Below are 121,908 nucleotides of genomic sequence, written 5' to 3'. Positions count from 1 at the left end.
GGGCATGCTCATGCCCAGGACCCGGCTGCCCCTGGGGTTCAGGGTGGGTTGTCCAGGACAGCAAGGTCCGGCCTGACTTTCTCGCTGGCTGGCTGGCTGGCCCACGGCCCCGCGGAGCTGCTTCTCCCACCCCGGCCCTCCCCGACCGGTGGTGAGGCCCTGGTCAGTAGTGAGACCAGCTTTGTCACAGGTGTCACAAGGTGCTGTTTAAAGGTACGTGTGGGTGGTGGGGTTTTTATTTTTTCATTTTTCCCACATTCACTTTAGTTTTTTAATAAATATTTTCCATAAACAAACAGCGAGCGTGCTTTGTGTCTCTGGTTGAAGAACAGCTTTTTCTGAGCAGTGCTTTGGGGGGGTGGCGCTGTGACCATGACCTGTGACAGAGGTCGTGGCCTGGGCCTGCGTGGACGCCTGCGTCCTGAGCCCCCCCCCCGTGGTGGGGGTTTGGGGGCATGCCCGGGAGAGGCCGGCTGGTGCCACACCCACCGCACAGCCGCACTCCACTTCCTTGAGTGGAATTTCCTGCCAGAAAATGAACAACTTCCCCAGGTTACCCCCCCCCACCCCCGGGTGGGAGGAGGTGAGATGGACGGACAGCAGGCCGGCAGGCCGGCAGGCCAGCTCTGCCACGGCGCATCTGTTCACACAGTTCAGGGAGGCCGGTCTCTAGCGGGCCTCTATCACCAAGCCTCCTCTTCTAAGCCACAGCCCAATGCAGAGTCCTGTGAACTCAGGTTGGCCTGGGCGTCCCCGGCCAGCAAGCAGGAAACAGCTGAGGCCCGATGACTGGTGCCATCTCGGAGAGGAGGGGAAGGTGTGGCCTGGGTTCCCGGAGCCCCGATGTCCTGTGGTGACAACGGGGTGCTTCCGTGCTGGGCAAAGGGGCAACACAAAGCCCGCCCCACATGTGCAGAGTGGCCTCCGGATTGCGCCCTACCTCCTGCCCCCAGCGCTTTAACACCAGCATCAGCAGTCACCCCTCCAAGCACTGTCTGGCCTTCAGGGCACCGGTGTAGGCCAGACATGTGCCATCCATGTGCCCCCGCGTACACCCCCGTACCCCCTGTGCCGCCATGCCCCCCATGGGATTAGCAGACTTTCCTGACCAGTGATGGAGGACACCTCGAGCGGTGGCTTATTTTCCCGTCCATTGGGGGGTCACTAGACGCAGAGCTCACAGATGTTACGAGTGGGGGTAATGGGACTGGGCCCCTGGCAGCGGGGTCCTGGGTGAGGATCAGCGCTCAGGGCACCGTCCCTGCCGGATGGCGTGAGTCACCCGTCACCCCCAAGCTGGGTCCGGGAACGTCTCCCCGGGCTCCTGCTGACGGCGACCAGGGCTCAGCGGATGGTCAGAACTGTTCTCCAGGCCTGGCGCCCGAGCCTCACGCCCGCCAGCCTAGCTACTCAGGAGGCTCAGATCTGAGGATCGCGGTTCAAAGCCAGCCTCTCGAGGCCGATGTAGAGCAAAAAGCCAGGAGTGGGGTGTGGCTGGCAGGGAGACGCAGAGCGGCAGTGTCTGGGCCGGTCCTACCCTAGTGTCTCCTCGGGGCAGAGCAGACCCCACGGGCGAGCCCGTCACTGCACGGTGCCGTGGGGGTCCGGCCGAGGGGCTGGGGTGGTCAGGGCTACGCGGCCGCAGGGCCCTGCGGACCGGCCGGGACATCTGTGGGGTCTGTGGGATCCCTGGGGGCCTGTGGGCATCCGTGAGGCCTGTGGACATCCGTGGGGCCTGTGGGCATCCGTGGGGCCTGTGGACAGCCATGGGGGGCCTGTGGACAGCCGTGGGGGGCCTGTGGGCACCCATGGGGCCTGTGGGCCTCCGTGGGGCCTGTGGATATGCGCGGGGCCTGTGGGCATCCGTGGGGCCTGTGGCCATCCGTGGGGCCTGTGGGTATCCGTGGGGCCTGTGGACCTCCGTGGGGCCTGTGGATATGCGCGGGGGCCTGTGGGCATCCGTGGGGCCTGTGGGCATCCGTGGGGCCTGTGGATATCCGTGGGGCCTGTGGACAACCGTGGGGCCTGTGGACATCCGTGGGGCTTGTGGGCATCTGTGGGGCCTGTGGACCTCCGTGGGGCCTGTGGACCTCCGTGGGGCCTGTGGGCATCCGTGGGGCCTGTAGACCTCCGTGGGGCCTGTGGGCATCCGTGGGGCCTGTGGGCCTCCGTGGGGCCTGTGGATATCCGTGGGGCCTGTGGATATGCGCGGGGCCTGTGGGCACCCGTGGGGCCTGTGGGCATCCGTGGGGCCTGTGGACATCCGTGGGGCCTGTGGATATGCGCGGGGGCCTGTGGGCATTCGTGGGGCCTGTGGATATGCGTGGGGGCCTGTGGACATGTGTGGGGGGCCTGTGGGCAACCGTGGGTATCTGTGGGCATCCGTGGGGCCTGTGGATATCCGCGGGGCCTGTGGGCAACCGTGGGTATCTGTGGGCATCCGTGGGCAGCTGTGGGGGCCGTGGACATGCGCAGGGCCGTGGGGTGCATCGTGGACTCCACCGGAACAAGCGCCCCCGAGGGGCCCCTGCCCCCCCCCCCGCCCCGCCTCCCTGCGCGGAGCAAGCCGCGGACGGAAGTGAAAAGAACCCACTGGGAAGGGGGCCCGCGCTGAGGGCGCTGCCCCTTTAAATCCGGGAGGCCCCGGGCGGGGCCCCGAGAGGCTCCGCCCCTTCGGATCCCGCGGGCTTCCGGCGTTGCCTGGGAGACGGCAGACTCTAAAGACGCCCCGCCCCTTTGGATCCCGCGGGCTTCCGGCGTTGCCTGGGAGACGGCAGACTCTAAAGACGCCCCGCCCCTTTGGATCCCGCGGGCTTCCGGCGTTGCCTGGGAGACATGGACTCTAAAGGCGCCCCGCTCCTTTAAGCCCGGTGGGCTTCCGGCGTTGCCTGGGGGACGGTGGACCCTGGAGAGCCCGCCCCTTTAAATCCCGCGGGCTTCCGGCGGCGTTGCCTGGGGGACGGTGGACCCTGGAGAGCCCGCCCCTTTAAAATCCCGCGGGCTTCCGGCGGCGTTGCCTGGGGGACGGCAGGCGCCCGCCCTTTAAATCCCATGGGCTTCCGGCGTCCGACAGGGGGTCGGCAGGGGGGCGCGCGCGGCGCGGGGCGGCCCGGCCAGGCCATGGAGGGCGTGCGCTCGGACCTCAGCTCGGGAGAGTGGGAGGAGGCGCTGGAGGAGGAGGAGGAGGAGCTGGAGGAGTGGGAGGAGGACGAGGAGTGGGGCGCGGCGGCGGGGGCCGCGGGGGCCGCGGCGGAGGCGGAGGCCGGCGCGGCGGAGGCGGAGGCCGCGGCGGAGGCCGGCGCGGCGGAGGCGGAGGCCGGGGCGGAGGCGGAGGCCGGGGCGGAGGCGGAGGCCGCGTCCTCCTACGAGCGGCTGCTGCGGGCCGCGGTGCGCTGCGGCGACGAGGACGACGACTGGACGCGGCCGCGCCTGGTCAGCGTGGTCAGCCCGAGCGTCAGCTCCGCGCCGTCCAGCCCGGCCTGGAGCTCCACGCCCAGCGGCTCGGCCAGCCCCAGCCTGGCCTCCTCGGGCTCGAGTACGCGGGGTGCGGGGGGGGGGGGGGGGCCCAGCCTGGCCTCCTCGGGCTCGAGTACGCGGGGTGCGGGGGGGGGGCCCAGCCTGGCCTCCTCGGGCTCGAGTACGCGGGGTGCGGGGGGGGGGGGGCAGGGAGGAGGAGGGGACTGGGGAGGGGAGGGCGGGGAAGGGCTGGGGGGATATGGGGGGGAGGGGAGGGCGGGGAAGGGCTGGGGGGGATATGGGGGGAGGGGAGGGCGGGGAAGGGCTGGGGGGATATGGGGGGGGAGGGGAGGGCGGGGAAGGGCTGGGGGGATATGGGGGGAGGGGAGGGCGGGGAAGGGCTGGGGGGGATATGGGGGGGCTGGGGAGGGGCCTGGGGCAGCCCAAGAGACCTGCGTGGGGGTGGAGCCGGGCCTGGGAGCCTGTCCACCGCCTGTCCACCCCGAGTCCATCTCGCGGTTCCATCTGTGCCTGTAACAAGCAGCACGGCCCGGGGCCCAGGCCGTAACCCCAGCTCCTCAGGAGACCGAGCCCGGAAGCTGCTGCGAACGCAGAGCTGCTGGCCTGGCCCGTGTGGCGCGTGTGGACGCCGCCTGGACGCGGTCCTCCGCGAACTGGGGTTACAGGCAGGGCCAGGCCGGTCAACGGCCAGGGAGGGTGCGGAAGAGGTGCCTGGGCCTCGTTCAGTCCTTGCTGCTGTCCTGTGGTTAGCACGACCCTGATTCCTCCCCAGCACGTGCACACATGCGCACACGCATGCCTGAGTGCGCACGCATGCTCTCTCACACACACCCTTATGGCAAAACCACCTTCAGATCCTGCCCCACAAATCCGAGACGGCGAGGCTTCTTGAAAGTTGCTGGGTTAGGGGGAATGTCTAAACTCTGAAATGCTTCACTCAACAGGTTTCCCTAAGATATTTCAAAGATTTAGGAAAGACATGTCCGAAGTAGGTTTAGACAGGTAAGAAAACATTTCCAACTCTCGTATTAGTTTCTAGAAGTTGATAATGGTATCTCTTAATCGTGTTATGAAATAGATTAAAAGAATCCAGGCATTTACAGCTTACTTACACACAATTTTGGTTTGGTTTGTTTTGCCAGTCCTGGGGCTTGAACTCAGGACCTGGGCACTGTCCCTGAGCTGCTTTTTGTCTAGGCTAGCACTCTACCACTTGAGCCACAGCGCCACTTCTGGCTTTCTCTGTGTATGTGGTACTGAGGAATTGAACCCAGGGCCTCATGCACGTGAGGCAAGCACTCTACCACGGGGCCACCTTCCCATCCTCAAGTATTTTTTAACCCGTACTGCAGCTGGTGAGGCAGAAGGCGCGGAGAAGCATGGTTTTAGGCTAGCCCAGGCACGAGAACAAGACCCATTTCAGCAACTAAGGCTGGTGAGCAGCACTGTTCTGTAATCCTGGCTAAGCGAGGGAGGCATGCGCAGGAGTGGGGTCCGAGGCCTGCTGGATAAAACAAGACGCAGTCCGACAAACAGCACCAAGGAGCCAGGGCCCCGAGGCCGTGAGTTCAAACCCCAGTCCTGTCAAAAACAAAAGAAGTTGTACCCTGGTGGACACGTTGAAGCAGCAAAGGCAGAGTTCTGACCCGACTTCAACCTTCACCCGGCCGTAGCGCGTGGACAGCAGCACCCGCCCGAGCTCAGAACACGGGATCCGCTGTGTGGACAGCAGCACCCGCCCGAGCTCAGAACACGGGATCCGCTGACCCCTGAGCACTGTAGACAGCAGCACCCGCCCGAGCTCAGAACACGGGATCCACTGACCCCTGAGCACTGTAGACAGCAGCACCCGCCCGAGCTCAGAACACGGGATCCGCTGACCCCTGAGCACTGTAGACAGCAGCACCCGCCCGAGCTCAGAACACGGGATCCGCTGACCCCTGAGCACTGTAGACAGCAGCACCCGCCCGAGCTCGGAACACGGGATCCGCTGACCCCTGAGTGTGTGGACAGCAGTACCCGCCCGAGCTCGGAACACGGGATCCACTGCCCCCCCCCCCCCAAGCACATGGACAGCAGCACCTGCCCGAGCTCAGCACACGGCTCTGCTGGCCAAAGGCACTGTGGAGAGATAGAGAGGAAGCGGCAGGACGGAGGTGGCCTGTGATTCACTGGGCGCAGACATCTTTGGAGGTCTCCGACCCTCCTGGGAATGTGCGGGCTGCTCCCACAGACTGCCTTCTGGCTGTTTCTTGGCTCCCACAGACTGCCTTCTGGCTGATTCTTGGCTTTTTTTTCCCCCCCCCACCTCCCCGCCTGGGCTGGCTTCAAATTCATCACCTAACCCAAAATGGCTTCAAACTGGCAGTCCATCCCTGGCATCCCAGCTGCCCACGTGCTGGGATTACAGGCGTGAACGGCTACCCTCAACTTTGCTTTATGAGCAACGTTTAAATTCTTAAGCTTAAACAGAATGATTTTATCTCATACATTTTCATTTGTCCCTGTCATCCAAGATACTCAGGAGGCTGAGTGTGAGGGTCACAGTTCAAGCCAGCCTGCACAGGAAAACCCATAGACTTACCAACAATGAACCACAAAAATCTGGAAGTGGGGCTTCAGCACAAAAGCTCAGGGACAGCGCCCAGGCCCTGATTACAAGCCCCAGCACGCACACACGCACGCACGCACCAACAATATAACCAGGCCCATGGACCAGAAAGTCACGGCCATAGAACTTGTCTGTGTTTTGTTTTCATTTTTTCCGGGATGAGCCCAGCAGCACGTCTTCCTAGCCCACCCTGCGCGTTCTTTCTCTTACATCTTTCATTTTTGCTCGAGAAATTCTTCAGGTTACTTTGTTGTTGTTGGTCGTGGGTCCTGAACTCTGGGCCTGGGCGCTGTCCCTCAGCTCTTCAGCTCAAGGCTAGCGCTCTACCACTTGAGCCACGGCGCCACTTCCAGCTTTTTCTGCTTCTGTGGTGCTGAGGAATCGAACCCAGGGCCTCATGCATGTGAGGCAAGCGCTCTACCATGAGCCACCTTCCCAGCCCTCTTCGGGTGATTTCTTCATGAGTTTCTCCCAGAGTCAGATTTCCACATTCTTGCCTTCACGTTGCCTTCAGCCTTCGTTCTTGATGTAACCTGCGTGAAAGACCGCACTCAAGACAACTTCCACTAGCGCCCTGGAGCTCTCCGGGGGCCCAGGGCGTGGCTGCCGTATCAGGGTTTGAATTCGGGCGCCATCGGCACTTTCCTGCCAAACCACACCTCCAGCCCTTCTTTCCCCCTTTTGGAGGCTGGGTCTCACTTCCTGGTGGCTGAGCAGGACTGCAGTCCTCCGTTTTCACACTTCCCGCCCCAGCTAGGAGTGGAGGTGTGGCCCGCCACACCCAGCCTCCTCCACTCAGGAGAGTCACTAGGGATGAGAGCCTCACGGAGTTTCCTGGCTTTGAACCACGATCCTCAGCTCTCAGCCTCCTGTGTAGCCAGGATGACAGGCGTGAGCCGCCCGCGCCCGGCATCAGCTGCTGTCTTGACTTAGCACTCCTTCTGTTAGAGCCCAAGTCCACGGAGCCTCTCTTTCCTGGATCAGATTTTTAACATCTCATAAATCTCACTAAAAATCGCTGTTAAAAATAGATACACGGGAAGGTGCTCTTTGATGAATTTGGTGAACGTGTGTTTTTTGAAGAAGCACTCTCGGTGCAATCTGGGCTGGCTCGGCTCCCATTTTTCACTGCCTTCTGACGCCTCTGGTTGAGACAGGGCTGACTTCAGAGGCGGGGGAAGCGGCGTCTCCGTGGTCCATACCGTTGACCCTTTCACTGGGGCGGCCGGGGAACCACACACAGGGTTGCTTAGGGACTTTTCTGGAACACCTTGGCACTCAGCCCTGGTTCTCCCGAGGCCGGGTACACAGAACTCACTCCGCTGAGACCCGTCAGGTCTCCGCAGCACGGTCCCTCGCCTACGACAGTCATTTCAGAACTGAAAAACAGCACCTGGCCCGTGCAATGCACCAGGCACCAAGCACCAAGCACCAAGGCGGTGTGGACCGGAGTCGGGCACAGATGGGCCCACTCTGAACGTGAGCCCCTTATATCCCTGAGAAAACGGCAGTGCAGAGACCAGACCGCTTAAAAAGCAGTAAAACCACCATGAATAATGATGTTAACTTAAGCTCAAGTGTTTGCACGTACGCCCCACGGCCACCAACAGCCTCCTATGACCCAGCAGGTCCTCAAGGGAAAAACACAGCATTGTTTAGAAAAGAAAAAAACCCCAGAATGTCAGGCCTGTGGGCACAGCTCAAGAACCTGCCCGATGCGTGCGAGACACTGACTTTAAATCCCAGAGCCACACGCTCGCACAGAGCTCGCACACTACCCCACCCACCAGACGTGGAAGAGAACGTTTCACAGAAAACAAAACCAGGGCCTTGTAGGTGCGCTTGCTATGGAATATCTACCCGCCGGCTTCTGCTGCCGAGGGAGTATGCCTAACGCTCACCTCGAGTCTGCATTCCAGGAATGTCTACCGGCGCGTGTGTCCCGGCATCTCCATGTCCACACAGACGGAAGAGAGCTGGCTGCGGGAGCTTTATGGGAAGCTGTTTGTGCGTAAGCGGCTGCGCTCGTGGCTCTTGCTGGGGCAGGCCTGGGCCTGCTCGGGGTGGAGGAAGGGAGCTGGCCTTGCGTTCCTGCCGGAGGCCAGACTGCCACTGTGCTGGGTGAGGAAGCACCGCACCGGTGTGCGTGTGTGCACAAGCTCACTGAATTGTGTGTGTACGTGTGCATGCATGACCTCATGAGCCCTGTGTGTGCGCACGTGTGTGTGCGTGTACCGCCCAGCTTCGGCTCCGGCAGGCGAGTGTGGTACCAGCTGTGGCGGCGGCTGGCTTTCCGGCGGGCGGGCGGGCCGGTGCGATTCTTTCTAGGTGCCTGCACTGCAGCAGTCAGGCCGCCAGCGTTCGGGTGGCTTTGCCACCGAGCTCGCCCCCAGGTGACAGACATACAGTGGACAGGGGAAATGAGGGTGTGCGGAGGAGGGTTGCGAGCACACGCAGCGTCCTGGGGCCGGGAGGCGGACGCAGCGTCCTGGGGCCGGGAGGCGGAGGTGCCTGCCCTTATCGCAGATACGGCGTGAAAAAGTGTGGAAATGGCAAAGCCGAAAGATAAAATGAGCACAGCAAGGGTTCCTCCTGTTCCCAGAGACTCGTCGTGAGGCACAGTTAACTCATTTGCGCATCGTCAAGACTGATGATACACACACGTGCTTATTTTTTGAAGGAGCGGAAGAGGAAGAGGAAGAAAAAGAAGAGGAGGAAGAGGAAGAGGAGGAGGAAGAAAAAGAAGAGCAAGAAGACGTCACTTCCAAGGAGATGGAGACGTTCATCTCTAGGATGTCCGGTGAGCTGCACGTGCAGACGCCTTGTGCGGGCCCGGCTCTCCCGGGAAAGGTGGTGGGAGTGTGTGGGAGAAGGTGCTGGAAGGGCCCTGGGGCTGACCTCGTGCGTGCGCACGTGCGTGTGTGTGGTTCTGTGCATGTGCGCGTGGACAGGCACGATGGGGTGGGGAGGGAAGGGTCTACAGGTTGGACACCAGGTGCCAGGTGCCATGTTTTCAGCCTCCCTTCAAACCCTCCTTGCCTCAGGAAAATGGGTCATCAACCCGGAGGAGCTGAAGCTGAGCATCCTGTGCGAGCTGGAGGTAGGTGTGCTGGCGGAGGCCGCGCCCGCGGAGGCCACGCCCGAGGCGGCCCCGGGAACCGCCGTCCAGCCGACACTGCCCCCTCTCTTTCTGAAATCCAGTTTCAGGAAGACTTCATAACGCTGTTCGACTCCCCGCTGAGGACGCTGCCCAGCATCGGGCTGCCGCCCGTCCTGGCCTACAAATGCGAGAAAGCCATGCTGGACATTAACTTGCAGGTAATTTTTTAAATCGTTTTTTCCGGGATCTTTCCTTTTGGGGGCTGGGGATCGAGCCCAGGATGTGCCACCGAGCCGCACCCCAGCCTTTCAGTTACTGCTTTGAAAATGACGTCAAAGAGCCGGGCACAGGCGGCTCACACCTGTCATCCCAGCTACTCAGGAGGCTGAGAGCTGAGGATCACGGATCAAAGCCAGCTCGGGCAGGAAAGTCCATGAGACTCTGATCTCCAATGAACCACCAGAAAACCAGAAGTGGCGCTGTGGCTCAAGTGGTAGAGCACTCACCTTGAGCTGGACAGTGCCCAGGCCCAGAGTTCAAGGCCCACCACTGACAAAATCCCAGACAAACCCGACATGATATCAGAGGCGGAGTGAACAGGATACAGTTCGTACCGGGCATGGCCCGCGGCGGCGGCCCCTGCGGGAATTCCAGGTTGTGGAGGTGAAGGGCCGGGTCTGCACTGGGCTGCGGCAGGCACCGCCCCAACCCTGGGCCTGGCGTCGGCTCCCCGCGCGCTCCTGCTTGCTTCTCCCGGAGGAGGGGCTGGGGCCCGGCCAGGCCCCGGAGGAGGTACTCCAGAGGCCGGTCAGCATCCACCGCGGCCTGCGCAGCAAAGCAAGGTCTTTTCTTCCCATTACTTTTTTTTTTTTTTTGCCAGTCCTGGGGCTTGAACTCAGGGTCTGGGTGCTCTCTGTCCCTAAGCTGCTTTTGCTCAAAGCTACCACGGAGCCACAGCACCACTTCCAGCTTTTTTGGAATAACTTACGGAGATGAGTCTCATGGGGCTGGCTTTGAACCGCGATCCTCAGCTCTCAGCCTCCTGAGTAGCTAGGATGACAGGCGTGAGCCGCCGGCACTGGCTTTTCCTATCTAGCAGTTACCACGTCAGAGTTGGATTCCCTCCCTCTCCCTCTTTTCCTTTCCTCTTCCTCTCCTCTCTCACACAACTGGGATTGGAGCCAGGTCGGCTTTGCAGGCGCTGCGCCCCTGGGCCACTGCACCCCTTCCGTGTTGTTTCTCAGATGGGCTCCGGGTCTTTTGCCTAGGCCAGCCCAGACCGTGACCTTCTGCGCCCCCCCCCCCCGACCTGCCCCCAGGACCCCCCTCCACCATGGCCACGCTTCCCTCTTACCCCGCAGCCTGGGAGGGACTCTGTTCTGCAGATTGCACCAGACCCAGGTGAGGTGCTCAAACCACCACCTTGGGCCGGAGCCCTTCCCGGCCCAGCTGGCTAAGGTCTGACAGGCCGGCGCCACTGGAGGGTTTCGGGCCCGTCTCCTCCCGGCCCAGGGCCCCCGCCGGCCGGCCTGACCCTCCCAGGGCCCCGCTGGCTCACCTCCACTGCCCTCCCAGGGCCCCGCCGGCCGGCCTGACCCTCCCAGGGCCCTCACCAGCTCACCTCCGCTGCCCCCCAGCAGGAGGAAGAGGAGGAGCAGTCGCTCCACTGCGAATTCTGTGGTGCTGACCTTCAGGCATTTTTTTCCTACACGGATTTCAGCTCCAAACCCAAAGAACACGTGAGTGCTACAAGCAGGCGCACCTCTGAACTGCCCCTTTCCGTCCTTCGCAAAGAAACTATACCTGGGAAATGCAAGTCACAGCTAGGAAGGAAAACCACGCCACAGCGCCGGGCACCAGCACTCACACCTGCCGTCCCAGCTGCTCGGGAAGCTGAGGTCTGAGGACCGAGGGGCTTCAAGGGCGGCGCAGGCAGAGACCTGAGAGAATCTCAATAGCCAGCAAAAGCTGGACATGGAGGTGTCCTCAAGGGGTAGAGCACCAGATTTGAGCAGAAAAAGCCAAGTGCTAGGTCCTGAGTTCAAGGCCTGGTGCAGTCCCTAGACAAACAGACAACAGCAAGTGTGGGACCCGTCCGGCGGGAGCGTGGTGAGCCCCAGGGTGTAAACCGGAGGGTCCAAGTTCACGCGGGCCCAGGGGGGATGGGAGAGCCTACTTGAAAATCAACAAAAGCAAGGGGGGCTGGCGGCCGGGCTCCTGATAGAGCCTGCCCGGACGTTCACGCACAAGGCCCTACGCTCAAACCCCAGAATCGAGGAGGAGGAGGCAGCCTGGGAGTGTGGCTCACCTTGCACACACGCAGCCCTGGGCTTGATTCCTCGGTATCGCCTACACAGGAAAAGCCGGAAGTGGCTCAAGTGTTAGAGCGCTCGCCTTGAGCGGAAGAAGCTCAGGCCCTGAGTTCAAGCCTCAGGACTGGCAAAAAATAATAAATACATGGAGGAAAGTGGGAGCGACAACAGGCAGGATCTGGAGGGACAAAGTAGACAGGTGGCTTCCGTTGTGGGAGGAAGTGCTCACGGAGCAGGTCCCTTCCTAAAATCGCTCGTGATTCTAGTCGCGCAACTTCGCATGCTCCAAATGCAGCGACCTGCCCGTGACTCCCACCCCTGGCGATGAAGCCACCGGCACGAAAACGGCCGTGGATGCCCCTGAGCCCCGCGGGCGCCCCGGCCGTGCAGGGGTGAGGCAGCCTCTCTGCCTTTCAGGGGTACTGCTGCCTGCACTTTCAGAACCTGGTCAACTACATCCACGAGGAGAGCCAAAGGATAAAAATCCCCTCGTTTGAGTTGATCAGCATCAAGCCTCACGCAGCACACGGCAGCGAGATGGACAGGATGAAGGCCAGGGAGAAGGCCATGCGGAGGTGAGCCGCCCGGCCGGCCGGGGAGGAGGCCAAGCGGAGGTGAACCGCCCGGCCGGTCCCGACAGGCCCGCTTCCCTGGAGGGTTTTCCAAATACGCAATTATGGGGCTGGGAAGGTGGCTCAGTGGTAGAGTGCTAGCCTTGAGCTGAAGAGCTGAGGGACAGCGCCCAGGCCCAGAGTTCAGGCTCCACGACTGGACCCCCCCCCCAAAAAAAAACAAAAAAACCAAATACGCAATTTGACCATGCGTTCTCTGTAAACAAACAGACCCACTGGGTAGAGATACGGGATTTCTGGAGGAAGTCAAGATTCCAGGGCTCCTGGGGGCGGAGGGGCAGACACAGCTCAGGGCAGAGGGACAATCCCAGAAACATACCAATGATCAATTGTCAAGGCGATTCACAATTCCTATGTGGAGGAAGGGTGCCCAGCGAACTGGGTGGAGACCCGTTAAATAAACCAGTTAAAAACAGCAATGGAGCCGGGCGCCAGAGGCTCACGCCTGTCATCCTAGCTACTCAGGAGGCTGAGATCTGAGGATCACGGTTCAAAGCCAGCCTGGGCAGGAAAGTCCATGAGACTTATCTCCAATGAACCACCAGAAAACCGGAAGTGGCGCTGTGGCTCAAAGTTGTAGAGTGCTTGCCGTGAGCAGAGAAGGCTGAGTTCAAGCCCCATGACTGACCAAAAAAAGAACAAGGAACCTACAGTACGCTGCTTGAGAGCTCAGCCGCCTTTCAGACTTGCACATACCCTCTCTGGCTTTACAGGAAACAGGAGCACCAGCTGGCCAGGCATTTTGCAATAATCACCAGTGAGCCCAGCAACTTCTCAGAAGAAGGTGAGTGGCCGCACGCCGCAGGGCTCGGCTGCTGAGAGCCGCAGAAACAGCTGTCAGACGTCCGGGAGGTTCTCAGCTCGCTGTTCACGCGCGCAGCCTCCGGCACAGCCCAGCCCCAGGGAGCTGAGCTGACTCTCAGCCCTGGGTGGCACACTCCACCATGTTTCCCAGCCGGGGTGTGGGGGTCTTCGTGTAACCCCCCAGGGTTGAGGGCCCCCGCCGGGCTGCCTTTCCATCCCAAGCCCAGTGTGTGCTGCTCTCCCCGGAGCTAGCGAAAAGATGCTAGAGAATATGCACTCTGGCTAACCTGATTGTCATAACTCAGCCTCTAGGATTGCACAAAGTTTCTCAGCAGTCAGTTGTTTCTTACGGGAACTACAGCCCAGAAAATTCCACTTAATAAAAATGGTTTTTCTTTTTTTGGACTTTTTTTCTTTTTAAACCAAAAGAACATTTTTAACAGAAGAACCCTTCACTAATTTGATGAAGGGCATGTCATCCCAGCTCAGGAGGCTGAGATCTGAGGATCGTGGTTTTAAGCCAGCCCCGGCAGGAAAATCCAGGGGACTCTTATCTCCAATTAACTGAAAAAAAAAGCCAGAAGTGGAGCCGTGGCTCAAGTGGTAGAGCACTAGCCTTGAGTAAAAAAGTTCAGGGACAACACCCAGGCCCTGAGTTCTAGCCCTGGACCTGGCACAAATTGAACACAAGTTGTCTGACAAATCAATGCATTTATAATGGGTTTGAGAGTTAATTTAAAAAGGTCTTAGAAAACTTAAAACATTTACATGCATGTGATTCTTTTCCCACTAGAGGCAAAGCACATAAAGACAATTTCTTACCAACTTTCCATGGACGTACCAGAAAAAAAGCCAATGGAAGACTTGTATGATTTTTATGTAAGAAACTGCAAGATGTCTGTCATTTGTTGTGACTCCAAGAAAGCATGTGGAAAGGTAATTAACTTGGATTTTTTTTTTTCTTTTTGCCATTAAAAACCACCTAGCTTGTTCAGGTGACACGTGTTTGTCAGAAGAATAGTTCCAGGGTTGGGTGGGCCGGAGGCCGGGCAGGCCTGTGCCCCAGCAATCTGGACAGGGGCGTGAGCAGGGGGCCCTGCACTCTTCAAGGCCAGCCTGGGCTACAGAGTCATTCCCTGTTTGCGAAAAGACGCCAGGGAGCGAGGCTCGGGTCTGCAGTCCTAGCTACTCAGGAGGCTGAGATCAGAGAGTGCAGAAAAGTGGAGGTGTGGCTCAGGCGGTAGAATGCTAGCGTTGAGTAGAAAAAAGCTAGGCAAGAGGGCAAGACCTTGGTGTGCGCGCACACGCATGTGCACGCACGCACGCGCGCACACACACACAGACTCGGTCTTTCCACTTTCCTCCCTTTCTTTGTTCAGCCTCCTGAGTAGCTAGGATTGCAGGCATGAGCTGCCGGTGCCCGGCCGCCTTTTAACTGTTCTGCATTTTTTTGTCTTACCTATGTTCTGGTTCAAGTATTTCACTTTAAGATATCAGTGCACGCTAAAGAGCATGTGAGCGTCTCAGAAAACGAAGGAGAGGAAAATCACCACAAGTCTGCACCTGCCTTCCCTCTCCCAAGACATTGTTAGTACCCCAGCATTTTCTAGACATGCCCCGGAACATGAAGTACCCGAAATTAAACGCAACCGGAAAGTCAGTGCTCACTCATAGCTCCCATCTGTTAGAAAGAGAGTGCATCGTGCCACGCTGTACACATTCCCTCTGCCGAGCTTCCCCGTTCAGTCAGGTTACTGAAGTCAGGTTTACGTGTGGTAACATCCACCCTTTACAGTGCCTGGCTCTAAGAAGCAGCTCTCTGCGTTCGGGATGTAGAATGCCACCATGGCCGAGACTGGTCTGCATCGCCTTTGGTTTTGTGTATGCAGTGGAAGCCTCAGATACCCAGGGGCAGGTTTCCATCCTCCAAGTGTGAGCAGGTTGCCCTGCAGGGATTCGGGTTGCCGTGGACCGTCCTCTGCCGAAGGTATCAATGATGATACCTTCTTGGGCGGGGGTGGTGATACACACCTGTAATCTCAGCTCTCTGAAGATGGTGAATGGAGACCAGCCTAGGCTATGTAGCAAAGCCAGTGTTTCAAATAGGTAGATGATGGCTAGGGAGGTAGGTGACAGATATAGGTAGATGACAGACAGACAGATGAATGGATAGATGGACAGACAGACAGAAGCGCTGTGCAGAGGCCAGCCCATGCGCGATGCCGCGTGCGGGCTCTCTCCCGATGCCAGCCGTGGCTGAGGGCTCCGTTCTCTCCCGGGACGCAGGTGGTGAAGAATGAGTTCCTGGAAAAATACTACAAGCAGGGAAACAAGTTCCTGACCTCGTTTCCAGACGGAACCACACAGATATTGTATCCTTTCCTCCCCCAAAGAGAAACAAGGGCAGGAATCATCCCACTGCCCGACAGAGGCGGGCAGCATTAGTACCTTCTGGAAGTTTAGCGAGTCTGTCACCGGCTTCTGTGTCTGCAGAGCAGGTTGGTTTTCATTTCTCGCCATTCTGCTCATAGGTAAATTTTCAGAGGTTAAATCCACCGAGTGGCACATGCCTGCCGCGAGGTCCTCTCCTGGCATGGGCACTTTGAGGCACCCCAGGCCTCAAAGACGCATTTGGGTCCACGTAAAAAGCATAAAACCCATTTCCCGAAGGTGATAATGTCAGTGAGCTCTCATACATGGAACTCGCTCTCAAGATCACCAAAGCCACTCCCTGAGCCGCGCCGGGGGCTCACGCCGGTCATCCCAGCCACTCAGGAGGCTGAGAGCTGAGGATTGCGGTTCAAAGCCAGCCCAGGCAGGAAAGTCCGTGAGATTCTGATCTCCAATGAACCACCAGAAAACCGGAAGTGGCGCTGTGGCTCACATGGTAGAGCGCCAGCCTTGAGCTGAAGAGCTGAGGAACAGCACCCAGGCCCCGAGTTCAAGCCCCACGACCACCACCACCACCAAACGGCTCCCTGGCCCTTATCTGACCTCAGCTATCCGTCGGGGAACCTGGCCATCATCCGGCTACCCAGCAGGACCCGCGGCTTCACCTGCATTGTCCAGGCAGACGCAGCCGTGGCCCCCGCCATCCTGGCTGTGCTGGACTCCTCGGGCAGAGGCTCCTGTGCCCACCCCAACGGCAATGTCTGGTAGGTTCCGCCGTCACCCTCGCGGCCACCTACGTACGTTTCTCGTCCTGTTTAGCTTTTCCTTCTTAAAGAGTGAGGAGCGGTGTGGCTCACGCCTGTCATCCTAGCCTCTCAGGAGGCCGAGATCTGAGGATCACGGTTCAAAGCCAGCCCGGGCAGGAAACTCTGTGAGACTCTTATCTCCAATAAACCACTAGAAAACCGGAAGTGGTGCTGTGGCTCAAGTGGTAGAACGCTGGCCTTGAGCTGAAGAGCTGAGGGATAGCACCCAGGCCCAGAGTTCAAGACCCACGACCGACCAAACAAAAAAAAAAATTTCCTTCCTTCCTTCCTTCCATCTCATCTTGTGAAACTCTCCATCATTGGCAAAGTTTAGACACTAATGAAAGTTTGGATACAGTGAGCTGTTTGCGTCTTTAGGTCCAAGCAGCGGTCACCATTACCACCGTGTAGAGTGGAAATGTCAGTGATCTCTCAGGGTTCAGTAGTAACTCTGTGGTACATCTAGGGGGGCTGGGACAGTTCCTACCCTGGTGTCAGGGTACAAACAATCGGATTCACAGAGCCCCATCCCACAGCCCCAGCTCAGATCCACAGTCCCAGCTCAGACCCCACAGCCCCAGCTCAGACCCACAGCTCCAGCTCAGACCAAACAGCCCAAGCTCAGAGCCCACAGCCCCAGCTCAGATCCACAGCCCCGGCTCAGACCAAACAGCCCCAGCTCAGACCCCACAGCCCCAGCTCAGACCCCACAGCCCCAGCTCAGACCCCACAGCCCCAGCTCAGACCCCACAGCCCCAGCTCAGACCCCACAGCCCCAGCTCAGACCCCACAGCCCCAGCTCAGACCCACAGCCCCAGCCCAGACCAAACAGCCCAAGCTCAGATCCACAGCCCCAGCTCAGACCCCACAGCCCCAGCTCAGACCCCACAGCCCAAGCTCAGATCCACAGCCCAAGCTCAGACTCACAGCCCCAGCTCAGATCCACAGCCCAAGCTCAGACCCACAGCCCCAGCTCAGATCCACAGCCCCAGCTCAGACCCCACAGCCCCAGCTCAGGCCCCACAGCCCCAACTCAGACCCACAGCCCCAGCTCAGATCCACAGCCCCGGCTCAGATCCACAGCCCCGGCCCAGACCAAACAGCCCCGGCTCAGACCCACAGCCCCAGCTCAGATCCACAGCCCAAGCTCAGATCCACAGCCCCAGCTCAGACCCACAGCCCCAGCTCAGACCCCACAGCCCCAGCTCAGACCCACAGCCCCAGCCCAGACCCCACAGCCCCGGCTCAGACCCACAGCCCCGGCCCAGACCCCACAGCCCCGGCTCAGACCCACAGCCCCGGCTCAGACCCACAGCCCCGGCTCAGACCCACAGCCCCAGCCCAGACCCCACAGCCCCGGCTCAGACCCACAGCCCCGGCCCAGACCCCACATCCCCGGCTCAGACCCACAGCCCCGGCTCAGACCCACAGCCCCGGCTCAGACCCACAGCCCCGGCTCAGATCCATAGCCCAAGCTCAGACCCACAGCCCCAGCCCAGACCCCACAGCCGCGGCTCAGACCCACAGCCCCGGCTCAGACCCACAGCCCGAGCTCAGATCCACAGCCCCAGCTCAGACCCACAGCCCCAGCCCAGACCCACAGCCCTGGCTCAGACCCACAGCCCCGGCTCAGACCAAACAGCCCCGGCCCAGACCCACAGCCCGAGCTCAGACCCCACAGCCCCGGCTCAGACCCCACAGCCCAAGCTCAGACCCCACAGCCCCGGCCCAGACCCACAGCCCCGGCTCAGACCCACAGCCCCAGCTCGGCATTGGACAGGTCCCTGGTCCCCGCGGCCTTGCCGGCCATCCCATTGGGAAGTCCAGCTCCCCACGGGCCCGCAGCTCCCTGAGGCGCCCCTGGAGCACAGTGTCTGTGTGTGACCCCGGCCGGGAGGTGGGGACACCCGTCCTCCACACCGTGGTGGCCAGCGCTCTGCACCTGCACTCACACGAAGCTGCAACTCCCTCCCAGACCCAGGGCAGCGCTGCACCTGGGCAGTGCTGCAGTGCTGGAACATTCCTGCAGCTCCTACGCCCCGCCCATCTGGACGGCCCCCCGAAACGCACACACCCACCGGGCTGCACTGCAGCCTGCAGCCTGATCAAAAGCCAAGGCAGTACTGGCTGCCCTCTGCCAGGACAGCCTCCCCTCTGCCACGTCCCCTTCCCGATGCCCGCCCCACCCCGTGGTCTGTCCATCCACTCTTGGATCCTACTTTGGCGGATGGGTCTGGTCTCACGTGGGGCTGGGAACTAGACTCCGCCCGCCTCTCCTGCAGTCATGGCCCGCGTCTGAGCTTGTCATGGGGGTTTTCTGTCTCCTTCCAGGGTTTACATCAACCTCTTGGGAGGCCAGTGCTCAGACCCAGCAGGCAACCGAGTAAGAGCCTGGAACTGGTCCAGGACCAGGGCGTCCTCCTCCTTCGTCACATTCAAGCCCGTCTTCCTGGCTCTGAACCACCACGTCGGAATCCGCATCTTAGGACAAGACAAGATTTCCATCACGTTCCTAGCCATGGGCCAGCAAGCCAGAATCAGTGTTGGAACCAAAGTGAAGGTACATTAAAACAAAAATAGAGCAGTTTAAAGAGCTCCCAGCAATAAGAGAGGCGAGAGGCTGGGCATGGAGCGTGGAAGCAGGCGGGTCAGGGGGCCAGGGGTCGTGGTCCTCCCCAGGCTGGGAAAAGCAAAAAGTGACTGAAGCCCTGGGCGGGTGTGGCTGGAGGCACAGGTGCAGACCCCGACAGCTCTGCGGGCAGGCCGGAGCGGGTCCTGCTGGAGAGGCCATTTCTGCTGGCTCTATTCTCCACGGGGCAGATGTTAAAGATTTTTTTCATGTCCGTATTTTAAACCACATTGCAAATCCATTGCATGTTCAAGTTTCTACGTAATATCTCACCCACGCTATGTTTTATTTGTGCTACAGCAGAACAGCACTGACCCAGTTCCTCCGGGACCCCCCTCCCCCCTCCTCCCCCTCCCCCGGACCCCCTTCCCCTCCCCGAGGACCCCTCCTTTGAGAGTTCCCTGCACCTCTCAGGGCCTCGTCCTCACCTCTCTTCCCAGGACTGGGCTCACCGAGCCTCCGTCCTTCTAGGAGCATGTCTGGCTCAGGAGTTCCAGGCTTTACCTCTGGGGCATCTCCAAACCTCGGTTTGGATGTCTAAAGAGATGTCCTGGAGAACATAACGGAGCAAAAGCAGACTTCCCAGCCCCGCCTCCTCCACTCTCCTTTCCTATTTTAACCATAAAACAGTGGTTAATACGACCACCGCGTTCTCAGCGCCCTTGGTGCTTACGCAGAGGGTTGGGCCACTGCTTGACAGTGGGACGGATGGACGGGGGAGCCACACAGACCGCCTCCCCCCCCCAGGTGGCTGGAAAGGCAGAGCTCACCGTGCAGGACCTGGGTCAGGGGGACTGAGGCGGGGGGGGGGCCAGGGCCTGCAGGGGAGGACTGGGGCGCGGGGCGCGGGTGTCGGGTGGGACCTGGCCCCAACCCCACTCCTCCCCCTCCAATGGCAGATGCTCTGGCCTCGGGACATCCCCTCTCAGCTGCACCTGAGCGAGGGCGACCTGCTGCTGCTGGCCAGCATGATCAAGATCCGCCGCCTGCTCCACCGGCTGCAGACCTTCGCCAGCTTCCCCTCCAGCTGCATGCAGGAGAAGGTGACGCAGCCCTCCTACCTCTCCTCGCTGTGCCTGAAACTGACGGCCCTGTGCCGCTCCGCCGGCTTGCAGGAGGACAGCCTGACCACTATTGCAGACATAATAAAGGAAAAGCTGTGAACGGGCGCCAGGGTCGCTGTGGTCACACTGGGGCGGGGGGGGGGCGGTCACACCAGTCACCCTGGCCACTCAGCAGGCTGAGGGTCACAGTGCAAAGCCAGCCCAGTCCATGAGACTCTCACATCTCCAATGAACCACCAGAAAGCGGAGCAGTGACTCAAGTGGTAGAGTGTCCACCTTGAGTGAAAAGCTCAGGGACAGCACCAGGCCCTGAGTTCAGCCACAGGACAGGCACACGCGCACAAGTGTGCACACACACACACACACACACACACATGCACACACGCGCACCAAATGACCAGGAAAACCAAGAAATGTGCTACTTTACACTTTAAAAACACCTTTTGTACATTTAAAATGAACTCAAGAGGGAACCAGAAAGAATAAATTTGATCAAAGTAACTGTGCATGGATTGCCAGGCTTTCAATGGATATATTTAATAAAATTGGTAAGATCTGGAATACTAGGTACCTATTTGGGAACAATGTTATACTTTTATTATAATACCTTTTTTTTTGTGGTCGTGGGTCTTGAACTCTGGGCCTGGGCGCTGTCCCTCAGCTCCTCAGCTCAAGGCGAGCGCTCTACCACTTGAACTACAGTGACACTTCCGATTTTCTGGTGGTTTATTGGAGATAGGAGTCTCACGGTCTCTCCTGCTGAGGAGGCTTTGAACCGTGATCCTCAGATCTCAGCCTCTTGAGTAGCTAGGATTACAGGCGTGAGCCACCAGCACCCAGCTATCATACTTTTCAAAACACAGAAGTGTACTGTAATTCTTTCTAATTGTATTAGGAAGTATATTAGAGTATCTGAAAAGTATGTTTTACTTCAACTAATTTTATCCTGTCACTATTTTATTTCTCTCCAAGACAGTCCAGTATCCAGAAATAAGGAACATTTCAACACATATAAAAAGAATTTTAAAGCAGGTGATAAAGAAGAAAATAGAACAGGGTGTGGAGTAAGATAAATTTCAAAATACATTTCCCAAGCCTCAAAAACCAAACACGACACCAAACAAAAGCCACCAAGGTGTTCAAACTCCTCTGATTAAAACTATTGAAACAGCAGAAGACGGAAAGACATTGCACATCTATGCACCAGCAGACTCGATACTGTGAAAATGGCAAACTACCAAACGCAACCCGTCAGAATTCCAGCAACGCTTTCAGACACGGAAAAGGTAGTGTTGACGAACCCAGGTGATCCGACTGACGGCCACAAGCACAAGGCCCAGGCTGTGACCCAACAAATGCGGGCTCAGGCCTAGCCTCGCCCAAGCCCTCGGGCCAGCAGGGACCCCTCCCTGACCGGGCTCCCAGGGGCCGTGGCCAGCAGGGACCCCCTCCCTGACCGGGCTCCGAGGGGGGCCGTGGCCAGCAGGGACCCCTCCCTGACCGGGCTCCGAGGGGGGCCGTGGCCAGCAGGGACCCCTCCCTGACCGGGCTCCGAGGGGGGCCGTGGCCAGCAGGGACCCCTCCCTGACCGGGCTCCGAGGGGGGCTGTGTTGTCCTGGAGGAGTGACGCACTGCTCCTGGGCATCACGCGTCCATCACGAACGTGGAGCAGGACAGGCACAGACGCTGGGGAGTGAGGGGACAGCAGAGCCACTTCCAACCGTGACAACGCAAGGGAGAAACCAGAGGGAGCGGCAGTTGTTCGCCCTCACCGGCGGCTCATGTCTGTCACACATTTTAGTATTTGACAAGTTCTCACCCCAAGATTTCATGGCCATTAAAAAAATGAAACTCAAGGCCAGGAATGCTGGCCACGCTGGAGTCAGAGGAGGAGGGGTCACCGAGGGCAGCGCCAAAGCAGGCTTGAAGACCAGACGGACGTGCAAAGGGCCGAGTCTGTCTCCAGAGCAGAGTGCTTGCCTGGCTAACCAAGCAGAAGGCCAAGGTTCCAGCCCCACTGTTACCAAAAAACAAAGCCAGGCCATTGTTGGCTCTTACCTGTAATCCTAGGTACTCGGAGGCTGAGCTCCAGCCGGGGCAAACAACTCCTCAGACTCCTACCAATACACCAGCAAGACGCCGGAGGAGCGGCGTGGCTCAGACATTAGGGCATCAGCCATGAGCAACAGCTGAGCTTATTTCCCAGGCCCCAAGTTCAAGCCCAGTGCCATCACCAGCCAATCAGTGAGCGCGCTGCAGGCTTCCCCTCCGTTCGTTCGCTTTCAAAGCTGGGGGGGCGGGATAACCAGCACAATTTCCTACCCAACAACTTGCAGCTGGTCAAGGCCCAGTGCTGACCTTACAGCAGGAGCCGCGGCAGAGCCCACGGAGCTCCCTCGTGCCCACAAGCCCCCTCTCCTCCCCGTCAGGCAGGGTTCTGAGTGCTACCCCCCCCCCCCCTCCAATGGGGCCAGGATGCCCGAGGAGATGACTGACAGAATCAGGTACTGGCTGTTTTTCCATCCATGTGTGAATTTTTAAAAATGGGGATGGCGTGAACGCCAGTGATAAATGCACCTGTTAAAATCTGCACAATGCCAGACTGTTTTTTAATAAGCCAATTTTTTTTTTTTGGGTCAGGTCGTGGGGCCTGAACTCTGGGCCTGGGCGCTGTCCCTCAGCTCTTCAGCTCAAGGCTAGCGTTCTACCACTTGAGCCACAGCACCACTTCCGGCTTTTTTCTTTTTGCTTATATGGTGCTGAGGAATCGAACCCAGGGCCTCAGGCATGCAAGGCAAGCGCTTTACCACTGAGCCACCTTCCCAGCCCCTAATAAGCCATTTTCTTACAGATGGCAACTAAACGGTATTTGCAGCAGTTTAAACATACAGTAGATGGTGTCCACTCTCCTTCTCTGAGTTAAAAAGCCTCTAGAAAGCAAACATTACCGGATGACACACAATACAGCATTCCAACAGTCGTCATACAAAGCACATTATAAAATGGAGACTTCCTCCACAAGGCATCTTTCCCATCAGGGTAACTATTAGTCTCATAATGCCACATAGGTGTTTGTAAACTTGGTATTTCCTCATGTTTTGTTTTTTTTTTGTCAGTCGTGGGGCTTGAACTCTGGGCTTGGGCGCTGTCCTTGCGCTCTTCAGCTCAAGGCTAGTGCTCTACCGCTTGAGCCACAGCGCCACTTCCGGTTTTACTAGTGGTTTATTGGAGCTAAGAGTCTCATGGACTTTCCTGCTCGGGTTGGCTTTGAACTGCTATCCTCAGATCTCAGCCTCCTGAGTAGCTAGGATTACAGGCGTGAGCCACCGGTACCCAGCCAATTCCTCATGTTTTACTGGAGACATTTAAAAAAGCTTTAGAATATCAAACCATGTTGAGAAATTTTATGAACTATTCAAAACTGTGACTTATGTTATGGCAACGGGAGAATGTGAACCACTCAAGGTCCCAAACCATAAATACTCAGAGGAAGAAAGAACAATCACTAGGCCCTGTTACATATACATTTTTTGCTAGTCCTGGGGCTCAAACGCTGGGCCTGGGCGCTGTCCCTGAGCTCCTTTTTGCTCAAGGCGAGCGCTCTATCACTTGAGCCACTGCATCACTTTCTGGTTTGTTTCTGTCATTCACTGGAGAAAAGTCTCAGGGACTTTCCTGCCCAGGCTGGTTTTGAACCATCATCCTCAGATCTCAGCCTCCTGAGTAGCTAGGATGACAGTTGTTTTTGTTTTTTGTTTAGGTGGGAGAGCAGGACTTGAACTTGGTACCTGACACTTTGGCCCATTAGCTAGCTCTCTACCAATGGAGCCATGCCTCCAATCCCCTATATTTTCACAGTAAAACATCACTGGACTACAACTATATTTTAATAGCCATGGACTGATGAGCTAGCTGCTACCTTAAAAATGAGTACCACTCATCACAGAAAGCAGTATTATCTGCCCTCAGTCCACACTGAGGTATAAACTGTTTCACCAATGTTGCTTTTGATTGTTTTAACAACTTTGTCTACAAAAATAACCAGCAAATTCCAGTAGCTGGCCAACCTGCCTGCTCTAATAGTGCACGCAGTCACAGAACCCACAGCCACACCAGCTTATAAGCAACTCATAAATTTGGGTATGGGCCAGGTGCCAGAGGCTCACACCTGTCACCCCAGCTACTCACGAAGCTGAGAGCTGAGGATCGCGGTTCAAAGCCAGCCCAGGCAGGAGAGTCCGTGAGACTCATCTCCAATAAACCAGCAGAAAATGGGAGGTAGCTCTGTGGCCCAAGTGGTAGAGCGCTTACCTGGAGCTGAAGAGCTGAGCGGCAGCGTTCAGGCCCAGAGGTCAAGACTGACAAATTATAGATTTAAATATGGCTAAGCATAACACAAAACAGAGAGGGGTGACAGGAAAGAGGCTGAGTGTTAGCAGTGTTTAAACCACCAGAGCTACTCTCTGAAGCACAAGAGACCTGACCTAAGACGGAGGCCACTCCTCAGGTTTCAATCCTGGGTTTCTCGGATTTTGAACTGTGAAGTTCTAGCCAACATGCAAGGCCCACGCATGGAGCAGCCCATGAGGGCCGTACGTGGGGGGCAACTGTACCATAGAGGTAGCAGCGCCCTCGTTAACCAGAATGTCCAACTTCAGAGGGTGCGGAGTTTGGAGTGAGAAAGACAGCAACCAGAGTTTACGCTCTAGTAAAACTGAAACGGACTGGCACCTGGGAGATGCCATCTGCAGGGAACTTCAGCTTAAACAGCACTGTGTGAAACACTTACCAGCCTCGGGAACGTTCTGCACGTACTTGAGAGGTCACTGCCTGCGGGCTGCGGGCTGCCCGCCGGGCCTGGCAGGCTCAGGCTGAGGCGCCAGCTCCTGGGCTGCGTTGCCACAGGGTTTCAGAGCACTGGGCACCCAGGCCCCCCCTGCTCACCCGGCTTTCCCCTGGCTCCCCACACCGGCACCATTGCTGCTGCCGACCCCGGACCTCACAGGGGGTTCCCAGCTCTGCCCATCATCCCCAAGGTCGATCAACTTCAAGGTCTTTCATTCAAGTTCTTTAAGAGAGCCTCTAGAAGTCTGGAGTTGCACAAAGTATTAAAACTTTTCCAACGTCACTTTTCAAATACAGTAAAACTCTGATAAAGGATGTGGGTTACTAGACAGATCAATGCTGTAAAGAGATTCAACTGAACTTTTATTTATTTAATGAGGTGTGAGTCTCAGCAATCCTAACGCTGTTAAGTTAACCTGCTCCGTGTGACTCTCAAGCGTCCCTATGAGATTACGTCTAAGTCAAAAACAGGCATTTTAAGCACAGAGCAATAAAATGTAACCTTTTCACTTCACCGACATCTACTTAGTTTTTTATTTAGTTAAATATAAAGGCCCAGTTAGTCAATTTATTAGTCAAGGCAAGACACGTGAACTACACAACAGGGTTTAAAAAGCAGTTTGTCTCGTAGTTCTTTGATAATCACACCCTCCCCCCTCTCTCACACACACACACAAAAGCACACACGCACACACACACACACACAAACTGGTAGAGCATTCTGGATACTGAATTCCCCCCCATAATCTTGTAAATGCATGTTCACAATCTGGAGTATTTTGAAAACCATAAATTGGACATGACCAAATAATTAAGACATATCTGATGAACTCTTACAACGATTGACTTTAAACTATAAAAAATGAAAATCATACAAAAGTACAACAAATTTAACACATCTTGAAGAAAATCAAATTGTAACTCAATTTCCTGCCTTTTCAAATATGACTAAGAAAAAAATTACAGTAGTAATGACCACACGCAAAAGAGATTATTAGCTGGGTGAATTTGGGAGGAGGCTATACAGTATTATTGCACTCTACGAATGCGCACAGACCCAAGAAGCCCTCCCGCAGTGAGGTTTCCCAGGAGGTCCAGCGAGGCCGCAGGCGTCTGGTCTGCACCAACAGCGTGTGTCTTCGGTGCAGACCTTCATGGTGCCAGCCACGCTGCTCTGGCAAATCCCTTCTGTCTGAAAGACACACGGAAAAGAAGGATGGTTCGTTTCAACCGCACTCGCATAAGTAACCCTACAAAGTCAACTCACCCATCAGAAAAGAACTGAGAATAACCTGCCAACCTCTAACCAACCCTCAGTCTTAAAAAATGATGCCATAGAGCTGGGTGCTGGTGGCTCACGCCTGTCATCCTAGCTGCTCAGGAGGCTGAGATCTGAGGATCGTGCTTTGAAGCCAGCCTAGTCAGGAGAAAGCCCATGAGAATCCTATCTCCAATGAACCACCAGAAAACCAGAAGTGGAACTGTGGCTCAAAGTGGTAGAGAGCTGGCCTTGAGCTGAAGAGCTCAAAGACAGAGCCCAGGCCATGTGTTCAAGCCCTATGACCATTAAAAAAAAAAGTAATAGTCAGATTATTAAACCCTCAAGACGAAAAAATAACTTTTTTTGGTCTGTCGTGGGGCTTGAACTCTGGGTCTGACCACTGTCTCTCAGCTCTTCAGCTCAAGACTAGTGCTCTACCACTTGAGTCACAGCACCACTTCTGGTTTTCTGTGGTTCATTGGAGATAAGAGTGTCACAGACTTTCCTGCTGGGCTGGATTTGAACGGTGATCCTCAGATCTCGGCTTCCTGAGTAGCTGGGATTACAGGCGTGAGCCACCGGCGCCTGGCCCCTCAAGACTAACTTCATAATCCTTTATTTGGCAGGTCCAAGCAATCTTGATAAAACTTGTAACTGTGAGTGAAGGGCACATCTATCCCTGTAACAGAACGCTGGAAACAGGAGGGCAGATGCACTGTCTACTAACACTTGGAGAGGAAGTTAAACAGCGGGTGTCTTCACCATCAAATCACTCACAAGAGAGCTTCCGGGCTGCTCGGCGGGGCTACGATCGGTGATGTGGAATTGAGTCCATATGCACGTTGAGCTTCATTTCATTGTCAAGAATTTGAACAAGCTGTTGCATGGAGGGCAGGTGACCAGACTCCAGTTTAGACCACACAGGTACGTCTATAAACACAAAAGGCGTCCCGCCCGCGTCTCACAAGTGGTTCTAGAACAGCCCTGCCACAGCAGTCACTCAAGGGCCCTGGCCACCTGAACTGCTGTCTGGCATGCATCTTAAAACCATCACAAGTCAGGACATGAATCTGAGGCTCTGAAGTGGAAAGATGAAATCTGCACTTAACTAAAATCTAGCTGGGCACGGCAGTGTGCTCTGCAGCCCCAGAACACAGGGCACTGGGGCAGGAAGCCCCAGTGAGGTAGCGGCCTGTCTTTCACACAAGACCTTGCTCCAAAACAGAACCACAACACAAAGTATCATTCTCTTTGGAGCAGGCCAACTTTTCTGTAAGAAGCCAGATGTCAGATATTTTAGGCTCTATGGAGCAAGAGACAAAAATCAGGAATATTACTTATATAATATGATGAGAGGTAACAAATTCCATGGATTGTTTCACCAGTGAAACCTAAGATGGCTGGTCACCAGTGGCTCATGCCTACAATCTACCTACTAAGGAGGCTCAGGTCTGAGGATCAGGTTCAAAGCCAGCCAGGGCAGGCAAACTCGAGCACTCTTAGCTCCAGTTAAGCCAGGCGTGGAGCACCAGCCTTGAGTGAAGCAGCTCAGGGATAGTGCACAGGATCCCAGTGTAAGCCCCAGTGTAAGCACAACAACGAAAACAGAAGCAAACTCAAATCAAAAACTTAAGTTTGAATTCTATATAACTGCACACATGCCACAAAATACTCTTTTGAAGTCACAAGAGAGTGGCTTACTCCTGTAATCCTAGCTACTCAGGAGGCTGAGTAGCAGGAAAAGTCACTTAATCTTAGAAAAAGCCAGAAGTTGTGTTTTGGCTCAAGTGGTAGAGCACTAGCCTTGAGCAAAAGGAGCTCAAGGACAACGTCCAAAAATCACAAGGAGAATGGGCTGGGAAGGTGGCTCAGTGGTACAGCGCTTGCCTCGCATGCATGAGGCCCTGGGTTCGATTCCTCAGCACCACATAAGCAGAAAAAGCTGGAAGTGGCGCTGTGGCTCAAGTGGTAGAGCGCTAAGCCTTGAGCTGAAGAGCTGAGGGACAGCGCCCAGGCCCAGATCAGGCTGAACAACTGGCAAAAAACAAACAAAATATATTTTCATGACATACACTTCTTCAGCCAAAGCACTACTTCTGGCTTTTTCTGTGGTTAACTGGAGATAGGAATCTCATGGACTTCCCTGCCTGGACTGGCTTTGAACCCTGATCCTCAGAGATTACAGGCGTGAGCCACCAGTGCCCAGCTTTGATTGTTTTTGTCCATTCAAACGTGTACAAGAACACTGTTAGCTCAGGGCTCTAGTTTAGAGAATGAATGAGGAGGCAGGAGGTGGTAACAAGGCAACAGGGGCATGGAGAAGGTGAAGAGGAGCAGGCGTGGGATTCTGAGCAAGGAAAGAGAAAGAATCCAATATGGAGAGTGGGGAAAAGATGGTTTGTGTGGTTTGGGGGCAACTGGATACACAAAGGATGGTAGGAAGAGGAGAGGAGCAAGCAGAGTGTATGGGAGTTGTAGACTCGGAGATGGTGACGCGTGTGTGTTGGCTGACGCTGTTCCCTGAGCGCAGGAAGAGCGCCCAGCATCTCTTCAGGAGACCTCACGCAGGCTATTCTGGTCATGTGAGTAGAACTGGCAAACGAGGCCGGGGAGAGCAACTCTTTAAGGAAGTCTGAAAGCCAGGAGCGGTGGTCAACAGAGTGACTTAAATCTTCTACATTCCTTTGTCTTGTGAATTTTTAATTTCCATCAAAATAACACATGAACTTTAAGAATATTTCTCCTTTGAAAAACAGAAAAGCCTAACAGTTTTTTTTTTTAAATATATGTTTTTTTGGGTCCGGTCGTGGGGCCTGAACTCTGGGCCTGGGCGCTGTCCCTCAGCTCTTCAGCTCAAGGCTAGTGCTCTACTACTTGAGCCACAGCGCCATTTCCGGCTTTTTTCTTTTTGCTTACGTGGTGCTGAGGAATTGAACCCAGGGCGTCAGGCATGCAAGGCAAGCGCTCTACCACTAAGCCAACTTCCCAGCCTATGCCTGACAGTTTTTATAAACCATTTGAGTGAGTGTTATCACAAAGTCAGAACCTACCATTCAAAGTGATCTCAAATGCCCCTGTTGACATACACTGGTTCTCAATCATGTTGCTCAAGAAGAAAACCATCATGCACGCATAGACCTACAAGAAAACGTAACAGCACAACGGAGTCATTTTGAAGTGTTACTACATAAACGTCTAAGATACATCCATCATGTTAATATTCATTCATTATTCACTCTCATTTTTCCCCCAACTGAGACAGGGACTTGAACTCATTCATTGTAGGTGCCTTACCACCTGAGCCACATCCTAACCTTTCTCTGTTTTTTTTTTTTTTGTCAGTTGTGGGGCTTGAACTTGGGTCCTGGGCGCTGTCCTTGAGCCTCTTTGTGCTCAAGGCTAGCACGCTACAACTTCGAGCCACTCTTGAGTGGTTTCTTGGAGATAAGAGTCTCATTCATGTGACTTTTCTACCTGGGCTGGCTTTGAATCTCAGCCCTCAGATTTCAGCCTCCTGGGTAACTAGGATAGCAGGTGTGAGCCACCAGTGTCTAGCTCTTCATTGTGTGTGTGCCTGTTTTGGAGGCTTGAACTCAGGGCCTTGGCCACTGTCCCCAAGCTTTTTAGCTCAAGGCTAGTGCTCTACCACGTGAGCCATACCTCCACTTCTGGCTTTTTAGTGGTTAATGAGAGGTAAGAGTCTTGTTGATTTCCTTTCCTGCCCGGGCAGGCTTTGAACCATGATCTTTAGATCTCAGCCTTCTGAGAAGCTAGGATGACAGGCGTGAGCCACAGGCACCCAATGTGGTAAAGTCTTTTGTAAGTCTTTAATCTGCTCTAAAAGTTCCCGAGCTGTTGCTGTTATTCCACAGGCTCAGACATCACTCAAAGATCAAGGAAAATGGAGCATGAACTCAGAGCTCTATGCAGGTGAGACTTAGGTGATGTTACACCGCAGTTTCTAAGCAGTTTTAGAGTCACCTGAAGCAAAAGAACATCAGCGTAAGGGTACCTCTTACCAATTTTATGATGCGTGAACACACACGGGACGCGTGATGCAAGAGCAGGCAACACTGCGCACTCACACAACCCCGAGGTCACAAACAAGTCACTTCAAATCGCTCTGAGAACAGGAGTCAAAGTGCATCCATTTCCCTTTCCAAGAAAAATCTAGCCTCACCCAAAGGAGACTAGAAGCTCCCTTGCACAGAAAAGTCTCAATGCAACAAAAGCTGGACTAAAAGCTGATGCCCAGTTGCCAATCCATAAGCTGATTCAGGTAACAAATGTCATAGTAAGATTTTCTCACTTGAGGCCTGGGTTTGATTTCATGAAAAACACAAAAAACTGCCTTAGAGCTGCACCTCCCCCTTCCCCTCCCCCCCATGGAGGGGGGGGGCAGGAAAGTTCTTATCTCCAATGAACCACCAGAAAACCAGAAGTGGAGCTAAGGCTCAAACTTACTAGCTTCGAGCACAAAAGCTCAAGCCCCGAGATCAAGTCCCAGGACTGGCACAAAAACAAAATACACAAAAACAAAACCCTGCCATAAAGTTGTAGATTTTTAACTCTATTCTCGCTCCACGGGCGGTCAACAGCAGTGCGTATTAGACTGATGCAGCGGTCCAGTGCTCAGTGCCTCCTTCTCAGCCCTCTGCCCGTCAGGAGTTGGTTTACAGCAGGGCAGCTACATAACACCCAAGGATGGCCCTACCACCGAGTCCTCAATGCTACTGGAGGGATGTGGTTCCTTAAGAAGAAGCCTGTAGTTCTGAAGGAGTTGGCTAAGGGCTGGCAGGCCTAGAACTGAATGAAGGGTAAGAGCAGAACTCAGACCCTCCAGAGAGCACGTCGCGTGAGAAAGCTCACGCCTGTCATCCCAGCTACTCAGGGGGCTGAAATCTGAGGACTGCGGTTCCAAGCCAGCCCAGGCAGCAGAAGCTCAAGGGCAGAAACTGGACCCTGAGTTCAAGCCCCAGAATAGGGGCTGGAGAAGGCTTGGAGAAATAAAATTGGATCCAAAGTGGTAAATAATTTGGGAAAAAGTGGCTTTAATTAAAAGAGATGGAGATAAGAATCTGGAGAGAGCAGACACACGGCAGACCACGGAGGAGAGAGAAAAGGCCCAGGAGGCCCAACTCTGCCCAGCAATTTGCCACATGGAGCCCCATGAACGGAAATTTTGTAACATGTGAATGAAGCCGTAACAGCCTGAAAGGCTTATACTAACCCACCCTGCTGCCTGGGAGACACTCTATATAGTCAAAATCAGGCAAATACTTTTGTGCTAGTCCCCCAAATAAAAAGGGCTAGTGAATGTATTAACCATTCTAGGATCTGAAGTGAAGGGTAGTTATGTGACTTCACCAGAGACAGGCAGTGGTGTAAGCTGAAATCATGCATCTTTACAGGCACGGCAGTAACCAGTCCCAGACGCCGGCCGGCCGGCCGACCCCACACAGTGCACTGGCCCCGACACCTGCCGTCACCAGAGCTGTGGGTTCGCACCTTGTTGTCTTGGCCCCACTGCCAGATGGTGGGAGCTTGCATGCCGAAGAAAGCAAAGGGATCCTTTCCAACGATGATTAACCCTATTAACACGAGCTTGAAGACTGACAGGAAAGACGCTATGTGTCTGTGAAAAGAAAATAAAGAATCTCATTAGAAACCACAGTTCCTCATATACTTTAAACGTTAATAATCCAAGTACATGGGTATAGACATTTTCTAGATATCCAATCCAAAAGTTCTAGAGAACCAAGTATGGTAGATTTTGTATGGAGTTTTAGGGATCTGGGAGCATAGCTCGATGGCAGAATGCACGCTTAGCACGTGCAGGGCACTGGAAAGAGGAGAGGGAGTGAATTTACTCCTATTTCCACAGCACAGCTGCTCAAAAAAACGCCCTCCACAGGGCTGCATCCTTCAGCCCCCTCTCCCCCTTTCTTACACAAAAAGCCTTCATATTTAGGTCAAAGAAACCCACTATTACTGATTGGTTGGTTGGTAAGTTTGACAGTCTTGCTACATAGAGCACAGGCTGGCATGAAACTCGTGACTCTCCGGCCTCAGCCAATCCTGAGTGCTGCGATTACAGGGGAGTACCCTCACCAGGCACAGCGTGCTATTTATGAAGTTCTACTTTTTGCATATTATCATAACCAACCAAGAAGTTAGGATAATCATAGAAATGTGATTAAAACTATTCACTTAAGTGCATAAAGTAAAACACATCGCTTGCTTTTCCGTTAGGAACGGATTGGCGGACTTACCTGTAGATGGGTTGAGGGAGGTAATTCTCTCCTTCAATGCGGATGTCCGGATACCGCTGGCTGATAACCCGCATGTATTCCTCAAACACCCGCCGATACCCTCAGGAAACACTGCAGGAAAAAAGCATTTCCACTAAGTGCTTTAGCACACACAGACCTTCACTGCCAGAGAAAGCCTCCCAAATACTAACATGAAAACTTTCCTATGCCAGCTGTGTCACAGAGAAATGGCATCCATCAAAAAACACAAACAGCTAAGCACCAGAGGCCCACGCTTATAATCCTGTCTATGAGATACTGAGAACTGAGAACTGTGGCTAAAGCCAGCCCAGGCAGAAAAAGTCCTAGAGACTCTTTATCTCCAGTTGGCCAGCAAAAACCCAGGACTAGAAGTGTGGCTCAGCGTCAGCTCTGAGCTCCAGAGTGTCAAGCAAAAGCAGGAGGCCATGAGCTAAGTGCTAGAGGCAGGGGACCACAGAACAACAAGTGATAGTGATGGCAAGGATTCAGAAAAGGAAACCCCAACAACCTCCAATCCATACACTGTGGGGGTGTGGAGCAAGCACGGCAGTCAATAAGCAGGTTCCTCAACAATCTCCCCACAGCCTTTCCTGTGACCCTACCACACCACTACTGGACTTGTATCAGGAGCGTAAATACACACACGAGATAGACACCTGCACACCAACGTTTACTGCAGCCCTGTTCACAACAGCCAAGCAATGGAGTCAGCTGAGGTGCCCAACAAGAGCGACACACAGCAGTCCATACTATCTATTGTAGCCCTAAATTATGGCGTAATAGGCAGCTACAAAGAAAAATAAAATCATGTCATTTACAGGAAAATGGGTAGAACTGGGAGACTCAGATTGAGATCAGACAAGCTCAAAAAAAAAAAGATTATCTTATGATTTTGCTCACAAGTGAAAAGCTAGACCTAACAGACATACATATTCACGGATATGAACATATCTATGTGCACATCTATGGATAAATGTAGAATGAGTCTAAGAACTACTTGGGAGAAGGGAAACGGACAGAAAAAAAGAAAGATACAAGGCATCTATATGTGAAAACAGCATAGAGAACCTCAATGAAGCCAGGAGCTGGGCTCATGCCTGAAATCCTAGCTATTCAGGAGGCTGAGAGCTGAGGGCTGTGGTTTGAAGCCAGCCCAGGCAGTAAAGTCCGTGAGTCTCTTATTTTATCTATTAAAGGGGCTGGGAAGGTGGCTCAGTGGTAGAGGGCTTGCCTTGCAAGCCTGAGGCCCTGGGTTCGATTCCTCAGCACCACATAAGCAAAAAAGAAAAAAGCCAGAAGTGGCGCTGTGGCTCAAGTGGTAGAGTGCTAGCCTTGAGCTGAAGAGCTGAGGGACAGTGCCCAGGCCCAGAGTTCAGGCCCCACAACCAGACCCCCCCCCCCAAAAAAATTATCTATTAAAAATCTGCAAGTGGAGCAATGGCTCAAGCGCAGTACTGGCACACACACAGAACTGCCCGCTCTCTGCATCCACTTCTCACTTTAGTCCATTGATTCCAAGAAGTGTATTTTTCCCACATTTAAGAACCCTAAAAATAATCAGGGTTTAGCTTATCATATTATGCCATAGTTTAAATAGTAGCATTTTTTCTTTCTAAATGGCATGTAAAATAATGGTGCATTTTACAACCCATTGTATTTTCAATTTTGTGGGATATGTAACTGGTTGCAGTCATTATTGCCATTTGGGAGTGACAGACATTTCTTTATTGCTGCTATGTCTTTAGCCTTCAAGGTTCAAATTATCCTTCTCTTGCTGATAAGGTGAGAACCAAACCCCCCCACAAAAACCACCAACAATGTGCAAAACCTATCTCCTTTAACTAGTTACCATCCCAGGCCAGGAGAGTCTCACCCCCGAGCTCAGGAGCCACCATGCCGTCCCCCCTCGACTCCATGGACTCCGGGGAGGACCGCCAGCTCCTCCCCCTGCCCCCCAGACCCGCAGATGTTCAAGTGTCTTCTAGAAAATGGCAGAGCGCCTTGCATTCTACCCATGCATAAGTCTAAATGACACACGTTACTTAACACAATGCAAACCCATAGACACAGCTAAGGTACCATTTTGATTCTGAGCAAGAGCAAGCAAGCCTGTGCAGTGCATGCTTTCCTCTTGAACTATTTTTCAATCCATGGGGGGTAGAAGCTGGGTGCTTAAGGCTTCTACAGCTGCTAAAGCCGCCCGTTAAGTTTCTCGAGCTTTAGCTGCGTGCCTACCACTCCCTTTCCCTTCCGAGCTGCGTCAAGCACCGGGAATGCTCTCCTGGGTGCTCTGGAGTTCCCTTCCACAAGAAGCCAGCTGGTCTTCTACGTGGCCTAGGTCTGGCTGTGGCTCACTAACCTCGGGCCTCTTATCTACCCCAAGGTAGTTCAAAGTTCCCCTCCTCCAGGAAACCTTCTGGCCACGCAGCACCTGCTGTTTTATGCCCTGGAGGTCTGAGGATAAAGTCCCTGCTCTTACCTATGCAGTCCCAGAGAGAATGGAATCGGATTCCTCCAGAGAGCCCTGCTCTCCGATTTGTTGAATATGGAGACATCGTGTCTCTTGTACCTAACAAGACTTTCCTCTGGAACTTGCAATTTCTCTAGTTCCTGATTCTGCTAACTTTGGGCAGTACCAACATACAAATCAGTTCTAGTGTGCTCTTCTGCTACCGTCCTATGGAAGCAAAGACTGAGTACAGCAGTGGGTAATTACGAACAATTTGAAAATTAAGTCTGTTTTCAACAGTGGCTCCACTGTTACATATCCAATCAACTTGAAAATGTTCGTTTCAATGGAAGGGGATGTAAAAAAATCATTGAATTGTTCATTAAAAAGCTGCAGTACGGCCGGGCGGCTCACGCCTGTCATCCTAGCTACTCAGGAGGCTGAGATCTGAGGATGGAGGTTCAAAGCCAGCCTGGGCAAGAAAGTCCGTGAGACTCTGATCTCCCATGAACCACCAGGAAACCGGAAGTGGCGCTGTGGCTCAGGTGGTGGAGCGCCCGCCTTGAGCTGGGGAGCTGCCCAGGCCGAGTTCAAGCCCCACGACTGCAAAGGGGGAAAACCCCACCCTGTGCTACAGAGCACAGAGACGTCAGGCGGCAGTTCATCCGCGAGCTGACCCTCGGTGGCACAAACCATTGCGACGCCAGTTCACGGCCGGAACCCCAGCCGGCCTCGGCCTCTGCGCCGCGCCAGGCCCCGACCTCCTCTCCCGGCGGGAAGGCGGAGAGCGGGCGCGGGGCGCGGGGCGCGGGGCGCGGGCGGGAGCCCAGCACAGCGTGCCCGCACCGTCCGCCGGGTGACGCCGCAGGGCGGCGGGGCCTGGCAACCCGGGCGCGCTCCCCTCGGGCCGGGCCCTGCCCGAGTCTCGGCGGCTTGGCTGCGCGGAGCCCCGCCCCGGACCCCGCGGGCGCCAGGCCGGGCCCCGCGAGCCCCTTTCCCCCGTCTTCAACGACCGAGCCGCGGGCCGCGGAGCCGGGGCCTCGCGTGGGGAGCGGCACCGGGGCGTAGGCCGCGGAGCCGGGCGGCGGGCCGGTAGGCCGCGGAGCCGGGGCCTCGCGTGGGGAGCGGCGCCGGGCGGCGGCGGGGCGGCGCCGGGGCCTCGCGTGGGGAGCGGCGGCGGGGCGGTAGGCCGCGGAGCCGGGGCCTCGCGTGGGGGACGGCGCCGGGGCGTAGGCCGCGGAGCCGGGCGGCGGGCCGGTAGGCCGCGGAGCCGGGGCCTCGCGTGGGGAGCGGCGCCGGGCGGCGGCGGGGCGGCGCCGGGGCCTCGCGTGGGGAGCGGCGGCGGGGCGGTAGGCCGCGGAGCCGGGGCCTCGCGTGGGGACGGCGCCGGGGCGGTAGGCCGCGGAGCCGGGGCCTCGCGTGGGGAGCGGCGCCGGGCGGCGGCGGGGCGGGGCGGCGGCGGCCCGCGCGCGTCCTCACCAGATCTGGAACTTGAGCAGCGGCCCCGTGGCGTACGGCATCTTCAGCCTCTTGCCGGGCGCGCCGCCCAGGCCGGCCGAGGCCTCGCTCCGCGCCACCGCCGACGCCGCCACCAGCAGCAGCAGCAGCGGCAGCAGGAACCGCATCTTCGCCCGCAGCGCCGCTCGGCCGGCTTCGTCCGGGCTGCACCGCCCCGATCCGGCCGCCGGCGGCTCGCCACCACCGCGCAGGCGCGGCTCTGCAGCCGGGGGCGGGGCCGCGCCTGCGCAGCCGGCGCCCGCCGGGAGGGCGCGTCCTCTCGCTGTGCGCAGGCGCGGCCTCGGGGCGCGGGCCGGGCCGCGCGGAGCTCGGTTGGCCGGGCGTCCGGGGAGCCCCGCGCGCCCCGCCCCGCGCCGCCCCAACCGGGGTCGTTCGAGGCCGAATGCGTCCAGAGCGGAGCCGCCGCCACCACGGGAGCGCGGGCCAGCGCCGAGCGGTGGATCCTCCGGGGGTGCGGCGGCCCCTGGGCGGACGCGCTCCCCGCTTGCACGCCAGCCCCCCCCCCCCCGCTTGCACGCCAGCCCCGCTCCCCGCTTGCACGCCAGCCCCCCCCTCCCTGCTTGCACGCTCCCCGCTTGCACGCCAGCCCCGCTCCCTGCTTGCACGCCAGCCCCGCTCCCTGCTTGCACGCCAGCCCCGCTCCCTGCTTGCACGCCAGCCCCGCTCCCTGCTTGCACACTCCCTGCTTGCACGCCAGCCCCGCTCCCTGCTTGCACACTCCCTGCTTGCACGCCAGCCCCGCTCCCTGCTTGCACACTCCCTGCTTGCACGCCAGCCCCGCTCCCTGCTTGCACACTCCCTGCTTGCACGCCAGCCCCGCTCCCTGCTTGCACACTCCCTGCTTGCACGCCAGCCCCGCTCCCTGCTTGCACACTCCCTGCTTGCACGCCAGCCCCGCTCCCTGCTTGCACACTCCCTGCTTGCACGCCAGCCCCGCTCCCTGCTTGCACACTCCCTGCTTGCACGCCAGCCCCGCTCCCTGCTTGCACGTGAGTCCCACTCCCCGCTTGCACACTAGTCCTGCTCCCCGCTTGCACTCTCCCTGCTTGCACGCGAGTCCCACTCCCTGCTTGCACGCGAGTCCCACTCCCTGCTTGCACGCTCCCTGCTTGCACATTAGCCCCGCTCCCTGCTTGCACGCTCCCTGCTTGCACATTAGCCCCGCTCCCTGCTTGCACGCTCCCTGCTTGCACATTAGCCCTGCTCCCTGCTTGCACACTCCCTGCTTGCATGTGAATCCCGCTCCCTGCTTGCACACTCCTTGCACATTAGCCCCGCTCCCTGCTTGCACGCACTTAGCCAACAAACTCACAAGGAAAAAAACTAAGTGTAAAATCTCTTTATTCATTTATATAGTAACAACAGTATCCCTCAACCTATCAAGCCTAGCTGAAAATTCATGGACACTTTTCTATCACACACTGACATGATACAGGAGGTAAAGTCAATTTAATGGAATCATGAAGTGGCCTTACACATGGGCAGAATCTCGGATGAATGCACTATCCAGGCACATGAAGATGTGTTTACACTGATTCCTGGTAACCAACTTGCTCTCAGTGAATCTTCAAACACCCAATTCCAAATCTTCCAGCTCCTGGAGAAGGGCTGTCTCTTTTTGAATTTTTTCCAACTAGGAAAGTTTAAAACAATGAAGTTACTAAATAGGAAATAATGACTGGATCTTTAACTGCAATAGTACAGGAACAAATCAGTTCCATTGGGCAAACACATTCAAAACAGTGTCTGACTAAAAGTGTAGCTGTAGCCTTTTTACTCCAGTGCCATGTCCAGTCTGCTCTGGGCCTGACAGTGCTGAGCCCGAGTGACAGAGGAGGTCCCCCGTGGCTACTAGCAAACTGCCACAGCTTTTACCAGTGATCCACAAGCGCCCTGGGAAGAGACTGCATTCACCAGGAGGTCCCATCTTCCTCTGCAGAAGAGTGTGACTGGGCAAAACATTCAAAAGGCCGGGCACCAGCAGCTCACCCCGTGATCCTAGCCACTGAGGAGGCTGAGATCTGAGGATCGCAGTCCTAGGCTCTCATCTCCAATTAACCATCACAAAGCAGGAAGGGGGTGTGGTGGCTCAAGTGGTGGAGTGCTAGCCTAGAGCAGAGGCTCAGGACAGCACCCAGGCCCACAGTTTGAGCCCCAGGATGGGCCAAAAAAAAAAAAAAAAAGTTCATTTTGAATTGCTGTAACGAGAAATTCCAGTACGGAGTGTAGTCTCTCAAGTAGCTGGGAATATATACATGAACACATGAACTATAACTAATATTAACTTTGAAATTAAACCAAAGTAAGATTTTTTTTTTTGTTGGTCGTGGGGCTTGAACTCTGGGCCTGGGCGCTGTCCCTCAGCTCTTCAGCTCAAGGCGAGTGCTCTACCACTTGAGCTACAGCGCCACTTCCGGTTTTCTGGTGGTTTATTGGAGATAGGAGTCTCACGGCCTCTCCTGCCCGGGCTGGCTTTGAACCTCGATCCTCAGATCTCAGCCTCCTGAGTAGCTAGGATTACAGGCGTGAGCCACCAGCGCCCGGCTTCAAAGTAAGATCTTTTTGTCCTGGCAAGGTAAAAACTTAAATATTCAGGCTGAGAATAGGAATTTTTTGAATATGTACTTTTTCTGGGGCTTGGAATGAGGTTAGTGGTAGAGTGCTTGCCCTGCATGCATGAAGCCCTGGGTTTGATTCCTCAGCACCACATACACAGTAAAATCTGGAAGTGGTGCTGTGGCTCAAGTGGTGGAGCACTAGCCTAGAGCCCAGAGAGGCCCCAGGGACAGCGCCCAGGTCCTGAGTTCAAGTTCCAGGACTGGCAAAAACAAGCTAAAAAGATGTATCACATACAGTGTGCAAACCACATCTCTTTTTCCCTATCAAGTAATCACATCTCTTATAGAAAACACGAGATGGTAATGACTACAGCCCCGGAAAGCACTACAACCCCCAGCAAGTACCTGGTTTTTCTCCAACTGCTTTCCAGAGGCAGCTTGCTCCTTCAGTTGCTCAATGGCTTTCAGTTTCTGAAACCACCAAACAGCAGTCAAGAGGGGGGAGCCACTTTCCAATGCAAATGTTCTTATCAGCCACTCAATCATATCAACACAAAACCCCGTACAAAGAGTGATCTTACATTTCAATCAACCAAGGTGGGTCTGCCTGAGAGAGTAAGCTGTTTTTGAGTTTTTTGTATGCTCGTCTTTGAAGCTGGGATGCATCTGTCCCAATCTACCCCAGAAGTATGCAATGAAATACTTCGCATTTTCTGTACAAATGTACCTTATTTCCTATTTCTCTAAAATGGGTACCGTCCCTCAATCGCAGGACTTCATAGAGAGGCAAACAGTGACGCTGGTGACCAGCTTCTTAGATACCTGGTTGTGGGGAATTTTTTATTTATTTTTTAATTTTTTTTTGTTGTTGTGGGGAATTAAGCTTAGTTCTTTTCTTTGGTCAGTCGTGGGGCCTGAACTCTGGGCCCAGCTGGGCGCTGTCCCTCAGCTCTTCAGCTCAAGGCCAGTGCTCTACCACTTGAGCCACAGCGCCACTTCCAGCTTTTCTCTGCTTCTCTGGTGCTGAGGAATTGAACCCAGGGCCTCGTGCATGCAAGGCCAGCGCTCTACCACTGAGCCTCCTTCCCAGCCCCAAGCTTAATGCTTTGTGCTAGCACCCTCACTGTCAACCTGTCTTATTTGCATCTAAGTCTCTCACCTTCTTCAGGTTCTTAATTTTTCTGTCTACTTCAGGGTCACCGGAAGATGTCTGGGAGACAGGGTTCCGGGTTGTGCTTGGCGGGGCATTGGCTGCCAGATCTGGACTCTTGTCATTTCTTGCTTCCTGCAGGGAATATTTCTGAAGTGAAAACATGCCAAGTTTTAAGCAACACAGGGGTGGCTAAACATGGTTTTATCTACGTTTTACACAACTCTGAGTGAGGTCTTCTGGAGTTAAGACACATACTCCTCAGCAGCTGAGGAAGTGTCTGTGTTACTGGGCCGGCGTTCCTCCGGTTTGGGTTTTTGGGGAGGGGACACCCATGGACCTGGACCTATGAGAGGGCTTTTCACAATCAAACGGAGAATGCAGCGGGTGCTCTGGCGATGTCTTTCAGAAGAGGCGGTAGAATGCAGTGGAGCATGCCACAGGACGGAGTCCTGCACTAGCTCTTCTCTGCCAAGGGCCATGGGGTCCTCTCAACCTGAAGGATGTGACCTGCTCCGGGGGCACACCTGATGATCCTCCTCCCAGAGGACCATGGATCCTGACCCACTCTCCTGGCCCTCGCAGGCCGGAGCACGCCTGAGTCACGGCCACCTGCCTTTTGTTGTGCTGGTCCTGGGGCTGGAACTTGGCCTGGGCATTGTACCCAACATTCTTCTTTTCTTTTTAAAGTATAATTTCCATTGTATTTATTTCCCCCCAGAAGCTCGCTTTTCTTCAGCCCTGAGGTGTCCAGCTCCTTCCGTGGGTTTTGGTGGAGGTCTAAATCGGGGTGGGCTTCATGAGATGCATTCCTGACCACCCTGCTGTGAATGGCACAAAACTCACGCAGAGCTTGGGTGGCGCACAAGCGTCAAAGACACGCGCTTGGGAAACGTCCCTGGTGGCTGTGACCTCTACTGTGTTCCTGGTGACAAACTTCTCAGTGGCTTGGTCCTGGGCGCCCACTGGGCTGCACATGGCTTCGGCCCTTTTTGGCTCAACCGTTTTTCCTTTTTTTGTCATCTTGGGAACCAGGGCCAGAGAGCTGAGATTCTTTTTCTTAAGGCTAGCATTCTACCACATGAGCCACAGTGCTACTTGAGGCCTTTTCTGAGTAGTTTGTTGGCGATGAGAGTCTCCTGGACTTTCCCGCCTGGGCTGGACTGGGCCTCAGACTGTAGCCTCCTGAGCAGCTAGGATTACAGGTGTGAGGCACCAGCGCCTGGAGACCTGTCTTTTCTTGAGAGCAGTTCTTCTTTCCTTCCTCTCTCTGTTGTGGTGGAACTGGGATCTGTACTTGGGGCAGCCTGCTTGTTAGTCTGTCACTCTACCATTTGAGCCACGCTTCTAATCCCCAGCCTCATTTTCTTGGAACACAGGTTGCTAACGTTCAAGGCTGAGGGCTGACCTTATTTTTATATAAATACCTGCTTTGCAGCTTTCTTGGCCTCATGCTTCCTCTGGTTTTTCAGGGCTGTTTTTGACAGTGGTTTATCACTTCCTGGGTGTGGCTTCATGTTCTGGGGTGGTTCCTCTTCATGCTGTGGGAAAATTGAACACGAATCTTGGACAGAGCACCTACTTCACAACTAATAACTATACAGTCCCCTTTACATGGGACAGTCCTAGTTGACAGCTGTTGTAACAACATCAATAATGCGGTTGCCCATTCTTGAGCACTTGAATTATTAATACCATCACAGAAAGAGAGGGCATGCATCAGTCCTCTGCCATGAGCTCTGGCGTGTTACTTCTGGTTTGTTTTGTGACACAAGGTCTCACTACATACATGACCCGGGCTGGCCTTGATCTCCAGATCCTCGGGCCTCCAGTGCCCAGATGCTGGGATTACAGGTGTGTGGCACCACGCCTGCTGAAAGGCTCACTTTTTGAGGTATAGGAGCACCTGACCAATCCTTTGGTTGCAACTTTAAAGGAAAACTGGGGTGCTAACGGCAAATGTCTTGTTTGACCAAAGGTGTTTTAAAAACAGAGCAATTTCACAGATCCACCGTGTCTTGAGGAAAAACAAGAGCCAGGCATTTTGGCAAACTGCACTCAGCCGCTCCTCCCCCGTCACCCTCCTCACCAGGCCTGCCGCCGGTGTCCGCCGGCCTCACGGGTGTCTGTCTCAGTTACCTGCCCCAGAAGTTGAAAGTGTGGCTCCTTTAGAGCCTCCTCTTCATCAGCTCGGCAACACGAGCGCTCACCAACCACCGTCCTCAGCGGCAGGTCCGTAATCATTTCTACCCTACAGCTCATACTCTACACACACACTAAAGAACACAAGAACATGGTGCAAGGGCCTAGGGAGCCCCATGCAGAGGCTGTAAGGCATTACTTACTAGTTTGGAATTGGTGACGGGCTTATTTCTTAAGGCTGGGGGTCTATACGCGGTGGCAACTTTGGGTTCTCCACTGGGGACTTCGCTTGGAACTGCTTGGTAAGTGATTGCTTTTGCTGGAAATACACCATCCAAAAACGGCTGCCAAGAAACCTGCCATAACTCTCCATTTGACGGCACCTCGTGCTTGTATAAGACAGAGCCGGTATAATGCCAGATCTTATACCCGTTATTAACACGTAGCCTAGGAGCACATGTGGCTGTTAAAATATGCTCACCATCTGGACACCAAGCAAAATACGTGGAATCAGAAGCCACTGGCTTAGAAATCAGTCTGTAGTTTTTCACATCCCACACTTCCATCTGTCCCCGCAGGTTTCCGAATCCGGCCAGGACCAGTATGTGCCCGTGAGGACTATAGCAGGCTGCGTTGCGAGGACCGGTTCCAAAGTCAAACACAGGGTCACACTTCAAGTTGAAAACGGTGGCTTTGGCAGGCATGAAACCATACACAGCACAAAACTCAGTGGAACTAGAATTCCAAACTACATCATAAATTGGGCCATTTTTTGCTAAAAAAGACCAAATTAGACATCCAAATTAGTAGTAAGTCGATGAATATACTATTTATCAACAGAAGCTATATAAACCAGTGCAAAAAAAATGTTAAATAGTGGGGAAGAAAAAACTCCAAGAATTCTGAGGCCATTAGAATTACTCCTACATGGTAAGGCATGCAGACCCGTGCCTGGGGAATCTTAGTCACCGGGAACGCTGAGAATACCAGCACTCGCCAGGGTGACAGCTGGCCACTATTATAAAAAGACATTCCTGAGGTGGGGTCACACTCAGCTGCCTTGGCTGTTTCTGACTCTGAGTTCAACACCATCCTGCCAGGCTGAGCGTTAGGACAGGACTTCTGCACCCAGTAGCAATTTTCTTTTGGTAGAGGTTCTGTATGTTCATGGCAATAAATGAATACAAAGCATGTTCAATGGCATGCTACAAAACTAAGTCCTTCTGTCCAAAGGAAATCCTGTTACACTTCTAACTAATCTTTCCAGAACACTTTAGCTGAAAGAAAGCATCTGCTCTTGAATATGCATATAAACAACAAAGCCCTAGACCTGTGTGACTTCACTAACATACTACATACAGCGTGGAGAGATGTAAGCAGAAACACATGAAGATCTGCCTCATTCTTTTTACTCTGTATCCCCTTGTGGGGCGTTTTCCCCATTGCGAGTGTGCTCAATTATCTGCAGGAGCGAAACTGTGGACAAAGGGCATCGGCATTCACTTGGTATCAAATCTCCAAACCACCCTTTGAAGATGCTGTACCAAAGTACACACCTCTCTATCATTCCTGATCGTCCAAGGTGCCCCAACCTCGCTCCCACACTGGAGAGTTCCATATTTTTATCTCTGACAGCCAACATGTCCTTGGTCTGGGCATGGTGGTACATACCGATAATCCAAGCTTCTCCTCAGTTAGACTGAGTAGGTATTTCAGCTACCTTTTTTCTGTTTCTGACTTCAATTGGAATACTGTTTTTTTTATACAAATTTTTCCTAATTACCCATGTTAAATTCAAAATGGAGAAACTTTAGAACTATTAAAGTTAATTTAGCTTATCAAAACAAGACGTGAAGCTGGGCGCTGGTGGCTCACGCCTGTAATCCTACTCAGGAGGCTGAGATCTGAGGGTTGCGGTTCAAAGCCAGCCCAGGCAGGAAAGTCCCTGTGAGACTCTTATCTCCAATTATCCACCAGAAGTGGCGCTGTGGCTCAAGTGGTAGAGCTCAGGGACAGCACCCAGGCCCAGAGTTCAAGCCCCATGGCACAAAACAAAACAAAACACCTACCCAAACCCAAGAGCTGAAGTGGTAACTTTCTTGGATACTATTCACAACTGTGAAGACAACAGTGAACTCACGAAAGCACCTCACCACAAGGCAGTCCCAGGAGGATGACTGCGAGCAGCCTCCCTCCCTCAGGAAGCTCCACGTCTACTACAGTGCTCGCGCAGCTCAAAGTGAGACCCTGGCGTCTGTCAGAACAGGGTGGGCCTGACGGGATGAGGCCTCTGGTCCGAGATTTTACTCTGAGGCCAGGAGGGACGCACGTAGGCTGTGTGACCTGTCTCCATCTCTGGCATTTCGCTCTCCTGTCACTGTCTTGCTGACAGGAGTGTGGCTGGAGTACTCACGTAATTGCACGACAGCGCTTTCCCCGTTGGTGGCGATGTAGTGCAGCGTCTGCTCTCCGTAGTAGGAAGCTCCCGTCTTGTCCACCTCTGTGCTAGCTATCACCAACACGGCAGTAGCTGCAACAGGAAACACCCTCATTAAATTCACAACAGTTTAGGCACTGGCACTGCTTTTGTGTGTGTGCGTGTGCACACACGTGCATGTGTGCCTCGGTCCCGGAGCTTGAACTCAGGGCCTAGACTTAGGGCTGCCCCTAAACTTTTTTGCTCAAGGCCGGTGCTCTACCATTTGAACCACAGTTCCATTTCTGGCTCTTTGGTGGTTAATCAGAAATAAGACTCTCGTGGACTTCCTTCCCTGGACTGGCTTTGAGCCACGATCCTCAGATCTCAGGCGCGAGAGTAGCTGGGAACACAAGTATGAGCCACCGATGCCTGGTTGATAGTGTTTTTTTTTAATAATTCTGAACTCACACCTGATGGATAAAACAAGGAATGAAATGTATTTATCCTACCTTTCTTGTTCCACAGCATTGTAACCTTATCAGCTTTAAAGAAACTTTTATTGGCGAGTGCTGCGTGAGGTCCAGTGAAGTTGGGGTACTGATACAATCTCACAAACGAAGGTGCTCCTTTACTTCCCGGAACACAGACAGCTACCTACAACACACAGACACGTCACCCTTCACCTTTGGGAAGCACACACATTCAGAAGGGTGGAGGAAAGGGCTGTGGCAGTTACCTTGTAGGGGTGGGGTCCAGGTGACAAGACAAAATCATTAACTTTCTGCAGATGCAACTTGTTTACAATTGTGTCTAAACAGAGAGAGAGTGGCGTTAGACTAAGAAGCGGGAAGAGCATGACGAACTAAATGCATGAAGAGGCTGCCACAACCACACGGGCACTGCTTGCTGAGGCAAAGTCACACCGTGGGAAGCGCACAGGGCCAGACCCGAACCCGTTGCCTACTGCGGTGCGAGCCTCTGGCTGCTGGTGAGTGGCCCTGACTGGTTAAGACACAATGCAGTGCTCATAACCATGACAGACAGGCACGTTCTAACAAGGGTGGTATGGAGGTTAGGATGGCTGACATGTACCCTAGGGACTCAGAACCCAGTTATGAACAATCGTATGACCTTAGTAAGTTGAAGAACACTTAATTCCATTTCAGAGGTCAATGGGCAGGGGTTCAAAAGTAGCACCAGACGCTGCCCAACGAATGACTCTGTCCTGTGGCCAGTGACCAGAAGAGGCAAGAAGTATCTGGATCTGAAAACAATCGAGGAGTCTCAAAAGCGGGAAAACGGGCTACAGCTGCTCACAGCTGGCCCGCCAGCCACCCCTGGATCACATGACCACAGTGCTCAACTCCTATTCAGCCGTAAGACACACACACACACATGCAGTCAGTTCCTTCATTTTCCATAACTGTGTATTGGTATTAGTATTTTCATTTTCTAAGCTTACCATGTGGCTAGTGTGGAATAAAGCAAATGAGGTTCCCAAACCATCACCCTGGGTACTAAAGATACAGGGATTCTTGACAAAAGGTCAGGCAGGTAAGGTTAAATGACCTTACTGTTTAATTTAAACATGTCAGTGTGTCATGATGCCACAGCTTTACAGAAATGAGAAAAAGCATGGGAGACGATGATCACGGTAGCAGCAGTGAGGCCTCCTAGACATGAGCCCCTAACACCATCTTCCCTGGAAAGGAACTGGGGTTTCCTGGAGAAGCAGCCGATTCTAGGTACACATTAGCAAACACACAGAGTGAGCCTAGAATGGTTTGTTACCATATACAGCAAATAAGCCATACAGGCTAACTGAGTATGAATGAGAAACTTTCAACATCAAGAAAGCATCTACACGGATGAGAACACATTTATAAATCCCAAACTCAGAAAGACGGGAGAACAAATCAAATGGTTAGGACCAACATTATTGGAAACAACAGCTCTATTAAATTGTAAGGGAAAAGAGTATTTGTCCTGCTTCTTGTATATAAATGTACAACTAGGCGGCTGAATGGTAGACTGGAAACTGCCTTTGCAGAAGTGGCCGAGCTGGTAACTGAGCAGGGAGGGAAGGAAATGAACACCTCACCGGTTTGCAGCCACCGAACATTAACACTAACCTACAACATGAAACACCACATCGCATGCTTGTTGATAAAACAACACCATCTCATAATGTGGCCTGGCCCTCAACCACTAAAACAAGCACCTAAAGCTACCTACCTCTACGCGTATAGGGACGAGATACGCATGGTAAGTCATACCATGGGACACAAAAGCAAAAGGAAAAAATACGCAAGATAATTAACCTGATACCAAGCAATAAATTACAAGGGAGGAAAAAGATGGAGTAAAAATCCTAACATTAAAAGAAACGTAGGGCCGAGTGCTGGTAGCTTATCGCTGGCCTCCTACTGATGTATCTCCTGGTCAAATAATAGCCTGCTATTTATTTTAGCATAGCAAGGGCATGGAGACATGTGGATGAGAGCAAACTGACAGTTACTGATAGAAGGCGGACATTTTTGTATGTGAGAAGATACAGGAAAAAAATTGTGCCATAGAAAAATTGTGCTGGCAATAAGCACAGGAAAAGTGTCTTAATTTAACAGCCATTATCTAATGACTACCGTAAAGCAAAGCTTTGTGTTAGGGACATTTCACTGGCATTGAGACTTACAAGAATTTATTCAAACAGTTAACGGCAACTATTGATTGTGAATAAGATCACAATATTTAGAACAACCTCAAGATGCATGTAATGAAAACTATACACACTTAAAATAAATTATTCAATAAATGTTTCCATACTAAAATTGTTGTTTTCAAAGAAGTGTACTTCATTGTTAACATTTCGTGCACAAATAATTTCATCATCTGACCAGGATGGACACCTATATCAAAAAGAAAAAGAGTATTAAAAAAAAAAAAGGTAGAGAGATTATAACATTAAGAGGTTTAAAATCTATGATGCCGCTTATTTTTAAGGAAAACAGTATGGTATCAAATCTGTTCTTCATCATTTTACAAAACAGTGTCTAATAGAAATACATTACTTCTTTCTTTTTCAAAAACAAAGCAAATGAAAGATATTGTAACACTAGATTCCTATACGCAACATCTTTAACCATCTAGATTTTGGTCTAGTTTCAAAATCAAAACAAGAAAATAATTATCCCATAATGATATAAAGCCATTGTGTAAATACTTAGTACTTCAAAGCATATACTTACCAATTTTGCATTTTTTTCTGTATGAAAGACTTCAAACACGCCCCAGTTTTCACATCATAAAGTTGTAGGTTGGGTGTTCCGGCCGTGCCATCTTTGGAAGCTGCAAGAAACCATTTTTGGGGTGGTAATTGTCTCCTAACACTTGCAAGATTCCATTCTTAGAAAAATTAACAAACTTAAGAAAGTTAAGTAAAAGGACTGTAGTAAATCAACTTTTCTAGCCCGAGGTATAGAACTCATCCTTAAAACCATGACATCTCAGTGATGTCTAATTACTACAGATTTGAAGAACATGTAAAACATTTTCTATTTTAAAAACATGGATTAAAGACAAATGGATTAAACCATGAAGGTTTGAGTCTGTAAGCCACAAAATAAGTTATATAAAAGCATGCATGATTGCCAATTTCCCTTTGTACAAGTTGAATCTCATTAAAGTGCATGCCTCTTCAAACAATGGAAGTCTGGAGGCTTATGCCTAGCAGTGAAATAGTATCAAAATCAACATTAGAAAATGTTTCTAAAAATAAATCTCTATACCAGATTTTGGTATTTGATTATCTAATGGGTAAAACACTGCATAAAATATATCTTATCTTTCAGTATCTTTAAATGTGTTAGGAAATGGCCCTACTCCCAACTCTCTTGGAAGACAAGGCCTCATACGTCACTCAAGTGGCATCTAACCGGTATCTTGCTGCAGCGCCGAGCGCTGGGATTGTAGGTATGGATCACCATGTTCAGCTTGTTTCCTTTCTTTGCCACACTACACATGTCTCTTAGATGCTGTGTCTGCCATATTTTTTTGACTTACAATAACTACTTAAATACCAGTATACTCCTCAGGACTGGGGCTTGGTTATCTGTGTGCGTGTGTGCGCCTGCTTGGCTTTTTCATTTGATGATGGTGCTCTACCACTTGTGTAACATCTCCACTTTCAGAGGGGGGTAACAATGTTCAAGAGGAAGTGTCCTCATAACCTCACTCATGTAACTGTAACCCTCTGTATAGTAGCTTTACAATAAAAAAAAAAACAAAAAAAACATCTCCACTTTCAGCTTTCTGCTGGTTAATGGAGATAAGAGTCTCAGACTTTCCTACCCAGGCTGGCTTCAAACCCCTCCTCTCAGATCTCTGCGTAGCTAGGATTACAGCCCTGCTTGCTGGAACTGGGTCTTAAATTCAGGGCCTTGCACTAGCTAGGCAGGTGCTCCACCGCGCGCCGCACTTCAGCCCTGCTTTACACTCCTTTTTCCCCCTGGACAGTGCCTGGAATGTGATCTATTTTACACTTCCTGTAAGCACCTGGGATAAGAAGCATGTGTAACCACATCCACTCCCCACCGGGGATGGAGTCCCTTGAAAATGCCCCCCTAGAATGGCCTGAAAACACCGACTCCCAACCAGCCTCACGCGTGGTCGAGGGTGAGGGCACCCCCCTAGGTGCACTACTGGTTCACTAGAGCGGCACGTGGATGCCCAGCCTGGTCTCAAACACCTGCCCTCATCTCAGCAGGGGCAGTTGGAAAGCCATTAGGACCGTTCATTGTCCCAGACATTCTCTAAGCAGCAGCGACTTGCTTCCGAGTTTTTCTTGAGCTATCTCACGACAGATCTTTTCAGTAACTTACTCTGCAGCCTTATCTACCTGTGTTTTCACTTTCTGAGCAATCAACTACCTGAGGTCAACCACAGTCCAAAAGCACTACACGGAGTCTTCCAGACGTGAACGATTCGAAGGCGTTGGGCTGCGCGATGGTCCCCTGCCGCCCCAGCCCCACTTGGACACGCACCGTCGGGTCCTGTGCGCGCATGCACACGGCACCCCCACGGCAGGGCCCACCCACCCTGTCACTCGGCTGCTATCCTGGCTACCATACCCACGGACCTTTACTCAAGTTCATCCGGGCTCCAAACGCTCACGTGGCTTTGCCAAAGAGAAGTGCTTCCTTTAAAGAAAATGTGGAATTCTCAACTATGTAAGGCTTCGAAGCAGCCAGTGCCGAGGGCTCACTCCTGTAATTCTAGCTCCTCAGGAAGTGGAGATGTGAGGATCACGGTTCAAAGCCAGCCTGGGCAGAAAAGTTTGTGAGACTCATCCCCAATAACTACTCAGAAAAAGCATTAAGTGGTGCTGTGGCTCAAGTGGCAGAGTGCTGGCCTTGAGCACAAAGAGGCTCTAGGACAGCGCCCAGGCCCTGAGTTGAAGGCCCAGGACTGACAAAGAAAAAAAAAGAACAAAAATCATACATTGAGGCTGCTAAGACTGAAGACTAAATCATCTCTCCATGAAGTTGTGGAACACCGTGGTTCTGCTACCACGGACAGTCAGGACCAGCCACAGCGCCTAGGGCTTGGCTAAGACGTAGGAGCCCGCTGTCTGAGGCACGGGGGGGGGGGGGGGGGGGGGGGGGGGGCGGGGGGGATGGCTGGCCCTTCCTTTCCATACACCGCACCGAAGAATGCAGTCTGCCCTGCTGGCCACAGACATCCACGGCCACTGCCTACTGTCCTACGGGAGACACCGAGCCTGTGTGTCTCGGGTCGCGCTGGGAAAGTACTTACTAGTGTAGGGCTGCCAGGTGGCCAGGACGGTGTTTTGCGGTGAGAATTCAAGGCAGACCACCTTTGGGAGGTGGAGGGAGTGCAGCGGTCCGTTGTTAGTGACATCAATGATACTGACTCTGGTTCCAAAAGAAATTACTTTAGCAAAGGAATTCCATTTCGCAGTAGCCAGCACAAACAGAAACAGTCACACCGCGTCTGAAAATAGTCCTTTTTCATACAAATCAGTTTTCAGTTAATTCTGGAAAATTCCCAGGAACACCTTACCTAAAAAGTTTTCTGGAAAAATAACATACATTTCACAAAAGCAAAAAACAAAAAGCCTCTATATAAGGACAGTGCTGGGGAATAATACCGAATTGGCAGCAAGAGCCAAGAGTGAGCGGGTGACTATAGCTGAGGCCACAGGCCCTTCGCCGAACCCAGAACTGGACGGGGCAAAGTCAAGGCCTGCCCGAGAAAAGCAAAGGCAGAGGTGCACACAGGGCAGCACAGTGAAGAAGCAGCAGCGTGGGCGAGTCTGAAGCTGATGAACACCTCCAGCCAGCCGCTGGTGGATCATGCCTATAACATTAACTCCCAGGAGGCTGTAATCGGAGGATCACGGTTCAAAGCCAACCTAGGCAGCAAAGTCTATGAGACGCTTATCCCCAATAAACCACCAAAATAACTAACTAACTAAATAAAGCTGGAAGTGGTATTGTGGCTCTAAGTGATAGAACACGAGTCTTAAGCAGAACAAGCTAAAAGGCAGTGACCAGGACCTGAGTTCAAGTCCCAATACTGGCACGAAGAAAAAATAAACTCCAAAGAAGTCTCCAAAGATAGGACTATAAGAATTACCCTGGAGGGCTGGGACAGTGGCTCAGTGGTAGAGCACTTGCCTTGCATGCCTGAGACCCTGGGTTCGATTCCTCAGCACCACATAAGCAAAAAGAAAAAAGCCGGAAGTGGCGCTGTGGCTCAAGTGGTAGAGCACTAGCCTTGAGTTGAAGAGCTGAGGGACAGCGCCCAGGCCCAGAGTTCAGGCCCCATGACCGGACCAAAAAAAAAAAAATTACCCTGGAAAAAATGCAGCAGTGATACTCACTGGATACTATGTTGAAAATGAACTATAGAACTCAAGCGGGGGATGGGAAGGAGGGAAAAACTGGGAGAGGGAGGTAAGGAGTGATACTGTTCAAAAAGAAATATACTCTTGTGTTCGCTTCGGCAACACATATACTAAAATTGGAACGATACAGAGAAGATTAGCATGGCCCCTGCACAAGGATGACACGCAAATTTGTGAAGCGTTCCATAAAAAAAAAAAAAAAAAAGAAATATACTCTTTACCTGACTTATGTAACTAAACCCTCTGTATATCACTTTTAGAATAACAAAAAGTTTAAATAAAAAATAACCTGAAGAGGGCTGGGAAGGTGGCTCAGTGGTAGAGCGCTTGCCTTGCATGCATGAGGCCCTGGGTTCGATTCCTCAGCACCACATAAGCAAAAAGAAAAAAGCCATAAGTGGTGCTATGGCTCAAGTGGTAGAGCGCTAGCCTTGAGCTGAAGAGCTGAGGGACAGCGCCCAGGCCCAGAGTTCAGGCCCCATGACTGGACCCAAAAAAAATAAAATAAAATAACCTGAAGATTCATTATCTTATAATAAAAATTCTTACTAAAAAAAACAGAATTATGGTGCACAGCAATGGCAACTATTGCAAAAGCCGCGTCGTCGGCGTATGTGCACATGCATGCGTGTGCGTGCATGGACAGTGGTCTGACCCTCTTGTCTAAGTCTTTTCAGTCATCCCCATGACAATCTTGGAAGCGTCCTCATCTCTGCTCTACCTTATTCCAGAAGTTGTTCAAAGACTTCATTCCACTCAGGCTAGGATAAGCACTGGCAGTGAGAACGACATGGCAGTTTAAGTGAATACCTGTTTCTTTAAAGTATTTCTTACTCTAGTTTACTATGTAAGCCTGTTATCCTGTGTATTTCATTCATACTAGCCTTCTATTGAATTCAATTCTGAATCTTTTAGTATATCCATGTGTCTTTTTTTTTTTGCTGGTCCTGAGGCTTGAACTCTGGGCCTAGGCACTGTCCCTGAGCTTCTTTTGCTCAAGGCTAGCGCTCTACCACTTGAGCCACAGCGCCACTTCAGGCTTTTTCTGTGTATGTGGTGCTGAGGAATTGAACCCAGGGCTTCATGCATGCTAGGCAAGCACTCTACCACTGAGCCACCTTCCCAGCCGTCCACGTATCTTTTCAAATGTGGTGTCGACCATGTTACTAGGTACTTTTGGTATCAGAGGCTGCCTTATTTCCCTTCAAGTGCTGGGGTCACAAGGGTGCATTACTGCAGTAAGAGAATCAGATAAGAGTGCGCTGACTGTGGTCATGGCTCAGTTTATCTTTCAATCAGTCAGAAACTGTTTTCTCAGAACTTCTGAAAACATCCTTTATAAAACTAGGAGCAATTATTATCAACAAAATAAGAAAGGTTCATGTAATTTTTTAAATGTGCCACATACTATACTTACAAAGATTTGTATATGTAGTTTTTAAACAAGATGTTTATCTTTTACTATTATTTTTTTTTTGGGGGGGGGGGTCCGGTTGTGGGGCCTGGACTCTGGGCACTGTCCCTCAGCTCTTCAGCTCAAGGCTAGCACTCTAACACTTGAGCCACAGTGCCACTTCCTGCTTTTTTCTTTTTTTGCTTATGTGGTGCTGAGGAATGGAACCCAGGGCCTCATGCATGCAAGGCAAGCGCTCTACCACTGAGGCACCTTCCCAGCCCCTCTTTTACTATTATTGTTAGTAGTAGGAGTAGTGTGTGTGTGTGTGTGAGAGAGAGAGAGAGAGAGAGCGTGTGAGCGAGCAAGAGTGAGCGCTCTCTGGGGCTTGAACTCTGGGCCTGGGTGCTATCCCAGAAGGGGGGGTGAGGAGAGGGGGAGGAAGAGGGGGAGGGAGCACGAGAGGGAGCAAGAGCGAGCGCGGTCTGGGCCTGGGTGCTGTCCCTGAGCTTCTTTGTGATCAGGGCTAGCCCTCGCTCTACCACTTGAGCCACAGCACTGCTTCTGGCTTTTGGTGGTTAACTGGAGATAAGAGGCTTGCAGACTTTGCTGTCTGGGCTGGCCTTGAACTGTGATCCTCAGACTGCAGCCTCTTAAGTAGACAGGATGTCAGGAGTGAGCCACATTGAGCAGTTCATCAAAAATCATGTGTTTAATCCAATTTGACCTGACAGTTGGAAAATATCAAAACACATTCCCAACTATAAAGAAAAAATAAAATACTTATCACTATTAAATGGTTAAAAACAATAAAAATAGTTTTAAACCAGGCAACAGATAGTTCGGCATTTTTCTAACGTATGAGAAAAAATGTCAGGAATCTTCAGAAAATTATAAAGACTAATTTTCTTAAAATTTTAAAAATCAGAATTATTTTCTGCAAGACAAATTTTGTAAAGCAGTTTACACAGTAGATTATGCTAAACATTCTTTTCAATAATTTATATACTTTTTTTTTTTTTTTTTTTGGTCGGTTGTGGGGCTTGAACTCTGGGCCTGGGCGCTGTCCCTCAGCTCTTCGGCTCAAGGCGAGCGCTCTACCACTTGAGCTACAGCACCACTTCCAGTTTTCTGGTGGTTTATTGGAGATAGGAGTCTCACGGTCTCTCCTGCCCGGGCTGGCTTTGAACCGCGATCCTCAGATCTCAGCCTCCTGAGTAGCTAGGATTACAGGCATGAGCCACCAGCGCCAGGCTTAATTTATATACTTTTACATACATTAGGACTACAGTAATACTAACTGTGGTATTGTCAATTTGATAGCAAAGACACAAAGTATCTAAATCCAAGGTATGGTAAATAAGCAAAGAAACCCTACCAGTAACTTTTAGAGTATGATGACCATAACTTCTCTAATTCCTCAGTATGAAAATAATCACGCTCCTCATATGCTAACTTTAAGTTCTTGGACATGTAGGTAAGGAAGACAGGGCGTGTATATGGAAGCACCTTTGGAAGTGCTCAAAGCCATCTCACCACACACAGCACTAAAGCAGCCAGTCACATTTATACTAACGAAGCACATGAAATACGCTATTTAAATGAGCACTAACTTTTCTCCACTGGCCCAGGCAAACAAGGACCCGTCTTTACTAAAGGCATAGACTCTGCAGTTTTTTCCAGGTTCCCTGAAAATGAGAAGAAAGCTTGAGTTAATAGACATCAGTGTTTGTTAATTTGATTTTAAAGCCGACAATCCACTAATTTAATGACTTACGCAAATTTTATAAAACAATCCCAAAATGCTTTGGTCTGCCAAAATACGTTCTCTTTTAAAACATAATGTCAACAACCACCATAAAATAAGCTGAAAACTTATTTTCTGCTATGGGATAAATCTTAGAAATAGGTCACTCTTGGGTGTATAACTAGTTTGTGTGGAAAACCCCAACATGTAAATGAATATGAAAGTTGATTTCAACACCCCAGACCACCTGCATAACAAAACAATGGTGACAGAATATCCTCACAGCCAACAAATACCCCTGGATTTGAAGACCAAAGACCGACCATCCGTCTCTCACATGTTCAGAGAACAGAGGGTCTTCACCTTAATCAATGCTGATGTACAGTGTCCATGAAAATGGACTACTTGGCAGCACTCTATTAAGTAATCAGAATTCCAAGTCTGCCACCTCCCTGCTGGAGATGGCCACTCTCTTAGAGGTAAGGAAGGCCCAAAAGGACTTGGTCTGTCAGTGATCACAGCATTAGAGATGAGAACCGAATTGCCAAATAACAAATGCACCATGCACTGACCCACAATGTACCCTTCTTAAGCTAGCTTTGCATCAATTTAACTAAAGATGACATTCTGACTTTTTTGTAGTCATTCCATAACTGGCTTACACTGGGTTCAAAGTTACAAAACTAAAAAAAAAAAAAAAAAAAAAGTCTTTCTCTTTTAAACAAGATGTCCCCATCCTATACTTCTGCAATTAATTTCCAAATCTTAAGGCAGAACTTTACAAGTATCTTTATGAAATTCTTCCCAGGTTTTGGCCTACTAGGTTCAGCCTACTCAGATCTAATTAAGTATTCATTTTCTTTTAAACCATTAGTCATTCCTTAGAAATTCACATAAAAGTGAAAATTATAAAATATCATTCCTAAACTATTATGTAAATTACTTATAAGAATCCTGAATGAGCTCAGAAAAGCAAAAATCTGTGCCTCAAGTCCTTGCCTTCAACTAAACCAACTCATAAACGGGTTAGCTTCACTGCTCTGATCTAGCAGCTTCATCAGCTTCAACACAAGAGCAAAAAGCCACATTTACAGTTTATTACTCTGATGGGCCTGGAAATTCTGCATGCAAAGGAGATGAGCCTGCTCATTTTGACCCCAACCATCACCACCTATCTCAATGGTTATGAGCAGTCTTTCTAGTAACTCTTACTAGAACTGTTTAAGACTGAAGGCAAGCTGGGCTCCGGTGGCACGCACCTGTCATCCTAGCCACTCAGGAGGCTGAGATCTGAAGCTCCAAGTTCAAAGCCAGCCCAAGCAGGAAGATCTGTGAGACTCTTATCTCCAATAAACTACTCAGAAAAAAACAGGAATGGCACTGTGGCTCAAGTATTTTAGCCTATATAATCCAGAAATCAGGTTTGTTTTTCATCTTGGTAATTGAGAAATTTTGTCTATTTCCTTTTGGTATAATTCTTCAATAGAAAAACTTCAAGTATATACAGAAATAGAGAAAAGTAGGTAATCATCAACCTCGTGTATCGTGTATTTGTCCCCCCAAGTTTTATTTTTCACACCAGAATATTTCAAGTAAACATCACATGTCCTATTGGTTTATTCTATACTTCAGCATCTATCTCTGATAAAGATATTTTAAAGAAAACAGTCATGATCATACTGCTTCATCTCACAAGACTAACTCCTTTTTTTTTTTGGGGGGGGGGGGGGGGTCCGGTCGTGGGGCCTGAACTCTGGGCCTGGGTGCTGTCCCTCAGCTCTTCAGCTCAAGGCTAGCGCTCTACCACTTGAGCCACAGCGCCACTTGCGGCTTTTTTCTTTTTGCTTATGTGGTGCTAAGGAATTGAACCCAGGGCCTCTGGCATGCAAGGCAAGCGCTCTACCACTGAGCCACCTTCCCAGCCCCAAGACTAACTCCTTACTACCAGCTAATACCCGTGTGTGTGTGTGTGTGTGTGTGTGTGTGTGTGTGTGTGTGTATGCGCGCATATGCGTGTGCACACAGAGGGTTAAACTCTGAGCCTGGTTGTCTCTTGGCTTTTTTGCGCATCTGCCCCTTGAGCCACACCGTCACTTCTGGCTTTTTTCTGGTTAACTGGAGATGAGTCTCTAGGGTTTATCTGCTTGGGTCAGCTGTGATCCTCAGATCTCAGCCTCCTGAGTAGCTCAGTTTACAGGTAAGAGACACCAGCACCCCGCTTGGATCTGGGACTTTAAAAATGTCTCCAAATTTGAGAACTAAGTATCTGAAGACTGATGAAATTCAGTGTTTAGATCTTTTTAAAACCAGCTTCTTAGAAGGTGCAGCTAAGCTCCTGGTCTTCGTACGGCGGCTCAGTAGGGACACTCATCGCTCCTTGCTCTACTCAGTTAGCTCAGTAACTGCAGTGGTACTGAAGTTAGCTGTCACAAGCACCTCACCTCTCCTGCTCTTGGAAGAGACCTGACCACCTCACCTCCTCACAGCTCTGGAGCCTGCAGGACGCCCATCACAACCACGTTAGAATAAGGGCTCAACTCACATCAACCCATGCCCCACTACCTCTGGGATGGCCCTGCAGCCCTTCTGTGGACCTCTTGATCAGCTCGGTGTACTCACTCTGTTTGACCCCTTTCCTGCCTTGCCTTGGGACCAGTGAAGTGTGGCATAGGACTGCTTTCTAGGACAGTGCTTCTTAAACATGGACTCACAGACAGGTTGTTGGAGGACCTGGTCAAATGCAGATTCTTCTTAAATAACCCTCTTTCACCCCAGAGACAATCATTTTTACTAGACTGGGGAGGGGGTTATCTATTTAGCTATATATTAAGTTTATCTATTCGGTCTGATACTGTGTTACTGGCAGTGGTTTGATATCACATTTGCAATTTTTCTTCTTTTTTTTTTTTTTGTTGTTGTTGGTCAAGGTGCTTGAACTCTGGGCTTGGGTGCTGTCCTTGCATTCTTCAGCTCAAGGCAAGTGCTTTACCACTTGAGCCACAGCACCACTTCCAGTTTTCTAAGATAAAACTTGTCCAAACTAAGTGCCTGGACTCAATCTAACGTCTATACTTGCTCCTTAAAACTATTTGCCTCTCCCTTTTTTTTGTTGTTGTTGGTCATGGGTATTGAACTCTGGCCCTGGGTCCCTCAACTCTTCAGATCAAGCCTAGCTCTCTACCACTTGAGCCACAGCACCACATCTGGTTTCCTGAGTGGTTTATTGGAGATAAGAGTCTCACACTTTCCTGCTTGGGCTGGCTTTGAACTTCGATCATCAGATCTCAGCCTCCTGAGTGGCTAGGATGACAGGTGTGAGCCATGGGCACCCGGCTGCCTCTCCCTTTTAAACAGATATAAGCTACTATTTTCAAATCTGAAGATCATTTTCCTTAATAAAAAAAAGAACATGTATTCTTTCCAACTTTTTTTTGGGGGGGGAGGGCCCTGAACTCTGGGCCTGGGCGCTGTCCCTCAGCTCTTCAGCTCAAGGCTAGCGCTCTACCACTTGAGCCACAGTGCCACTTCCAAGCTTTTTTCTTTTTGCTTATGTGGTGCTGAGGAATCGAACCCGGGGCCTCAGGCATGCAAGGCAAGCGCTCTACCACTGAGCCACCGTCCCAGCCCCCCAACTTCTTTTATTGTATAAGATCTTCCAAGGAATTAGTTTTTGTTTCTTTTTCTTGTTTGAATGATACCAACAACAAAAACGATTCGGAACTGTGTATTACTGTATTATTACTTTCCAACAAAATAAGCCGTACCTTGGAAACACTGTACTTTCTGTAAAATGCGGGGGTCCATTCACCATGTACAGACCTTCAGATCCTCGGACTAAAGAAACACAATTCAAAGAGCCGGTGTGACTTTCCTAATAAAGGTTCAAGTTAGGTTTTGAGGTGCTGTCTTGCCTTTTCGCTGTAACTGGGGCCAGGGGCCATCTCTTAACTCTGTCCGCTCAAGGCGGGCACGCTGCCACCCGAGCCTCAGTGCTACTCCTGGCTTTGGCGGGCGACTGGCTGACTGCGGGCGGGCGGGCCTCATCACGGGTCGCCGCCCCGCGGGCTTTGAACCTCCCATCGCAGGCTCCCGCGCGGCCGGGGTCGGGGCCTCAACTCCGGGCCTGGGCGCTGTTCCTCGGCCCTTTCTGCTTCGGTGGTGCTGCGGAGTCGAACCCGGGGCCTCGCGCCGGGGAGGCGAGCACCGCACCACGGAGCCCCGCACGGCGGGGGCAGCGGCGCCGCCCGGGGCCGCCGATCCCCGCAGCCCGACCCGCAACCCGACCCCGCCCGGGGCCGCCGATCCCCGCAGCCCGACCCCGCCCGGGGCCGCCGATCCCCGCAGCCCGACCCCGCAACCCGACCCCGCCCGGGGCCGCCGATCCCCGCAACCCGACCCCGCAGCCCGACCCCCGCCCGGGGCCGCCGATCCCCGCAGCCCGACCCCGCAGCCCGACCCCGCCCGGGGCCGCCGATCCCCGCAGCCCGACCCCGCCCGGGGCCGCCGATCCCCGCAGCCCGACCCCGCCCGGGGCCGCCGATCCCCGCAACCCGACCCCGCAGCCCGACCCCGCCCGGGGCCGCCGATCCCCGCAGCCCGACCCCGCCCGGGGCCGCCGATCCCCGCAGCCCGACCCCGGCCCGGCCCGCCAGCCGCAGGCGCGCCACCCCCGCCCGGGCCGCGGGCCGCAGGGCGCAGGCGCGGGGCGCGCTCGGCCGCGCAGGCGCGCGGGGCGCCCCCCTCCCCGGCGGGGCCGGCCGGGCGCAGCTCCCTCAGGACACAGCGTCCCTCGCGGGGGTCGGACGCGCCCCCGCCCCCGGGAGGGGGCCCGGGCCCCGCGGACCCACCTGTCAGCAGCGGCGCGGACGGCGCCATGTCGTCCCGGAAGGAGAACCCCATGCGCCGGGCCCGGGGTCAGCGCGCGCCGAACCCGGCCCCTACACGTCGCCTCGCGCGGGGAGGCCGACGCAGAGTGCTTCCGGGTCGCCGGCGTCGGGGCCGGCCCGCTTCCGGTTCCGGCTCGCGCATGCGCAGCCGCGGAAGGGCGCGCGGGGGCGGGGGCGCGCGCAGGCGCGGGGGCGCGCACGGCCTGCGTCGGCGCGGGGCGGCGCTGCCCAGTGCTGACGTGGGGCGCGGAGCCCGAGCCGTTCGAGGCTGCGCGCGGCGCCGCGCGGTTGTTGCGTGTCCCCTCCTCGCGTCCACGCTCGCGGCGGCGGCGGCCCCGCACCCGCCCGGCCCGGCCCGCCCGCCCGCGGCCCCTCGGAGTGCCCGGCCCGGGAGACTCGTCGCCCCGGCGGCCCGGGAGGCGGCGCGCGCGCGGCAGGCGCGGCCCGCGAAGATGGTCGCCAAGCAGCGGATCCGGATGGCGAACGAGAAGCACAGCAAGAACATCACGCAGCGCGGCAACGTCGCCAAGACCTCGGTGCGGGGCCGATCCGGGCCGGGCCGATCGGGGCCGGGGTTGGGGTTGGGGCCGGGGCCGATCGGGGCCGGGGTTGGGGTTGGGGCCGGGGCCGATCGGGGCCGGGGTTGGGGTTGGGGCCGGGGCCGATCGGGGCCGGGGTTGGGGTTGGGGCCGATCGGGGCCGGGGTTGGGGCCGATCGGGGCCGGGGTTGGGGTTGGGGCCGATCCAGGGCGATCGGGGCCCCGGGCTGGGCCTAGGGCCGGGCGGGTGCGGGGCGGGCGGGTGCGGGCCGGGCGGGTGCGGGGCGGGCGGGGGTCAGGCGGGTGCGGGCCGGGCGGGGGTCAGGCGGGTGCGGGCCGGGCGGGGGTCAGGCGGGTGCGGGCCGGGCGGGGGTCAGGCGGGTGCGGGCCGGGCGGGTGCGGGGCGGGCGGGGGTCAGGCGGGTGCGGGCCGGGCGGGGGTCAGGCGGGTGCGGGGCGGGCGGGGGTCAGGCGGGTGCGGGCCGGGCGGGGGTCAGGCGGGTGCGGGCCGGGCCGGGCGGCCGCCTCATGACCCCCCTCCCGCAGAGGAACGCCCCCGAGGAGAAGGCGTCCGTGGGCCCCTGGCTGCTGGCGCTCTTCATTTTCGTCGTGTGCGGCTCGGGTGAGTGCGGGGCCCGCGGGCAGCGCGGCCCACCTGCCGGGCGCGGGGTGCGGCGGGGGCGGGGGCGGGTCGGGAGCGGGCCGTGCCCACCGGGCAGCGCCTCCAGCCGGCGGCGGAGGCCGGGCCGCGGCCACCCCCCTCACCTGCCCCCATCCACCCCCTCACCTGCCCCCGGTCACCCCCTCACCTGCCCCATCCACCCCCTCACCTGCCCCCGGCCACCCCCTCACCTGCCCCGGCCACCCCCTCACCTGCCCCCATCCACCCCCTCACCTGCCCCCATCCACCCCCTCACCTGCCCCCGGCCACCCCCTCACCTGCCCCCGGCCACCCCCTCACCTGCCCCCATCCACCCCCTCACCTGCCCCCGGCCACCCCCTCACCTGCCCCCGGCCACCCCCTCACCTGCCCCCGTCCACCCCCTCACCTGCCCCCGTCCACCCCCTCACCTGCCCCCATCCACCCCCTCACCTGCCCCATCCACCCCCTCACCTGCCCCCGGCCACCCCCTCACCTGCCCCCATCCACCCCCTCACCTGCCCCCGGCCACCCCCTCACCTGCCCCCATCCACCCCCTCACCTGCCCCCGGCCACCCCCTCACCTGCCCCCATCCACCCCCTCACCTGCCCCCGGCCACCCCCTCACCTGCCCCCATCCACCCCCTCACCTGCCCCCGTCCACCCCCTCACCTGCCCCCATCCACCCCCTCACCTGCCCCCGTCCACCCCCTCACCTGCCCCCGGCCACCCCCTCACCTGCCCCCATCCACCCCCTCACCTGCCCCCGGCCACCCCCTCACCTGCCCCCATCCACCCCCTCACCTGCCCCCGGCCACCCCCTCACCTGCCCCCGGCCACCCCCTCACCTGCCCCCGGCCACCCCCTCACCTGCCCCCGGCCACCCCCTCACCTGCCCCCATCCACCCCCTCACCTGCCCCCGGCCACCCCCTCACCTGCCCCCGGCCACCCCCTCACCTGCCCCCGTCCACCCCCTCACCTGCCCCCGGCCACCCCCTCACCTGCCCCGGCCACCCCCTCACCTGCCCCATCCACCCCCTCACCTGCCCCATCCACCCCCCTCACCTGCCCCCGGCCACCCCCTCACCTGCCCCCGGCCACCCCCTCACCTGCCCCCGGCCACCCCCTCACCTGCCCCCATCCACCCCCTCACCTGCCCCGGCCACCCCCTCACCTGCCCCCATCCACCCCCTCACCTGCCCCCGGCCACCCCCTCACCTGCCCCCGGCCACCCCCTCACCTGCCCCGGCCACCCCCTCACCTGCCCCCATCCACCCCCTCACCTGCCCCCATCCACCCCCTCACCTGCCCCGGCCACCCCCTCACCTGCCCCCGGCCACCCCCTCACCTGCCCCCGTCCACCCCCTCACCTGCCCCGGCCACCCCCTCACCTGCCCCCGGCCACCCCCTCACCTGCCCCCGGCCACCCCCTCACCTGCCCCCGGCCACCCCCTCACCTGCCCCCATCCACCCCCTCACCTGCCCCATCCACCCCCTCACCTGCCCCCATCCACCCCCTCACCTGCCCCATCCACTCCATCCTGCCCCTGGCCAGCCCAGGCCATGGCATCTGGCCCTGAGGAGGAGAGAATGGAGGAGGACCGGGCAGCCTGGGGTTGAAAACCCGCTATGGCGTCAGGTTCTTCCTAAGACAGCCCCTCACCTGGAAGCTTTTCTGGGACTGCTGTGCATAAAACTCAGGGAAGCTGGAATTAAAAGCGGAGCCGGCAGGCTGGTGTCCCCCATGCCGGGCCTGGACGCCGCAGGGGGCCGTGGAGGGGGTTAGTGCTCACAGCCCAGACCCAGCCCGGCAGAGCCCCTCCTGATGTTTGCGCTTCCCCATTACAGCAATCTTCCAGATTATTCAGAGTATCAGGATGGGCATGTGAAGCGCAGACCAAGGTGTCTCCGTTGTGCTGTGAACTTTAGCCTGAACTCATTCCTGACGTCTGATGCCTCGGACAAGAACCATGCAGTGAAGCCTCCTGCCTCCGAACGGCCTTCCTACCCTCCTGTGTCATTCCAGGCTCCCCACGAGTCATTCCAGGCCCCCCTCCACACCACAGTGCCTTGCAAGAGCACATGAATAAAGCAATAACACTTGATTATTCAGCTCCGGTAGTGGACCCCGCTCCTTCAGTCAGCCAAGAGCAACTGCTGCTGTGCTCGCGAAATAGCATTCTGTGCGGATGGTTAGGTTGAGTCTGGCGTGGTCTAGGTTTTAACTCTCACGCATAACTGCAATTACCTTAATGTAAAATTTGGAATCCTAGGGGTTTTATATAGCTAGGCACTTTGTTACTCAGACTGAAAGCACACTCCATGGTAAGGTCATGTGACTGTCCTGTAACAAGGTGCTTATACGTGGAACAGCAGTAGTTAGCCTGGTGTTACCATGGTTATCACCGGAGATTCTCAAAGCCTGTAACTGCAGTGTGAGCAGAGATGCCCAGGGCCCCTCCCGACCGTACTGTTTCTGAGCGCAGTAACCTGAGATGGTCTTTAAAATCAGGCAACCATGCATCTCGTGACTTAACCAGTACTGGCTGGAAACGCGGTCGAGTGCGTCCCTCGGCTTTCCCAGAGTTACAGTGATTATCAGAGCGGCCTGCTGCCCCAGACCAGAGCGCGGGGAAGAAGGGAGGACTTGCTGGAGGCCCGTGTGCCACCTGGTGTGCAGGAGCTCTCGCTGGCGCAGACTCCCCAGGGGAGTGCGTTTTCAGTGTCTCTGCTGGTAGGGATCAGGTCTTTAGTCTTCCTTTGTGTGTGACTGCCTGCGTTACGGTTTATCAAACTTCAGTGCTGGTAAAGGTGAAGCGGTAGCGGGTCTGGGTTTGTGGCCCGGTGGGCAGCGCCCGGCCTGGCTGTGTCAGTGCGTTGGAAGGCTGCTGACAGTGCTTCGCACCCTGCCTCAGGATCCCCTCAAATAAGCTGTCTGGGGAGGAGGAGAAGGGAATTGCTACCTAGTCCATACACAGTACAACCTCACAGGGACCTCCTGCCCCCGGGTGTGGAGGGTGTGGAGGGCCTGGCTGCACGGACAGGACCAGCTGGCCAGCGGCCCGCAGGTCCCCCCCTCCCGCCCCGCTTCCCGCCCCGTGCCCGCAGGTCCCCCCTTCCCTTCCCGCCCCGTGTCCGCAGGTCCCCCCTTCCCTTCCCGCCCCGTGCCCGCAGGTCCCCCCTTCCCTTCCCGCCCCGTGCCCGCAGGTCCCCCCCTCCCGTCCCGCTTCCCGCCCCGTGCCCGCAGGTCCCCCCTCCCTTCCCGCCCCGTGCCCGCAGGTCCCCCCTTCCCTTCCCGCCCCTCCCCGCCCCGTGGCTCAGCGGCCCGCAGGTCCCCCCTTCCCTTCCCGCCCCGTGCCTCAGCGGCCCGCAGGTCCCCCCTTCCCTTCCCGCCCCGTGCCTCAGTGGCCCGCAGGTCCCCCCTTCCCTTCCCGCCCCGTGCCTCAGCGGCCCGCAGGTCCCCCCTTCCCTTCCCGCCCCGTGCCTCAGCGGCCCGCAGGTCCCCCCTTCCCTTCCCGCCCCGTGCCCGCAGGTCCCCCCTTCCCGCCCCGTGTCCGCAGGTCCCCCCTTCCCTTCCCGCCCCGTGCCCGCAGGCCCCCCCTTCCCTTCCCGCCCCGTGTCCGCAGGTCCCCCCTTCCCTTCCCGCCCCGTGCCCGCAGGCCCCCCCTTCCCTTCCCGCCCCGTGCCCGCAGGTCCCCCCTTCCCTTCCCGCCCCGTGCCCGCAGGTCCCCCCTTCCCTTCCCGCCCCGTGCCCGCAGGTCCCCCCTTCCCTTCCCGCCCCGTGCCCGCAGGTCCCCCCTTCCCTTCCCGCCCCGTGCCCGCAGGTCCCCCCTTCCCTTCCCGCCCCGTGCCCGCAGGTCCCCCCTTCCCTTCCCGCCCCGTGCCCGCAGGTCCCCCCTTCCCGCCCCGTGCCCGCAGGTCCCCCCTTCCCTTCCCGCCCCGTGCCCGCAGGTCCCCCCTTCCCGCCCCGTGCCCGCAGGCCCCCCCTTCCCTTCCCGCCCCGTGCCCGCAGGTCCCCCCTTCCCGCCCCGTGCCCGCAGGTCCCCCCTTCCCGCCCCGTGCCCGCAGGTCCCCCCTTCCCGCCCCGTGCCCCCCCGCCCTGTACTTGTTTCCCTCTTTGAAACAAGTCTGTTTTATTGCAACTTTAAAAATGGAAGTTGTTGCCCTACATTCAGGTGCCTTATTATTTGCTTTGAATCAATTCATTCCAGGTCAGAATTTCCTCCGGTTTACTATAGGTGATTGGCTTTAAGGTGGCTTTTTTAAAAATGTAAACTGTTTTGATCAATTTGTTAAGTTGCTGTAGCCAGCAATCATTTCACAGGTATGACCTTGCATTCCCTTTGCATTCCCTTGTGATTGTATCAATTGGGGGCATTTTATATTCAGGTTGGATTATGCATGGTTGGGTAGTGAAAGCTGCATCTGTCTGATGGTTTAAAAATAATAAAAGTTCCCTACAGAATTGTTACCTGAGTGTCTTTTTTTTTTTAGTTATTTTAAAGAATACGTAGTTAAAAGAAATAGCACCCAGCAACAGGTCAAGGTTGTAATTAGAAGTTGGTAACAAAATACATAATAGGAAGCCCATTAAATACTTCACTTAGGATAAATGCTTCTCCATTACTGTCAAAGATTGATTCAAGAAAAAGTAGTCCAGACAGTGTTGTGGTACCTGGTGGGTCACATAGAACGGAAGCCAAGGTTTCGGTTCAGTAGTCAGGACAGGCACCCCCTGGGGTATTGGGAGTCTCCGCTAAGTCCATCTCAACAGCAGCCATGGGGCTGTCCATTTAAAGTCGTGTTTCCCTTAGTGTCACCTCTGTGGTTACTATCTCCATGCCAGCTGTCACTTCCAGAGGTAGGTGGACTTGGCTGAGAACCCTACCTCGCTCCTGCAGGACCTTTCCTACCAGCCCGCCCCGGCTCCCCGCTCTGCTCTGCCTACAGCCCACCCTGTGTCCTGCCAGAGTGCCAGTAAGCCATGAACAGGCTAGAAATTAAACAAGACATTTAGCACTATGACCATTCAATTTGTCACAGAGACACCAAAGAGGGAGGACATGGGAGATGTGCAACTTGTTCAGTGAGCAATGCCAGCCAAATTGGTGGGAGCGGACAGCAAACTGCAAGCGCAGCCACGAGAGTGAAACACATGATCTCTGCCTCACACAATGGTCGGGGGCGAACAAGAAGTGAGGTGCTCCACAGAAATCAGAACTGATTTCAGAACTCCAAAACACTTCTGTTTTTACAGCACTTCACTTCTGCTTTTAGAAAACGTCCTCTTGTGGATGCAATTTCTTTAAAAGGGAATTGAAGTGACATTTACTATTGGTGTTTCTTGTACAGCAGAGAATGCAAACAGCAAGTAACAACTGAATACATTTCTAAAGACTATTTTGCTATCTTCAGTTGCATTCAACAATCTTTGTAATGTTGAAAAGGAATAAAAAATGATTAAAAAATAATTCGTTGGGCTGGGAAGGTGGCTCAGTGGTAGAGCGCTTGCTTCACATGCATGAGGCCCTGAGTTCGATTCCTCAGCACCCCATAAGCAGAAAAAGCCAGAAGTGGTGCCGTGGCTCAAGTGGTAGAGCGCTTGCCTTGAGCTGAAGGGCTGAGGGACAGCGCCCAGGCCCAGAGTTCAGGCCCCACAACCGACCCCCCCCCCCCCCCCCACACACACACAAAAACTCGTAGTGCAAGAAGTTTGGCTGTCGGGCTGGGAAGGTGGCTCAGTGGTAGAGCGCTTGCCTTACATGCATGAGGCCCTGGGTTCGATTCCATAGCACCACATAAACAGAAAAAGCCGGAAGTGGTGCTGTGGCTCAATTGGTAGAGCACTGGCCTTGAGCTGAAGAGCTGAGGGACAGTGCCCAGGCCCAGAGGTAAGGTCCACAACCGGCAAAAAAAAAGAAGTTTGGCTGTGAGTGCTCTGGAGACTTCTCTCCGCCAGGACCCCTCCTGCCCCTTGTCGCACTGATTCTGAGGTGGGTCTGGCTCTGCCCGGGTGGCCCAGCTCTCTATCCCTCCAGCTTGTTCTTCCCAGGCTGCTGGGGCTGGGTGGTAACTACAACATCTAGTGCTGTTTCCCCAGTAGCTGGGGTACCAGGTGTGCACCACGGTGCCCAGCTCGACAGGCACTTTGTGTCTGTGTGTGTGTGTGTCTGTGGTACGCGCACATGCACACACACATCTGCTAGTCCTTGGGTTGGAACTCAAACGAATTTGGCTGGTGGTGGTGTTGCCTGCCTGTAATCCCAGCACTCAGGAGGCTGCTTAGTAAAACTCCAGTGAAAAACACCAGGTGGAGGGTCACGGCGTGAGGCCGAAGGGCTGAGTGAGTCTCCAGTGCAAGAGAGCGCACTGACTGTCTATAAAATGCAAATGGCAAAAGTCATCAAGTGTACATAACACGGAAGAGCAGCATGACTCACTGTCAAAAGTTTCTTGTGTTTTGTGTGTGTGTCCTATTTGGGCTGGGGAAATGGCTGAAGTGGTAAAATGCATGTTTAAAGTAACGGGGTTCTGGGTTCAATCCTCAACACCACAAAAATAAACTGATTTATAAAAACAGCAAGAGAGAGAGTCAGGCACTGATGGCTCACTCACACCTGTAATCCTAGCTACTCAGGGACTGAGGATCGAAGTTCAAAGCCAGCCCCAGGCAGGAAAGTCCATGAAACTCATCACCAATAAACTACCCAGAAAAAAACTGAAGTGGCGCTGTGGCTTAAGTGGCACGGTACTAGCCTTGAGCACAAAGTGCTAGCAGGCCACAAGCTCAAGCCCCAGCAAAAGAAAGGGGGTGGAGGATCCGAGCAAATGGATGGAATGGAATAAAATAAATCTGGATCGGGACATAAGGCTCTATTTTTGTACTTAAACTTATAAAGTTGTAAAACTCCATGTACATCAAAGAATTGAAAAGATAATCTGTAATTTTCCATTCACATGAACCAAAAATTTTGATGACAATTGGATGCCATCTAGTGTCCAATTTCTGCAACTACGGGTAGTAGGAATTCCACCTCTTCGTTAAGATACTATGTATCTGGAAACGCCTTTTCATCCATTTCTTTGTGTCCACAACCTAAGGCTATGAAAAGAATATGTATCAAAATCACTAAAAAAAAAAAAAAACTGCACTTAGAACTGATTTAGACTACCAGCCTTGAGGGAAATGAGGCCCTACGCTCAAATCCCAGTACCAGTGCACACATGCGTGCGCGCACACACACATATACACACACACACACAGCCACACACCACTAAAATATGAAGACGGACGCATGCATGGATGCATTGAAATTGTAGCATATTTGTTTCTGCCTTCATGTTGATCGAAATCCTGGCTGGGCAGTGGCTCATGCTTACGTCCTAGCTACTCTGAAGGCAGAGACTGGAGGACTGAAGCTTGAGGCCCACACTGGAGTCTGCAGAGACTCAAGCTGCCCTGGAGGCTGGCCGTGCTGGCCCTGCAGTTCCTCTGTGCGGTGGTGGAGATGGGATCCAGGGCCCGTATGTGCTAGGCACACACTCTGCCACCAAGCCCCCACCTCTGCCTTCAGCGATACCTCGATACCTGGCATACACATTACACTTTTCAGATACCTTGATCAAATACATTTAAAGTTTTTGTTCAGCAAATTAGCTGCACAAAGGGTTTCATGGTGATATTTGCAACATGATTGGAAAGTGCTTTGATCAAACCCACCCCGTCTATATTACGACCAGGTTTCTTGCTGGTGATACTTTTATTAAGGATACTTAGATTGCATAATGAAACCCACAAAGCACTCTTTTAAAAAGGGGCAGGGAACTAAGGAAATGTAATAGTGAACCTGTTCAAAATATGCATCTAAGGAATTATCGTAAATCCATTGTACTATGGACTGATGTATGCTAATATAAATAATATCAAAAAGTGTTTTAGCCTACAAGGTAATATACGCTGTAAAAAAAATCAAAGAAAAACTGCAGAAAGTGTGCTAGCATTTTGTTACTGTGACAAAAACACCCAACAGCGTATGGAAGGGAGGAAGGAGAGAAGGAGGGAGGAAGGAGGGAAAAGAGGAAAGGAAGGAGGGAGGGAGGAAGGGAGAAAGGAGGGAAAGAGGGAGAAGGAAGAAAGGAAAGAAGAAAGGAGGGAATGGAGGAAGGAGAGGAGGGAGGAAGGAGAGAAAAGAGGAAAGGAAGGAGGGAAAGAGGGAGAAGGAAGAAAGAAGAAAGGAGGGAATGGAGGAAGGAGAGAAGGTGGGAAGGATTGAGGGAAGGCAGGCAGGCAGGGAGGAGGGAGGGCTTACCTTAGCTCAGGCGGTGTGCTTGGGAAAGATGTCAGCACAGAGTGGCTCAGCTGCTGGTATCAGGGGAGCAGAGAGGAGCAGTGGACGGACCAGCCCTTCAATTAGCTGTACAGGGCGGTTTCATTCAGCATGGTCATTTATGTGTATGTACTGTAACAGGTTTTCACACACCTGCACGATGCGTTTTGACTAGTCTGGTCTCCAACATGCCAGGAGAGGAACGCTGTCTTTTTCTGATAAGAAACTGTGTTTTTATTTCGCGCCACCAGGCGGAGACCACACAAAACGGGTGCATTCCCCATGTGCTGTAGTTTCCACCAGAACATTAGCAGCTCCCGAATCTGCTGGGCTCTGGCTCCCTCAGATGCCAGGACAAGAGAACCCACTCTTCAGACCTGCTCCAGGGCGTTTGCCCGGGAATGTGCCTCAACACAAAGCTGTAAGCCTCGGCGTCTTAGCTAGACCCTGAACTTCTCATACGCATCTTGGAATGGAGGTGGGACTTCCCATTCTTTCTGTCAGGTGGCTAACGATACCTTGCTTTCCTCCTCTGACCTTTAGCCGTTTAACCGGGGGGCGAGAGGCAGACAGGCTCCTGTGTCCTGGAATCCAGTTCCACCAGCGGCAGAGGCCTTGGGTTGTGGCACCTGTTTCCATTCCTGTGCACAGCCGTCACTTCCTTCCGAGCAGTCTGATAAGGGAGAAGAGAGTTGGTGAGAGGTGGTGTGGAACTGGGTGCTGGCACCTGGAGAAGGTAACTTAGGTGAGAAGGTACTGCCTAAGTCATTGCAGGTGCTATTTCCAGGATGGAAAAATTGCCCAGTCTTTCAACATGTGTTTAAACGGATAAGCAGGGAGACAGGGAAGGGGCTCACCAAGGGCTGCCCGGGGGCCGTGCCCCCCACCGACAGGGGGCCGTGGGGCTGAGCACAGCAGGCCCGCAGCCTGGGGCTGAGGACGCCCCTCGGGTCAGACAGGAGCCCCAGGGCCTCGGCTGAGCATACCTGACCCGTTTCTCAGTGGCAGCTGCTGGTGAACCAGCCCCAGCTCAGCCCCAGCACTGCCCTGGCTCTGTCCAGCTCTCCCCAGACCCCGCTTCCCACCCTCCCAAAGGCGTTCTTTACCCAAGACTCACCCAAGCCTGAATCCCAGCTGCTCAGGAGGCTGAGATCTGAGGGTCGTGGTGCAAAGTCAGTTCAGAGAGAAAAGCCCAAGAGACTCTTATCTCCAATTAAGCAGTAACGGGGCTGTGGCTCAACTAGTAGAGCTCCAGAATAAGGGACAGCACCAGGCCCTGAGTTCAAGCCCCAGCACGCGCTTGTATGTGCACATGCGTACGCGTACACACACACACACAGAAAAGAGAGGGGGAAACAGAGCAGGAGACGCTGTTGCACTGTAGAAAACTATTAGGCACATGCAGTGGCTGGGTGGAACTGTGATGAACCAGACAGTATCAGCCACAAGGTGATCCGGTGGCTGGACAAGAACTACCAGCACCACGAGAACGGAGGAGGGAAAAGGAGGGGGAAATCCCAGGCGTTTGGAGTTTGTGTGCTGTGCGGTCAAAAGACGCAGAGAGGAAAGTAGGGGAAATGGGACGGAAGAAGGCTCCACGGGAGACAGGAGAACACTTGGTTTCATTTCTAATTTATTCATTTGCCATTACACAAACAATACATGAATGCATATTCAGAAACATCAAACGTTACAGGTAAAGCTAATGCACACCACCAAACTACGGTGGACCGTGGGCAGCAGCCCTCCAGACCTGCGTTCATACACCACATGAACGAGTCAGGACTCACAGCAGGGTCTTGCGTGTATGAACCCGCGTGGCATGTTTAGCGTCAACAGTATCATACGATTACACAGGTTGCCCTCCAATTCCCCCCCAAGTTTGAACAAACTTAACACTGCATCCTAGAAGATGCTCTCATTTTCACTGGTAACCTAGTATTTTCTAAGGTGTACGATATTCTGTTGTTTGGTTTTTCCAATTACATGATCACAAGCAAAAGTTTTGTACAAGCTACCCTTTGAACAGGTTTCTCTAGGGTAAATATTAAAAAGTGGAATGTTGGGGTCATGATACATGTGTGAATTTTACATTCAAATGGCTGTTATCATCTAGTTGCCTTAAAAAGCAAAACGAAAGCTGTGCCAACCTGCCCAGACAGCGGGCCCCTACCAGCTCCGAATCTACATTAGCACCTGCCAAGCGGACTCGGACAGCTTCCCACGGCTTCCTGTGCATTTTTCTTACCTGCTGAGGTGAGTGTCCCTCTGTAACCTGTTTGTTTGCTTACATGCATCTTCACAGCTTTCCGTTTCGAAGACTTTTGTCCAGAAAGCAGAAGACAGACTACTACTCGTCTAGCTGGAATGAATTTTTTTGTGAGAAACCTAAACTTATTTCTTTGCCAAGTGGATATACAGCCAGAACCACGGGTTGGGTCATGCTTTCCCTACGGATTTAAAATGCGACTTTCACCACGCACTCAGCATGTTTATGTTTAGATTCTGTGATACTAGAGATTTTTGGCTTTAGGTACCTGAGTTATTCTGGACTTCCTGATTTATGGAATTTGTGATTTTTGCCAGCCAAAAAATGCCCATGTTGACAATGATATAATTCATGATACACAAATCTTACTCTAGGTAAGTTAGGTTTAAATCAGTTGCATTTTCTAAAAACTTGAGTCTTGAAAAAAATGTGTAAACTTCTTTATCAGATTAGTTCTTAGGGGAGATTCACAGGTTTGGGGTGGAGGCTTTTCACATTCCCGTCTTTCCACAGGTGTTACTTGATAGTAAAGGTCTTTATTATCTTAAGTAATGGCAAAAGATTTCACACAGCATCGCAATGATTCTGCTGACCTCTTAGAATGAGTCTGAAGTTCGTTTAAACAAGTGACATTTACTATGAACACTGACCACAGGCCCCCGGCTTTGCCCATCCACCTGGCTGTCCTCACGGCCCAGTACCAGGGGCAGCACCAAAAGTAAAAATAGCACTGAACCGCACTGCAGCAGTGCTACCATAAAACAAAGAACAGGTCAAATCCTCCAAAACGTCAGTGGAAAGGGGGGACACTTAGAGCCGAATGTGTATTTTTTTCTGTCTATGCAAGTCTGCCTCAGGATCTAATGACTGTTTTTAAAAGTAGGAAAATAGGAAAACTACAACTAAACACTGACCAGATTTAATGTCACATTCAAGTGTGGAAAAATATCCGTTCTCTAAGGTGGTGGTCCTCAGGCCTGACCTCTCAGTAGATGCACCACTTGACTGAGAAATGACTCGGAACCACGTTTTAGGTTTCCATAGTTGCTATCTGGAAATACTCAAGGTAATGTGCATTTGCCTTGTCTCAAACCTCAAGTTACTTTTCTAAGCTAGAACATTCTTTTCCTTCTCCAAAGGATACTCCAGGCAATGTCTGCAGACTTACAAACTCCAGAGCCAGGAGCAATCCCCAAGCCGCCTGCCTGTCAGTCTGCAGCACAATCCATCAACCAAGACTGTGAGAGCGCAAAATAGTGTCTCGCTGGGCGCTGGTGGCTCAAGAGGCTGAGATCTGAGGACCACAGTTCAAAGTCTGCTTGGGTAGGAAAGTCCAATTAACCACCCGCAAACCAAAAATGGAACTGTAACTCAAAGTGGTAGAGCACTAGCCTTAAGTGCAAGAGCTCAGAGATAGTGCCTAGGACCTGAGTTCAAGTCTCAGGACAGACCAAAAAAAAAGTAGCATCTTACTTTAACCCTGAAAAGGGGTTGTTTTCATTTGCTGATTCGATTTTTTTTAAAAGTACGTGTGTGTAAACTTCAGCTTGCCTCAACTGTCAATGTCACCTGCTGCATGTCACACTAACAGCACCCCAGGAGGGAAACCGTTACTGACACACAGGAATAGCAACCTTGGCCCTCTCTAAAAGGAACACTAACATATAAAGAACAGAACTAGGTACAGAAACCGAGAGCTGGTATAGAAATACATGAGGCAGCGATACATTCTGGAATGGTAAGAACAGAGAAACAGGTGCAAATATACATCGCAAAATAAATTATTCGTATTAGTAGAAAATAGAAAGAGGGCAGCTGGCCTGAGGCAGAAGGTGGAGGAGGAAGAGTCCAGGTTTGCACGAGCAGGGACACACAGGGAAAAGGAAAGGCAGAAGAAGCCTGGTGACTTATGTGGATGTGCGCGTCAGTATCGGCTGTGGGGTCGAGCTCCGAGAAGGCTCGCCCGAGAGGCACAACGCGACCACCAGGCTCCGCCAGTTCCCTTTTATTAAGCTCTTGACATTCCTTGGACGAGAAAACACGACATTCATTTCATAGTTAGATGTGAACATAAAAACAAACTCAAACTTTCAAGTATGTTTTGAGGCTAAGGGCAAAGGAAGAACGCAGTGTTGGGAGCGGAAGAGCCGCTGAGAAGCCAAGACCCAAGGCAATGCTCTTGCTTTCCCAACAGATGCTAAACCACCAAGGTGGGGGGGGGGGGCAAAAGTCCCTCCGTGGAATCCTGGGGCTACCTTTCAAGAGGCTTGTCTCTGCTTTTGGGCCTGTGCTTCAAATGCCCTTCCCTCAGTGCAGATGCCACCTTTTAACAAACTGTCTTGACAAAGCCACCCCGAGCCGTACATCAAGTATTTCTCATTGCACTTATCAGCTAGTTTGTCTTTGCCATCCGGTAAGCTGTGGGCCTTGTTTGAACAAGACAGTTGCTGAAGACAACTGAATCGGGGCTATATATGGCTTCACTTAATTTTAGTACAAGTAAAAGGAAATACTTAATCCCAACTCCCCACTCTGTTTTGTAGCAAGCTGTTGAGATTACATTGTAACTACCTACGTTTTTCTTTGGGAAATATTCAGTTTGAACTGGACTTGCATTATACTTTCAGGAAAACTGTTCTTCTTTGTTGTCTAAATTAAACCAACACAAAGTTTACATAGCACCTTGGTCTCTACACATGGCAGATTAGACAGATGACGTTCTTGTAAAACTAAGCTCCTGAACTGGGATTTCAGTTAGTTAAAATTCTAGCTCTTTTGAGCGAGACCCTTAGTCTCCCAGGTAAACCCAAACTACTTAAGATTCTTATTTCCAAATGCAAGCAAAAGTAGCTTTGCTGAAGTGAGTATTAACAGTTAAGGCTCCCGATACATATTGCCAAATGACAAAGCTCACAGGAAAGCCTCCGAGAGGCATCCTTGCACTTGTTAGGTTACTGGATGCTTAACCTTTAGAAAGCCGTTCTCACTGGTAAAAGCCGTTTTGCCTTCTGCTCAAATGTATTAGGAGCAACACGGTTACTTTGGCCCCTGACAGTCACCACCACCTTCTATCACGTTTTCCTATCCCCAGAATCAACTGAGCTCTCATTGTCATCCACAGTTTTTGTTGTTTGTCTTGGGTGACAAGGACTGAACCCAAGGCCTGGGAGGCCAGGGACAGTGGTCTAGGCCAAGGCCCCGTCTGCTCCCAGCCTGTCCACCATCGGCCGTCATCTGGGTTTAACCACACAGTGTCTCCACGGGAGGCTGGCCTCCCAAGGCAGAGCTCCACTTGCTAGCTCATACCACGCCCAACTACGTAGCTCTGGGTGGGACCTCAGCCCCACACCCACCTTGGCCTCCCCCTGCTCCCCTCCCTCAGCTTGCGTGTACTTACTTGCCTCAAATACGTCTCCTGTTCTCCACACTAAGCTCTTCGTCACTGTCAAACACATCCTGCGGCACAACTAGAACACAAAAACACTTAGCAAGCCATGCACACCTCAATCGTTTGCCTTCTGTTGGCTGATCCGTTGCAAACAGACAACCAACTAACTACTGTTTCTCACTAATTCCCAATGAGCTACTGATGGCGCATGTCGATTTTTACAGGCACCTTTCTGAATTCAAGTAAAAGTTTGGTAGACAAGGATTTGCTACTTCTATCACTAACATAATATGGATACTGGTATAAATATTGCTCATCATTCTTGCATTCTTTAAATTATTTTACTTTGAAATTTTAAGAACTGTCATTAAATCATTAATAACATAGGTTTTCATTTAAAGAATATTCTGAACTGTGAAAATACAAATCTAGTCATTTTGAACATATATAGAGCCAAATATTTCAACAAAACTGCAGTTTAATTTCAGAAAATTTGTTAAAATATATATTTATACATCAATTTCTGACATATACTCAATGTGTTAGTACACACAAAATGATGCTTTCTCTTCAAAGTGTATTTATGAAATGTACCTTTTAATTTAGACTCAGTATACACTGCACTTAATCTGCATGTTGCATTTATTAAATACAGTAAAATCTGCGATGTAACGTTTTCTGCATACGAAATCGAGAACACCATTTTAAATGAACAAAAGCTGGCTCACTTCATTTCTGTTTTTGTACAACTAGTGCACTGAACACTAGCTCAGCCTACCACCCACCTGCTTGCTCTCTTTTATCGACATTGTTCACAGACTAGTACACACTACAGTAAGAGTGCTGGGTGAGAACATGAGGTACGGAAGTGGTTCAAAGGTTGCAGGCATGCAGAGCATGCTAGACAGCAGAGGAAACTGTGACCAAGGAAACACTAAATAAAATACATGAAGAATGTGCATGATATATATATATATATGTATATGTGTGTATATATATATATATGTATATATATATATATATCTTTCTATATAAAAAACAAAAACAAAACTCCATTACACAGCTTTGCTTCTTTGGTTACAAAGTAGGTTGAACAATTCACAGCTTTTTATTCCCACCCGAAAGAAAGTCATATGAAACGTTGAAAAGCAGAGAATCATGGCAATTTCTCTATTAGAAAGTAGAAAGAAATAAACAAAGTTTTCTTCATCAAAATAGCCCAATTATTTATTATATCACAATAACTGGTGACTGCCTGTACAGATGCACTGTGTTCTTCATACTTACACTATACAAAATTTACATTCGAGCTGGGTCTTTACTACAGAAAATAAATACCAAAGGTAAATTGCCATTAGTGTTAGATAGAATGCCAGGATTCTTTTGTTCAATTATTGCCTAAACGTTTTATCTATGAAATGAAATCCTGTCTTTCAATTGCTTTACAGACACTTATAATTATTCAAAAAAATTAAAAAATTTCTGTGACATTGTTCATGTACATTATGAAAATAGCAGCCCTGTAATAAATAAAACACACACAAAAAAGAAAACTTATGTAGGCAAATGTTTCTGATACTGAAAGGAAAGGTGGCTCTTTAGATGAAGTGATAGGTATAATGTGGTAGAAGGCTCAGGGGAGTCCACCCATGTGCACCAGGGCAGATGCAGACTCTGCTCTAACAAACCCATCTGGCGTCCTCCAGGGGACAGACGGCAGAGGACGCCACTGGCCGCGTGGCGTCGTGGAGGAAAAGCTCTTGTAGGATGATTGTCTAATACTGAGAAGGCCAAACACACCACCAAAGCATGGCTACTTGCTTTCGTGTAAAGTGGGAAGGACAGCGGTGGCACACGGGAAAGACTGCTTTCTGGTTTTTTCCGCACGACGCTTGGAAAGCTCACGCTGAGGGGACATTCGGCTGCTGTGGAGGCTGCACTGGCTGAGGAGGCTGCGCGGTGGCTGCCGGCGGCTGAGAAGTGCTACCAGGGCTGGCCTGTGGGGCAGGGAGCTGGGATAACTGGTCATTGTTTGAAAGAGATTTTAACAGTGCATTCTCTCGTTCAAGTAAGGAGTTTCTCTCTACTAATTCTTTTATTTGCTCCTTTAGAACTTCCACCTCTTCTCTCACTGCATACATCAAATGGCTTTTCACCAGATCCTGTGAAACACAAAATGAGCAATGTCAGAAAGAGTGAAGAGGAAAGTGGAGCTGCTTCAACAAAACGAGGAATGTCAAAAGGAGTCAGAAAAAAAGATCAAGGAGAAAGTGAGCTACTTGGTCCTTGCTTGCCTGGGACCTTAGTAACTGCCAGAGTTTCTACATCAGAACTCCTGGTTTGTATTTAAGACGTCTGCCCTATCGTGACCGGCCTGAGAGATGAAGCGGGAAAGAAAATCCAGGTCCCATCTAGTGCAGCAAGCTCCTTCCCACCCGCAAGGTTTAGACTATTTCCAAAAAGATTCCCTGAATTGCCAATTATAAGCTTAGAATTTAAAATCTCAGGTTGTAACTCAAGTGCAAGACATTCAAATGAAGAAACACTTAGTTCTAGACTATCAAAAGTTCATTCTGCAATGCTTGTTTGTTATCAAGATTTGCTAAAATCAAGTGGTGATCTAAGAATGAGGAGTACAAACTTTTACTTACCATTGCTTGTTCTATTTTGTTGTCAATGGCTACAACACCTCCCCCAGATGCACTGGAAAAAAATTATAATATTTAATTAAATTACTTTTCATAACTTCATCTCCCTGCCCACTCTTAAAGTAACGTGAAAGACATGAGTCCTTTCATTTAAGAACAAATGATACATGGCCTTAAAGGGGCAGAACTCTCTCCCTCCCTCAAATCCAGTTTTGTACACAGCAACCGAAATACGTGGGTGATTCATAAATACATCAAAACTCAACAACCTTCCTTATATACACTTCAATTTGTAGAAATGGTTTCTAAACCCCATTTAGAGGGTTTTTGGAAGGACTGCTGAAGAGGAACTCAACATTCTAGTAAACCAACATGGTTTGGTTTATAGGTCACTCGCTGGCAAAAAGAACCCTGTAAGGCATGTGGTTTATACCAGTTTGCCTTGGAAATAATCCAAAGCAGTATATAGCCAGAGAGTACACCTTAAGCTCAAACATTACCCTAGCATTTATTGGTATGATACAGAAGGTTAAGCAACTGTCATCTTTGTGGTTTACACTCACTCATCCCACTGCCTTCCTAACATTTTTCCTTGCTTTTTTGGTGTGTGCGTGCGCCTGTGTGCGTGCACACAGGCGTGTATGCTAATCCTAGGGATTGAACTGAGGGCCTGTGTGCTGTCCCAGGGCATTTGTACTTAAGGTTGTATCACTGAACTGCACTACAGGTCTATTTCTGGCTTTTTAGTGGGTAACTGAAGAGGGGTCTCGGACCTGCCTGCCTGGGCTGACTCTGAACTGAGATCAGAGGCTCCCGTGGAGCAGAGATTTCAGAGCTAAGATTTCAGGCACCATCCATCGGCACTTGGCCTCCCCTTTTTTTTTAGAAACCATTTGCAAAAGAACCTTTACATCACAAGTTAAAATCAGTGAATTTGACAAAGGCAATCTAACTTGGCTTCACATTTTTAAAAACTCTTGAGAAACCAGCCTTTTCTTTATTTGTAGTCATGTGAACAGCTACTTATCTAAAACCAAACAGTTTATTTCCCACAACATAATGCTAGAACAGCATTCAGAATACATGAAATAATAGAAACAGACCTAATGCTGAAAGCGACACCCTCTTTCCATAATGTAAGAGAGAAACAAAATGACCCAAAACAAATCCTGAGTAGTATACATTATGAAAAGAGCATAAGTGCCAAATGTTGTGAAACCCTACGTGTAACTCAGAGATTAAACCCCACTCCCAAGCAAGCTAGTTATCTTATCCAGCACATTCCCCAAAGAAGTTCTGATGGTGAATAGGGAGGAGACTTCTTAGAAAAGGAAGTTAGCTGCTCAGTGATCTTTGGACAGTCAGTATGCTACTCACTAAGAACTAGAATATTCTAGCTAATTAGAAACCTACTGCTATCTTACAATTATCTGTAAGTAAAAAACCACTCAAAGAGCTGTCTTTCTAAGCAGAATCACAGTCACAACTGTAACTATCTTAAGGGGTAAGATTCCACAAAAGGAGCCGGCAAACGAGAGGGAGGAAGAGAAATACGATGAAAGGAAGTAGTAAGTTTAGGCAGTCACTCAAAATTTCACATATTCTGGTAACTGACTGCAAATTCTACCAATGTAAAACAATCTATTTAATTTCATGATTAAAAACCCCACAAAACCTCACAACAACATCCCATGGTGACTTTTACTAGTTCCACAAAACAAATCATTATCAAGGCTGCTATTCTGAGCAAGCATATAAATGGCTACTTAGAAAACTGTCTTCTCAAGTATCCAATAGCAATGGTGTAATCAAAGTGCTACAAGACAGTGTTTAAAACCAGGCTAGCTACCCATGGAGCAACGGACGTGAACATCTTCTGTACAGACCTTGCTTACCAATGCCCTCAGCGTATTTCACATCCATCTAAATAATTTCAAGTCAAGTTCCTGGGCAGAAAAATGTGGGGTTTTTTTTTGGGGGGGGGGGGGTTCTCTGATGGGAGGGAAGGGGGTGGTCCTGGGGCTCAAACTCAGGGGTTTTTCGCTCAAGGATGGCATGCCACTTGAGCCACATTTTCACTTGTGGCTTTTTTGGTGGTTAAGTGGAATCTCACGGACTTTCCTGCCCGGGCTGGCTTCCAACCCCAATCCTCAGATCTCAGCCTCCTGAGTAGCTAGGATGACAGGCGTGAGCCCCTGGCACCTGGCTTCAAGGGAAAAACTGTTTAAGAAGAGGGAAGAGGATGTAAGTTGTAACTTCCTGGCTGTGACAGTGCACTGCAGTCATGATGAGGCGTTATCACTGGGGAAGACAGGCGACCATGCACAAGACCCTCCTGCCTGTGCGCACACACACAATCACACGCTCTCTTGTGAATCCAAAGGGACATACGGTAGTACAAAGAGTATAGAGGAGATAATTCATGCACAAACACTCAGTTCCCCTGCTCAAAGTCAATTGTTGGAGGGGAAAGACAACCTGGTTGTTGTTTTATTTGAGGGGGGGAGGGACCTAGTAAGTGAGGGCTGGTTTAACAAGAGTGAAAGAAGATGAACAAGGCTGAAGCAGACGATGGGCATGCATGGAATGGAGTGGTGACACCTGCTGGGAAGGGGCAGGGGACCAACGGGAACGCAGCGTGCACGTGTGTGGCGGGAAGCGCCAGGACGCGCTGCCACCCACAGCAGAGGCTCCCGACTCACCCCACCTCCCTTGTTGACTCGCTCTTTGAACCAGCAGCCCTCTACCTGAAATTCTAGAGAGTAGTTACTCACTACAGCGGTGTCAATGAGGAACTAATTAAGTAAAGCATGGTATGGCCATCTATTCCATCGGATAGTATGTTATCTCTTCTATAACTGAGACAAAGGTACAAATTATGCGGAATATATTATCACTTATATAAAGGGACAGGGTGTAATCCTTGAAAAATGTATATACAGAACCAAATACACACACACACACACACACACACACACACACACACACACACACACACACACACAGCAGCTACCTATGTGGGAAGGTAGGAAAATAGAAATAAAGAGTAATTTCACTACAATTTGGAGAAGACTGGAAAAGCACATCGCGAAATGGAAATGACTTCTGCAGGAGCTACTTACTACACCTTGTACAATGTGATCACGACCTGGACAAAGAGCAGACAGGAGCAGGGACAGGAGAAGGAAGGGAGATGGGTCCATTCCACTTTCTGCAGAACAATTTCATTCCACGAGAATGTACTACAGTCAACACAAGAAACGTGTTCTGTGCTTTGTAAAGTCAATGTCCTTGGTTTGGGTGAATTATAACTTCCTATTATCTATGTATTCAAAGTCAATCTGGTAAGTGGAAAAAATTTGTGGTAAATATCTGTGATAAAAATAGACTACGTAAATTTGTACAATGAAAATGTTGTACTGAAAGAGCATTCAAATGTGTGGAAACATAACAATGAAATCCCCTCTAACACTAATGTAAGCTCATCAAAGTAAATAAATATGCAACCCCAAGAAGGTATCAATAGCAACACTTTACTAAATTAATTTACTTCAAAGGGGTCATTACAATATTTACCAGTAAAATTCTTCTATAAATGAATAGTTTTTCTTGTAGGGGCACTCTTAAGAAAATTTTATTTAAAAACTAACTCAATCTGCCAGAGGCATATCTTAAGGCAGTAGAGACATGTCTCTCAAGCGAGAAGCTGGCTCCTGCCCCAGCCTCTGAAGTACTGGAATTACAGGCATGCACCACCACACTCACCCAGCTACTAGTTCTTCCTTATAAGATTAAGGTTAGCTAGATGTGGTAGGAAGACGATTACTTCTGCTACCTGAGTAAAACTGAAGGGTGTGACAAAGAAGTAGGAGAAAAGAGAGCGGCTTTCTCCCCAACACTCAGGGGAGGTTTTCTTTAAAGATTTCACTACACTGTAAACACAGCACCTCCAATTAGTTCCTTCTGTTGTCTGGATCAATTTGGCACTTGAGGGCAGAAAATGTGGCAGAATGCAATGTGGGAAGTGGCGCAGTGGCTCAAGCAGTAGAGGGCTAGCCTTGAGCTGAAGAGCTAAAGGACAGCATTCAGGCCCAGAGTTCAAACCCCATGACTGACCAAAAAAAAAAAAGAAAGAAAAGCATAAAGCAATGTGAACCTGTGGAGACTTAGCACAGAAATTTCCACCTCCAAACCTAATATAAACTTAAGAAACAACAAAAACCCTACCAGGCTCCGCAGTTGTGTTTCACCCTAAAGAATTAAACAACCTAGTTATGAGCTCGTAAATTTACTTGAGTTTTAGGCACTCAATAGTCAAATGTTAAAAATTTAATCCAGTTCTAAAACACATTAAAATAAAGTCTTTTTTTGAGATTTAAATTTACAAGACTTATTAAACACAGACCTCCTAAGGACTGAAAATTAATAAAGCTCTTATTGATTCCCTATAGATTCGCAAAGTTTCACAGTTTATGGTAAAGTACTTTTTCTTTTTTTTTCCTTTGGTGGTTTTGGGGTTTGAATTCAAGGTTCCCTGCTTATTAGGCAGTACTCCACCACAGACTTCAGTACTAGAAAATATTCTTATTGGACTGTAGTAAAAATCTGCCAAAAGCCACTGAAATATAGCTAAAATTAATTTAATCCCTCTCACTATGCTAGTGAATAACTACTTTAGCATTACCTAATTCAAAAAGGGACTGTGACATAGGAAAAAGAAAATTGTGAATTAACATATTATAAAATCTAAAGATTTTATAAGATTCTCTTTTCACCTCATTAGAATTGTGGCTAAATAGGTACATTATCAGCAACAAAAAGATTTTAACTGCCAACCATTTTTTCCTTATTTTAACCTAGAGCCATTTCTTTGAACGTTTCCAGGCAATAATCATCATATAATTTAGACTAGTGAATGACAAAACATTTTACACATCAGTTCATAAAGTAACTTTATGAATCAATTCTAAGTTGACCATAGACATGAGTCTATAGATAAGACAGATATCTGATACACTATTCCTCACATTCTCTTAGGCTTCTTCCTTTCTTGCCAAGGGATTCACCTCTCTAATTCTTCCATAAATAACTTTTTGTTGTTTTCAGCAAATGTTCTTGAGTTAAAGGCAGGAACTATGATCTCAAAAGATCTACTTATTGCAATATCTGCATATAACTGATTAAACTACTCACAAAAGAGGAAGACAATGTGCACAATTTAAGTGTAATTTTCTTTCTTTCTTTTGGATCTGTTCGTGGGGCCTGAACTCTGGGCCTGGGCGCTGTCCCTCAGCTCTTCACCTCAAGGCTAGCGCTCTACCACCGAGCCACCTTCCCAGCCCCTTAAGTGTAATTTTCTAATTACACTTTCTTCAGTATGGGCTGAAGTTATGTTGGGCTTATTATGCCTTGGACAAAGATCTAACTGGGGCCGGAAATGTGACTTAGTGGTAGCATGCTTGCCTATAGCATACATGAGGCCCTGGGTTTGATTCCTTAGTGCCACATAAACAAAATGAATGCTTTCTCCCTGATAAAGATAGGTTAATGAATGAATAAATAAAAATCTCCCAACTCCCACCCCCCCCCACCCCACTCCACTTCAGTGTTTTATTCACTGAGAAAGTACAGCAATTCCTTTGCTATGCTATAGTAGTTCCATATCCTGATCAGGTGATACAAGTATTTTCTACTGTAAGGAACATCGTGGAAAATGACCTTGACAACGAGTTATCACACTGCAATCATGGATGTAGATCTAGGGGAAGAAACAAAAGAAACCAGACGCTCTCCTGAAGGCCAGACAAGGCCCAAGGATTATGGGATTGGTCAGATTTGACAGTGTTTGAAAGAGAATTCTCACAGCCGTGCCTTTAAGCATTCCTTGTAAGTGAGCGGATATCCTCAGAGTTCTGAGAATTCACTCATTACATTAGCCGACCAGGGCACAAATAAAGGTCCTGCAAGAAGTCCTTGGGTCACCACTGGAATCAACAATAAAAAGTATGGAAGGTATCCTGTGATGTTACAATAGGCAAGGTCTCCTTACCCATTTCCAAAAAGCCTAGAACTATGTGTTATATTAATATGGATTACATATCTGGCTTGAAGTTGCACCCGTATTACTGAATAGGACCACTGTAAACACAGAATTAATTACCTATAGAATGCAGGCTCATTTCCTCCACAAAGTGGTAGCCTTGCCAATGTTCTTCTATGACTTAAGTGGCTGCTTCAGGTTTTAAGAGTCTGTTACACAGGAAAGGTCTTATTGCATTCAGCTTTCCCTGACCCCTATCAGTTTAATCACAAGTCTACCTACTTACTAACTGTTCTACAGCTATCACCTCTCTCATCTCTTCTCAGATAACAGCTGGCTGTTTACTTTCCTAGTTGAAATCTAACTTTTTTTTTTTTTTTTTGTCGGTCCTGGGGCCTGAACTCTGGGCCTGGGCGCTGTCCCTCAGCTCTTCAGCTCAAGGCTAGTGCTCTACCACTTGAGCCACACCGCCACTTCCGGCTTTTTCTGCTTTTGTGGTGCTGAGGAATCGAACCCAGGGCCTCATGCATGCAAGGCAAGCACTCTACCACTGAGCCACCTTCCCAAGCCCGAAACCCAACTTTTTAACTGGTCATTATTAGTTAATTCATAAAGATACAAAGAGGGAAATAGAAGCAAGACGGCAAGGTAAACATTACCAAAGTGTTCAAATGCTGGATGACAAAAGTGGAAGGAACACTGGAGAAAAATGCTGGGACAAAGCGTAAGAAGGAATGAACACTATTTTCCCTTCCAACTCACTCACAATTCTAAGGATTCAGTGAGAGCGTAGTGTCTGGTACCTGGTAAACATTTAACACGCTACCAATATATTTATAGGGACCAAAATCTAATATCACAAAACTCTACGAACACTCAATTGCGAGTAGTTTCATTTGATTCTCGTCTCTACTTGTACATAACAATTTGACCAAATTATGTGATACTGTATTCAACAGGGGTTTTAATATATTTAGAACAGTTACCAGAGGTTGAGGGTACAATGTCAAGTAAATATTCCAGAGTTAATAAGCTTACTATTTAGGACAAAAATATATGTTTCAGACATGGCAAGTGCTAAAATAGAATGGGATTTTACCGGGTACTTTGTGGGGCAAATAATGCCTAGTCAGGGGAAACAGTGACGGAAGTTCGGCAGCTGAATGAATACACACACACACAGCCACCTTAGAAAAACTCAAGCAAGAGCAGTCTCAAGGGGCAGCATGGATCAGGGGGCCTCGTACTCAAACCTGACTTGTGGAATGGCAGCCTCTCTGGGTAAAAGGCAGCAAGAAGGCTGAACAGTGACCAGGTAGAGAGGAGCTGGGCAGACTGCTAGGCGGGCCACATGGTAGCAGAGCTACAGCAGAGGAAAGGGGCGCCTGACCTCAGGACATGCCTAGCTGGAGTAATACAGACTGGGGAGCACTTGATGGCTGCCGAAAGCATTGCTTTCACTACAGTGAAGAATGTGAGCAGAGTCTGAGGACTCCAGAAACACTCTGTCAAGGCCTGTCAGTCGAGTGGTCTAGAAAATACAATCTGTTAGGTAAGGGGGAAAAGGAAAGGAACATGTCACAGATATCAAAGTAGCAGGTGTCTGTCCAAAATCCAAAACCTGTATTGAAGGGGGGGGGGGGGGGCAGCTGTGGACACTACTGAGGGCCTAATGGATGAAGGCACTGACCTCATCACGTCTGAAGGGGCTGGGCTGTCCGGAGGGGGAGGAATCAGCTTGTACGCCTGTGCTAACATCCCCTCTACTTCTACCGTGAGGTGCTGCCTCCCCTCGGGCCAGGACCCTGGATCCAAGCGACCAGGTGTTGAACAGTGACTGGCACAGGGGAGCAGGGCCATGCCTCTCAAAGGCCGCCGCCTAGTCTTCAGGTGGAATCCGGGGAGCTAGGGAAGCAGCATGCCGTCCAGCGGGACTGCAGAAAAGCAGGGTGCTGGTCAGAGTGCCAAGGTGAACAGCAGAAACAGGTCATCTCCACGGTGCCAGAAACTCCACTTGTGTGTTACACGCTGGCAAACTGCCATACACTATGTCCATACCCTGAGACATCGTGTGATCCCGAGTTTAAAGTGACAGGCTAGTTTATCTGCCAGAGGAAAACTCGAGGCACCACAGCCCAGGTACTGCTGACTGGCTTTTTCACCAGTTTTACAGGAAGAATCTAGCGCGAAAACCAGGGCATTTTAACTTTGGATTTAGGCAGAAAAGGAGTGTGGTTGAAGAAGACACTGGCGAAGTGGACAGGCAAGCTGCCCTGTGGAACCCTGACCACTCAGGCTCAGGGAATAAAGGTGCAAGCTCCATCTGCAGGCTTTGCTTAGGGAAGAGTGGAGGCACGGGCTCACATCGGGCTGTGTGTGGCAGCAGACCTGTGTGTTGTCCACAATGCCCATTTTACAAGAATGCAGAACGTGACAGTTGTGGGACCAGTGACACGTCTACCAAGGTTTCAAAGGAGGACCAGGCAATGTGTGGCAGGACTGGAATGTCTGCCTGCCAGTGGTCAGGCAGGGGACAGGACAGAGGCACGGGGCTTCTCCCAAGCAAAGTGACCAGCACCAAGCCAGTAACAGGTTGCCCACGTTCGCTGCCGCTGAGAAGGCGAGGGAGGGGCTGCCCGCATTTCTGGAGTGCAAACCAGGCCACTGCACAGCAGATGCCAGGCGTGGAGCTACGGCATTTCAAGGTCTGCGCGACAAGGTCTTGCACCAGTTCCTCCTGTTTATGTCCCCATGCTTTCCCTTTAGGATAGGCTTTTTACCCTGTGCCATTGTTAGGTCCCAAGTATGTAACTTCTTTTTGATTATTACAGAGGCTCATAAAAAGTCTGAGTTTAGTCTCAGAATAATGCGACTGCTAAGTCTATGGGGTTCATGGAGATGAACTAGCGTACTTTGCATACTGAGATGGACATGGGCTCTCAGGAGCCAGGAGCCGAGCGCTGAAGTTTGGATATAATGTGCCTCCTAAAGGGATCATGGGATGAAACATTGGAGATGGACTGGAAGGTAATCAGACCCTAAGGGCACCCTGGTGAATCCATGGATAAATTCACAGCAAATAGGCTTAAGAGGCAGGGCCTAATTGGGGGAAGCCGGCCACTAGGGGTCACCCTTTGATGGGTGTGACCTTGTCTCTAGACCCTTCTGGTCCCTACCTCTCCTGCACTCTCCTCCTACAGTGGGGGCTACAAACTGAGATCATGAGCATGCTCTTCTGTCACGACAAGCTGCCTCACCACAGCCTGCAAATACAGAAACGAGCTGACACTGAGAGCCAAAATAAACCCTTCCTCGCAAGCTACTGTCTCAGACTTCTGTCACACTGATTATGTGACACATCAGTATTTGCTTTTAATTTTTAGTACTTCAAAATTACTGAAAAGCTATCACAACTATAACTATTCACACACATACATGTATGTTTTGAAAAAATGTATGAGCATTGTGTGTACTGGAAGGAAATATGTGAACACTGAGATAATTCTCTATGAAGTTGTACATTTTTTTTTTTTTTTTTTGGGTCCAGTCGTGGGGCCTGAATTCTGGGCCTGGGCGCTGTCCCTCAGCTCTTCAGCTCAAGCCTAGCACTCTACCACTTGAGCCACAGCGCCACTCCTGGCTTTTTTCTTTTTGCTTATGTGGTGCTGAGGAATCGAACCCAGGGCCTCACGCATGCAAGGCAAGTGCTCTACCACTGAGCCATCTTCCCAGCCCGAAGTTGTACATTTTTAATTGCAGCGTAAAGGAAGAAAGTTTACACTTGATCTGCAGACATTATCAATTTAACTGAAATAACAAATGCTTAGGTATTTAACTCGTGGCAGAGTTGTTCATTTTAACCCCATTTGTGTTTGATCGGAGCCTTGTGCGTGTAGGCCAGCACTCTACACTGTTTCTTTTTGAGACAAGGTCTTGCACTGCGGCTTGTCTGGCTTTGAATGTAGTCTTCCTGCCTCTGCCTCCCAAATGCTGGGTAGCTGGGCACCATCACACCCACTATAAGCCATATTTAAAACACAGCATTTTATTACAAATATGTAAAAGCAGGAAAAAGCTAAAAGGTTTGGGGCTCAACTGAGGAATAAAAGTAAAACCATCAAAAGGATATGAACCTAAGTAATGCCCAGAAAAAAATTCATCTGCCCGAAAGAATAAAAATTTTGCCTGATGCTTTAGAAAGTGAGCGTAAGTTTCTCAATGATTCAGAGAAAAGGGCAAATGGGAAATTCCCACAAAGCAATCAATAGGAAGTTTTACTATTTCCTATTACCTCAGGAAACATTTGGAGCTCAAAGGAGCTTTTAAAATGCCTTCTCGTGTTTGCTATTTCAGATTACAAATATTAAAAAGCGAGTTCCTTAAAGCTTACTTTTAATATAATGCTATCTTAATGGTATTACATTTCTTATACTAAAACTTCTTAAAATGTACATTTGCTTATATATAATTATGTATATAGTCATAGCCAGTAAGCATGCATAGAACTTATTTGCTAATGCAATAAATAGATAGTAAACAACTCACATTATAGTTTTTTGGCAAATGCTTTCAAAGGTGATACTGTCATCGAGAGTGGCTCAATGTTAAGTTCAATGTGAATCAGATTTATGTAGTCACATCTTTTACACAGTATAAAAATATCCTTTCTTATCTTTCAAGCTTTTCAGGGCTACTTTGCACACCAGCAGTCAGAAAGCCAAACTGGACTCTCAGTTCAGCCACTCAATGGCTATGACTTGAGCAAATTACTTAATCTCTGCTCAACTGCTCTTACATTCAATTTTTTCCTCTGTAAACTGAGGATACTGGTTTTATCCACAGAATTAGGACTTAATAAAAATTAAATAGGAGGGGTCAAAAATATTTAGCATACTGACAGAATATTCAGTAGCAAATGAACGACTTTGTGGAGAAACCTAATTGATGCTGGTACACAAATTTAAAGTATTGAAACTTCTAAAAACCCAGCCAGGTTCTGGTTTGTTCTGCTTACTAAATGAGTATGGGTCAGTGGAATCCATGTTCTTGATAGAAATTCTGAGTCACACCCTGGGTGTCTAGGAAGACTTACCCCTCTGAACACACAACATTCTGTAGCAATATTAACATGTTTCAAATTGTGACAAATGTTCTCAACAAATGTACACAAAGCTAAAGAGACTAAACAATCCTCCAAGTTCCACGAAGCTCATAACCCAGAATCGCCCTTAACTTCTAACTATGGACATTTATATTTAGGAAAATTAAGTTATTTTTGTGATTATCAAAGTTATGTAGATTTGTTGGTAGAAAATGAAAAAAAAAGGAAAGTATACAGGATAAAAAACAACTAATTAACTGTATTCCTTCCAGACTTCAACTGGTCACAATTATTAATGAATACAAAGTTATGAAATGCTATCCCAGAAAAAATTAGAACCTTATTCAAAAGACAGAGTCAGTGTGAGTGTGCCAGGGAGACGTGAACAAATCTTTGGTTAAGGGTAAAACTGGATACACACAGCCTGCTTAGGTGGCCCACAACTTTTGGGATTTTTGTGAAAGAACTTCAAGAAGTGTTGGTAGACGTGCAAAATAAGTACACCATACCTTAGCAAGAATATTAATTCTGTAACTGTATGACTCTAAAGGTAACTTAGCCCTGGCTTTTCTCCATTTGCAAATGAAATGGTTTTATCCTGAGCTAAACTAAGTAAAAGTCAGCTCCTTCAATATATTTTATAAAAACAAAGCAAAAAAATAACAAAATGCAAAAAACAAATTAATTTTTTCCTAAGCAGAATTTCTGAGAAGAATTTCTAAGACATGAAAAAATTATACTGACTTCTACTATAATATTTTCATGTGATACTAGCACTTGTGGTATTATCAATATGAAATTGAGAAAAGTTTTGGCTTTTAGAAACATCTAGAAGATATCTTTTATCAAAAAAGCAAAATCTTCAAAAAGCAATAAATTAAAACAATGGTTTATAAATAAAATGGATTTTCTTAAAGGAAAGACTTTTCAAATATCTTCTGATATGTTGTAAGCATCTACAGCAGATGTGACAGCAATATGTAAGTATTCCACTGTAATAGAAACTTGCATTTTTAAGCTGGTGTATTTACTAAACACCACTGCAGATAGGGCGTTGAGTCTTGTGAGCCTGAAATGATGACATAATCCAAGTATTTAAAATTCCACCTTCTAACTTATATTTTGTACTCTTAATACACGTGCTCATTTGTTCATAGAAAGTCATCTCAAGACAATAACATCAGGTATAACACATACAATCTAATCCATTAAGTCTTACCAATGTGTGACCTGATGAGACACTCTTGTGCACAACACTCAGTCCTTAGGGGCTAGAATGACCCTCCAACCACTTGAGGGATCACAACTTTTAAACTTTCGGCTTTCGATCATTATTATGTCACATTCCTCCTCCGATGCTGAATTCTAAAAAAAATTCTAGCAAAGAGTTTAAGTAAATAAGTGTTTTAATCAAATAGTCTTTAAAAATCTTTCATAGCAAAATTTTATGTTTTACCACGATTACACAATTGATATTTTATACTTTATTTAATGTAAAATATTTCCATATTTGGTCTGGATACTTCAAACTTTAAACTTCACCATAGCCTTTCAAGCCATCAGGAGTACTTATCCGTGAAGAGTCAAGTAGAAATGGAACCAATTACAGGTTCAAGATTATGATCCAGAAATGATTACTTAACACCATATAACCTGGCATAGACAGTTTTATAGTCCTATAAAATGGCATTTCCGATCTATTGTTTGGTCCACCTCCACGTTTGAGTTTCTAGACTCTAGCACAGATGGCTGGATCTACATGGATCATTCAAATGCTTAAGATAGCATTCCAATTTTATTCCTATATTAACAATAAGTCTCTACTACCCAATTATTAATGTTGATGGAAAAAAATTTTTATACTTTATGTAACAGGCCTAATATATCCTATTCAGCAGTGGCCCCACTTTCATGAATATGGGAGCTTAAGAAAACTGGCAGGAGGAAGGTCCAGTAGTGGCAAAAGTAAGAATGTCATCACTTTCTAAAGAAAGCTTTCAACTGTACATCTATTTCAATTCCTGAAGAATAACATCATTTTTTGCCTGACAAGAATGTGTACCAGTTGCCAGTAAGCCACAGGAAAGGGAACCCTCGTGGGGATACAGCTTTACCTAAATAAAACGATATAATGGGTCAAAGAAAGGGGAAAGAAAGAGGCCTCACTGCCAAGGGGAAGTATGCACAGAGCTACGGGAAACTCAAGGACACAGCACTGAAAATGCATGAGCGAGATCTACAAATGACAGATTTTTGACTTTTAGTGGAACTTTTCTATGGGGGATTTACACATCTTTCCAAATGTAATCTCACAACACATTTGACTTCAATAAGAATCATGCTTTTTTTTATAAGCATGGCCTTATAGTAAAAATCACCCGGTGAAGGCAAAAATCCATATGGTAGAAAAATGTTTGAAAGTTGTGGTTATTTCATAAACACAATTACCAAAGGTTTCTAGAAAGACTTTATACAACTATGATCTATCCATCAGAATAGTAAATCATTTCCTAATGTTTATTTTTGATGATTACTTCTTTGTGGGACATATCCATAAGAAGATACTGTATGTGCTTGTGTACTAGAGGAAACATGCATACGGAGTAAAGTAAATGCCTTCTAAAAGACTCAGCAGTAGCACTGATGACCCATTTGTCTTCAAAGATTTAATCAACTGGTTACTGAAAGGGCAAACTGCTAGATCCTCTGGGCTTGTCAACAAATCACAGTTGTGATAGATGCCTGGAAAGCCCTTAGGAGATAAGACTTAAGCCAGCCAAATAAAGCACCTTCTATGCTACACACACACACAAAATACACACACCCACTCACACACACACACACACACACACACACGCACCTTTAAAGGTGTGTACATTATACAAATGTATGATAAATCTGCCAATTCTTATTAAAAGCCTAAAATGCGACAAACTAAAGTGATGCTTTACAATTCCAAGTAATTATGTGGAAAGTGACATGCTACTCTCGGCCTTTTTAGAAGAAGCTACTGGGGACTGAACATGCAGGGGCTCACCACTGCTAGGCAAGAGTTCTACCACTGAGCTATACCCTAGCATGGTACTTGTTATTAATGGCTTAGTGTGACACAAAATTTCATTTTCAAGTATAAACCTTTCTTCCTTCATTTCCTCCTTCTTTTTATTAGGTCTGAGACTGGTACTGTTTTTGCTCATTGACTAGTACTCTACCAACAGAGCCACACTTCCAACTCCACTTCCTTCTAAAGAAATAATAAAACCCTAAAAATTCTGTAAGACTGTCCACTAATCTTTAGCCATATTTTTCCAATGGTGTTCAAGAATATTCATTATACTATTGAGAAATCCTGTAATTAAAAATGCTTACTTCTTGAAGGGTTGACACACGTTTTTTTTAGGTGAACAAAGTGAGAACAATCCTACATGTCCCCAATATTTATATACTTTTGCTCTACATATTACGTATTAGAAAAATGATCTTAGAGATACTCAAGATTTTAAAAAATCCATCTAAATGTACCCAGTGGAATAATACTGGAAAGGCAGTGTATCCCAAGAAAAAAATTATATTCCAAGAAAGAATTAAAATATCAATCTTTCTAGAGGGCTTTTTTCTTTTCATTTGCAATGGTGGGGGTTGAACCTATGGGCTTGCACACGCTAGGCAAGTGCTTGACCACTAAGCTACACCCTAACCCTGTATACACACACACAGATGTATGTATATAGTATTTTAACATACAGCACATTATATCAAATGTACCAACTGGTGGGAAGACATGTGAAACAGTCTACCAAGTTTCTAACTTAAAAGTTCTTGAATTTTTGTGATAGTTAATACTCTCAATCATGTGACAATACATCCACCAGTTTTTCCATAGCAAAACTCTGATCATTAAAAGCTGCTGAATTTTACTAATCTTGTTTCTGTCAGTACTTACTTACAGGAGCTGACAGACATTTTTCTTTGTGCCAGTACCTTGGTCAGAATTCAGCGCCTACTTGGCTGGCTTGCTTGCTCTTGGCTGGTACTCTATCACAGGAGTCACACCTCCAGCCTGGCATTTTGCTAGTTAACTAGAGATAGTCTCATGAACTTGTCTTTCTGTGCTGGCTTTGAACCTTGATCATCTGATCTCAGCTGTACACCCTTCAACTTAAGCTGAGTCAAATAATATCTAATTTTGGTAACTTTCTTGTTTAAATTTACCATGAACTACAACACAAAAGTAAAATTTTAAGGCTTTAGGTCAGGACCACTTAAAATGACAATAGGCAAATCCCTTTAAATCAAGTGTATAGTACAGTTTATTTCCAAAGACAAGAGTCATCCTTTAATGTCCATGGAAAACTGGTTCCAGGATATCCTGGGGTATGAAAATCCACAGACGTTCAAGCTGTTTGTTAATCGGCCTTTGCAAATAACCTATTTATATTCTCTTGTATACTTCAAATAATCTTAGCGCAATGTAAATAAATACTTGTTACACTGCATTGTTTAGGTAGTAATAACAAAGTCTCTACATAGTCAGTACACATGCAACCTTCCTTTTTTTCTCTCTGCCCCTCTCATGGTGGGGAAGGAACCCAAGGCCCTACATATGCGAATATCCCTTAATGTCAGCTACAACTTTAAAGGAGAAAGGATTCTGGGCACTAGTGGCTCACACTTGTAACCCTAACTACTCAGAGGACTGAGATGTCAGCCCGGCAGACAAATCCAAGACATTCGTGAATGAGAGAGTATTTCCACTGAGGCTGTCAGAATCCAAGGGCGTGGAACCTGAAGACTGGAAGGTTGACCAAATTTATAACACAATAAAACATGAAAATACTTCACTGAAATCTCCAGGTAGTCTTATAGAACACTGCAGGGATGGATCTCCAAGAGTTTTATGTGGTCTACCGGTAAAATCCAACCACTCATATTCACTCACTACAGTTGGAGAACAACTTCATAACCATACATTATAGCTTTTAAAGATTAAGATCAGTTGGGCGCTGGTGGCTCCAGGCCTATAATCTGGATGCCCTGGGGCTGAAATCTGAGAATCATGGTATAACGTCAGCCAGGGCAAAAGCTCAAAGTAGAGATACGGCTCAAGTGGTAGAGTGCCAGCCATGAATGAAAAAGCCAAGAGAGCAGAATGCTCATAGTTCAAGGCCCCCCAATGGAATTCAGATCAACTACAATGTAGAACCATACAGATGACTGTCTCACATAATACTGAGTGAAAGGGGCCAGATACAAAATAAATGGTAAGACTACTTACAGAAAACACTTAAAAAGGTTAGGACAGGGAAAGGAGAGGTCATGAAGGAGGTTCACAGTACCCAACACTGTTTATACAGGTGTTTTCATCTTAAGGTGTACATTTATGAAGGGTGTTTCTGATATTAGCTACATTTCATTTTGTTTCAACGTTCAAAAATTGGATTAACCACATTATGGAACATGCCGTATGATTCAGGTTAATAAGTACTTGTTAATGATGGACCTATACTTTCTTAGAGAATGAGCAAAGCAAATTAGTTCCTATTACTTATGGTACTTAATAGTTTATTTTTCCACTTCTCGCTTTAAACAATGAAATCTGTAAGAGGGAGGAAAGGGAGAGTGCCAGAGAGTGGTCGTATACTCTGTATACGACACATGGAGATGTCACAATGAAACCCCTCCCTTATATAACTAATGTGCACCAATAATCTCAGTAATCAATAATACAAAATGCTGTAAGTTTTTTCCTAACAAAATATTTAGGTTATCTAAGAATATGTTTTTAATCCAATAATTTTCTTGTACCTATATGTATATCTGCTTGGCTTATATCATAGTAATATTCAAACTAGAGGCAATCATATCTAAGTAAATACTGTAATTTTTTAACAAAATATTTAGTAAAAGACTTAGCAAAAACTAATACATTCATTTCAATAAACCATGTCTATTATTACTTTATTGATTTGTGTAAATACTTCCCATTAAGAACTAGTAGATTCAAAAGGATGGTACACCTAACCAATGTTCTTACTTAACTATATTCATGCAATTTCTTCATGAAGACAAAGGCACACAATGCTTTGATTAATAAGGTACATTCCTATAGGCTATCTGATTCCTGCCTTTATTTAAAGGATTGTCTGTAGTAACTTACTGATCTGATATTTTGGAGAAGTAAAATTGATAAAATGAAAAACTCCTAATGAGAGCCAGATTAAATACATTTCTTAATTAATCCAATAGATTGAATGACCCCACAAAGCCAAGAATTAAGGCTGGGAATGTGGCTTAGTGGTAGAGCACTTGCCTAGCATGCATGAAGCCCTTGGTTCGAGTCCTCAGTACCACATAAACAGAAAAGGCTGGAAATGGCCCTATGGCTCAAGTGGTAGAGCGCTAGCCTTGAGCAGAAGAAGCTCAGGGACGCTGCTCAGGCCCTGAGTTTTTGTTGTTTTTTTTTTGTTTTTTTAAAAGCAAGAATTGTCTTTGGAAAGCTTTAAAAGCACTATTCTATGATGCTAATATACCTAAGGTATAACTAAAAGTTCACTTCACAGTGAAATAATCTAGAAATCCAGTATCTTAAACTGCGTTATTGCTTTTAATAGCCAAGGAAGGCTTCCCTATCTGTAAGGGGGATTGTGTTTGAGCTGCCAGTATCTATTCTTGTTTCACTGATTCTGAGCACTCTGCAAATGACAAAACAGGTATAATGACACTGACAGAAGAGCGAAAGAAAGGCTGAAGAGCAGCTTTAACTTTAACACAACAACTGAGGAAAGCCCTGGGTATTTCCAGGGCAGAATACCAGAGTACAGGCAGGAGGCCTGTTGTCCTAGGGCTCCTTAACTGGATAGTTCTGGTTTAGGAAGGAAACAAACTTTTTAAGTCGACACAGGCAAGCACAGGTACTCCTATTTGGATGTAAAGATACTATGCTGAGCTGGAAGAGTCTGTTGTCTTTCACAGAAGGCCAAGCCAGGAATCCTCAGACACCCACAGTGTGTTCAATGAAAACTGGCATGCTGTGAAAAAGCTGCCCCACTAAGCCAGGGACCAGGGCTCAGCACTTGCCATCCTAGCTACTACTCCATAAGGTTCAAAGCTAGCCCAAGCAGAAAAGTCTGTGGGATCTCCAAAATCATCAGCCAAAAGCCAAGCTGGAGGCATGGCGCAAGCAGTAGAGTACAAACTGAGAAGAATAAGGTTCTGAATTTAAATTCTGGTATTGGTAAAAATTAAAACAAAAAAAGCTTGCACCTCCACTGAAAATTATTCTAAAATTTCCTAAGAGCCTTGTGGTAACTGGTAATACTGACAGACAAATGTATACCTCTAAGTACACAAGGAACTTACAGCCTCCTAAATTCTAAGTTCTATGTAATAACAGAATTGCTCCTGTAAAAAAAAAAATACTCGTCTGGCAAATTAGCAGGAAAAATTGTGAATTTCCAAGTCAAAAATGAACAGAGTAGTTTGGTGAGACACAAAACAAGCAAGCAGAAGGTGTATTTAATGTTGTTGTTGTTTTTTAAAGCAACACAAATTTCAACCTGTTTGTAATGAATATAAAGTGACACAATACTTCCTTCGCTGATACACATATTAATTACAAGTTATTTTCCAACCAGATTGCTTAAAGCTAGACACGGCTTCTCTTCTTAACTGAAAGTAAGCTAGATGAAAAGTTAGCAATTAAGCCAGTCACCTGGAACCTAGATACCAAGAAGGCCAACTTATACTAAAGAATGGCTGATCTAGAATACTAAGTTCTTATTATATTCTGGCATGAACACATTACAGGTAAGTACTCAGTAACTTTGGCCTATACCACAGGCCCAAGAAACTGTTTTCAACTTGCCTCACTTCTTTGGTATCTTGAAGCTCATGGAAGGAAGCTATGAGAAATAACTTAAAACATACTGAAGCTGCCTTCAGAGTGTTCTTAAATTAAAATACACTGAAGCTGCCTTCAGAGTGTTATTCTTTTCTCTCTTCTACAAAAAGTATAAAGTATACCCCCCAACACAGTTATTTGATGAAATATTTGAATGTCTAAATTTTCATGTTTCATGTCATAACTTTACAATTTATATTGCTCTAGTCAAACTACTTAAAATTGATTCTATAAAAAGTACTGTAAATTTTAAAACTTCGCATTCTAAAAGACGACTGTTAAAAAAAAAACACCATTATTGGGGGCTGGGAAGGTGGCTCAAGTAGTAGAGCGCTAGCCTTGAGCTGAAGAGCTGAGGGACAGTGCCCAGGCCCAGAGTTCAGGCCCCAAGACCGACCAAAAATCAAAACAATACAAAAAAAACAACCCACCATTATTTTGTTAACTAAAGAATACACCACCTAAAAGATACTTTGTTTAATAGTATCTTTAGATAGCACACACAAACAAGACGTTTTATCATTTCTACGCAATGGAGTCCATGTCTTAATATGACAATGTACATGCATTCTGGATACTCTTTTTCTTACAGAAGAGATGAAGTTGAGTCTATAGGTGTTATCCAAAACTATGCCAGAAGATACAAATGCGTTGCCAGGCAGTTAAAAGAATCTAACAAGCTTTGTGTGAATTTTAAAAATAATCTGAGTTTAACTTCTATAGTCAAACACAGAATGATGGAGTGCTAGTACTCAGCAAAGTAACTGAACAGAGCATACACTACTTAAAACGTGTGTTAAGCAGAAAGATAAACCAAAGTATTTTTTACCAAAAATTAACTCCAAGATTTCGTTCTACGTGTGTGTGTATGTGTGTCCACATGTGCGAACCGCACACCAGTACTGGGGTTTGAATTAAAGGCCTCGCTTGGCTTTTTTGCCCAAGGCTGGTGTTCTACTATTTGAACCACAGCTCCACTTCTGGTTTTACATTGGTTAACTGGAGATAAGACTCTCAGGGACTTTTCTGTCCAGGCTGGCGACTGCAATGCTTAGGTCTCAGCCTCCTGAAGAGAGGATTGAGAGGATTATAGGAATCAGCCACCAGTGCTTGGCCTATAGAATCTATAAGATAGCTCTGAAAGAAAACTTCTAATAATGTAAATCTAGTCAACTGTAGCAAACACACTGGGTGATAAAATCTCGTCAAAAATTAATGACTAGTTCTCATCTTGTTTCAACTTTTAAATTTGAGTTATTTTTCTTTTACACAGAAATCATATAAACAGAAAACAATTAAAGCAAGTGTGGTTAATTTTACACTTCTGCATTAAAAATACACTAGGTAAATAGCTATTTCATATCAGTAGGATATGTAAATATCCTTCAGGAAATATACTTAAGAAAATATGTTGATATTCTATGTAAAATATAGATTGTCCTTTTGGTTTATTTTGCTGCTTTTCCCATGCTAGGTATCATGTGGTTTTTCCCCCTTAAAATAACAAAGCTCAGTCTTATGCAAAGCAATTCATGCATACACTTTTGCATGTATGCATTCCATATTAAGTATTCATACCTATCCCAGAGGCTCTTTGATTCCTGAAACGTGTTCAAATGGAACGCTTGGTAGAAAGCAGTTGAAGGATTCCTGTGAGATCCAAGAATCAAATGGAAATGAGATTGAGAATGTACAGTAAAATTACTTTTTAAAATGGAAGTTTATATTTTAATACAATATAACTGATTTAATAAAAAAAAAAGGCGAGACTCTGTAAAAGTGCTTAACACAACACTTGGAAGGAAATTAAAAATATACAACATCCAATAGACACCAATAAGCGAAAACTAAAGTTCTAAAAGAGATCAGATAAAATCCTAGCATCAATTTTGTATATATACACACAGCTTATCAATACATTGTGTGAGAACACTTTTTAAAAATACCTGTTTAGTGGTTTAACAAAGCTGTTGTAAAAAGCTATACTATCTATCAAGGAAGATTTGCTCAAAGTGAGAAGAGTTTTATAATAAACCATGATGGGTGAGTACAATGTCCCCTCTGAAAGGGGAAAGCCTGTTCACCAGAATGACCACACGTTTCTTTTTTTTGAATTCAGGGCCTGGGCACTGTCCCGAGCTTTTGTGCTCAAGGCTAGCACTCTACCACTTCAGTCACAACTCTACTTCTAGCTTTTTGTGTGTGCTTAATTGGCAAAGAGTCTCATGTACTTACTTTTCCTGCCGAGGTTGGCTTCAAACCATGACCCTCAGATTTCAACCTCCTGAGAGCGAGCACTGTAAGCACGAGCCACCCATGCTGGGTGGGTCATCCCTTTCTGCCAATCCTAAGAACAACTCCCAAGAGCTAACACCACTGAATCCTGACTAATTGCTGATCTGGACAAGCTTTCAGTATACAACTCAGGAGTAGTTTCTCCAGAAACTAAATACAAAACACAATAAACACCACCACCACCACAACCCCAAGCCCCAAACTTGGGAGAGTGAAGAGTGACAAAATATACTCATTACCTGACTTATATAACTGTGTAACCCCCTCCGTGTATCACCTTTATAACAATAAAAGAAAGAAAAACAAACAAACAAACCCAAACCTCAGGGCCTCCCATTTACTACTAGGCAGGAACCAGGCCTCAACCTCTTGGGCTAGTTATTTTAAGATTCACAGAGCCTGGGACCCTAACTTATACTTCCCACTGTCTTCTATTCAGTCTTGTGAACTTTGTCTCTTCCTCCTCCACCGGTTTTAAACATCAATCTTCCAAGTAGGTATAAGATCACAGACAAGAGCCACTGAACCTCAAAGCCTAGTTCAAGGACCAAAACTTTTGACCAGCTTGCTGCCCAATAGTTTTCTCTCCTCTTCAGCTTAGATCTATAGCCTCCCTGACCACCAACTGAAACTTCCAGGAAGCTGACCAATACTTTCGTATCACTTTAATCATCCTTGACCTGTGCTATGCTTTAGCAGTAACTAATACATGCTCATCCCTCACCAGGTATTATTCTAAGTGCTTCAGTGGGTCCATTTTTGCAACAGATAACTAAAAAGAGTAAGAGTCATCATTCCCATTTAACACCAGAAAACTGGGTCGTAGAGAAGTAACTTGCCTGATGGTCCTAGTTTTTATCTTTTAAAAACCACAACATTAAACATAGCAGAGTTAACATTTGACCTTAATAGATCTCTTTATCCCTGAAATGACAAGTCTATTATTGAGTCTGGCAGGATAGTGAGCTAGTGATAGTATGTCTAGGCGTCAATGCTCAAAACCTGCTATTTTATACACAAAATGAAATTTGTATACAACTGCCTTCTGAGGGCCTAATAATGCCTTCAGTTCACAGAAGTATGAGTACAGATAAAAGTTTACTGAAATAAAGTGTCAATGATTATCAAGACAACACGCAAGAATCCCAATTTTGAAACTTACACTGTGACAATTTTCTTTTTTTGTCAGTAATGGGGTTTGAACTCTGGGCCTGGGTACTGTCCCTCAGCTCTTCAGTTCAAAGAAGCACTCTGACCACAGAGCCACCTCCGATTTTCTGGTGGTTTATTGGAGATAAGGGTCTAGGCCTGATGGGAAGGGAGGTGAAGGGTAAACGGAGGAGGCTGCAATGCTTGGTAAGAAATGTATGCATTATCCTGCCCATGTAATGGTAACCCCTCTGTACAGTATGTTCTCAAATAAAATAAAATAAAATAAATTTAAAAAAAAAAAAAAAAAAGGGTCTCAGCCTTTCCTGCCCGGGCTGGCTTTGAAGTGTGATCCTCAGACTTGAGCCTCCTGAGTAGCTAGGATTATAGGCATGAGCCACTGGTGCACGGCCACTGAGAATTTTTTAAAGTTCAGTTTCTAGGAGTTCATTTTAAAAAGGCATTTTTCATTCTGAACAGTAGATACATCTTAGGTATCCCAGGAAAGGCTCAGAACCAGAGTATCAACCAAGTAGCTGTTTCTAAGTGTTCTTTAATCCTGTCTGCTCATTGCTTTTCCTCCTCTAATTACTTTCTAGTCTTTTAACTTTCTTAAAACTTTTATCTTAACTAGGTCTAAGGACTCAAAGGGACTTTAGTAGCACCTACCAATAACAAGGCTTAGAAGGTTTCCAACTTTTCTATTTAACATTCCAAATCCTCAAGATACATTTGTAAAGTAACTTTTTTCCCCAGTAACTTTTTTCACTGCACGCAAAAATAGTCTGCAAAAATCAAATGAAAGTCAAATAAGCCAAATGAAAAATCAATTTGACTTTTTATTTAAATCAGGCCTAAGCTAGAGGTGTGGCTCAAGTGGCAAGAGCAATTATGAGTTCAATCTCCAGTATGGTCCTTATCCAGGACCGTATAGTAACTAGTTTGATGGCTTCAAAGGTCTGTTTAGAAACTTCAATTCAAATGGAATGAGTCAAAGACGAAGGTAGTAAATAGAAAATAATGGAGTAAACCTGGAAGTTATTTTCTGTCTGGAATTATTAAAGTGACGACTTATTTGAAACTAAGTATATTTAAAAGGATTACATTTTTTTTAATAAAAAAAAAAGCTTGATTTCCTAACTTTGTCAACACGAATACTTAATTTGAAATAAATCATCAACCGCCGGGTGCTGGTGGCTCACGGCTGTAATCTTAGCTACTCAGGAGGCTGAGAGCTGAGGATCGCGGTTCAAAGCCAGCCCGGGCAGGAGAGACCATGAGACTCCTATCTCCAAAAAAAAAAAAGAAAAAACCCACCAGAAAACCGGAAGTGGCGCTGTAGCTCAAGTGGTAGAGCGCTCACCTTGAGCTGAAGAGCTGAGGGACAGCACCCAGGCCTGGAGTTCAAGCCCCACGGCCAACCAAAAAAAAAAAGAAAGAAATCATCAACCAAATAAATTGGTTTCAAGTGAATTCATATGACTTGCAATGAAATTCAGGGGTATTCTTTGTTGCTGTTGTGTTGTTTTTTGGTGTTAAAATCTGTTTCTTGTAAGCCAAATGTAAAGTGAAAAAAAGAATAGCCGGGCGCGGGTGGCTCACACCTGTCATCCTAGCTACTCAGGAGGCTGAGATCTGAGGATCCTGGTTCAAAGCAGCCCAGGCAAGAAAGTCCTTGAGACTCTAATCTCCAATAAACTGCCAGAAAACTGGAAGTGGCGCTGTGGCTCAAGTGGTAGAGCGCTAGCCTTGAGCTGAAGAGCTAAGGGACAGCGCCCAGGCCCAGAGTTCAAGCCCCACAACCAACAACAAAAAAAGATATATGTAGTCAACAGTAAACCTTGGGGGAGTGAAAAAAAAAAAACAAAAAAAATACACAAGAAATGAATTTAATAGTCTTTAAATATGTTAGATTACAAAGCTCACAAAAATCATTTTCCCACATATACTCCAAATAAAGAAAACATTTAGTTATACAATCTGAGAATTATGGAAATTTTAGGGTCTAGATTCTAAGGATAAAAAATTTAGTTTTATGAGAAATTTGGAGCAGAGGATTTAGCCCAGTAGAAAAGCACCTAACAGTGTTAGACCCTGGGTTGATACCCAGCTGAATAAATAACAAGTTTTATTCATTTCTAGGATATTTCAACTAGATGTAGTTTACAAATTAGGAAAGTTGTATAGCAAAAATCACCAATAAGTAGTTTCAAAGTATTCTAAAGGAGTTAAGTCTAAAAAAAATTAGCCAATTAAGAACTTCAAGGGAGTATAGGAAAAAAGAGCCATTTGTGTTTGTAAACACTAATGGGTATGAACAGAGACTAGAGCTTTAGGACATAAAAACTGAGGGAATTAAGAGGCCAAGGAAAAGCTGTTAATAGATCATGTCATGGCTCCATTCTAGGATACCTGAATTTTTTGAGTGCTGGTTCTGAGACTTGAACTCAGAGCCCTTCCCTTGTGTGGCATTCTCGCTCAAGGCTGGTGCTAACGCTGGAGCAACACCTCCACTTCCGGGTGGTTCACTGGAGAACCCTGGCAGCCCCGGCTGCTCCAAACTGAGATTCTCAGATCTCAGCCTCCTGAGTAGCTATGGTGACAGGTGTGAGCCACCAGTGCTGGTCATTTTCTAACAGCTTAGTTTATGTTAATATAAGCTATCATTTTAAGTAATGAGCCAGTGAAGCAATTCTTAGAATAAAGATTTTATACTACTTTATTTCAGCCACCTAAATGAAAATAGTATTTTCCTATTATTTGAGGACATTTTTAAAAACCACTTAACAATCTTTACTACCTAATTTTATAATAAAGCCTGTCATATAAATTTCCTGGAACATGAAAGTAGTATATCAGGAAGTAACAAAAAACATGTAATACGTCTACTTGCTTTGACAAGATCTTCAGGTAACTTTAATAGGAAAGGATGAGGAAAAAAGCCCCAAACACATACTTATGCCCTATACTTCAAAACTAAATGAAAAAAGAAGATACATGAATCCTAAACTCAATAAACACCTCTTTCACTGTATCAAAACAGAACTTAAGAGATCTAAGTAGAGGGCTGGGAAGGTGGCTCAGTGGTAGAACACTTGCCTTGCATGCTCGAGGCCCTGGGTTCGATTCCTCAGCATCACATAAGCAAGAAGAAAAAAGCCGGAAGTGGTGCTGTGGCTCAAATGGTAGAGTGCTAGCCTTGAGCTGAAGAGCTGAGGGACAGCGCCCAGGCCCAGAGTTCAGGCCCCACGACCGGACCCTCCCCCCCCACAAAAAAGAGATCTAAGTAGAAATCAGGGCAATACAGTAAGATCAGTAAAGGCCATCTCCAACATTATCTGGCATTACAAATGATTAAAAATATTCTTGTTTGGGTTTTTTTTGGGTGTGTGTGTGTTTTAACTGTGTTCTTCTTGTCTTTTCTTTTTGGTACTGGGGATGGAACCCAGGATAAGCTTGAACTCTGGGCCTGGGCGCTGTCCCTCAGCTCTTCAGCTCAAGGCTAGTGCTCTACCACTTGAGCCACAACGCCACTTCCACTTGTTTGGTGGTTTATTGGAGATTAGGGTCTCACGGACTTTCCTGCCTGGGCTGGCTTTGAACCGCCATCCTCACATCTCAGCCTCCTGAGTAGCTAGGATGACAGGCGTGAGCCATCCGCACCCAGCTCCTAAAAGTATTCTTTAGATAAATTAACTTCCTTCCTCCGTTACTGTCTACCAAGTAATAAAGCAAAACCTCTCGCTCTGGGAACATAAAACAAAACCAAAAAGCACTAGCTGGCTCTGGGGTGGAGAATGTATTAGCGTATGCCATGGGATTGAATGGTCAGAGCCTCAGTTTCCTTAATCCATTAAAAAATGAGTAAGAAAACTTGCCTACAGACTGTTGAGAAGATCATACAGGAGACCCAATAGAAGCTTGGGTTGTGTTTAACATAGGGTCATAGCTTCAAGTTGTGCTGCGTGCTTGAATTTCCATCTCAGTGTACCAAACTAGTGCATTCCGTGGAATGAGAATTTTGGAGACTCAAGCTTCCCCTAAAAACAACTGTATCACAAGATTGTAATTTAAAACACAATAGTCACTAAAGAGAGCACTGATATGACTGTTAGATAGCTAACACCTTAAAACAAAAGCTTCAATCAACACCCATAATGCATCCACACACTTATGAAGAAAATCTACATATCTAAATCCTTCACTATTTCCTGCCAATTCAATCACTGTTCAAACATAACACACTCTTACTCAAGCTGCTTTCCTCTCAGCTTGGAAACTATGGCACCAGTGATCCTTTTCAGATCCAGTTTAAGAGTTAACTTCAGAAATAATGTGCTAATTATGAGGGCAGAATTAGCCCTGGGTGGCTGGGAGGGAAGAGTCCAATTTACTCTGCTTCATAGATTGATTTTTCTTTTGTGACATGGTAGGTACCAATAAATCCAGTATCATACCATACCAGTTCCAAATCAGGGCCATCTAAATTCTTGGAGAATAAACAGACTGGTGTTAACATTTATTCTCAGGGTTTAGACTACATATATACCCCCACTCCTAGTCTTATTATAAAGTGACTTCTCATAAAGATGACTTAGCTCAAGATTTGTGAATTTATGTTCTTTCCCCCTAAAGGAAAAACATCAAGTGTTACTAATTACTTGGATCCTGGAGACATAGCTCAGATGGTAGAGTTGCTTGCCTAACAACTGTGGGTTCAATCCCTAGTACCAAAATAAGTAAATAAATTACTTGGAATATGTATTATCCACATATATAGATCCCTTTTTGAAAAATTCTTAGAGTCTACACTCACTAATCCACAAAAATTTCAACAGTATGTGTGCTTTTGAAGATAGAAGGCCAAGCTCTTACTGATGTCAGGAGCTTTGGGAAATCTCTCTGGATATATCTACATCTATATATAATTTCTTTTACTTAGAGCCAATGTTTATAACCAAAGTATATTTCAGTAATTAAGCACCAATGATGAATGTACTATGTTATCAATTTTTATACAAAATGTTACACATGCATGTGCTGTACTGTGATTATCAACTTCTTAGTAGAAACATTCAAAGTTTATAAGCATAAGATGGTATTCTCGTGTGTGAGTTACATATTAACTATAACACTGGAAGCGCAAAATTGCTTCCATGATTAAATGTAAGCTTCTAAGAGGACACTTCAAGTAAGAACTGTCGTTTAGGGAAAAATAAATGCATATGTACTGCATGCAGTTAAGACTTTCCTGTAACATAGCTCTAAAAAAGCACCTATTACAGTAGTAGTGACAGCTCTGCTTCCTGACGTGTCTTTACATTTAATTTAAATGTCAAGTAAAAAACAGAACTCCATGTGTGTGAAATGTATGCATAGTGCACACATCATGCGTGATTTATACCTGCATAATTTGTAAAGTGTAATTTACAGACATGAATTTATATTTGCAGTACACACCAGGCACACCACTTAGAATCACCAGTAATCATTAGGAAACTACACTAATACAGCCCTTTACAAGATGTACAGTTCTAGGCAACTGAGGGACCCTTTCAGTAAGATTTTCAACAGTCAGTTGGGCAGCAGTTGACAGTTGACAATTGCAGCCATTCATAGGAGGAGTTCCTGGAATGTGCCTACAGGTCACATTGGTCAGTTATCTATAGAAAGCAATCAGAACTGTACTCCTTTTAGGGCCAGAAACATTTTCTACCTCCTCCAATTTGCATACAGTAATAGCTGTTCGATGTGAAGGTAGTTTGAGCAAATTTTGTTCAAATAATGAACAAAATATTCACTATTTGTAATGAATATCCATCTGTTTACAAAAAAAATCAGTTACTAACCATAGACTTCTCTAGTGAAAAGTAACATCCAAGAGTCAGAAGGCAATGGTAATTGAAACCATCAGCACGTCTGTATTTCTGTAGCAACTGAATCTGACAACCTGTTTACAAAATTTAAGTCCTAAGTACTCAAAACCTCTCCAAACTGTTTTAGGATCTGGATGCGTGTAAAGAAAGAAACCCTAGGTCACATTAAAATTAAGATTTCTAGTTCGTACTATTTTTCCCAGAGTAGCCACGTTGTTAAGTTGCACATAAGCCTGGAACACTTAACGAGCTCAGAGTGGAACCTTAGGGTGCCTTCCCTTTACACAAATGCTTTCCATTTAAAAAGCAACAAACACCATTTCCACTCAACGGAGTATTCCTTCACCAGGTGTGTTGGTCCAACGATTAAAAACGTCAAAATGTGTAAGATTACATCTTGGAGCCTAACGTAGAAGCCGTGACAAGAACTAGGTGGAGGGTGAGGGGAGAAGGCCCCGGGCGCGGGGCTGTGCCGCTGACGGGCGGGGGCAGTGCGGTGCCATCCGCAGCTCAGCCCTCCGCGTGAGACTACTCTAAGAGAAACTGAGGCCGCGTCCGAGCCGCGTCCTCACCGGCCAGGGCTGTGCGCTCTGCGCCCGGCTGTGGGAGCTGCGGGGGCGCCGTCGGCTGGCGCGCGCGGGGCGGCGTGCGGGGCATGCGGGGGGCGGCGCGGGGTGGGCTCCGCAGGCCCTGGGAGGGGCGGCCCGGCTGCACAGCGCGGCCCGCGGGCGCCAGTGTCCGGCCTGGCCGTGGCTCCGAGGGGCGGGCGGGTCTGCCCGGTCCTCGCCCGCGGGCCCGGCGGACGCGGGGCGGGCGAACGCCGCCTCCCGGGCCCTCGGCTCCCCGCCCGGCCCCGCTCCCGGCCCCGCTCCCCTCCCGGCCCCGCTCCCCTCCCGGCCCCGCTCCCCTCCCGGCCCCGCTCCCCTCCCGGCCCCGCTCCCCTCCCGGCCCGCTCCCCGCCGCCCCGCTCCCCTCCCGGCCCGCTCCCCGCCGCCCCGCTCCCCTCCCGGCCCCGCTCCCCTCCCGGCCCGCTCCCCGCCGCCCCGCTCCCCTCCCGGCCCGCTCCCCGCCGCCCCGCTCCCCTCCCGGCCCCGCTCCCCTCCCGGCCCCGCTCCCCGCCGCCCCGCTCCCCTCCCGGCCCCGCTCCCCTCCCGGCCCCGCTCCCCGCCGCCCCGCTCCCCTCCCGGCCCCGCTCCCCGCCCGGCCCCGCTCCCCGCCGCCCCGCTCCCCTCCCGGCCCCGCTCCCCGCCGCCCCGCTCCCCGCCGCCCCGCTCCCCTCCCGGCCCCGCTCCCGGCCCCGCTCCCCTCCCGGCCCCACTCCCCGCCCGGCCCCGCTCCCCGCCGCCCCGCTCCCCGCCGCCCCGCTCCCCGCCGCCCCGCTCCCCGCCGCCCCGCTCCCCGCCGCCCCGCTCCCGGCCCCGCTCCCCGCCCGGCCCCGCTCCCCGCCCGGCCCCGCTCCCGCCGCCCCGCTCCCCGCCGCCCCGCTCCCCTCCCGTCCCCGCACCCCGCCGCCCCGCTCCCCGCCCGGCCCCGCTCCCCGCCGCCCCGCTCCCCTCCCGGCCCCGCTCCCGGCCCCGCTCCCCGCCCGGCCCCGCTCCCCGCCCGGCCCCGCTCCCGGCCCCGCTCCCCGCCCGGCCCCGCTCCCCGCCCGGCCCCGCTCCCGGCCCCGCTCCCCGCCCGGCCCCGCTCCCCGCCCGGCCCCGCTCCCCGCCGCCCCGCTCCCCGCCGCCCCGCTCCCCGCCGCCCCGCTCCCCGCCGCCCCGCTCCCCGCGGCCCCGCTCCCCGCCCGGCCCCGCTCCCGGCCCCGCTCCCCGCCGCCCCGCTCCCCTCCCGGCCCCGCTCCCGGCCCCGCTCCCCGCCCGGCCCCGCTCCCCGCCCGGCCCCGCTCCCCGCCGCCCCGCTCCCCGCCGCCCCGCTCCCCGCCGCCCCGCTCCCCGCCGCCCCGCTCCCCGCGGCCCCGCTCCCCGCCCGGCCCCGCTCCCCGCCGCCCCGCTCCCGGCCCGGCCCCGCTCCCGCCGCCCCGCTCCCGGCCCCGCTCCCGGCCGCCCCGCTCCCCGCCGCCCCGCTCCCCGCCGCCCCGCTCCCCGCCGCCCCGCTCCCGCCCCGCTCCCCGCCCGGCCCCGCTCCCGGCCGCCCCGCTCCCCGCCCGGCCCCGCTCCCCGCCGCCCCGCTCCCGCCCCGCTCCCCGCCCGGCCCCGCTCCCCGCCGCCCCGCTCCCCTCCCGGCCCCGCTCCCGGCCCCGCTCCCCTCCCGGCCCCGCTCCCCGCCCGGCCCCGCTCCCCGCCGCCCCGCTCCCCGCCCGGCCCCGCTCCCCGCCGCCCCGCTCCCCGCCGCCCCGCTCCCCGCCGCCCCGCTCCCGGCCCCGCTCCCCGCCCGGCCCCGCTCCCGCCGCCCCGCTCCCGGCCCCGCTCCCCGCCCGGCCCCGCTCCCCGCCGCCCCGCTCCCGCCCCGCTCCCCGCCGCCCCGCTCCCCGCCGCCCCGCTCCCCGCCGCCCCGCTCCCCGCCCGGCCCCGCTCCCCGCCGCCCCGCTCCCCGCCGCCCCGCTCCCCGCCGCCCCGCTCCCGCCCCGCTCCCCGCCGCCCCGCTCCCCGCCGCCCCGCTCCCCGCCCGGCCCCGCTCCCCGCCGCCCCGCTCCCCTCCCGGCCCCGCTCCCGGCCCGGCCCCGCTCCCCGCCGGCCCGCTCCCGCCCCGCTCCCCGCCGCCCCGCTCCCGGCCCCGCTCCCCGCCGCCCCGCTCCCCGCCGCCCCGCTCCCGGCCCCGCTCCCCGCCGCCCCGCTCCCCGCCGCCCCCCTCCCCGCCGCCCCGCTCCCCGCCGCCCCGCTCCCCGCCGCCCGCTCCCCGCCGCCCCGCTCCCCGCCGCCCCGCTCCCCGCCGCCCGCTCCCGGCCCCGCTCCCCGCCGCCCCGCTCCCCTCCCGCTCCCGGCCCCGCTCCCCGCCGCCCGCTCCCGTCCCGCTCCCCGCCGCCCCGCTCCCGTCCCGCTCCCGGCCCCGCTCCCCGCCGCCCGCTCCCGTCCCGCTCCCCGCCGCCCCGCTCCCCTCCCGCTCCCGGCCCCGCGGCGCGCCTACCTGTCCTCGTCGCCGTCCGCCGGCCCGGCCAGGCCGAGCTCCGGGCCGGCCAGGCTGCTCCCGGGCGTGCGCGGCGGGGCCCGCGGCGGGGCGTCGGCCGCGCCCTCGGCCGGCGGCGCGGGCGGGGGCTGAGGTAGGGGTTCCGACTTCCGCCGCGCGTCGTCCGCCGGCCCCGCCGGGGGCCGCGTGTGGAAGCGGGCGGCGTCGGCGGGCGGCAGGCTGCAGGGCGCGCCGCGGGCGCCGGCCGCCGCCCCGGGCTCCGCGGGCTCCGCCGCGCCGCCGTCCGCGCCGGGCCCCGAGCCCGCGGTGGCGCCCAGGCCGCTGTCGCGCTCGGCGGGCGGCTCGGCGGCGCCGGCGGGGCGGAGGCCGTCGGCGGGCCGGGCGGGCGCGCCGCCCTCCGCCTCGCGCTCGTAGAACTCCACGCACGTCCAGCGGCCGCGGCGGAACGGCTCCCCGCTGCCGTGGTCCAGCTTGATCACGCGGAAGCGCGAGCCGCAGGCGGCGGCGAAGGCGGCGGCGGGGCCCGGGGCCGGGGGGGCCGGGGCCGGGGCCGGGGCCGGGGCCGGGGCCGGGGCCGGGGGGGCCGGGGCCGGGGCCGGGGCCGGGGCCGGGGCCGGCGTCTCCGCCTCGCCCGCCTGGCTGAGCGTCTCCTCCGACGAGCTGCGCGCGCACGCCGCCTCGGGGCCGTCGTCGGAGGCGCGGGACGCGTCCAGGATCTCGGAGGACACGTCCTCGGTGCGCGACTCGTCGGGGTCGTCCAGGCTCTCCGTGTCCTCGGCCGCGCCGGGCGCCGCCGCCGCCGTGGTCACGCTGGTGATCTGGAAGCAGCTCTTCTTCTTGGCCGGCATCTTGGACATGGCGCGCGGCGCGGCGGCGGCGGCGCGGGGCCGGCCGGGCTCAGGCGCGGCGGCGGCGGCGGCGGCGGGCGCGGGCCGCGGGCCGGCGCATCCCCGGCGCGGCGGCGGCCGGGGCTCGGGCGGCTCGCGGCGCCGCCCCCCGCCTCGGGCCCGCGGCCTCCCGCCGGCCCTAGGCGGAGCGCGGCCGCGGGGCCATGCCGGCGGAGGCCGGGGCCGCCCTCGGGGCCGCCCTCGCGGCGGGCGGCGGCGGCGGCGGCGCGGGCTCGCTCCGGGCGCCGGCTCGCAGGCCTGAGGAGACCGAGTCGCCGCGCCCTCGCCTCGGCCGAGCTGGGCCGCGCGGGCCGCCGGGGACGCCGGGAGGAGCGCTCGCAGCCGGGAGCCCGCAGCTCGCAGCCCGCAGCCGCCGCTGACTGAAATGCCGCCGCTGCCGCCGCGGCCGCCCGCGCCGCGCGCCACCGCCGCCGCCGCCGCCGCCGCCGCCCGCCGGCCGGCCGCGCCGTGACGCGCCGGCGTCGTGACGTCAGCGCCCCGCCCCCGCCGGCCGCCGCGCGGAGCGTGCGCGGGGCGTGGCGGGGGCGTGGCGGGAGGCGCTGGGCCCTCGGCCCCGCTCCCGGGAGCCGCCGGACGACGTCTGAGTGAAGGTGGAGACTCGACGGCCGCCGCGGCCCCCGGCCCCGCGCGGGTGCGCTCCGAGAGCGGCCCGGACCCGGCCTGGAGGCCGCGGCGCGGCGGCTGCGGCTCCCGCCCGCGGGCCGCACGACCGCCCCGTGCAACGCGGACTCGCAGCGCGGCCGCGGGGGGCGCCCGGGCCCGGCCCCGGGGATGGGGATGGCCGCGCCCCCGGCCCGGCCACGGGGATGGGGATGACTGCGCCCCCGGCCCGGTCCTGGGGATGGGGATGACCGCGCTCCCGGCCCCGGGGATGGGGATGACTGCGCCCCGGCCCCGGGGATGGGGATGGCCGCGCCCCCGGCCCCGGGGATGGGGATGGCCGCGCCCCGGCCCCGGGGATGGGGATGGCCGCGCTCCCGGCCCCGGGGATGGGGATGACCGCTCTCCCAGGGATGGCCGCGCCCCTGGGGATGACCGCGTTCCCGGCCCAGCCCCGGGGATGGGGATGCCCGCTCCCCCGGGGATGCCCGCTCCCTCGGCCCCGGGGATGCCCGCTCGCCCGGAGCCGCCGACCCCGGACCCGAGCGGCCCGACGCCCATCCCGCCACGTGTGGACGCGGCCAGGACGTCCTGGGCAGCCCCAGAGGAAGCCAGCCGGCGCCCTGGGCCTGGGCCGGGCCCGCGTGCGCGTGCCTGTGAGCGTGCGCCCGTGCCTGTACCCGTGAGCGTGCCCGTGCCTGTGAGCGTGCGCCCGTGCCTGTGCCCGTGAGCGTGCCCGTGCCTGTGAGCGTGCGCCCGTGCCTGTACCCGTGAGCGTGCGCGTGCCTGTGAGCGTGCGCCCGTGCCTGTGAGCGTGCGCCCGTGCCTGTGCCCGTGAGCGTGCCCGTGCCTGTGAGCGTGCGCCCGTGCCTGTACCCGTGAGCGTGCCCGTGCCTGTGAGCATGTGCCCGTGCCTGTACCCGTGAGCGTGCGCGTGCCCGTGCCTGTGAGCGTGTGCCCGTACCTGTGAGCGTGTGCCCGTGCCTGTGAGCGTGTGCCCGTGCCCGTGCCTGTACCCATGAGCGTGTGCATGTGCCTGTACCCATGAGCGTGTGCATGTGCGTCTGCCTGTGAGCGTGTGCCTGTGCCTGTACCCGTGAGCGTGTGCATGTGCGTGTGCCCGTGAGCATGTGCCTGTCTGTACGTGTGCCCGTGAGCGTGGGCATGTGTCTGCACGTGCACGTGCGTGTGCCCGTGAACATGTGCATGTGCCCGTGAGCGTTGCCCGAGCACGTGCGCATGCCTGTGCGTGAGCCCATGAGCGCGTGCTTGTCCCCATGAGCGCGTGCCCTGTGCCTGTGCGGGCGCCCGTGAGCGCGTGCCTGTGCCCATGAGCGCGTGCCCTGTGTGTGCCCGTGAGCGCGTACCTGCACCTGTGAGCGCGTGCCCTGTGTGTGCCCCTGAGCGCGTACCTGCACCCGTGAGCGCGTGCCCTGTGTGTGCCCCTGAGCGCGTACCTGCACCCGTGAGCGCGTGCCCGTGCTTGTGCGTGCGCCCGTGAGTGCGTGCCCTGTGTCTGCGCCCGTGCCTGTGCACGCGCCCATGAGCGCGTGCCTGAGCCCGTGCCTGTACCCGTGAGCGTGTGCATGTGTGCATGCCCGCCGCTCTGAGGGAGCAGCTGGCTGCCTCGTTGCTGCTGGAAAACCCCGCGCCTCCACGCCTCCCGGGCCCGGGGCGCACACCGCAGCCCCCCCCCTCGCCTCCCGGCCCCGGGGCGCACACCGCAGCCCCCCCCCCCCGCCCGGCCCCGGGGCGCACACCGCAGCCCCCCCCCCCGCCCGGCCCCGGGGCGCACACCGCAGCCCCCCCCCCCCGCCCGGCCCCGGGGCGCACACCGCAGCCCCCCCCCCCCCCGCCCGCCCGGCCCCGGGGCGCACACCGCAGCCCCCCCCCCCGCCCGGCCCCGGGGCGCACACCGCAGCCCCCCCCTGCCCGGCCCCGGGGCGCACACCGCAGCCCCCCCCCCGCCCGGCCCCGGGGCGCACACCGCAGGCTCCCCCCCCCCCCCAGCCTCCCGGCCCGGGGGCGCACACCGCAGCCCCCTCCCCCTTCCCCCCCCCCCCCCCCCCCCCCCCCCGCAGCCTGCCGGCCCCGGGGCGCCGAGCTGAGTCGAGGATCGCCGAGGCGAGCCAGCGGCAAGTCCACGCGAGTCCCGCCTCTGTTTCACCAGCCCAAGCCAACAACGGAGCTGTGGCTCAGGCGGCAGAGCGCCAGCCTTGAGCAGGGGCGCAGCACCGCACCGGGCCCTGGGTTCAAGCCCGGAGCGCCAGCCTTGAGCAGGGGCGCAGCACCGCACCGGGCCCTGGGTTCAAGCCCGGAGCGCCAGCCTTGAGCAGGGGCGCAGCACCGCACCGCGCGCCCGGTCCCCGGTCCCCCGGCGGCCGGTCCGCACAGGCTTCTGGACCACACGGCGGCCCTCGGCCCACCGCTCCCGCGCGGCGCCGTCCCTGCCGTCTGCCGGGGCCGGCGGCGCTCCGCCACCCGAGCCACCGCTCCGCGCCTGCTTTTCTTGCTCGTTATTTGGAGCGGCCTGCCCGGGCTTTCCATCTCCAACCGTGATCCTCAGACCTCAGCCTCCTGAGCAGCCAGGATCGTACTCACGCGCCACCGGATGCGCGTGGCTAGGCGTAGGGGCTTTACCCGGAAGTCGTAGGTGTCGTGGCTGAGCCAGCGATTCAGGGACGTCTTCTATGGAACGAGTAGTCACCATCCTGTCTTCTCGTATATATGAATCAGGTGTATACACAGGTATGATCATGCAGGTATTATCCAAGTAGTAACATGCCTGCTAGTTTAACTTATACTTCGACACTCACAAAAGAACACTGGAAGACACGGCTAATTCCCTCTGTGTGCTACCATGACCAGTTCCCAGAGCTTTCAGAAAGTGGTATAAACTGGGTTTTATTCTTTGCTGATGATCTGAAGGTCACTGTCACCGGGCCACAGGGCTGCCTTTAATCCACAGGAGCGGCAGTTTGAAAGGCACTGATAGGACCTTCCCTACCTGGCTATTCCCGGTTGCTTTTTCATTCCAAAACTGCTAGCACTTTAGTTCTGGATACTAGGAATCCTGAAAGCTTTCCCACGCAGTAAAAGCTCAGCCCATGACCTGTGCTTGCATAAGGGTTTGTGGGTGACTGAACCGAGCCTCTTCTCGGTAAATTAAGGCTCATTCCCCTCCTCCATCCACTGAACTGAAGACACTTTACCACTGAATTTCTTCAAGCTAAACACTACTCTGTTCAAAATATTTTCACATATTAATGTTTTATATGAAGTGTTTATCTGGGGATAAAAGTGATCATAGCGGCATCAAGCTTATGTTTGAATACCCAGCTCCAAATATAATAAATTCCAGCTCTGCTTGTTCGCTCATTCAACATATATATGGAAGTCTGCTGTAGGCTGGCAACTTTGTTGGATTTGGGAAAAAACAGTTGGGAACTAGACCAGAAAGAGGAAGCCTTTGTTGCAGTGGGTCTACAGATACAGATGCTTGACTTACATGTGTACCAGGTATGCATGGCACAGTAAGCAGGCCAGGCCTCCAGCCTACCACTGATGTCAATAGAGCAAATGGAGACCTAGGAAACATAAGCATTCACATAGTCACAAGTATGAAGAGGAGAAGAGCACCATGCCAGTGGAGAGCGGGCCGTCAGGCGGGCATCCACCCACCGGCAGGCTTGAGAAGCTCTGAGCCAACCCAAGATGGGTCATCAGCCAGCCGGGGCGCCGGGGCGGCGTTCAGGGGACACCCGAAGGAAGACAACCAGGTACATAGACCTGCGTCACTTCTAGGCCAATTCTAGCAATGTGTGTTTTTGTTTTAAATGAAAAAGGATTATTTGCAGAGGATTAAGTGATTCATTTGCACTTTCAAGAAAACTTTGTCTTTTCCACTCTTAATGGCTTAAACTGTGTGTGGAGGGGAGGAAAGAGAAATCTAGAGAAAGCACAGTAGTATAATCATAGGTATGGGTTTCTGCTTGCGTGCGTGCGTGCTTGCTTGCTTGTGTGGACAGGGTCTTACTATATTGTCCAGGCTGTCTGGGAACTCTTTGTGGCTTAGTCTGGCCTCAGTCTGGCCTCCTTGGGGCAGAGGTTAGAGGTGAACACAATTCCAGGCAGTACATTTCTTTCTATGCTTTTGCGTCATACCAAAATAGAAAAATTCAGTCATTTACCTGACATTTCTTACCCAGGTATTTAATAGCTTCTTTGTAAAACAACTAGTTAAGTACCTGTAGGGCAGAAATCCTTTTCTCGACAAAACCATAACTCTAAGGGCAGAGATTTTGATTACTCTAGGTAAAACTGAAATGTCCTACTTAAACAGTGGAAAGGAAGCAACTTTGTTAAATGTAATTATTCAATAAGTATGATGGAACCACCTGACAAAACACTTCCAACAAACAGAATTAATTTTAGAGAGGCTTAAGGCTGAGATTTCCTTTTTTTTAAAAACGAGCTAAAAATACACAAGAAAAGTCTTAAGGACACTGCAAAGTTCAAGGATGCATATTTTGGAACTGCTGGGTTTTCTTTTAGAAATGATTCCTTTTCTCTCTGTAAAACGCAACTGAACACTAGGTGACCTCGGGCCTGTTTCGGGGGCTATTTCTTTATCAAGGTTACACCCAGGCTCTTAGGAAGACAAGTAGTACAGCAAAGGCACTAAAAGAGACAGGATTGCATTTTTTTCAAATATCATTCTAGTTTTTTAGCTTATTCTACAGCTTAATTGGGAAGCTTAGAAAACCAATCATACAACAGCATCCAGGTATGGGTAGAAGCATACTGCCCCAAAGTTACAGTTTCCTAGTAGTTGAGTTCTGTTTTCTAAAATCAAATCCGGCTGCCGTGGTGCTATTCAGCAGTAAACCCAGCACTGAAGACTTGGAGGCCAGGGCTCAGGCTCAAGGCCAGCCAGGACTGTGGGGTGAGACCTTGTCTCAAACAATGACAAAAAACCAAAACCCATTTTGAAGAGTGAACATTTCTGGTCATTTTATGAAACTTTTTGAAGTGTTGGCTATAGGAGAGCATCAAGTAAAACATGAAATGATGCTGAATCTTTGAAGGAAAATTATGTATGCATCGGAGAAGAATTTAAGAAGCAATGGGGGAGAATTATGACTAACCCTGAGTCAAATGTTTGGGTTTTTTTGCTTTTAGTTTAAAAATATTTTCTGATTTTTCAGTTATTTTCACCTAAAGCAAAGTAACTTGTAAAGATATAAGAACAGGAAGAGCACAGTTTTGAGATGTGACAAGTTACTGAAGTTAGTATAGTTATTTAGTATAGTTGTTGAAATATGACACTTTATGAATGCCGTCCAAGCATAAATTGCTCCTGGAGAGTATTGTACATTTGAGATCCATCAAAGACAATGTTAGGGATGATTAGTAACTGTGGGTGCATCAAACTAATTCTAATGTAGAGAAACCTAAGAGTTAATTTACTAGGTAAAGGAATAGAGGAACATCTTACCATGTTCATTCAGCATCATGGAAGCAGCCAAATGTGAATAAAGTCATGGAACACAGAAATTCTCTGCAAACGCAGATGCTTCTTTAACTATGTGCCTTGGAGAGAAAAAAATAGAATTATTAGGCCAAGGTAGTTTCTTGACCTCTTAATTGAGGTCTTTCATTCTTTCCAAAAATTTCATAAAATGTGCAAGCTATAGGTTGGATTAAAAGCCTGAGACCACAGCATTTTTCGTATTCTGTAGAAAATATAGCACTGAACTTTTGATTAATATATACACATTATACATACATACATACATACATATATAAAATGTATATATGTATATATATATAACTTTGAAAGGCATTTTTAATCATATTTGACTTAAGGAACATTGAACTATTTGAAATAATTAGCAAAATAGGTAGCTTAGCATTTCCTCTACGTAGAAAAATAATAATAGAGATGTTCTTAGGGGCAACAAGTTCTTAGTTTAAAAAACGCAGGTCTATTGATATACCAGTAGAGTAACAAACTACTAGAAAAAAGGCTATTTTAAGTTGGATGTAAATAGTACAGACTAATGAACACCTAGGTTTTATAGACTCTGTGGTTTCGTCGTCTTCATCTGTTTGGTTTGGCTGCCCTCATTTACATACTTGTTCTCATTAGGGTTTGAGTTTCATGGTGGGCTGCTGCTCTGCCGTGGGAACAAATGTCCAGCCCTGCCGTACTAACTTTCCATTACATCCTGAGGCTTTGCAGTCCCAGAGGCCACGGATTTATGTGCCCGGGATGGAACCACACTGTTTGAAAACACGGTCCTCCATCGCGCTAGCACGGCTTCAGCACCACAGAACCCAGAGGAATCAGCTGGTGAACAAAAATGAATCATTATTAAAACACTTCTTTGGCCTACAGTGCCTAATGTTGGCAGTTGGTTGATGATTTTCATAGCAACCGTGGTGAAGCCTTCAGACCCTTCGGAAGCAGCTCATTCTACTCCGAAACATTTCAGAGACTCGGGGAGAAGAATGCACGAGTTTTGCTGATATCCTGTAGCTGTGCAGGGAGGAAATATTTAAAAGGCACTACAAGATTTCTCAGTAATTCAACCAAGCAGAAAGTTGAGAAGAAGGTGTAGGATTCAGGAGTAGGGAAGCCAATCCCCAAGTGAGTTTTGTTAGAATCCCAAAGATGTTTACTTCCATCGTGGGGGGCTGGAGGGGCGCGGGGTGAATGCTGGGGGACAGTCTTGCCTCTTGCCGCGTAACCCCAAGCTGGCCTCACACTTACTTTGTGTCCTAGGCTGACCTTGACTTCTAGATCCTAGTGCTGAAATGATGGGTAGGTGCTGCCACACTGGGTAACTTACCTTCCCTGAAAAGCAAACAACAACATCTTTTGTAGGCTACTCGTACATCACTCTTAACACTCATAAAAATCATGTGCGACCATAGTTCCAAGAGTCCTGTATGGGTCTCAGCTTCAACATTTTTTTTTTTTTGGCTGCACCAGAGCTTGAACTCGGGGTTAGCTGGAAGACTACCAATTGAGCCATACCCCCAGCCCAGCTTTTTGCTGATTATCTTGGAGATAAAGTCTTGAGCACTTTTCTGGTCTGGGCCGGCCTCAAGCCCTAATCCTCGGTATCTCAGCCTCTCCAGCTGCCAGATGTGAGCCACCAGTGCCTGACTCTTCCCAGCGTCTCCTTATTTGTCACCATGTTTTATGGGAGTTTTAGGGTGGCATATATTACTTTACTTCTGGTGAGAAGGTCAGAGGAAGACAGTATTAATAGTAGCAGTTAACAGCCATAAACTCACCGCAGGTCTGTGCACCTGCAGCCCTTTATGGCTGTCAATGCCGCCATGCGGCCTACCTTGGAGCCTGTGTCCCTTGTAGCAGCTCAGCCCCTGTGAAGTTAGCTGCGTCTGACAGTGCTCTCTGACGGGGGATGTTTTTGAATCAACGGCAGAGGAGCACAACGTGCCATGAGCTCCTGAAGAGAAAGAAAAGAACGCTTGGAAAACTAAAATTTAGTGAGTTGAAGTTTAAGCGTTTAACCACATTGGTCTTGAGAAAGCACCGTGGATCAAGAGGTTGATACTTTATGTCAGAACCCCACACTTCTTATCACGAAGGGCAAAGCACTGATAAGGAAAGGCAGAGCGTTCTCAACAGTGCGCCTGACTAACCGGAGCCTCGAACTCACTGCTCTTACTTAAACGCATCCAACTGAATAGATCTCATCAGCTGCTGACGTGCAGGCTGCGCGTGACAACCAATGGTTATTGGTTTGAAAAGATATCCAATCTGGAGTTGATTAATAGAGTTACGACGAGTTTTATAAACTGCCAAGAGGTACAGGTAAAATGTTTCATGTGAAATATTTCCATATATACATATATAGAGAGAAAATGCATTCACAATAATGTTGCACAAGCATCGTGAAGGTGGTAGGTCTAATATTTTCCATAAGTCACAGAATAAAACTTCCTTAAGAACACTCCGTGTTTACAAAGTCTCTCAGTTTGAATAAAATTATGTCTCCCGTCTCTGAATTTCTGTGGTTTGTTCAAGATAATGCTACCCAAATCCATGAGATGAAGATGATGTGTGCTGACTAAACATTATTTAAATAAGAAGATGATACTTTAAAGTTATCTTAGATTTCTGTGATGGAAGATGTCAATTTATGTATGCATTTAATGTTTTAATAGACATTTTATATATCCTCAAGGAGAACTGCGATATGGGTGAGGGTCCTGGACTGTTGAGCTGGGTCTCAGGAGAGGGGGAGGAGCTGTGTGGGGAGGGGGAGGAGGGGCGGGAGGAGGGGTGGGAGGAGGGGTGGGGGAGGGGAGAGGAGGGGCGGGGGGAGGGATAGGAGGGACGGGGAGGGGTAGGAGGGGAGGGGGGAGGGGCGGAAGGAGGGGGAGGAGGGGAGGGGGGAGGGCGGGTGGCTAAGGGGTAGTGAGCTAATCATACCCAAATATAGAGAGACTCCTCTCAGGGTGAAGACGGCCACTGCTTGTGCTGTGGAACTCTGACTCAGTGCTGTGCTCTGGTAAAGACTGTTCTAGAAGGTTCCGAAGCAGAGGATGTGTGGGAGGAGGATGCCCACTCGGCCTGGCATGGTTTGCGTGCAGCTGTGGACGAGGATTGCCGGCGTTCCTTGGGCTTGGCTGTGCTCATCCGAGTCACCGTGAGCCTCTGGCAGAGGTGTGGCGTGAGGGACAACATTCCGGAGCTGCAGACAGACAGACCTGTGGTCACGCACCATCCTCCTGTGCGTGTTCACACCATCATGGACCTGGGAGGAGTCCAGTCATCTGTGGAAGGGGGCCATGTGAGACCAGCCTCATAGAGCGCCGAGAGAGATCTCATGAAATGACGGTTATAGAGCACTCAGCCAAGGCTCAAAATACCAGTCCCTTTCTGTCTAGGTGCAGACAGGTTCAGAGCAAGGATTATTTGGCTTCCATCCTACTCAAGACGGAATCACGCAGGATTTAGCATGCAGAAGTGTCTGCCTGCTCCCCCTTTCCACATCACACCCTTTCTGCCGGTCCAGCCCCGGCTGAGCCGCCGCACGGGCAACGGGACCACCCCGGCTAGCTATTTTGACATTGAGTTGTCCCGCGGGTGACCTGGTGCTGTGGCCTGAGTGAGACTTCAGAGATGCCCAGGCCTGTGTGTGACACAGGAGTCAAAACATGCCAGCTAACCAGTCCCTCAGATTGCCACAGAACCCCGGAGACCCTGTGAATCACGGTGGACAAACAACTATTCATAGACACAGGCATGTCCCCTGGGGCGTTTATGTGAAGCTACTCAAGAGCAATCTTAATTTCTTTTTAATTGCTTTGCCAAGGAGGAACTCCAGCACCTGGCTCGAATTGCTGGAGGAAGGAGCAGAGGGCGTCTGCTGGGGTAGCGAAGCTGTAGAAAGAAGATGGCAAAGACAACACTGTGATAGAAAGCCCTGTCTAAGGACCATGTGGGCCTGTGGACGCCAGGCTGGGTGCCAGGAGCCGCTCGGCCGCCGGCTTCTCCACGCAGACTGGAGGGATTCGCTGAGGAGCTCAGAGAACCTCTCCCTGTGGGGCCTCTCTGAATCTCTTTGAGATAGCTGCTTAGGCCGTAACAGGAAGTTCCTATTTTCCCAGGGACACAAACACTTCTTATCTTCCATAACTGCTCTCCAAAAGGTGGACTGCTTATCTGTCTTCTCCAAGAGAGAGCCACCAAATTCCTACCTAGTCTTCTATTTGCTCTTCCTCAAACAGGAACAAAAACTCTAATTCATCATCTGCTGCCACCCGGGAAGAGCGGGCTTTCTCTTTGGGCGTGGGGGTACAGGGGGATGACAGGAGCTCAGCTCTGTAAAGAGACAGTTGTCACGAGAACAGTGCCAGCAGTACCCAGGAAGGTGGAGCTAGCCAGCCCCGGGTGATTGACCTGCTGCAGGAGAGCTTAAGTTCTGCCTTCATCGCCAAGTGAAGCCCCAGCGGAATTTCCAGGCCAAGGAGACTCGAGAGGAAGCCTTGAGAGCCTGACTGTGTGTGGGAGCGGCGGGATGCTCAGGCAGGAGGGCGAGGAGCAGACCTGGGTGTGTGTGAGGCCAGACACCCCACGGATGAGTCACCTCACCGCCAGCTGGAGAGGGAACGCCCCGGGCCAGCTATCGGAAGAGATTAGGAGCGCTGGACTTGCGGAAGCCAGGCCGGCCAAAGGGATGATAAGTAACCATAAATCACTTACACATAGAAGGAGGTATTACCTGCTCTAACCGGAGGAAGGTGGAGAACCTTCTTCCTGGTGTACTGAGCACTTCCTGTGGCTGTGGAGCCCACCGGCCTCAGAACCGGCTCCCGCGGCTTGCGGTCCTCCTCCGCATCCTGCAGAAGACGGCTGACGCTCCTCCTGGTTCCAGAGCGGATGTCCATCCAGGCGAGAGGCTGAGCCTCCGCTGTGGGATTTCACGGGTTTTCCCTTTGCGGAGGTTCCGTAGGTGAAGGGGCTGATGGCTGGGCCGTGGGATGGAACTTCCACTTTTTTAGGAATTTGTGGACAGATAGGTGAACAGTTATAAACGCGCAACTCAGATTTGAAAATGATTTGATGTTTTGGCCAAATCCCTCTGCTAGCTGCATCAAGTAGACAACTGAGGGAGGCCTTTCTGGAGGAAAGCGTGCCGTCTGCCTGTCCGTCTGTCCATCCGTCCGTCCGTCTGAAAGCGCAGCCCCAGGAATCACAGTATTGTGGTGCATATTTTCCTGCCTGATGTAGTGCATGGTTCACTGTGTAAAGTTTTGCCTTGCAGCCACTTGAAGCTCACGCTTTCGTACTTGGGTTTCCTTCTAGGATCGGATGAAGTCAGTTCCTCAGAGTTTTGGTTTTTTTTTTTTAAGCCAGTTTTCTCCTAATTGAAAGATAAGCTTGACAAAAAAAAAATTGAAGCAGCCGAACTATTTTGACCTATGAAATGACCACAGCTGCAATATGAGACTGTCACTACATCAGTAGGCTTGTAGAATACATGCTCTGGTTGAATACAATGAGGTCTGTCACGACTTTAGACGGAGGTGAACAGGAAGTTATAACCTGGAATGCGGAAATGGAAATCACCGTTTTCCAAGAGACCCTTACTTTCTTTAGATGTGAGGTTCCTCTGCCTGACTTTCCCCCTCATTCTCTGCGTTCTTTCTTTAGCAGAGGGTGAAATTTTTATCCTACCGTTGGTCCTAGAATGCTATGAACCTATCTAGAGCCAAATGTGAAGTCTGCGGGAGAGAGCCCATCCTCCACCACACAGCGGGGTCTGTGGTTAACCACACGCCAGCTGGGTCCGTGCCCTTCCCAGGGCTCTGGAGACTAAGATGTCTCCCTTAGTAAAATTCCTCCTATAAATGCACAAGCACTTCACAGTAGAACAACATAAGGAAGAATCATTTGCGTGGAGACGGCTTGAAACTCTCCCTGGATATTTGGAAGCAGTAGGTTATAAGGAGTAACGGTGGTACCACAGAATATCTTTTACAGGTGCATGCTATGTTTAGGGGTTGGGCTAAGCTCGGAGCGAACTTGGCAGTCTATGTAGCTGCAATCGCAGGTCTCTTAACAGAGCAAGGAGGAGGAATTGGAGGTTGAGTGTGACCGACCACGCAGGGCCGTGCAGGAGGTTGAGTGTGGCCGACCACGCAGGGCCGTGCAGGAGGTTGTGTGTGACCGACCACGCAGGGCCGTGCAGGAGGTTGAGTGTGGC

The 121,908-nt window shown here is 51.1% G+C and overlaps 5 protein-coding genes and 1 non-coding gene across 7 annotated transcripts; 3 read left to right on the top strand and 3 right to left on the bottom strand.

Moving 5' to 3' along the window:
• The first annotated feature begins 3,402 nt into the window (after positions 1-3,402).
• Positions 3,403-19,925, top strand: Erich6 (glutamate rich 6). Its single transcript, XM_042665680.1, has 14 exons — positions 3,403-3,535; positions 4,422-4,479; positions 8,008-8,209; positions 8,801-8,888; positions 9,133-9,188; positions 9,290-9,406; positions 10,826-10,927; positions 11,918-12,075; positions 12,846-12,916; positions 13,730-13,872; positions 15,223-15,308; positions 15,936-16,091; positions 18,465-18,693; positions 19,662-19,925. Exons 2-14 carry the CDS (start codon positions 4,457-4,459, stop codon positions 19,923-19,925), a joined length of 1,695 nt encoding a protein of 564 aa, XP_042521614.1. The 5' UTR covers positions 3,403-3,535; positions 4,422-4,456.
• A 5,092-nt stretch (positions 19,926-25,017) lies between these two features.
• On the bottom strand, positions 25,018-36,347 carry Selenot (selenoprotein T). Its single transcript, XM_042665667.1, has 6 exons — positions 36,154-36,347; positions 32,205-32,315; positions 31,441-31,567; positions 28,983-29,070; positions 26,710-26,862; positions 25,018-25,863 (listed from the first exon to the last, which is right to left on the bottom strand). Exons 1-5 carry the CDS (start codon positions 36,297-36,299, stop codon positions 26,738-26,740), a joined length of 597 nt encoding a protein of 198 aa, XP_042521601.1. The 5' UTR covers positions 36,300-36,347; the 3' UTR covers positions 25,018-25,863; positions 26,710-26,737.
• Positions 36,348-37,516: 1,169 nt separating this feature from the next.
• Eif2a (eukaryotic translation initiation factor 2A) lies at positions 37,517-59,482 on the bottom strand. Of its 2 annotated transcripts, none has more exons than XM_042665644.1 (14): positions 59,374-59,482; positions 58,291-58,360; positions 54,393-54,467; positions 50,273-50,391; positions 47,707-47,806; positions 47,285-47,367; positions 45,198-45,271; positions 44,971-45,115; positions 44,456-44,572; positions 42,246-42,817; positions 41,328-41,441; positions 39,910-40,050; positions 39,156-39,221; positions 37,517-37,825 (listed from the first exon to the last, which is right to left on the bottom strand). In XM_042665644.1, the coding sequence occupies exons 1-14, from the start codon at positions 59,423-59,425 to the stop codon at positions 37,760-37,762; spliced, it is 1,794 nt and encodes a 597-aa protein (XP_042521578.1). In that variant the 5' UTR covers positions 59,426-59,482; the 3' UTR covers positions 37,517-37,759. The 2 variants fall into 2 exon arrangements, with proteins under 2 accessions (XP_042521578.1, XP_042521579.1); XM_042665645.1 differs by having other exon boundaries at positions 39,910-40,035; positions 59,374-59,481.
• Positions 51,473-51,579, top strand: LOC122095229. The gene has a single exon (XR_006145072.1). It is a non-coding gene; the product is annotated as a U6 spliceosomal RNA (small nuclear RNA).
• A 284-nt stretch (positions 59,483-59,766) lies between the features above and the next one.
• Positions 59,767-62,708, top strand: Serp1 (stress associated endoplasmic reticulum protein 1). Its single transcript, XM_042665671.1, has 3 exons — positions 59,767-59,948; positions 60,497-60,572; positions 62,440-62,708. Exons 1-3 carry the CDS (start codon positions 59,865-59,867, stop codon positions 62,478-62,480), a joined length of 201 nt encoding a protein of 66 aa, XP_042521605.1. The 5' UTR covers positions 59,767-59,864; the 3' UTR covers positions 62,481-62,708.
• A 13,067-nt stretch (positions 62,709-75,775) lies between these two features.
• Positions 75,776-109,536, bottom strand: Tsc22d2 (TSC22 domain family member 2). The gene is made up of 4 exons (XM_042665679.1): positions 108,651-109,536; positions 97,843-97,914; positions 77,227-77,278; positions 75,776-76,737 (listed from the first exon to the last, which is right to left on the bottom strand). The coding sequence occupies exons 1-4, from the start codon at positions 109,505-109,507 to the stop codon at positions 76,477-76,479; spliced, it is 1,242 nt and encodes a 413-aa protein (XP_042521613.1). The 5' UTR covers positions 109,508-109,536; the 3' UTR covers positions 75,776-76,476.
• Between the last annotated feature and the right edge of the window lie 12,372 nt (positions 109,537-121,908).

Source organism: Dipodomys spectabilis, unplaced genomic scaffold (genome assembly GCF_019054845.1).
Source record: "Dipodomys spectabilis isolate Male_0828 unplaced genomic scaffold, ASM1905484v1 ptg000340l, whole genome shotgun sequence".
Lineage (NCBI taxonomy): Eukaryota > Metazoa > Chordata > Mammalia > Rodentia > Heteromyidae > Dipodomys > Dipodomys spectabilis.
Note: the sequence above shows the minus strand (reverse complement) of the source record. Positions and strands in the feature narration are given on the sequence as shown.

Bases quoted from the DNA above. Each gene is read 5' to 3' on its own strand.
- Erich6 (XM_042665680.1), top strand. From the start codon at position 4,457: ATGTCCGAAGTAGGTTTAGACAG. The intron at 12,917-13,729 runs GTGAGTGGCCGC...TTTTCCCACTAG, and splicing joins CAGCAACTTCTCAGAAGAAG to AGGCAAAGCACATAAAGACA. The intron at 15,309-15,935 runs GTATCCTTTCCT...ATCTGACCTCAG, and splicing joins GACGGAACCACACAGATATT to CTATCCGTCGGGGAACCTGG.
- Eif2a (XM_042665644.1), bottom strand. From the start codon at position 59,425: ATGGGGTTCTCCTTCCGGGACGACATGGCGCCGTCCGCGCCGCTGCTG. The intron at 47,807-50,272 runs GTAAGTACTTTC...GGTTTCTTGCAG, and splicing joins CACCTGGCAGCCCTACACTA to CTTCCAAAGATGGCACGGCC. The intron at 39,222-39,909 runs GTGAGAGACTTA...TGGTGGTTTCAG, and splicing joins AAATTAAGAACCTGAAGAAG to AAACTGAAAGCCATTGAGCA.
- Serp1 (XM_042665671.1), top strand. From the start codon at position 59,865: ATGGTCGCCAAGCAGCGGATCCGGATGGCGAACGAGAAGCACAGCAAG. The intron at 59,949-60,496 runs GTGCGGGGCCGA...CCCCTCCCGCAG, and splicing joins GCAACGTCGCCAAGACCTCG to AGGAACGCCCCCGAGGAGAA. The intron at 60,573-62,439 runs GTGAGTGCGGGG...TCCCCATTACAG, and splicing joins TTTCGTCGTGTGCGGCTCGG to CAATCTTCCAGATTATTCAG.
- Tsc22d2 (XM_042665679.1), bottom strand. From the start codon at position 109,507: ATGTCCAAGATGCCGGCCAAGAAGAAGAGCTGCTTCCAGATCACCAGC. The intron at 97,915-108,650 runs GTAGGCGCGCCG...TGGATCTCACAG, and splicing joins GCGGACGGCGACGAGGACAG to GAATCCTTCAACTGCTTTCT. The intron at 77,279-97,842 runs GTATGAATACTT...ATTTTTTTCCAG, and splicing joins TCAAAGAGCCTCTGGGATAG to TGCATCTGGGGGAGGTGTTG.